Source organism: Cyprinus carpio, chromosome A7 (assembly GCF_018340385.1).
Source record: "Cyprinus carpio isolate SPL01 chromosome A7, ASM1834038v1, whole genome shotgun sequence".
Classification (NCBI taxonomy): Eukaryota; Metazoa; Chordata; class Actinopteri; order Cypriniformes; family Cyprinidae; genus Cyprinus; species Cyprinus carpio.
The window spans coordinates 25,929,152-26,073,330 of NC_056578.1; the positions used below are offsets into that span (position 1 = coordinate 25,929,152).

At 37.0% G+C, this 144,179-nt stretch overlaps 1 protein-coding gene across 1 annotated transcript; it reads right to left on the minus strand.

Moving 5' to 3' along the window:
* Nucleotides 1-57,778: 57,778 nt before the first annotated feature.
* On the minus strand, nucleotides 57,779-108,037 carry LOC109109721 (cadherin 11, type 2, OB-cadherin (osteoblast)). The gene is made up of 12 exons (XM_042760597.1): nucleotides 107,499-108,037; nucleotides 73,038-73,483; nucleotides 72,002-72,296; nucleotides 70,607-70,726; nucleotides 69,203-69,370; nucleotides 67,463-67,650; nucleotides 65,069-65,322; nucleotides 64,496-64,632; nucleotides 63,730-63,851; nucleotides 62,878-62,995; nucleotides 59,455-59,706; nucleotides 57,779-58,504 (listed from the first exon to the last, which is right to left on the minus strand). The coding sequence occupies exons 2-12, from the start codon at nucleotides 73,287-73,289 to the stop codon at nucleotides 58,008-58,010; spliced, it is 2,403 nt and encodes an 800-aa protein (XP_042616531.1). The 5' UTR covers nucleotides 73,290-73,483; nucleotides 107,499-108,037; the 3' UTR covers nucleotides 57,779-58,007.
* Between the last annotated feature and the right edge of the window lie 36,142 nt (nucleotides 108,038-144,179).

Consider the following 144,179-nt stretch of genomic DNA (forward strand, 5'->3'; position numbering starts at 1 on the left):
TACCTCTATAATATGTTCTTCTGGTGTATTGTTTTGATTCACAGGAGGGTTTTAATGTAGAAGGCTGTGGAAGACATGTCAATGATGTAGTTTCTCTATGTAGCCTTTTTGTCCACTCAAATGTTGAGAAGTCAGTGCGATGTGAGGTGGATATCAGTGAAATATAAATGAAGCTCACATGCACTCAACTTAGCTCTTTAATATGTTCTTATAATTATATTCTGTAAATTCTCTGGAGTTTTTGCATTCACAAGGCTTATATAGAATTGTTTCTGTATTTTTTTTTTTTCCATTTTTTTTTCTAATCATTATTATTACAAACTTTTGACAGGTAGTATATACACATGCACACAAATTAATACACATGAAAATTCTCCTAACTATGTCTGACTGTCTAAAATTGTTCATGTGTCTACTATAGAATTTTTCTATTTTGTCATGTTATATTTTTGTTGACAATATCTCACTCCTGCTATCTGCAGTCCCATGGGTTCTCTTCTAGGTCACAGCAGGCTAAAGTTGAAAGCAGTGTTCAGTTGACAGAAAACACAGACTTATAACATGTTTACCATTACAATTCACAAATGACAACATAGCCACAGAGACAGCTGCTATAAATAAAAGTTATGTGCAGACACTAATAAGAAATCTTAAGCATATTTTGTGGTGAAATGTCTTGTTAAAATAATTACAACAATATTATATTATAGCATATTCTATTTATTACATTTTAATTATAAGCATTTCAAGTTGTGCACTAGCCATGTCACAAATTCCTTGTTGAGTTCCCTCTCACACACACAGACACACACTACACAAACGCAATAATGCTGATGACATTAACAAACCGCATATTCTCCTGCTCATGTGTCAAGAAATAAAGAAAGATTAAATAATTCCAGGGAGAGATGATCTCAATGGCCAGCAGTTATTTAAATTAGCACCCCAAAGCTCAAGCCTTTATAATGTTTGTCCTCATTGCACGTTTAATTGGTTGGTCTATAATTTTGCGCTGAGAATTAAAATTCAATGACTGAGATAACATAGGCATCCACTTAGCCTTCACCCTGATTTTGAACATTTTAATGACTGCCTTGCTTCAGTGACACCATCAGTGTTTATAGCGCTAACGGCAAGAGCAGTATCTGGAGACTAAAGAGAGAGATCTTTTTTATACACACAACCTGTTCTTGCATTTATTTTCACTCCAAATTACCAGTCCTTCTGTTTGTTAAAGCACCTCATCTGCATTGAGCGCAGTGAGCGAGGCTTCTACGGACACAGCCGTGTGTGTGAGAGCGTTTCTCTCTATTTCACAGCCAGACTGGAGCCCTGGAGTCACACAGGAGGAGGAAATCAGCCCTAACACACAACTGTAATCCATCTTAAAAGCACACTAGATAAGCTGTTTAAAGCAAACAGGGCCCTCTTGAAACACACACACACACACACACACACACACACACACACACAATGACATTCAAATGTGCTTCAAATATGGAATAATTACTACTATGAGAATTGTATTTATGTGCTGTTTTTATTTTGTCAGATCTATCCTGTTTTAGTTTATTTTTCGTGCAGTGCTTCATACATACAGTATTTTTCAATGCTTGTCAGTTTAGGGAACTTACCAAAGTATCCTTACTGTCTATTGTCACATCATAACTACAGTTTGAAAATGTCTGAAAAAAAAAAAAAAAAAAGAATGCACCAACAGCCACTTTTCTGAGTAATACATTCATTTGGTTATTAAGCTCCTAATTACTTTTCCAGATTTCCCCTGGTAACACATGGCTATATCTGAACATCTGAACCTCACTGGTTACTGCCAATTTAGCTGTCATTAAGTTGAAACATCAGGACTGAGAGTGTCATTCATTTCCTGTGAAGAATAACATTACAGGTAGGGTCCCGCTAGCAATTATCTGCCAGAAATTACAAGGTGTCATTACTAGTAAGAGTGAGAGGAAAATAAATTGGCCTGGAAGTTTCAGTAAAAATGTTCAGCTTGGATCTCTATCTCAGTCACATCCTTTTTCTCCCTCGGTTATCATTCAGTAGCACCAAAGGAAAGTGAATGTTTGTGTGTTAGAGACTTGGTTATTTCGTAGATTATGTTGACTGGTAGTAATTTATTCCACCTACTGAGCACTGACAAGGAATGGAAGCAGGAAGAGAGAGATAAGACAAATTGATGAGCAGTTGGCTGAGATCTCAGTGACTGTAAAGATGTAGAAGAAAGAAGCCTCAGGTCATACTGAGGGAACGAAGTTGTTCGCAGCCTTGAAAAGTCAAACTGTGGGTGCCTCCGCACATAAAAGCTGAGCTATCACCCAAAAGCCAAACTGGAGCCGGAATCATATCATGCTTGGATTGTGACAAATAAAAATCAATATCTGCTCTATACTCTACATTCACACAGCAGCACAACGTTCTAGTGTTAAAGCGCCATCTTTGATATTTACTTTAGTCCCTGTCACCACGGATACAGCCGTTATTCATGTCATAATAAAAATCTGACTTTGATGAGTCAATGAAAATACATTTATATGTAATATAATAATATATGTTATATTTTTAATTTTAAGTGGCCATCTAGCTTTGTTTTTCATTTCTACATATATTTCTACATATGTTATGATTCCTACTGCTCAGTACCCAGCTAGCTTTTAATTTTTAATTTCTAGGAGTCAGTAAACTTAAACCTAAAAATTACAATTTGCCGTAGGTTTAACAAGGGAAAAAATCAATTAAACTATGTATAAATAATTATAACAAAGAGAATAAAAAAACAACTCAGAAGTCGTCACCTCCTACTTCGGAATATTTTTTAAGAATATTTTAAGCAGGTGTAAACTAATGATAATTTAAAAATATCAGTGCAGGACCTCATTAGCTTTAGCTGCATCTCAGCCTTGATTATAGTCAGTGGCAGCGCTTCATCATGAATAATTTTTAAAAACATTCTGAAAAATTAGCATCTAACATACAACACACATGCATGTTTGTAAAAATGTACAGTCAGAAGCATCACAGCATTTACTAAGGAAAAAAATAAATAAAATAAACAACAACAACGACCAAAAAAAAAAAAAAAAAAAAAACCGTATACTGTACATGGTTTAAAAAACGCTATTTAGAAAGACAAAGTTCTATCTTTCTTTCTTTTTTTTATTTTCTTCTTTACAGGATGCCCTCAATAAAGCTTTCTGTGAAACAGGTTAAAGAGATACCTGAAAGAGAAAGTCTCCCTCTAGTCCTAAAGCTAATGAAGTCCACACTGTGCTTTCTTTCTGATGTAAACTTATCAATTACAGAAGCCCAGTGCTAATGAGTTTCCTCACCACTTTTAGGGGATTTGTTTCAACACTAGAGGACTAGTGCGTGTGTGTGTCGTCTGATTAGGAGCTACCGTTCCCACAAGAGAGATGGGACACTAATAAATTTTCACCTCCTAAAAATATGGCTTAAAGCTACATTAAAAAAAATAAATAAAAAAAAAAAAAAAACCCTATCTGCTGCAGATCAGCTCAAACCTGTAATATGAAAATATTAACAGCTTGCTCGTGCTGCTTTGTGGCCTTTAGAGATTTCAAAATACAGACTACAGAATATTGCCTAAAGAGACACAAACAATACAACGTGTAACCTGAACATGAAAGTCAAGAGTAATGATCGTAGCTCCCCAATAACCCTGATCCTACAACATGAGCTTTAATACTCAATGATCATTAAATCATTAGCTACACGTGCCTAAAAAAAATGCATTTGTGTTTGTGATTATTTATCAAGTATTAAGAACAGTAAAAATTCAGTTTAAGTTCAACCAAGGTTATACCACAAATAATACAAATAAATAAATTGTGTATAGCTATATAGTGAGAAATGACATTAGTTTATGTAATTAAATCATAATTATATGTGACAAAATGAACATGATATTATTGTACAAAGTTGGATTAGGGTGTTTTTCCAAAAATGTTCAACCTATCAAACAAATATGAGAATGATACACACTACCATTCAAAAGCAATTATTTTTAATTATTTAAAAATAATTATTTTATTTTATTATTTAATTTCATTTTAGGAAATAAATTAATTATTTTATTCAGCAGGGATAAATTAAATTGATTAAAAGTGACAAAAAACACATCTTAATTGAACAACAAAATAATTGTTTCTGTAAAAATGTTTTCATTTTATATTGTGTCGCTAACCACTGTATACTACTTACATTTATATTAATCATTTGATACCATGCGCTCATATGTGTACATGCATGTTATTGCATTGTATCTATATTTTAAAATACCTTCCTATTTTATGTAGTTACATCAATAATAACACCGTCGACCCGACTCCTACCACTTGACCCATACTTAAACCTAACCAGACCACCAACCTGTCTCTAACCTTAAGCACATACCTCCTTCAACATGAACACAACAGGTACATTGTACCCAACACTAATGTATACACTGTATATTAATACCTAATATAAAGTGGAACTGAACCAAATCAATCTATCTATCTATCTATCTATCTATCTATCTATCTATCTATCTATCTATCTATCTATCTATCTATCTATCTAAATAAATAAATAAATAAAGTAAAAACTCCTACGCACCCCAATTTTTTTTAACAGTGTTGTACATGCTCAAAAGAGTTTGACATTTCTGTTTAAAACTGAGTTAGTACTACAGGTATTAATAGGGCGCACAGATGAAAAATTCTGTACATGATTCAAAAACAATCTGCATTGCATACAGGTTTTATTCTGTTTCAGGAGCGCAGGGATTTCACTTCCCAGGAGTTGCCTTTGAGCACAATTTATAATGCTGTTCTCCCTCGTATGCTCCAAATTCAACCAACGTAAATGAGCAGACAGTGTTGCTTTGATCTGGTTCTGATATCTGTTGAAATTTTCATCCCACAACAAAGGAAAGAGGGGGGAGAAACAGGTAAACCCTGGCCTTTTGATCTCCACCCTATAGCGGGCTGTGCGGCCTCTGAAGTGGCATGGGTCATTAAAACTCTTCAGCCATGGAGGCTCGCTTGAGTGCAGATGAGAGAACAAGGTTACAGGAGAAGACTGTGCTGTCAGGAACATCCAGCTAAGAGGCTTCCAGGTCTCTGGGGCCTCTATCCATCTTTACATGAGTCCACATTTGCTCAAAGGCGTTGAATGACCTCCAACCAACAACTCAGACTTTACTTGAAAAAAAAAAAAAAAAAAAAAAAAAATATATATATATATATATATATAGATATATATATATAGATATATATATATATATATATATATATATATATTTTTTTTTTACAATGTCTTCAGCGCTCTTAAATGCATATTAAACACTGAAGATTACACACATTTCTAATGATGTTGGCTATGCAAAGTCATTACTGAAAATGTGATCACAAGACATAGTAGTTACAGATGTATTGGTACAGTCAAAAAAAATAAACAATACAACAGGTAAGAAAAACCTGGAAATCACAGAACACACAGCAGAAGGGAACATAGGTGTGCTATTTGGAACACGGTGAATGTGTTTTAGTGGCCATCCGGACATCTATTCAGGCTATTCATCTGGCATTTCCAGATATGCAAGCCGCTATCGGACTTACTTTGATTTCCAGATGATTGTATCAACCAGATTCACAGCTTCCCAGGAACATATGAGTCCTTTCATTTGGGAATACGATATATTTTATGCATGTATGGGTCACTGAAGGTAGCATATAACCTTACTGGACTTGTGCAAAACAGATTGGTGGACATTACAGTGGCAGATGAGGAGTGGGTTTTTCAAAACCTTTAAATCTGCATCCCATCAAGGATTGCTGGATTTCTGGGTTACATATTGTCTAGAGACTAAACAGTCAATAAAAGTTTTACTTTGACTGGTAGTTAGACTTGTTTTTAGCAACAAAAACATTGAAGTGCTTGTAATATTTATTTATTTATGTGTCAAAATGATGCATTTTAGAGTTATTTTTGAGCATCATAGACGAAAGTTGAGCATCGCAGATGCTCATGGCACTGCCAGTATCACACAAATGGTGTTTGTAAAGACAAACACCAAAACACAGTCTGGATATTCATCATCAATACAATGGTCCAAAACCACCAGATATCTGTGATGGTTTAAACACCAGGTGGGAAAACAGACCTGAAACAGACTGCTAGTAATCTGGTAATCTGGTCTAGTGTTTCATGTTTTTCCAAGAGGAAAATACAGTCTCATTCATCAAGGCTGACAGACTATACCTAAGCACCTGAGAGCTGCCATCCCATATCATATACTCAAATCCATTCTCATCCAGACACATTGAGGGTCACATCATATCCCCTTTCACAGGAAGACTCCCTCACACACAATCTCAACGGCCGCTATATCACTAGTCTTTTCACATTTTTCTCACTCATATCTCTGTTCTGGCCATATGACATTGACAATATACATGAAGATAATTACGATGATATTAGTGTTGAAGACAGATGACAGAAATAATTTTCATGATAATGATACAGACTTCTGTCATACTGTCACTTATTTATGAACAAGAGTTTTGCGCTCTTACCTTGTCAAGGCAATATAGATTAATAGTTAATTTACACTTGTTTCAAAAAAAAAAAGACTGAAAAACAACTATGCTAATAATTTCACTGCTATTCAAAATAATCAGTAAAACCCATGACTGGGTTTTACAATCAATGCCCTTTTATCTAATAAATGAAAATGCATTTAAAGAAAGATATTCAAAATAAAAATTATATGTATATATATATATATATATATATATATATATTTTTTTTTTTTACCAACTATGCATAAACAAAAGTAGAATATGCACAGCATGGAAATCATTCATTTTTAGGACAGTGCCAGACTAACTGGACTGGAGATTTGCCAAGTTTGAAGGGGAGACATCCATGAGGGTGTAATTGTTTTACTCACCAGCTCCATCTTTTAGTATCGGGAACTTGGACCAGTTTCTCTTAAATCCAACAAGCAAGCTTCATCTACTTTAAAACATCTCTTGCTAAATAAATAAATAAATTAATTAAAAGCATTTGTTGCATTCTTTTCCTGGGCTAATGCTCAGCCACTATAAGCAACAAAGAAAGTATCTTGCATGTCTCACTCAAGCTGGAGGAGAGTGCATGGGGGACTAATTATGCTGGCGCAACCTCAACACTCAGTGGGAGAAATTTCTCTCTTGTGGAAAGTTCTGGGTACAGTTAGGCGCCCACTGGTCTGAAACACTGGAATGGGGCATGAAAAGAAATCATTTGTGGCTCTACCGATCATTTGACTAATGGCTTCCGTAGTATTATAATCAAAGGATATGAAAAGCCAAAAAGATCAAAAATGACAGAAAATTCAAGATTAATACCACATATGCACCAAAATCCTAAAATATAAAGATTACACATTTAAATGCTTGAGAAGGACATGTGAAATGTCATAATGTGTCGTGTTGAAAATGCATCCTAAAAAATGAGCTAGCATAGTGCAAAAGAAACTAATTAAAATGCAAAACAGGCCCTTGTATGAGGTTTCACAACACGACAGCAACCGTCTCCTCATTTTTTACACTCTGTGTTTTGTTTGATTCACCTATTGGGCAGCTTTCAGATGAGAAAATAGTTTGCATCATGACCCTGATCAAAATGCAGCTGACATTGTGGAGAACAATACCAGTGCATTTAAATGGACGACACGTGCGGCAGCTGAAGAATGGCACTAAATGAAACAAGCTTCAAAGCAGGGTGTCTCAGCCTGCCTTTGTTACCCAGACTTTGTATGAGGATGGATAAAAACCTTGAGTTGATTCTGTGAATATGCAATGGCTTACAACAAATCCCTGGGCTGTGTCAAGCGCTCTAGTTTGAGCTGCTGTGCTTTACAACAACGGCGCTCCACTGGGAGCAACAGTTTCAGCATATACGCCAAAGGGTTACATGAATTATCAATAACAGTGTATATTCTGCTCACTATATGCTCTCATTCTAAATGGACAGTGTGCTCTTATCACTCTCTGTTGCTGGGTAACAGCTGAGGAGAACCGTTATGCACTTGTAGTGCCTTTAGAGGGGCCATTTTGACTCATAATTCCTGAAAAGGGTCTCTGAAAACAGCTGTGTCTTTGTGAGGTAAAACTGGCACCTCTGTACACATAATGCAGTGTGGCCTAATAAACCCAAATTAAGTAGGATTATACCTCCTTGAAAAGAAGGACTAATCACATAAACTATAGAGATGCACTTTAGCTCAGGAACAGCATTAGAGCTTTTAAATGAATGCCCTTGTTTTCGGTTTAATCAAAATAACACAAAATGTTTGCAAAGAATTAAAGGGATAGTTCAACCAAAACTATAAATTCTGTCATACTTTAGTCTCATGTCATCCCAAACCCCTATGATAGTCTTTCTTTTGTGGGACACAAAGAAAGATATTCTGAATAATGTTTTTGTCCATACAAGGAATGAAAATGGGGTTCAAGAACTCTTTGGCTTCTAATGTATGGACATAAAAAAGAAGAAGACATTTTTCACCCAAGACCCAGACATTTTTCAAAATGTCTTCTTTTGTGTTTCACAGAAGAAAGACAGTTTTATGGGTTTGGAACAACATGAGGGTGAGTAATAGGGATGTGCCCAAAGGCGAATGCCTTATTTGGAAAGGCATGGATAATGGCTTCAGAACGAATAACAAGTTCTACCAAATGATAGGAAAAATATTCAGCAGACAAAGTCATTGTGTTTGCTGGATAACAGGTGAGTCAGAGGAGAGCATGATATTATACATAACACTCTAAAATCGCTACGTAATAATGAGTGTGTGAAGTTAATAAATGTAAATTCTGAGTGAAATTAACACAAATCAAATAGCCACTTTGCTGTATCTCTCAGAAATCAGAGCTTGCCAAGAGTAATATCAACAAAGATACAAAATCATAAAAAAAATCACCTTAAAACTTGTACAAAATGATACACAATAGGTTCCTTTGTCTCCCGGAGCTGGAGCAATTTTCAGCCACTGAATATTTTCCTTAATTTTTTTCAACAGAATTTGATGAATGTACGGTTTAAGACCTGTACACTTCAGATTTGATCCAAACAGATACAGATTTGAGATAAGATTGCCACATATACTGATATTGGCTCTGCCAATAAGTGAGTAACTTACAGTACTTTTATTTCTGTGCGAACTATCCATTTAAGAGTCTTCTGAAGCAAAAATATCAAATCCTTTTAGTTACAAGACGAGCATTCATGAGAAAGGCGCACAGGTCAGTTCTAACAAAGCAGAGCAAAAACTGTGATATGTTAAAATAGCTTGTCTTTGACATTCACAGAGAGACACCTGAATGGATTAATCTTTTTTTTTTTCTTTCATAACAGGTCCTTGCTAACCTCGCACTCTTTTCTGCCGGTGAAAAGCAAGCTTAGTCTATGCACCTAGCTTTATGTCTGCCATTGATTGTTCTCTCTGCCATCCATAGGCCTGTTGCTATGATGCCGTTGGTTTTCTGAACCAAGCTGAATAGGCTCTACAAAGAAACACATTGACTGAAGAGAGATGCAGTGTTCTAAAGACGCAGTGGCATTCATGTAGCCTTGATATTCTGTCCCTGAAATGAACATGTCCGTCCTCTCATGCCCTTTACTTTGTTATGCATAGCGAGAAAAATCCACTCTGGCATCCGTTTGCTCACAGACGAGGACAAAACAATGCTCTGTCAGATGTACAGATTCAGCTAGGTTCAATACTATAATCTGATGATAAGAACAAACTACATATCATATACATATTAACATATATCCATTTTAAACCCTAAAAGACAGACATGCACATGAAGTATGTAGACTGCAGAAAAGAACAAAAGAAAGGAAGCCGCTTACTCCAGTGGGATCATATCCATCGCCATGACAATGTGGCAGTAGTTAACATTTCATAAGTTCTGCATTTGTGGATCATTTGCATATGCATATGTGCATGGTATTCTCACATACATCTCTGTCCAAGTCTTTGGAGTATGTTGCAGAGTTTTACACATGGCAGGAAGACCGTGATCACCATACATAAGGGGATTAGCTACAGTATCTCAAAATGTCTTATCGCTGTCTTTTATTAAAATAAATAAATAATAACTTTACTGATATTTTATATATTTATTTATTTTAATAATTTAAACTATTTTGAATAACATAATTATGCAAATCAAACAAGGCAGAGTAAAGTGGCTATACAACATTTATTTAGCCTATAAATAACAGAATAAACAGTGTAAAAGGAATAGTTCACTCAAAAATAAAAATTTGCTAAAACTATCAGGTTATCCAAGATGCTTCATCGAAACTGACTTGGAGCTGATAAAACCATCACAATAATCCACAAGTAGCCAACATAACTTCTTCCAATAAAGAAACAAACTCATTTACATCTCAGGTGGCCTGAGATTGTGATTTTCAGCGATTGTGTATTTTTTTTTTTTTTTTTTTTTTTTTTTTGTGAAATTATACTATATTATTATACTTTTAATAGTAGAACTGAATCAAATTAAAATTGTTGTTTCATTTTAATTAAACAATATAATTATACATTTATATGTTCTTACAAATAGTCTAATAGAAAGCACATTTTGCTTGAAAGCACAATGCATGTATCTTCTACTATATATATATATATATATATATATATATATATAATCTTTAATATTTTTATTTTATCTATGACAACACACATAACATGTGATACCTTTATTTAGAACTAGACACAAATGTTATTGATATTAATTAATTGCTGTATTGGAAATTACTCTAGGCTTTTCTTATGATCTAATAAAATTGCAGTTACATTAAACAGAGCTCTAGGATAAATTTGCAAGAGAAAAAGCTACATGGTGAACAGTGAAGTGTGAATCTGGCAAGTGATTAACAAAAGCTGTTAAAGTGTTTATGTGCAGAGGAGAGCTCTTGTGTTTTAAACATGAGTGCAGAGGTCACACTCACACCTGTTCACATTCAAAACTGAGTTTGCATGAGAATGATTTTCCAAAAGCCATCAAAACAACCTGCATTTATGTTCATTTACATGTCCCTGTTATCCTAAGAGACATGGAAAGCATAACTTTGTTTTTGTACTCCAACATATAGAAGTAGGCCGTGCTTTTCAGCTCTATATCTTGCTATAATCCATTATCTGCCAGTGTGGGTCAAATTTTGAAATGTAATTGTTATTGATAGGGTCATAGAGCAGAAACACCACAGGTTTAGTATTGATCAGAGAAAATCTGCATCATTCACGTCAGTGACTAAAACACCTGCAGGTCATGATGCTCACGGTCATTTATCTTCCCACCGCTAAAAGCTGACCTATCAATCAATACAACCCAAACACACAGGTATCAAAACAAGCCAGGATCGAGCTGCTGCCCCTAATTTACTCACCACAAAAACTTTTACAGTGTGCATGCAATTAACACCAGGCTGTAAACAAATCTGAGTGCCATCCTCTGAACAGAAGCAGTCTGTATGTTTCACAGAACACTGCCATGTTTACACATTTATACCGGCCTCACCACAAATTGAATAAACGAACTAAGCTAAGAATTATCGCCAGCCAATGCAGTAACTGAAATGCAGTGGGAATAAATAACGTCCATTTAATCCCTTAAAAGAGGGGCAGAAAAGAGAAGGAATAAAAGTTACGTGGTTGGGATTACAGCTGTTCCCTGAGTAGCATCTAAACCTCCTCAGCTGCATCATCTTATCAATCACTTGCTAAGCACTCAGGACATCTCTGAATACATTAATTTTCACTGATGTCAGCCACAAAGGGAGACAACATGAAATACGAGCAAAGCCCTGGTGAAGGGTTTTCTTCTTTGACTCAACTGAAACCAATCGCGACTGCATTAATTCTGCGCAGCTGCAGAGCAGAATTGTAATCTTCTCTCAGTCTCCTTTCTCTTATCCCTTTCCCTTTTTTCCCCGCAAGCAGACTTAGCATAATTCTGCTGTGTCTTACTGTGAAGCCTTCAGGCAGTTAGCATTTCTCACTGATGGCTGGCTTTTGTCCACCTAAAGGAGCATTCCCTATCAAGGGCTTCTGAAACTCAGCACTCAGAATAATGTGCATCAGTTTACGGCTTACAATGTCTCCATTCCAATGAGTGTCATTTGAACAGTAAAGTCCATGAAGCTCACAAGAAATCTATCACTTATTGTTTTAACTTAACAAATGTCATATACCCTTAACTTTCAGATGTCAGACTAAACAAATGAATAAAACAGGCCATTTAGAGTGCACAATTTATTATGTGTTGACCTTCTTATGGGTGAAGATAGGAGTGTTTGACGATGGAGGAGATGATAGGCACTTACTCATTTGTGCCGCTCATTGCATTAAGTAGAAAAGGGGTTCTGAAGCAATTTTTCATGGCAGCAAATATGAATAATAACAATCCCTGGTGATACATAATTACAGCAACCTTGTAGACTACAGAAAGGGCAAAGCAGCAAGAGCCATCTCTTCTAAAATACTATTTACCATACTAAAGATAAAACTATGGCGCATATTTACATCGTGGTTTAGCCCATTATACATTTGCAATATAATACCAGAGGTGTCTTATTCCACTCCTGGAGGCCCACCTTCCTGCAGAGTTTAGATTCATCCTATGCTACAACATGCCTAGTTCTCCTTCAGGAACTTGAGCCGGGTCGAGAAACGCTTTAGGAACACCCCTGCGTGACCACGTTCTGAAGCATGTGTAAAATCAGTCTAATGGAGCAGTGCGACGCCACGAGCGGGGTGACGTGACCAACCAGGAAGTATAAAAGCACATCCAGCAGAGCGCAAGTTAGCTTCAGCTCTTCAGTAGCGCTCTGTGTATGTATCAGTCCTATTTACTGTTGTCTGTCAGTCCACAAGCATATTATATCAAAATCAAAGTCTAAGTCTATGACGAGCGAATGGCATTACAAATGCTGTGTTCCTGCCCACAATATTTGGCAGCGGGAGATATACACGATCTGTGTGTTGTTTGTTTAGGAGCGCAGCATGCACATTCAGCTCTTGAGGGAGCTGACTGTCATTACTGCGAGTTGTTCTCACTGGCAGTGGTGCCGTTGTTGCCAAGGCGGAGTGTAGACTGTTGTCACAGGGACTGCCAGTGGATTTACCGGAGGGATCCGAGACGGGCTCGTCCTTTTCTCGGTCCTCACCCGCTAGATCCAGGGCTCCATCTCAGTGTCCTGAAGCCCGCGCTGCGGGTTTCTTCCCCCTGGAGAGAGAGCCAGGGATGGGGGGTGGGTTGAATCTGACATGGTAGCCAAACTGCATCGGGCCACAGTTTTATCCCTCCGGGCCACCAAAGAAACGTCCAGAGCCATCTGCCATTCAATGGCAGCAATGGTGGCCACAGAGTGGCATCTGTGGTTGAATCTGTTCAATATGCAAGATAAGGACAGATTCTTCTTTCTAGATGCCCCACTCTCGCCCTCTGGCCTTTTCGGCGACACAGTCAATACTGTCATTGAGAGGTTTCAGGAGGCGAGGAAGCAAGTGACGGCGTACCAACATTTCCACCCTCGTCGCTCCCAGGCCCATGGGGCTGGTACCGAGCAGTACCTTGCGACAGTACGGCACGGGGGAGTTTGTCCCCCGTGAGGGTGCTACAGCAATCAGTTAGGTCGTTCCCTGACAGTCATCCGCTTCAGGACACCAATCTGGCTCCTTTAAAAATACCAGAGGCCAACCTCGAGAGGCTGGTTCACTTAGTAGATTTTTTGGCAGTGTGGAAACTTGTGGGTCCTGCAGATTGTAGAGAAAGGCTACAGAATCCAGTTCGGTTCTCATCCGCCTCATTTCAACGGGGTCATTCCCACGTTAATGGGCATGGAGCAGGCTCTGGTAATGGAACAAGAAGTAGATACTCTCTTGAGGAAGGTGGCCATAGAATGTGTTCCTCCTCTTTCGAGAGTGTCCGGGTTCTACAGCCGTTACGTCATCGTTCCGAAGAAGGATGGGGGGTTGCATCTGATCCTAGATCTCCATCTTCTGAACAGTGCTATCAAACAGCTTCGGTTCAAGATATTCACTATCAAGCAGATAGTATCTTAAATCCAGTCTGAGGACTGGTTTGTTACGATAGATCTCAGAGATGCTTATTTCCATGTTTCCATGCTTTCTCAACACTGGAAGTTCCTGAGGTTTGCTTTCATGTGCGAAGCATACCAATATCGAGCTCTTCCCTTTGTGGATGCAGCTCTGACTCCTCTGTGACTCCAGGGCATCTGCATACTCAATTACATCAATGATTGGTTAATACTAACTCAATCGGAGCAGAGGGCGGCTAAGCATCGAGATGTTGTCCTCGCCCATATGAGAAAACTGGTTAAGAATAAACACAAAGAAAAGTGTGCTTTCTCCATTACAGAGAACCACTTATTTAGGTGTGGTGTGGGATTTGACCACTATTCAGGCATGTTTGTCTTCTGCTCATATCGAGTCAATCCTCACTGCAGTCAAGAGAGTAAGAGAAGGCCAGCCACTCACTGTCAAACAGTTTCAAAGACTGTTGGGTCTAATGGCAGCGGCGTCCAACGTGACTTTTTGGCCTCTCGTTTACGCCCTTTGTACCAGCTGGCATGCCAGAGCCTTCTCTGGGCTCAAGGGAAGCTACTCTCACTAAGAGCAGTCTACATCCCTGGGTATCTCAATCATATAGTGGTGGAGTTCCTTTGGAAGGAGTTTAGCCAGGCGGAAGTTGATGTATTTGTTTCGCAGGAAACTACACACTGTCTGCTCTGATTTTTGCCATGGTGCAGATGTGGCCGGAGCTTTGTCTGTATGTTTTTCCCCTGATCGTTCTGCTCCTGGGGGTTCTGGAGAGAGTAAGCCGGGCCGGCCCGAGTATGGTTCTTGAACCTGGGATCCCTCCTTGATGGCTCTCCACTGGAAATTCCAAACAGGAGGGACCTCCTCTCTCAGGTGAGGGGCACCATTCTTCACCCCCGCCCGGAGTTGCGGAAGCTGTGGGTGTGGTCCCTGAGGGGGCACAGTTCCTAGCATCTGGTCTCTCAACTGAGGTTGTTGAGACAATACTCCAGTCCAGAGCTCCCGCCACAAGGAAACAGTACGCCTTGAAGTGGAAGCTTTTAACTAAAGTGGAAGCTTTTTAACTTCAATGCAACTACAGTTCCTGAAGGGGAATGTCTCCAAGTTACCTATGTAACCATGGTTCCCCGGGGGAATGAGATGCTGGATCTCTTTGCCATACTCCCTGCATCCCTGCAGGTGCTACTTCATCGAAGCTAACTTGTGCTCTGCCGGATGCGCTTTTATACTTCCTGGTTGCTCACGTCATCGCGCTTGTGATGTCTCGCTGCTCCATTGGATTGATTTTACATGTGTTTCAGAACACGGTTACACAGGGGCGTTCCCCAAAGTGTTTCTCGATGCAGTGTCTCATTCCCTTGGGGAACCATGGTTGCATACGTAACCTAGAGACGTTAGCTGGTTTAGGTGGGTTTAATTAGTCTTAGAGCTAAACTTTGGATAAACGTGTGCTAAATTAATAAATGTAAATGCATACTCTCTGCCCATGCATACTTTCTGCCCTTCAGGACTGGACACTTCTACAGTTCTTATACAGAGAGAACAATATGGTTTTGGAAATCAAAAGCAGTGTTCAATATTCATGCATTTGGAGTCTCAAACAGCCCAATGCCAATTTAAAAGCTTAATATTATAAAAGGATGATACTTTATGACTTTATTTAATAAGAAATATGACACTATTAGAGACTGCAGAAATAAAACATTAAATAGACAGGGGTCTGAGGGGGTCCTGAATAAGATTTGACATGTCCTGACATTTGTGCTTTATTCAATTTTTTATAAACATATTAATGCCTGTCTGATTGCACTGTATACAGCTAGGCTACAAGAATATGCAAATCAACATGTATGTACAAATCTGTATTTCTGAGAAAAAAAAAAGGTTTATGCGTCGTTAGTGAAAAAAAAAAGGCACTGAAATAAGGCTGTGAAACACACACTGAATATTTGTTCACAAGACTTTTGAGAACTGGATTTGGTAGACCAGAGTTTTTGCTATGGAATGATGTGAAAATCATCCTGCTCACTTTTTCACAGAAAACAATATATTGATCTATTTTTTGTAAGACATGTTTTGTGTCAGAAAGTCCATATGCGAGAGAGTGTCAATGTCCATGAATATTCAGTGATACACACCTGCTTTAGCCTAAAGTACCTGCAGCAACGCTGAAGCATGTAAGGCGGAGGCAGCTTCTCTACAGGCAATATGAGCACTGTCGGACAGACCAGACGAGTACCTCTAGACCTGGGAGGGGAGGCACAGTTCAACCTGCTGTGTGGAATGCGGTGTTGGGACAAAATTGCATCGCAATTGACCGCTCCACCAGGGGGACAACCGTATACCCCTTAGCTGTCCAGCCTTGAGGGCTCTGGATATGGTGGAGATCTCTACTTTAGCCCTACCCTCACGGCGGCCCGGGAAAGCATGGCCCTCATTTCCAGATCTAATTTACGCATTACTACAGTCACGGAGGGCAGCAGCGCAGCAGAATCTTCTCCAGAAATCCTCTCCAGAAAGCTTCGGCTCACCCTCCAATGCAGCGATAGACATCCGATCATCGGGAGAAGAACCGAAGGATACTGCTGGTATGCTCCCTGAAGAGGGCCCAACACGTTCCTTTGGTAGCTCAACTGGTTGCGGGGTGCAGGAGGCGCGATGGTTCCCTGGAGGGTTTTCCCATCACTGTTACCCTCAGACTGCACGTGCTACTGCCTGAAGTAGCCCCCGCCTGACTGCCGCCATGACGAGAAAAAGATTGAGGCAGAAGCAACGGAGCTCCGCCCATTTTGACGCATTGAGCTTGAACCGCAACTCCGAGATGGTCATCTTCCTGCCATAAGAACATGACTCATTTACGAACACCACACCAACGTGCTTAATGCCAAGACACGTGAGGCAGCGATCATGACCATCACCAGATGCCAGGTAACAACTGCATCCAGAAACACACGGGTGATACGTTGTCTATAGCAAGGTGCAACGGCGTCTTTACAAAGACGCAATGTCGAGTTTGTCAGATGCAACGTTGTCTTTGAAAAGACGCACCTGTGGATGCTCTTTTAGAGAAAAAAAAGCTCTTTTAGCATGCTGAAGTGGACAGGGGAGATGCCCGTCTGCAACACAAACAGGGGGTAGTGCAGCCTGATGTGTGCAAACCACTTTTTGGGAAACCACCACCGCTGAAGCGCCATACCGCCAACACTAAGAGCTCTGAAGAGTGTGCTGAACTCATTCAGTCTTCTTCTTTCTGTAGAGTAGTCAGGAGCAAAATAATGTGATCACTTGGCTCTGAAGCGAAAAGCTGGTATGCATTGCACCTGCTGCCTTTTTATGCTCACGCTGTGATCAGCAGCAGCTGGATACAATCATTGCATGCTAATATGCATTGGATTGTTTAGTTACACTCGAGATCCCAATTCGTCTGTCATTACTGATGTGACGTCGAGAGTAAATGACTGAAAAGAAACTTACACGTTTTGTCCATTGAGATAATCTTCACAAAATAACAAAACTTATATGAATTTTGAAGTCTAAATACAAGCACCAGAACTAAAAAGCTAACATTAGGCTATAAATAAACTACAGCACAAGGTCACTTGCCTTTAGCGTCACCACCACTACGCTTCCGACAACATTTAAACTTATTTTTTGAAACATTTTCCATGATAATTATTTACTCTGTGGATGAATTTTAATCCACATTATATATATATATATATATATATATATATATATATATATATATATATATATATATATATATATATATATATATATATATATATACATGGAAGCAAGTTTATACATGCTCTTTCAGATAGTTGTCCTTTCAGTAATAAATAATATTTATTTTGCTTTACAGTTGTTATGAACGTTTAAAAATGCACGTTTATAATTGTGCCTTCAGATTATTATCATAATGCATATTTGAATGATTGTATGGCGCACATGCATACCCCTGCTTAGCATGCTTACAGTACCTTCACTGAAGCGTAAACTTCTTTGAAACGTAGCTATGGCTCTGTCAATTTCCAGCCTCATGTCCTTTTTCACAGATGATAAAAAGAGCATAGGGAGGGTCGAGAATCATTATAAATCTGGGCATGCACAGTGTTGCAGCCTACATGCTGGTCTACTTAGTGGAGTTGTCAGGGCTAGCATGAGGGACAAAGTTTATTAAGTGTCGGTAAGTGCCGTCAGGTAGGGAGGAATAAATTATAATAATTAGTTATACATGTTGAATGTTTTCAACTGAATTTGTATACAACAAACTGTTTAACAAACTGTTAAACAAGACGATCAATAACTTAAAGTTATAGGTTAATATACTACTACTACTACTACTACTACTACTATTAATAAAAAGATACAGCTAAGGCCAATAGCATCAGCAAAGTTATTTTGCCAACAGTAACTATATTTTTTCAAGTTTGTTTTCTTTATATATTTTCTCCTGTTTATTTTATTTTATTTTCTCCTGTTTATTTTATTTTATTTTATTTTATTTTATTTTATTTTATTTTATTTTATTATTTTATTTTATTTTATTTTATTTTATTTTATTTTATTTTAAATGCATAAAAATACATAAGTAAAAACTGACACATTCTCATAAAATAGTTTTATTAAAATAAATTATATTCTGCCAACAATTAACATTAATCTTGCCATGACACAGGTCCCTACAGGTGATGAAGGCATTATGTATGATCAATTACTATTAACTGGTTATTCTACAATTGAATGAACTACAAATTAGAAAACACTACAATCGAAAAAACACTATGAATTGATAAACAAACTAATCCAAAAACTGCAAGAACACAAGGCTGTACAAGTGGGTTAGTATGAGTTACTGTTCGGCGTGATGACGAAAAAAAAAAAAAAAAAACCATTAATCGTGTACTTATACACTATTCTATGCCGTTTTGTGGTATACATAGTGTGAGTACTGTGTTCACACTGAAAATTCTAAAAAGAAAAAGTGCACTTTAAATACCCGAATGATGCACTTAAATAACCAACAAAATAAAGTGTGGAATGTTGGACACTTTATGCACTCAACTGCCGCAGCTTCGCTATGTAGCGAAGGTGGAGGGGCTACCAGACTCCGATAAATAAACATACAACTCATATACTACATGGTTGAGTACATAGTGCATAAGTACATGGTGTATAAGGGCATAGTGTATAATGCATCATTTGGGACTTAGCTATTGACTCTTGGAAGATGGAAGAGTCAGAAGTGCTAAAATGCTAACTCATAGTTCCACCACTGTATATAGAGCAATGTAAAAGAGAGTCTTTGTTCTTTAGAATTAATTTAATCTGTTTTGATCATTCTGATTTATTGTGACTGCCAAACAGATTAAAGAGCGTTGGACACAGAATGTGTCTTTGCATTTAAAATGCTATACGCATCACAGAGGAATAGTTTAACTTCATTTAATTTGACACAGTCTTAAAAATGCAGTGCCCATGGTTGAGACGCTGAAAAGCATGTACTCGCGTTGCAACGACTGATACTGAAGCACATGTTTACAGAGAACAGCAATTAAAATCAGCACAGTGGAACCTCACAACGCTTATAATGTTGGTCAATAAATTGCTGACAAAAATAGTAAACTAACTGGATATGATGAAAAGAGAAACCCACAGAAACAGTAGGTGTTGTTTATCTAGTTGGCTATTACAGAGCAGCTATCTTTTATAGATGACAGTGATGTGAAGCTTTGACCTCTGTAGCCCTTTCTCCAGGGTGTTTTCTTCAGATTTGTTTTCAATAACACACTGGACTACAGGGAAATAACGGTTTGAGGACCTCAGAGATTGACAATGAAAATAGGTCAATTAAATTCCAAGTATCAGTATTCAAAACTGCTCAGTAATTGTCAAAACCAGAGTGAACATTTGAAAAAGAAAAAAAAAATGTTCCTGTAGGGAAGAATTTAGAATAAATTGTACCCCACTGATAGCGTTGTTTATTTGCACGTGCTGTCTGCATTGTTTTAGTAACCGATTCACTAAAGGAATTATGCAAATCAAGTAATGAAACAAACATGCCCCCAAAAACTGTGCTGAATGCAATTTGCAGGAGTTTGCACTGAATGCAGCAGAAAACTGTATAGTGAATTCTCCCCAGTATATATAATGAAAGCCACAAGATTCATTTGCACATCTTCAATGACAGTATTAAACACACATATGAAAGTGAAAGTGACATGACATACAGCCAAGTATGGTGACCCATACTCAGAAAATATGCTCTGCATTTAACCCATCCAAAGTTCACACACACAGCAGTGAACACACACACCCGGAGCAGTGGGGAGCCATTTATGCTGCGGTGCCCGGGGAGCAGTTGGGGGTTCAGTGCTTTGCTCAAGTCATGGTATTGCCGGCCTGAGACTCGGCCCCACAACCTTAGGGTTAGGAGTCAAACTCTCTAACCACTAGGCCACGACTTCCCTCTGGAAGACCTCAGTCAGTCCGTGTCGGCCACAACACCTCGAGCACTACCACACTGAGCACAGGTGCCCCACAAGGCTGTGTGCTCAGCACGCTGCTCTTCACGCTGCTGACCCACTACTGCATATATATATATATATATATATATATATATATATATATATGTGTGTGTGTGTGTGTGTGTGTGTGTGTGTATATATATATGTGTTGGAAACATTCCTCAGAGATTTTGGTCCATATTGGCATGATAGCATCACACAGTTGCTGCAGATTTGTCAGCTGCACATCCATGATGCGAATCTCCCATTCCACCACATCCAAAAGCTGCTATATTGGATTGAGATCTGGTGACTGTGGAGGACATTTTAGTACAGTGAACTCATTGTCATGTTCAAGAAACCAGTCTGAGATGATCTGATCTTTGTGACATGGTGCATTATCCTGCTGGAAGCAGCCATCAGAAGATGGGTGCACTGTAGTCATAAAGAGATGGACATGGTCAGCAACTATACTCAGGTAGGCTGTGGCATTTAACGATGCTCAGTTGGTACTAAGGGGCCCAAAGTGTGCCAAGAAAATATTCCCCACACCATTACACCAGCAGCAGCCTGAACCACTGAGACAAGGCAGGATGGATCCAGCTTTTCATATTCTTTACGCCAAATTCTGACCCTACCATCTGAATGTTGCAGCAGAAATCGAGACTCATCAGACCAGGCAACATTTTTCCAATCTTCTATTGTCCAGTTTTGGTGAGCCTGTGTAAATTGTAGCCTCTGTTTCCTGTTCTTAGCTGACAGGAGCAGCACCGGGTGTGGTCTTCTGCTGCTGTAGCCCATCTGCTTCAGGGTTCAACATGTTGTGCGTTCAGAGATGGTGTTCTGCATACCTTGGTTGTAACGACTGGTTATTTCTAACATCTCTAACCAGTCTGCACATTCTCCTCTGACCTCTGTCATCAACAAGGCATTTTCGTCCACACAACTGCCGCTCACTGGATGTTTTCTCTTTTTCGGACCATTCTCTGTAAACCCTAGATATGGCTGTGCGTGAAAATCCCAGTAGATCAGCAGTTTTTGAAATACTCAGAGCAGCCTGTCTGGCACCAACAACCATTCCACATTTAAAGTCACTGAAATCCCCATTCTTCCCCATTCTGATGCTCGGTTTGAACTTCAGCAAGTCGTCTTCACCACGTCTAGATGCCTAAATGCATTGAGCTGCTGCCACTTGATTGGCTGATTAGCAATTTGTTTTACCAAGCAATTGAATAGGTTTACCTAATAAAGTGGCCGGTGAGTGTATATATAAGAATAATAATATGTAATGTTTTTTTTTATATATATTTTGATATTATTATAATAGTAAATAATGTATATTTTTCTCAAACATTGAGAAGGTAAGATTGGATGTTACAGCTGTTTATGACAGCACAGTAATTCTCTTGAGATTGTTACAATAATTACACTTGAAAATGACTCTGTAGAGAGTACAGTGTGCAGTCATTATAATTTGCTCTTAATATGTCAAAAAAAAACTTTTCAGACCTATTTTTCTCAGATGAACTGATTTTCTTTTTAAACTATTTTTTTTTCTCAAGATGGCATTCTTCTGTTCCCCTATACTTTAGATTCATTACTTATGGTTGACATTTTCATTACATACTGTATATACATGCACATTTTTTTTTTTTTTCAGCACATGACCACAAAATATGACATGACGGACAAATAAGTATGTTTGAATCAAGAATTGCGTGGTTGGTGTACTTTTGTTGTGAGATTCGGACGTGCATATGCTTAAGTTGGGTCTGAATATGCCTACTTGCCTACTGTATAGTAGGAGAAAAGAGCATGCAAGGAGAGTAGTATGTCCGAAAACTCAGTATTCAAAAAGAGCAGGCGACAAATCCACGGATGTCATACTGCTTCAGCCCATGTTCTGAATAGTTCATCCGATGGATACTTTTCTATCCCAGGAGGCCGTGCGAGAAGATAATCGAACAGGGTGGAGAATAGAGACGAGGGTGTCTTCAAATGTGATTATTATAAATCAAAAACACGGTTCCTTGTGTTAAAATGGCATTTCTTGAGTTACTGTAGAGTAAACTGTTGAATTATTGAAGGGGTAAAGATGCTAGACAGTATAGTATATTTGAGATTTTGCTATAAAAGCATGTTTTATTATGTATAGCGAACAGGGGAGCTCCAGTAAGCAAACATACATCTCCAAAGTGCATTTACATAAACCATATACATCTTAAAGATGATAACTAAATGTCTGTTTAACATCTGACAGGAAAATCTTTAGGAATTGCAGATGAGCACAAATATGAAATAGACATCGGAGTGATCTATTGTATGTGTGGTATTATGTAGTAGAATTCACTGTTGTCAACACTGCTTACTTTAAATAAATGTAAGTAATGTACATAAACAACAAAAAGTTACTAAACATTCATTAACTATCAAACTATCATTAACTATCAAATTGAGGAAGATTTGTGTTGGATAAAGAGTGAGTTACATCAACAACTACCTCAACATTTAAATGTAGCATTGAGAACAGAGGTAACTTGACTCTTGTCTAGATATTACAGGGACAGATGAGACACACGTGTACTTGTGTGTATCAGTGGAGAGTGACTGATGAAGAAATGCTGCCATCAAAGGCTTTGAGTGAGTACACTACAGAAATGAACAAAACATCTTTTTAAATCTTAAGTTGTAGTCTGTTTTAATTATTGTAATTTCAAACATAATTATTACAGCACTTTTTCTGATTCTTGATTTCTGTGCATTTGCTGCAAAGCTTTTGTGCTGGAGCAGGACCTGCAAGGCAAGGTGACAGCAGCATTGACAAGGAAAACATGACAAAATATAAAGTAAGATCATTTTGTTACTTCTAATACAGAAATGACTGACTTTGTTTTATGTATTTGCATTTTTGTAGGATCTGAAATGTCCACAGATGGGTGTGAGCACTGAAGAATCATTTGCCTACATAAAATAATTAAGACAAAAGCATATTGCGATCATTTACACATTTTGGGTAAAGAAGGAACATCATATATATATATATATATATATATATATATATATATGGTACTTTGAAATACCTTAAAATTAAATTAAATTAAATGAATGCATTTAGCAGACGCTTTTATCCAAAGCGACTCACAGTGCATTCAGGCTATCAATTTTTACCTATCATGTGTTCCCGGGGAATCGAATGAGATACTTTGAGATGATGATAACATTCATAAATTATTTAAAATTTTTATAAAGTGATGAATATTGTGCAAATGCGAGTGGTGTAATGTACAAAAACACCCACACGTGAATTGTGGGTCATGAATTGTAAAACGTTTTACCCTGTTTAAATGTTTTACAGGTCGTGCTCACGGAGAGAAGGCACACAAATGTTTGGAGTAGACACAGTGGGAGTCCAGTACATGTTCACACACTCTTGCTTCAAGGTTGTGTTGTTCAGGGGGGCGTCCTCATGGTTGTCCTCATCCTCAGGCTCAGTGATATCCCTATTGAGAAGAGCGAGACTGTGAAGCACAGCACAGCATGTAGCAACCTCCGTCACGAAGGCAGGGCTCACCTCTCAGGTCTTGAAGAAAATAGAGCTCCAGCATGTTACAGCATGTCAAAGGATCGCTTCATCAGAATAAAGCTGCAGAATTAGCACAGCTGTGTTGAGATGGCAGAATGATGTAGGGTTCACTACCTGTAAATATGTAATAGTTTGTTAGAAAAATACCTTTGAATAAATCTTTGTTTTATGTGCTGTTCACTTGTATATGAATTATTTTATTGTGATGGTTACTTTTATTAATTCATTTACTCATTTTCATTCATGTTTACCATTGTTGTCAGTAAATAACCTATAATTATTACACTAATTTGTGCATTAATTCACTGACTGAAAATAGATAAATTCACATTGGCTGCATTTGTCTCGTGTGTATTCATGCATAGATATGTCATATGACAACAATTAAATATACAGTAGCTTGTTTTATTAAAATATATAATTTAGTTTCAGTAAGAAAATATATAATTAAGTACTGGTCAACATTTATCATTATTATTGCGCGTAAGTGTTGGGGTGGGCTAGCAATGCAATTCATTCTACAGTAATCTTAATTTTAAAGTAATAATTCTTTATTTTTTAGAGTATAAAATGACAGTCTTCTCCAAAGGACTTATAATTTCATTCAAGATCATGGAAAAATTCCATGGTTGTATCTTTAACAATGAACAATCATAATGACAAAAAAAAAAAATATCACGTAAGCCTACTGTACATCATAGCATGAGATTAAAAAGCACAATAACAAGGTTACATATCTTTTAATAATTAATCATAATGCATCAGATTTTTTTTAAGCATGTGTGATGAAACAATTTAAATTTAGCAAGAAAACAAAAGAAAGAAAAACAGGAGATTTAAGGCACTTTTGCTTGTGAATGAAAATTTTGCTCATAAAATAATGAAATTAACATATTCAAGAGATGACGATTTGGGGTTTATTTGGGAAATAACATAACATATTTAAAGATAAAACTGCGGGCCATATATTTGTAGGGTTAAAAATATAAGAACTTAAATAAACCCAAAATGTATTGGTTATATTACAATCACAAAATAAATGGACAGCTGTTTCTTCAGCAAGACCACAAAAATGTGCAAGTTTCATCAATATCAAGATATTTACAGATAGATTAATTGAATTTGTCGCTCATATCTTTTGTTTTTAAGTTATTAGATCGTAGGTCACGTGACAAAGTCAACAAGGCGGTTGATGTCCAGATCGCATTCATACTTATTCACAATTATTAAAATTAAGTAACTACTCAGAGAGTATGTGGTTTCGGACACAGCCACCGTGATTGGCTGACCCTGTCAAAGAGACAATGCCTGCCTATCATGTTTGCTGTCAGTCCTCAAACAAGCCCGTGGAAATTTATGGAGATAATACTCACGCACTCAGACATTAACACTTTCAGTAATGACTACATCTAAATGAACTTAAAATTAATGTCTAGAAACACTAACTCATCAGTAAGTGAAACTTTTTTTAATGGCACTATTTTTAAGCGTAACTGTATAGTCCAAAAATGCATGAACTCACATGAAACCTGAATATTGACACATTTGGACATAAAGTGTCTGTACAATGCTTAGAAGTTCAACAAACTCATTCTACTCACCTACACCATTTACTTTCCATTTTGACACACATCATTTTATTTTATACTCAAGAGATATGTCTTACTTTCAGTGAAGCCTTGAGGGGGAAACGTTAAGGATCCCTTCCGCTGATTTCCCAAACCTCTCACTATTGTTATTAACCTGACCCAACCCTCTTCCAATGGCAGAGAAATACTTACTGTAAGATGTGTTGCTCCATTACGGGGCTATTTACAGTACGTCCTGAAGAACTTACACTCTGATCATTCAGATGTGAGGTGGAGACATATCATTTATTCATCAGAAGAGTGTGGGTGTGGAACACAACTCTGCCATCTTTCTGGAGTTGAGGGAGCTGTGTCCTTGTAATGCAAATTAGGCATTGTGCCGCCTGAGTTTCCGATAGTTCTGCAGGGCCATACCTGTGTCCTCTGGGCAAATGCTTTATTTGCACACGTTTAACACAGATGTTGTGTCAAGTTAGACAAGTTCAACACTAGTCACCTTTCTCACTTGAATGTTTTGACCTATTTAAAGACTTGTTGCTTCTGACAGCACGATACTTCTAATGAAAATTCTATAAGCTATTACTATTACTTACCCTCATTTGAAATAATATTCCAACATTTTTTATCAGCAATATGAAAGCCAGTGGTGGTCCAGAACAACAATTATGTTCTTCTTTTTTTTAATTTAAATTTAAATTTGAATGTATTTACTTTTTTTCACTTTAAGCCTTTTACTATAATTTCTTAACTAAATCTAGTAAAAAAAAAAAAAAAAAATCTAGCCAAATGAACTATGCAGTGATTTCCAGGTTAAACCAGAATTCTTAAAGTGAAACTCAGAAGAAACCAAATTATGCATCTTCTCGTCCTTAACACCAAGTGATTTCATACAGATCTTCTGAGGGTCCATAAATGAAGGCATCCAGTGAGATGGACTTCTCATTTCAACTAATTAGGTCAGGATGGCAATTATGTGTGATCTGGGGAATCCTGAATGTTTCAACATGGTTCTTTTAATGGGGGATGGGATGAAATTTGTGGACTTCAGCATGATTTTCAATGCATGGTGACTCCAGCAGGAAACCAAAGCCACTTATTTCCCCTGAGTGAGTGATGCCCTATCGATCACACTCTTTCTGCCTCACTCCTGAGATAAAGGCTGGCATATGGCTGGTGCCTAGAGCCGCTGGAGCATGGTGCATGCATTATGTTGCCATTATTGCAGCAGGGTCCCTCCACACCAAACATGTCGATCAAAAAGAGGCATAGTGCTTTCACTGTGCAATGTTGAGAGACTTATAACACTGGTGTGTGGAAGGATGATACACTATGATTTCTTGATGATGAAACAACAGTATTTTGACATTTTTCTTAAAAATTGTATTAGTAAAATTGAATGTGAATTTTAATTTTGATATTTTTTATTACTATTAGTAATTAAATATGATGAGACAACACACATAACATGTTTGCTATTGCAGTTGTGACCATGTCTGGAATTGAGGGTCACATAAGGGAAAGTTATCTTTCTATAATAAGGTGTGATTGTGAATTGCTGCGTTCAATGATTCTGTTCACATTATTAATCTCATTAAATCAGCACTGAAGAGAATTGAAAGGCCCTGCAGTGAGAAAATTTCTTCTCTAAATGCCACAGCGACAAAGAATTTCAGTTTCAATGCATGATCAAATAGGGGTTATCGGCTTATAATATGCATAGCCTTCCTTTCAAAATCAGAGGAAAATTATGAGACAGAATTTATAATTATGATGACCTCTAAAATACTCTTAGTTAATACATTATATATAATTACATTTTTTTTTTTTTTTTACTATTTATTTTCTGTAGGTTTTTGTATAATATACTCATAGCCTGGTTCTGGTGGTTAGAGAAAGCTTGTACTCTCAGTGCAGTAAGAAAGGAAATTGCTTGATCCTGTGCTAAAGCCCATCTGTCTCCATTTAAACCTAAGCAGATGCTTGTAGCCTTGTCCAAATCTAGCCAGCCACTCCATTCATAACTGATGTCTTTTGCGTGACCTGAAATGACCAATGTTTCAGCACTTAATTTTACATTTATTATACTGCATTTTTGCCAAATACTGTACAATATGATTCTATTGACTATGGGGTCTGACTTGTTTGAAGAATTTAACAGAACTAGCCAATTGATAAACGGGACAGTGTAGTCTATTCCACTGAATAATGCATATGAGCTGAAGTTGTATACAGTTAGAGATAAAAAATAAATAAATAAATAGATAAAAATAAGCCCAGCATTATGTGGTCTAAATACATGATGATTGCTTTTGAACCCCATGAAGATCCCTTTTTTTTTGCTTTGTTCTATTCATCAAATACAGGTGCCAAATACCCTCAACCTGGATTTGTTGGCCCTCAGAGGCTTCATTTTATCCTCAGTAACTTATTTCAGGTATCAAATTAGCCCTGCTGTTACCACAAACACCAGAGATCACTGACTCATAGTTTATCTATAGATAAATGCATCATTCATATTTAGCCATGCGAAAATATTGACAGCAAACCTTGCCATCCATCAGAGCTGACACCTCACAATATTGCCATCCACACCAGTCCCATTATCATCTTAAAACTAGACAAGCCACTTCTGATTACCAAAATGATATTTTACCATTGCAATAAGAAGCAATTCTTTATTGATGTACAGAATGCAGTGATCACTGTGTCTACAGGATTTGCTATACTATAGATCTGATGACTTTTTTCAGAGATGGTTTGTTAAACACGGAAGTGGACAGGGAAAAAATTAAACTGTTAGACGGTACATAAAGTATATGGAGTGAGGGACAATTGGAGTCAGTTATTGCTTCGTTTGAAGTCGAACATGGCAAGAATAAAGAGACTTGGTTAAGTAAATGTGGGAGTTGGAAAGGAGCCAAGGAAGCACATCCAGGTGACAAATAACAAGTATCTCTGCTGGAGAGGCTGCGGGCAGCCATTATTCCTTCTGACAGGTCACTTCCTGAGGACATAGCTTCTTTTAATGCTCTATATGAAGCTACAGCTCTAACTTAGTGGGTCTTAAATTTCAGTGTCAATTTATCTTTGTCAGTGTTGTATTTTAACATATGTATGTCAGTCTTTTTTTTTTTTTTTTTTTTTTTTAGAACCAGGGCGCAAGACCTGCAATGTGTTAAGGCCAAGCTTTTGCGAGTAAGAACACAAAGACATTTCCGGAGGTGAAGCATGCTCAAAACATCCACCCTTTCCCTGCCAGCAGCCAAGAGACATATTATAGAAATAAATGGAATGGCACAAAGCCAGACGGTTAAAAAGTTCACTCTCCCTTTTTCCTAGGAGAGCCAAACACTATGGACCACTACTCTACAAAAGTATATGTGTAAACTGGACACCTGGAAGGGATTAGTTAATGATCAGTGGAGTCAGATCAAACACATAGCAACTGGTTCAAGATGGGCAGTCTGCTATCGATCATTCTTCTTTTACTTTATGGTTAAAAGCATTTCAGTTGTTTGTGTTTAGTGTTAGAATAAAGTCATTCCTCTTTTATGTCAACATATTAAATAGTGTGACCATTTATGCTCATGCAGGGGTTCTTTAAACCAAAGCATCAGAAATCAAAGCAAAGCAGAAGACAAAGAACACAAAAACAGACCCCCTATTCAATCCGCCCCCCATCGCCCCACCAACCACATAAGAAATAGAATCTAGTAAGGTGTCAAAGAAATCTGTGAAGGTGTCAATATTCAATGAAGATAAATGTCCTTTGTTGTCTGCAGGCAGAGCAGAGGACACAATCAGTCATGATTATATGTTCAGAAAGCTTAAGGAAATGGCCCGTTAAAAATTATGTTCAGACCGCTTTACACTTGCACTTGGTTGAATGGTGTCCAGAGCTAGGGACTTTACTTGACCTTACTCAGAGTTCACACAGTGTGATATAAATCTTTGAAATTATACAAAACAAAACAAAAATTCATATTTGTAACAACCAAATTAACTTGAACTGCGTGTATACAGTTGAAAAGTGAAACAATACATAGACTGATAACTAAAATGTTATAATATTAATTATATATAGTAAATACACAGTAAAACTTGTGTAAATACATCACTGTTGTAATTACTGGATAACTGCACATGCACATTTGTGCTGCCATAAAGCATTTTTTTTTTTTTCAATCGGAATTTCGTAGCTGCTCTCACTCACATCTTTCTAAAACAGACATTTGGGTAGGTATGTCGGAAGGAAACAGAAGCCATTTGCCTTATTAGAAGTCACTGTACCATCAACATGATTTTGAAATATATATATATAAATTTACCTTACAATAGAAATTTCAAAATCATGTTGATGTGTATATATATATATATATATATATATATATATATATATATATATATATATATATATATATATATAATAAAATAGTAATGCACATACAGTTGTTTTAAGAAATTAACTGACCTTAAATTAGTCCTGGAAAATAAATAAATGAATAAATAAATAATAATAATAATAATAATAATAATAATAATAATAATAATAATAATAATAATAATAATAATAATGAATTATAAGTGGTATTTCTGCAGCATCTTTGGCTGCTCTGACATACCTTGTTGTTTTTTATCAGCATTTCACAGTGCTGCGTTTTTAAGACACCTTATGACAAATTGTGAAGTCTTACTTTTAAAAATGCACCTTTAGAGCCCTGAATCTGTTCTGTTCCACTGTGTCTAGCTGTTTTTGAAAGCAATAACATGTCCTGTTGGGATGGCTCCCAAGTTTTTGAAATCAAATTGTGATGGAATCTTCATAGCAGGTGCAGAGTTTAAATTCAAGAGAATAAGCTTGAATGAATAATTTGCCTCTTGTGCCACCAAAGCATAGGTCAGCTCTGAATCATCAAAGCAATCAGACCGTAAAATGTTCTCTTTTCTTTTTTTGTTCCATTCCTCTCTCTCCCTTCCCACTCTCGCTTTGTTTTGAAGCCTTTTCTCTCCAATTATCCCATTAGGTTTTGAATAGAATCATTGGCAGTAAAGGACAATGTATTATGGACAATTTTGGCAAACATTCACAACCTTTTCTAGCATTTACCAACCTAGCAATCACCCGCAAAGAATTTAGTTTTATGACAATCTAAGAAGCAATTAATCGTAACAGTGAAACAATGGATTAGCATTACTGTATTTATTAATGTAGATACTCATTTAATGCAATATTGTATCATGATACCACAATTTTAGGACATAAAGATAAATAATAGGGTCATTACTTATAGACCACTTAATTCTAATTAAATGGCTGGATAAGGAGTCTTCAGCTGCTCTGAGTGAAAGAACAAATAGTTTTAACCTCAGAAAGAAAAAAAGGGTGAATGACAGCGTTAATACAGAAATGAGCTCATGGCCCCTGCTAATGGGAGACACTGGTGATATATTCATCTTCAGTGGAATGGAAGTGAGAAAAGGAATGTCACAATGGCTACCCTGTCACATCGCTATAAGCAGATTAGTCTGATGGCTTATGGTCACTTTGTCTGATCCCAGCCAGCTGAAGTCTAATGACCTGTATCAAAAGCCCTCTGAAGTTCCATTGAGGAAGAGTGGTCATTTTATCAGACATTTCAATAGAACTTTATAATACCATCACTATGTGATGTCGGAGTAGTAGTCTATGTAAAAATAATAAGTGTTTAGTGTGCAAATATTCATCAGTACAAACCGGAGATTAAGTGGAGATGGTTAATTATATACTGCTTCTGTCATCAATCAGGTAACTCATTTATTTATTTTCCCAATTGTACATACAGTATATGCATAACAATTAAGTGCATAACAATTTGTAAGCATGTTTTTAAAATCTGCTTTGCATCTGCTGTGTTGCATAATGAAAAATTTGAGAGAAAAAAAAAAGAGTCAATATCTTTAAGAGAAAGAATTTGGCGACTACATCCCAAACCTCCATCCTAATCGTAACCTCATCTGTAACTCCTTTGACAGCAACATAAAAAATTAATTACTTTGTTGCGGGAGATGACTAGATAGTTATCTTTTTAACTTGCTGACAATAATTAAATTGTTAGCTGGAGAGAGCAAAGGAAAAATTAAAGAAGAGATACTGGAAAAATGAAGATTCATAACAGTCAACAACTTTAATCAAAAAGTGCAGAATGAGGATATGATTTAACATATCAGCACTGTAGACATTTCATGGACTGTCAATTGGAAGTTATATTGAGATTTGAAAAACCCCAGATGTAAAAAAAAAAATATATATATATATACACCATGTATTCCTTTTATAAACACACCCAGGAATGTAAAATACTATTAACGTTCCTAAAATCAAACAATTAAGTGTGAGGAGCCCCATTTTTTTTTTTTTTTAATCTCAAATAGTCATTCTAATCTTATTTTTATGTCATAAAATTATTAAGGAAAATTTAAAATAACTACAATGTATACAATTAGCAGCTATGACGGGCCCAAGTCCCGGTGCCACCCCGATGGCTTCAGGAAAACTGTGCACAGCAGACATATGCATTGAAATCTCTGGCAGTCTGGTTGTTGAGTAGCAGCAATGGATGGGCTACTCTAGAACATTAGAGATACATATTAAGGGAATGATATATAAAATTCTGAATGATACTGTCACCCTTTTAGTTGTCAAGGACACTGTGTTTCTGTGTTTTCCTGTCTGCTGTTTTGTTTTAGTTCCTGTGTCCCCTTATTTGGTTATGTTCCTGGTTTCATTGAGCCTTATTAGTTTACCCTGATCACCTGTGTTTAGTTAATTATCCTAATCGCTCTATGTATTTAAGTTGCTCCCTTTCTGTCACTCGTTGTTCAGTCACGTTATACTAAGTTGTGTTTTCCCTTGCATATCTGCCTGAGTACACTATTAAATTGAGAGTTTTGGACTTTCCCTGCTGTCTCCTTTGCCTTGCTTCAACAAAACCCATGACATAATAACCAGCCAACTTAAAAGTTAAGCGGCGTGTGTTCCCCGTGTTTTGCTTTTCATTTTTGAAAGTTTTTTATGTTGTCTGTTATGACCCACTGTCCCAAATTCATCCTCTTCCTGCTGGAGCAGGGAAACACGCTCTCGAGGATCACACTAGACTGTTCCTAAAAGTAGCTCATTACACCAGCTACCCGGACGACTGCCTCTGCACATTTTACAATGCCAGCCTCAACAAGCGGCAGAGTGCGGCCATCTGAAGATGGTCCTCGGGGCAATTTTGCCACCTTTGTAGAGTGGCTACTGGTGAAAAACGGATTCCCGTTCACCGTCTGCCACACTCATCATCATGGGCACTCATCAGCCCAACTAAGTACACAGAGCCCAGCCAAACACCACCCCACTGCATGGAGCAACAGCCTGAGCCCACCACAGACAGAGAGCCAGAGCCTGCCACATGATGAGCCATCGCCTAATGGAGCGACGGAGCTGAGAATTACCACGAAACCAAAGCCTCATCAAACATATGACCAGGTGCGTGAGCCGGTGACCATGACCGCGACGGAGGATTATACAGTGGAGAGTGAGGTTGCGGAGGAAAGCCCCGCCGACTGTTCCACCACTGAGGGTGAGCTGCCGCTGGACTCAGTGGTTTTAATAGATTATTACTCTGACATACCACCTGTCCCGTCTTCTGAACTCTCTGCCTGTCCTGTTACGGAAAAGATGTCCATTTTCAAAATGTTCATCTGCCCTGAACTGTCTGTCCCGCCATGACCACTGAATTCATTCCCCTTTCCCTAGAGCTCCTGGTGCTGTGAGTTGCTATCTGGTGTGTGTGGGCAGCACATACCATCCCAAAACCCACTGCACAAATTCCCTCCCATCCTCCCTCTACTATCACTGCTTCATCAGTCTTCACCATCACCTCTGCTGTCTCCCGTCAGCCCCTCTGCTCACCCTCAGCCCACTATCAGTGGTGTGGTTTTGCCCTGGGTCTGTCAGTTTCGATTGGCGTCGTGGCTGGGGTACCCCTTGTCTCCGCCTCTAGCCTGCAAGGCCCGGACTCCCCCTCAGCCTGTTGACCCAGTGGCTCCACCATGGCTCCTAGCTCCCTCCTCTCCACCATGACCCGTCACCTCACGACTACACTCCTCCAGCTGCACCTCGTCACTCCATCCCACCAGTTCTGTTTGGGTCCTCCCTCTCTCCAGCTCCACCTTGGTCTTCTGTCGCTCCGGCCCAACCGTGGCCTTCCATATCCCTGCCTATGCCTTGGTCACCTGAGCCATCTGCTCCGCCTTGGTCCCCTGGATCCTCCCCGCCGCCCTTGCCCTACGGCTCTCCATCTCCGCCCCGGGCTACTCTCCCACCTGCTCTGCCGCTGTCAGTCAGCCCCTTGGAGTCATCAGCCCTTCCTCCACCATGACTCCTCCCTCCATCGGCTCCACCATGGCCTGTCATGTTGGCTGCAGTCTGGGTCCCGCCTGGCTCCTCCTGCTCCAAGTCCATCCTGGCTCCTCCCACCGTCTGGTCTGCCCTGGTTCTTTCTGCCTCCTTCCTGGCTCCTCCCTCCATCTGGTCCGCCATAGTTCCTCCTGATCCCTTCATAGCTCCCCCCTCCGTCATCACTGCCCCTGGTCATCTGCCTGCCCTCCTGCCTGCTTTCCTTTGTCCCTTCCTTTGTTTTTGTTACGATGCAATGTAGTGCCTGGTCAGAGGGGGGATGTACTGCCATGGTTATGTTCTGTTTACATAGACTTCAGGGTGTTTTCATTTCCTGTTCTCTTGTGTAGTTTTGTTTCCTTGACCTGTTAATTCATTAGTTCGCTCACTTGCTGGTTATTGTTTGTTTATGTACACTGCGTTTGGTTGCCTGTCTTCCTGGATTTCCTGTCTGTTCTTCTGTGGAATATTATTAAAGACTGTGTATTAGTCAATGTATGTGTCATGCACTTGATCTCCCGTCAGCGAGTGTGACAGATATCTATGAATGTTTAAAATTATTTTATTGGTTTATTATTATTATTTTTCCTATATAATTTAACTTAATATATATATATATATATATATATATATATATATATATATATATATATATATATATTAAAATATACAAAATATACAAATATAAAAATTTAAAAGAATTATTTAAAACTATATTGACAGTAATCAATATACAAATAAAATCAGGATTTATTTATCATTCTAACTGAAATAAACTGAGAGGACGAAGATCAGGCTTAAAAGATTTCTTATCCTGTGGACAGCCTTCATCTGTCAGTTAAAATGTCTCAGTTTATGATTTACTGTTAGCCCTCACAGCTTCAGAAATTCAGAAAACTAATCATGTTCTCTGTATGTTATGAGGAGTTTGGATAATGCACTAAGGAGATATAAGAAAATGTTTCCTTTTTTGCCCTTAATTTAATAAATCACCATGGCAACGTCATTTTAGATATCCAAAAACCGTTCGCAATTTAGGTTCATCAATGTTTTGTCATCATATAAACAAAGTTTGGTTTGAATTGCACAATTTCCCTAGGAGAAATATGCAATAACACACAGCCTGATTAAAGAAAAAAAAAAAAAATCCACATTCAAACCAAAATAATTTTTGTTGGTTGTAGGTAATGACTATAAATTATCAAGTTGTCCAGCTTGATGACAACAATATGTACTGAGTTTGGTAACTGTAGCTAAAACTACTACTCCACCACCACTTTCGTCAAAATTAAAAATCCTCCACGCTCATTTTTTTCTTTCGGCAGTGTCTAACGGACTATAACTCTGATGTGTGTGTTGAGTTTCATAAAATTCTAAGCATGTGCCTCAAAAACACCTGAAAAGGATATTAAAGTTTGTCATGGCAACAGTATTTAAGATATCAAGAATCCCTTTACTTTTGTTGTGTTTTGACATTATTCTGATGAAATTTGAAGCAAATCTGGTAAAAATAAAAGGCTGATTTCAGAGCATTTTGAAAATGACACTTCCTGCTGCCAGTTGGTGGCACTATAATTTGTCTTATAATCAGAGCTGGGTAGTAACGGATTACATGTAATCTGGATTACGTAATCAGATTCCAAAACTCAAGTACTTGTAATTAGAGTAAACTACTTTTTAAAATACTCGTAATCAGACTAAAGTTACTTTTTTATGGATTACATGATTACATATTATTTACACAATGGTAATAAGTTGTTCACAATTCATTGATTCTCCTAAGTTTCCTATTTTTAACATTTATATTTTTTCCTAATAAACCTGCCGCTTATATACTTTCGTGATTCTTCGAGTTTGTCAGAATCGCGCTCAGAAGAAATCAGCAACAAGATAATGCAAAATGGAGGGGAATGCAGCCTTTAATCACTGGATGTACAGACATGATTTTATTTTTAAAGAAAGACACGGGGGAAAATGTTACTGCCTACCACGGATTAATTTGCTGTCCACGGACATCTTTGACCTAGCAAAGTTATTGTTATTTTTCTTCATTGTTAATACCTTATGCACTTCAAGTGTTTTGAGATGAAATATTTGACCTAGAAATGATCTTATATATAGATGTTGATTGCGGCATAGAGGGATGGGCTGTTGACCTCTGTGAATGAAGATTCGGAGGGGCTGCCCCTCTCGGGTGTTGTCGCCACTGCCGAATTGGACCCAGAGTTGACAGCCGTGCTTGCCCGGGCAGCTGTGAACATCAGGATGTAGGTGAATACACCACCCAGCCCTGAGTTCTCATGGCTGTTCGATTGGTTCTCGGTGTAAAGCACGGTTCACAACCGCGTTTTGCTCTGGTTCCTTTCTTCCCGGATGTGCATGGGGAAGTGACATAGTTGTGGATGGCCCCTTTTTACGGCCAGAAGCCACTCGTTTCCTTCCTCCGTCCTCACTACCCTTGATGGTGGGGCAGCTAGGGGGTACGTCGACATTCCACACCAGGAGATTACGATTGTGGTGCACTTGTGTCCCAAAACGCCCCCACTGGGAGGAATAGTCCCCGTCTCCTGTCCAAGGCCTGTTAGCTGTCGGCCGCTCTCGCTGCCTAGGCTTACAGTGCTGCAGGTCAAGCTGCCTCTGCCCTGCATGCCATGGCTATCCTGCAAATTCACCAAGCCAAAGCTTTAACAAATGCATGAGGGTAGAACCAACCCGAGGTTGATGCAGGAGCTGCGCACGGTGACTGACCTCACCCTTTCGGGTCAACGGAAGTCACGACGCAGTCCCTCGGAAAGGTGATGTCCGCTCTGGTGGTCCAGTAGTGCCATCTCTGGTTCAGCCTGGTTGGGATGAGAGACGTTGACAAACGTCTACGCAAGTATGCATTTCCCCCAGTGAGCCTGCAAGCACAGACACTGTATAAGGTCAGGGAGGATGAGGAACAGGTCCTATTGGTTGCCCCTTACTAGCCCACCCGGACCTGGTTTTTGGAACTCATGCTCCTCATGACAGCCCCTTCCTGGCGTATCCAGGAGGGACTTCCTCTCTCAGGGGCTGGGCACCATATGGAACCTTGAAAGTGTATGTGGCTGCCATTGCAGCCCATCATGATGCAGTGGATGGCTGGTCCCTGGGGAGGCATGACTTGATCATTAGGTTCCTGAGGGGTGCCAGAAGGTTAAATCCTCATAGAACACCCCTGATACCTTACTGGGACCTCTCTATTGTTCTGGCTGGACTTCAGAGGGGTCCCTTTGAGCTGCTTGACTCAGTCGAGCTGTAGTTCCTGTCTAGACAGCGCTCCTGGTCGCGCTCACTTCCATCAAGACATAAACACAGATGCTATATGCTGCTTGTAATATGCTTAATATTTTGCTGCTGCACACAATGCAAACTGCTAACATGACACTTAGTTTAAACTTGTCTACAGTTGCTCATTTTGTGTGGAAGTCGTGGCCTAATGGTTAGAGAGTTTAACTCCTAACCCAAAGGTTGTGGGTTTGAGTTTTGGGCCGGCAATACCATGAATGAGGTGCCCTTGAGCAAGGCACCGAACCCCCAACTGCTCCCTGAGTAGAGTTTCATGCCAAAAGCTAAGGACCCCCAAAACTTTGAAATAATAATAAAAATGATAATCCTTAGAAAAACATTTGGGCCCTGTAACCCCTAGTCCCCAAACCCATTAAAAAAATAAAGAAATAATAAAGTAAAATAATATTTCCCATAATATCTAGCGTCAGATTTAATTAATCAAACACTGAATAAAGTCAATTAGAGCTAATTAGTCATTAGTTGTTCAGTGCATTTGCATACATCTAATACAGTTTAATGTATCTGAATAAAAATCTTTTTTTTTTCATTTTTTATTTTTTATTTTTATTATGCATCAAGGCTTATATATTAATTTTTTTAAAAGTTCAGTTCAATTCTAATTTATCTTTCTATTCCTAAAGATTACTTTCCTCTATGGCTTTTCTGCACAAGTGCAAATAAATCATGATTTTCAAACAATAAACGTAATATTTGACAAAGGAGTCCCAGATCCAGTTGTGATATTTGTGTGTGATAAATCAGTTACTGTCTCAATTGCCCCACATACCCTTCGGAAAATATACAATAGCCAGTGAGAGCTCAGTTTTTTATCCGATGGCAGATCAAGTAGCTTTTAAAAATGTATATGTTTTTTTTTTTTTTTTTTTTTAAATCATGAAACTTCAGTACAGACAGCATTTTTTTAAGTTAATCCCTATAATTCTATTAAAGAACATGAAACTTTTGAAACATGAAGCTCATTGTGTGTTTTCTATCAATTGGCACTTTGAAACTTTGAAACATCAACATGAAAGCTTACATTTTAACTTATCTACGTTTTGAAAAGTTATTTTATCTTACAAATGAAAGAAAGAAAGAAAGAAAGAAAGAAAGAAAGAAAGAAAGAAAGAAAGAAAGAAAGAAAAAGAAAGAAAGAAAGGCTGGATATATCTGCATATCTCATGTGAATAAAGCCAGCTCTAAATTGTTTAGGGAATTAAAACTGATACGTACCTTTACAATTGTATAAATGATTGATAGTCTTGGGAGGGGACACAGCCACTTTGTTCTGACCTTCACTGAGCTAAAATTTGTTTTTAAGGGCCCACATCTCTCCTTTTAATTATTTTATTTGACAAAAGAAGGTCACTAGAACCAGTATATAGTAATTAGCAAAATTCTCTACCCTTGTGAAGGTCATTTAGGCAAAATGATTTCAGTATGCCCCAACTGCTTAAATGTCTTGTAAGATATCCTGTATCCTATTATAAGTTCATAATCCAAATAATTTCATCAGGCAGGTGAGTAGAGTTTCACTGCACTGATTCATTTGACATACTGTGGAAATGTTTGTCCTTGAAGCCCATAACAAAGGACAGATTGAACTCATCTTCTCAGTAACTTTCCACCTATAAGTTAAAGCCATATCCCATGGCTCACATTATTGCCCTATTTTGTTATTTCTGAGGCTGTCAATCTTTTTCTCCACCCCACAATCTCACATCGATTGAGTGTCCACGGATGGCAGTCCCCTCTGGGTTGGAGCCCACAACTTCACAGACTGTGCCTTCACTGCACAAAGAAATCAATTTGCCACTAATGCAGAACTCAAGCAGGTCACAGATTCAGAGAGAAACCCACCCTTCCATAAGAGGTACACTTACTTAATCCTGTATGTGATCCACACTACTGGCTGTATATCTGGTGGAAGGATCTCAGGAAAAAGGACATGGCTGTCAACTTTTACAGATCTCATTTAGACATATTACGTGTATTCAGACATTTGACAAGCATATCAATTATTTATTTAATAATTATTAACAATTAATAATTATTATTTTACAGTGACTAAAGTAGATGCCTAAAATCCATTGCACACTTACAATAACGGCCACTTTATACCTTTTGCTTGGAGTCTGCCCTCTGTTTGGAATAATATCTTGAAATCGTATACAGAGCATGCAGCACACTGGTGCATGTTTGGTCTTTGTTGCATGAGCAAACTCATCTCTAAAACGTCAAACTAGTTCTAATTCAGTGTGCCGTCACTTTAGATGTCTCTTTGAAGGTCCCACGCTTTCCATTTTATTCACCACAGGGGAAAAAATTGGTAAAAGACCAGAATCTTGAGAAGTCTCTGGACTGATGTGCTTCTCTTCTCACAGAATTTCACAAGTCCGACTCAGATTTCAAAAACACTTTGAGCCATTTGCTTTTAATCTAGATTTTCTTAGTCTGGGTGGTATAACTCTAGGCTAGCAAGCGAATTAAGTTTGGATATGTCATTACAGCATGAAATAAAGTAAAATAATTCCCTCTTGTAAGATAATATGCATGTTGTATAGGTTGTCAATGCAATGCCATTCCTAATGATAAAATATGTAATCTCCGTAAAGGGCAATATGATTATATTGTATTTTGTAGTTTGGCAGGAATCAGCATTCAAACAATAATGCTATCAGAAAACACAGAATGCCTGGGGAAGTACATATATTTATAACCAGCAATCCATACAGTTCAGGTGAAGGAATGTAGTATAAGGATAGTCTGTAAGCAGTGCTGGGTATTAACTGATTACTGATTACATTAATCAGATTCCAAAAATTAAGTACTCGTAATTAAATTATATCCCAATTTAAAATGTTCATAATCAGTTTTAAGTTACTTTTAGCGTATTAAATGTTTACATGTTATAAAACAATGGCAGGAAATTATTCTCAATTTATTGAATTTTTTTTTTCTTTTTTTTTCTCTCTTAAAGTTTCCTCTCTAAGAGTCCTGCTGTATGTCATACCATTTAGCTTTGAAAATTTGGGATGTGTAATGTCATTGATGTTTTCATGTTTATTAATGTTTGTTCAGTAATGCAGCGATTCCCATACTTTTGTTTTTCTTCTTCAGCCAAACACCTTTGACATACTGTATGCGGTTGAAATGTACAGGAGTTAATATTTCAATATAAACACATATACACATTTAATTTTTTTCTGATGTTGGTTAATTGTCACACAGACATGCAGGTAAACATATTACATATTTCTATTTTTAGTACTCAAGTGTTTTGTTTTTATTTTAATAAATGACATAGGAATGAAGTAGATCTTAAAGTAATCTAAAACATAGTCAGGATACATTACCTAAAATGAATAACCTGGATTTCATTACTAGCTACATTTTTAAATTATGTAATCTATAGTAAGTAATGGACTGCAATCTGTTATAAGTCTGTAAGTTTGCATTGATACAGTAATGGAAGGCAGCTGTGTGACAGTGTTGATGAGATGAAATCTAAAAGTAAAGTTGTTCAACAGCAAGAGCATATTTTCCTCAGGATCTGCGTTTTATAAGACTGGAGATTTGAGTGCACCTGTTTTGAAAGAAAGAATATTTATGCACACATTAAAGTGTTCAGATCTTTCAGACACTGTTTTTCGAAACATTATTGGTCATAGGGTCATCATCAGTGTCAGGCAGTGGAATGAAGAGCATCATATGCTGAAAAGAGAAGTTGCGTCTCAGTTATTTTATCGTACCACACGGCATCTTTGGTTCATTGTTTGAATCTGCTGAGTTAAGCCAAAATCAATCATCTTCTCTTTTATCCTGAATATATTATCTATGATGGATTGACTTAGTTCTGCAAATGCTAATAAATATATTACTAGCTCTAATCAGCCAGAAACTCTTGCTTCCTCTACTAGATGTTATGAATCAGACTGAAAAGGGCAGCCACTATGTTCTACTTCATTTAGAACCAAGAGAAATGAACTCTAGATGCTGTTCAACAAAGTAATTTGCGACGATCTCATAATCATTATATGTAGCTAGACCTATTGTAGGCCCTTGTGGGCTGGATTATATTACAACTCTGGTGTACTTTGTGAGGGTTATTTTGAAGTACTAGGCCATTTACTGATCTGCCCTGATATTTAATTTCATATAACCCTCCCGAATAAGATTTAATCTCTCTAAATATTAAATGCATGCATAGTTTTTGGCCCTCGCTGTAAATAATTTCTCAATCTTATTTTTGGTTTGTACATGTAATTCCACCTAAGCTCATTGTGGGACCTTCAGTTTAATTTTTATTTAGTTATTTATTTATTTTCATCAAAAGGTAAACAAAAACAATAATGGATTGACTGTGGCTGATTAATCGCTGGGGTTTTGGATAACAGTGGATTAACCTGCCGCTTCTGAGCAGGCATGAGGTATTTACTCATATGACAGAGATGGAAATCCATACAAGGACAGCTCATCAGAACTGTGGTGGACTTCAGGTCGTTTGCAGGGTTGTAGCAGTCTTTCTTGTATGTGCACGTGTATGTTTGTATGTGATTATGTGTCTGTGCCCATGTTAAAATGGACAAGTGTCTTGCAACATGAATTTCAATGGAGGATTGTGTGTGTGTGTGTGTGTGTGTGTGTGTGTGTGTGTGTGTGTGCTTTATTTTTGTAAAAAATGGAAAAGCAAAAGAATCCAAATAAAGAAAGAGATAAAAAAAAAACAGCACACATTTTTTTTTTCAGTTATGAGATAATGGTCTTTTAATTAACTATTCTTTTTTTTTAAGTTCTAAAAAATAGTACATAACAGTTCTTGAATACATAAAAAAACATTTATTTTGTTTTTATTTCTGCCAGATGTAAAATATAGCAGCTTGCTAAACTTCAATCTTGTTCACAAAAAACTGTTACATGAAGACTATGCTTACTACAAAACCTGCTTATTCCAAAAACAAACAAGCAAATAAATAAAAAATGCATACATACATGCCATAATAGGTGTACAATATAATTTAGACAAGATGAAAAATGCAAAAGTAATGGTTAATGGTTTAGGTTCTGTTGGTATTTTTTCTTACAATTTTATTATTATTATTATTATTATTATTATTATTATTATTATTATTATTATTATTATTATATTCTTCACTGAGAAAAAAAAAAAGAAAAAAAAAAAAAAAAAAAACTTGCTTTGTGTCAAAGCATCAGTCACACCCACAGTTGTTGTGGTGTGTACATGTCTGCAAGCAGATGTGATCTTTGTCTCTCTCCCTCACATCTGTTTCATTGTTGTTCCCACCCTGCTGTCACCACACCATTCTTTGTCTGATGACAGAGGCCCACAGCAACTAGTACATATTTTATGATTTATTTTGCCTTCATTGTCTTTATTTCTGATTTGGATTGTTCAAACACATCTCTCACAGCTAAGCTGACATTTTAAAAGCCAGAGATGCAAGCCATCGTGTTTCATTTGAACCATGTCATGCCAAATGCACACAATTAAATCAATATTACACGGCATATTAATACAGTTTCCCGTAACGATTATTTATTATGATTTTTGTTTTCTTGTCTATAACTCTCTCATATCTTAAAGCATGTGGCTTGAATGCAAATTAATGCATTGATCAAGAATCAGATTTTTATAGAATAATTTTCAAGACCAAACAAGCATAATAATATCTAGGACCCCAGGAAATATGTGTGTTTGAAATAATGATATGACCACATAAAATCTACTGTCAAATAAATTACCAATTATTTGATAAATAAGATGAAAAGAAGGAAAGGGTGGATAACGTATATAGGCATTGTGCCTTGTCTTGATTTGCTGCTGATTTCTGTCATATTTCTTTTGTGTGTAATTCTCTGTTTTGGTAAAAAAAAGTAAAAAAAAAAAAAAAAAAAAAAATTACAGCCATGTAAATGGTGGATTTATTTGAGAAGCTCAAGTGACTGGGGGAAAAAAAATCTCAACAATGTTACTGTGCCTTTCTTTTGTTGTTCTCATTTTGCTTCCAACATTCTTTGCTCTTGTCAAACAGCTCAAGGGGCTCAAAGTGCTTGGGGAAAAAATAAATAAATAAATCAAATCCCTAATGAGAAGAGGGAATCAGGCAGTGGGGAGACAGAATAATAATGTGTCATTTACAAATGATGAAACAGCTAAGATGGTTGTGTGGGGGTAGAAAGTGTCTCGTTTCGCCCCAGGAATCTGACAGCACTGTCAAGCAAGAGTCCCCACGTAACTTCAGCGCTGCAGAAGAACTTCAGATCAAAACAAGCTGGCATCACACGGCAGTTAACCTTCTGCCTCTTGTTTGTGTTGCACTAATTTGGTCATCACTATGCTCGGTGTGGTGCCATGGTGATAATTACATCGGTTGGGTTTAGAGAAAGAATGATGGGATGAGTACCTGAGGCAGGCTTCAGGCTCACTCTCTGTGCCTCCATGATTGAGGGTGTGTCACATGAGCTCTCTTCCCCTCTCGCAATTCAAAACCAAATTGGGATAATTTTGTGAAAATTGGATGATTTCGAGTATTGTGAAAATAATCAAGACAAATGTAGCAGATAGATAGATAGATAGATAGATAGATAGATAGATAGATAGATAGATAGATAGATAGATAGATAGATAGAACAATTCATACATCTTTAGATGCATGAAATATTGTTATAGATAGAACAATTCATGCAAATAACTGCAGCAATCTTGAGATCACATCTGTTCCAGCTAATAGAAAATTCACATTTCTGCAACAAACATCGTAATGACTTTGCAGCAGAAGTTGTTTATATTCTCAGTTAAGCAAAGAAAATGTATTGGAAAACAGATATTTTTTAAAGCAATCAGAAAGCATTGCATTTTCATTGTCATGTTGTAATTCTTCTTTTCAGCAGTTGTAGGATGATGGAGATTTTTGATGAGGGTTTTACGAGAGGACTTGATAGAATTCCTCATTCTTTTGAAATGTATCTGGTAATCCTATCGCATAAAGGTTGAGTGGAATGTTTTTTCCTTAATTGAACTTTTAGAGCATGACCATTCAGTCTATAAATGTGATGCTTTTTCATCTGTGGAGTGCCGGAGCAATGAAGAATGATGAAGCAGAATTAAAAGATCAGGTTTAAAGACGCAGGAGTGAATTCAGTTGTGCCACATTAGTTTGTGGTATTTCATCAACCATCCCATTTCATCTGGAACATACAATATACACACTACCATTCAAAAGTATGGTGTTGGTAATATGTTTTAAAGTGTTTTTGAAGGTTTTTTTATGCTCAGCAATAATGCATTTATTTCAGGAAATACAGTGTACAGTGCACTAAGTATTATAGAATTTATATATATATATATATATATATATATATATATATATTAGAAATAAAATTAACTGCTTTCTATTTTAATATATTTTAAAATGTTATTTATTCCTGTTATGGCAATTTCAGCATACTTTAAAACCATTAAATTTCAGCATACTTTAAAAATCATTACAATGTGCTTATTTGGTACTCAAGACACATTGGTGAGTAATTGTACAGTACAGTATGTGTCTTGTTTGTTACCACATAATACCACATTTTTCCGTAGGTGCTACACATTTACCATGTACATACCATTAGTATACAGTAATGTGACTTATTAGTTACCATATGCCGATACTGTAAGGATGTGTCTGTTTGTACCCACTTGTCCGTAAGTACTACATATTTACCATGTATGTATATTAGTAAGTACAGTAAAGTATCTAATTAGTTATCATGTACAGGCACTATCTGTCAGTGACTATTATTACCCACACTTGTCTGTATGTACATCTAATTACCATGCATGTACAACTGTTAAGTACAGCCATGTTTCTTATTTGTTACCATGTACTGTACATACACTTCAGGTAAGAACCTTGTGTTACCACTCACTTGCCTGTAGGTACAATATATTTTCATGTATGTTTCTGGGAAGGACCCATACTGTAAATAAAGTGCTTCCCACATTTCTTATTATTATCAATGTTGAAAACAGTTTTGTGGAAACCATGATACTTTTTTTTTTTTTTTTTTTCTTAAAGATGAATGGAAAGTTTGCAAAAGATTATAAAATTCTCCATATACGTAGAATAAACCTTTGATTATGACTGGATCTGCTACTTTTACTGGAGTCTTCATGTGTGAGTGTACACAATTTTAATCATATCTGACAAAAGAAGCCTGTAATTCATTCCTGTGTCTTAAGCTTGTTAAAAAAAAAAAAAAAAAAAACAGAAAAAAAAAAACTGAATGACCTTTAAGGGTAGCCTGACAAAAGGATACTGCAAATAAATTATGCCACTCATTCTTTTAACTCGGGTGTTAAACTTGGAATTTCTCATTGACAATTTCCCTTGAACTTTGAAATTACAATATTAATAACAAATCAAATAATCTTTTGCAAATGAAAGCCTTCAGAAGCATTAGTATGTATGGTGCCACAGCTATCCAGGGGCATATTTACAAGCTAATTTACAGGAAATACTAAAGATGAGCTGTCTTTGAATGGTATGGTTATAAATTGTATTTGTACACTGAGCATCAAAGGGATAGCATACGTAAGATCATTCCTCTCAATTTTCTCCAGTTAGACTCTCTATTTTTCAATGCTTTTGCCTCTCCATTAATCAAAGTAATCTTGGTGTTTTTCATGTCTTGATTATCCTCAAACTACATATATACGCACATAAGCCTGTTGTTCTGTAATCGCTGTTGTCATGATGAATCTGTTGTGGGATACGGTGAAATTCTCTGACTAATAGCATACATTTTCCCTCATAAGGATTGTTATGACTGGACGACCAATTATATATGGCGAACACTTACAGGCTTCATCCGTCATCACCGGGATTGTTTGTAACGTATATTCTGTGCTAATTCTCATGTAGCAGATGAGCCGTGGAGAGAGAAGTCCATAAAATATCCTCATTATTGTTGTAGTAGTCATTAAATGCTGCAGGAAGACGAATGACAGTGACACTCACCCTCCAGCTCTTCAGAAGAAAAATTGCTTCATCTCTATCATGTCTTCCACATCAACCATAAGAACTGTGCAATCTGGAGGTGTTTACAAAACCTACTTAGCAAATGCTGTATTCTCCCCGGGTGCTATAGGTTTAAGACATAATCATATAGCGAATAAAAGAGCAGCATATGAGTAATTTAATTTGGTCTCTTTTTTCAGATGAAAAATGAAGTGAGGTAATGGGAATATTTGCTATGAGCTGTGACAGTATAGAAAGCTTGGCACTTGAATGAGTGGGCCACATTTAAGAGTGATATAACAATAGGGATTTTTGCACTTGAAATAGTAAACCCTGGGTAAAGTGAGTTTTGATTTATCTTGTGTCCTGCTCATAATTTACTTGGGGCTAACAATTAATCCTGGGTATACATAAACTGACGTTTCACACTCTACATTCCTAAATCTACCCCGGTTAACATTCTTATTTGCATATTTGTGGCATCAGTGTCATTGATTGGACAAACACGTGACCTGTTTACATAAAGGTTCTAGCACTGTGCTTCCTTGTATTGTATGTTCCCGACTGTATTATCAATTTTTTTTTTGTTTTTTTTTTTGTTTGGGCCGGGGGGGGGGGGGCTTTCAGACTATAAGGGTAAAAATAAATTGGTCTCTTCTTCTTTCCAATTGACACACTTTCTGTCATTTGACATTTTTTTCCCCTGAAATGGTTGTTTATACAACATGCTGTGTTTCCATAACTGTCCAAAGCACATAAAAACAAGGCATATGAATTAATGGCTGTTGTGAAATAACCCAGGATTAAAATGATAATTCACCAAAAATTTAAATTACCCCATGATTTACCCTCAAGCCATCCTAGCTGTATATGACTTTCTTCTTTCAGACGAATACAGTCAGAGTTATATATAAAAAAATAAAAAATAAATAAAAAAAAATTGTCCTAGCTCTTCCAAGCTTTATAATGGCAGTGAATGGGGGTCGAGATTTTGAAGACCAAAAAAGTGTGTCCATCCATCATATTAACCCCCACCATGGCTCCGGCTAATAAAGGCATTCTGAAGCGAAGAGATGTGAATGAAAAATATCAATATTTATAAAAATAAATAAAATAAATGTCAGTGGATTTCGATATAAGCCAAGTAGAGACTTTTTTTAACAGTTGTAAACAAAACTTGGTTCTCGTGAGACTAGCATATATTGCACTGGAGCTTACGCTATGCCTATGTCCTACGTAGGGGTGTCTCTATATACTCAATAAAACCTCAATAAACAAAGTAAAAAATAATTTGACTGATATCTTTTTTCCCCAAGGTTTCTGTAGATATCATGATATATCGATATCGTGAATTTGTGAGTTTATATGGCCACAATAAGCATGATATGAAAAATCTAATATCGTGACAGCCCTAGTCCTACGTCATCCACTGGAATTCCACTCTCTCGTGAACATGCATACGACAGTTAGCAGAAGCTAGAGATTGCAGTTTATAAACTTTTAAAATGGATATTATTACATGAATGCTTTGATTCACTTCAGGAGCGCCCCCCCCCCCCCCTCCTGAAGTGATATATATATATATATATATATATATATATATATATATATATATATATATATATATATATATATATATATATATATAAAGCTTGGAATATGGGTATTCGTCTGAAAGAAGAAAGTCATACATAGGATGGCTTGAGGGTGAGTAATCATGGAGTAATTTAAATTTTTGGGTGAACTATTCCTTTAACCCTGGGTTACTTTGCAACAGATATTGACTATCCTTTTAAGTGCGGTGTGAAAAGACTCAAAGACTACCAAGATCTTTGACTAAAAGAGGCAAACTTTATGGGTCTAGCTGACTCTGGTCCATCTGCTTAAAACAAACTTACATTGATTTATCTTTAGCAAATAGAACTAATGTCCTCGAGTACTCTTAGATTTTGTGACATATGTCGCTTACATCAGTGTTTGATGTGGGCAAACAGTGGGGGGTGTCAAGGATTCAGCAAAGCCCTACGCCTATGTCCCCAGTAATTGTCAAATCTCCAAAGTCCCAGTCCCTCTGAATCGAAAAGCTTTAGTCTTATCTATAAGGGAAAGCTTAGCAAAATGATTGGATAGACTGGAACAAAGGAAACATTTGACAGAAAGAAATGTAGCACAAAGGGTATCCCAAATCCCAGATAAAATATTTCTTCATCTTGGCTTTAAGATACATACACAGCTGCTTCAGGATACAAGTCTTTGAGAGAGAGGGGGAGAAATGGCCATTTGCTTATCTTATATGTTCAAGAAGGATGTGGTCTAATCTTGAGTTTACATGGGAAACACATCTGATTAACAGGGAATTGCTGGATTTGCTGAGAAGTTTAGCTGCAGCACTTCTAAACTGTAGAGATTGCTCAAATGCATTCAGTGTTTGATGTGGCTTTAAAGCATCTCTTTGCTGTACAGTTCCTTCATCCACAAAATGCAACTGCTTTTACCATTGCTATAACAGGTCTAGATTGGACATTCATGATCTGTTATGTCTGTTATGAGTCATGTTTTATATGTAAGTAAATACATTACTGTTGTCACTACATATTGTTACACTACAAAATTGGGGTCAGTAAAGTCTTTTACATTATTACAAGAGAGAAAAAAAATCAAACACTGTTCTTTTGAACTTTCTATCAAATAAAGAATCCTGGAGAAAAAAAAATAAAATAATAATAATCACAAAAATATTAAGCAGCACAGCTGATTTCAATATTGATAATAATAAGAAATATTTCACTAAATCAGTAAATTAGAATGATTTCTGAAGGATAGTATAACTAAACTCTACATTAATACATAACATACTGTACTTAAAAAATGAAAATATTTTTAACAATTTTGTAAACAATGGGTCACAACGGAAACCTTACATACACTCTCAGAAAAAAAGGAAGCTGTCACTGGGGTGGTACCTTTTCGACAGGCACAACTTTGTACCTAAAGAGTCTATATTGGTATCTTAAAGATACATATAAGTACCTAAAGTGTATATATTAGTACCTAGAAGGTACAAAAGTGTAACTTTTGAAAAGGTACTGTACCACCCCAGTGACAGCTTTTGTACCTTTTTTTTTTTTTCTTTTTTCTGAGAGTGTAAACAGTTGTTCACTAAGATTTTAATTCTGCTTTAAATAAAACATTCTTTTTTTTCTTCTTCTTCTTCAAAACCTGTGAGCAAGAAAGCCTTATTAGAAAGACAAAGACGTCAGTCATTACATGAAAAGATTGTAATTTGGTGAGCAGTGTAATCCAGTTACACATTTAGGCTTTGCTGGATAAACATCTGAGGTGCATTGGTTGTTGGTGCCCAGGGAGTCGATTGTGAAGCCAGTTTAGTAATGACTTGTTTCATTGCCATGACAGCCTGGCACAAGTAAAGACAGTTTGTCCCCTACCTTGGCTGTCTGAAGTGATTCTCAGACCCAGACGCACACTCATCATGCTGAGCCAAACCATCTCCCCTGAGCCCACAAGCAGACTTTGCTTAAACAAATAGTGAATAACTGAATAAATCTAAGATTGTATTGCAATATGCTAATGGGTAAAATCTGAGCTGATTTAGATTACAACACATTCAAAACATATTGAGTCTTTTTGTGTATCAAATTAAAATGAGTGTTTGTGCTCACTGCATCATCCTACAGAATGTTTTATTCTATCGCGATGAAACATTTGACTGGGGAACTAACCGACATCTGACCGCAGATAATGTTTGTTGTCAAGTACAACGATCAGAGCTCTTACATTCTCATAAGTACATCAGTATCTCATGCAAACACATAGACACATCTCACCATTGCATGATTATTGAAGCATAAGTGGTAATTTGTGACTCTGAAAAGGAATAAAGGTGGCACTACAGTCGGCTTTAACCTCATCAGTTCTTGGGTGTGATTTGATGCCACTGCGTGTAAGAAGAATAAGAATTTGCCCTGTCTAGCTGGTATGCTGGGTATTTTGGATCTGATCTTTCTTGGTTTATTTTGCTTACCACCAGTACTGTATATCTCTATGGTGACTCACAGGAGACATTCAATTGCTCTGTCCTGCTCATTTTCCTTTTAATTCTCCCCTCACCTTCTCATCATCTACACTCAGTGGGAGCTCATACTAAGATGTGGCTTCTACTACAAAGGATGTCGCTGAATATGTGTGTTTGCCTGTGTTTGAATTCTGATTATTTTCCTACTGTTTTTATTTACCCCAGAAGGCATACGTATAACTTTCCCTTCTAGAATGCATCCATTAGTCAAACAAAATGTCTCATTTGTGTCTGTGGTGCAATTATATGTGATTGTTTTTAAAATACTGCTTAGTTTATAAGTGAAATAGCATTGGCTATTTTATTTATTTTTTTCTTACTAAATATAGATATCAATATAAAAATGAAATAAACTGTTGCATACATGTAAATATGGTCATAATTGTTTTTCGTATTTTTTTTTTATATGAGGACACCCACACTTTGGCTATTCAAGTAATTTCAGTGAAGACATCTTGTTCCTTGTAATTAAACAAATGTGAAAAGACACCTATATGTGTGTGTGTGTGTGTGTGTGTGTGTGTGTGTGTGTGTGTGTGTGTGTGTGTGTGTGTGTGTAACTGTGTACATTAGTGTACATTATAACTATTGTACATTTAATTCTTATTTGGAATTGATCTCTTAATTGAAAGAAAGAGATTAGTAAATAATGCCAATGTCTGGCCAAACATGTGAAAATGATAGATTTAGGAGTGTGAGATGCTAAATAAAATAATAATAATAATAATAATAATAATAATAATAATAATAATAATAATAATAATAATAATAATAATACAAATAAAATAAAATAATTTCATATTAACTACAAAATGTCTAATTCAAGATCATTTTGTGATTTGGTGAACATGTCCAGTTTTAAATTACTTCACTTTTGAGAAGTGATTTAATTGACCTAGTTTATGACGATACATTTGAAATGCCCAAACTAGAATTAGGTTAATAATTAGCATAATTAGATATAAATGAGATTCCAGCTTGTATTGGCTACTTGATATTATATAGCCTACTTGATTATCACATTTTTTTCACTTATCATTTAGTCCCTGATATCGTAGATTAGGTCATGTCTTGTGTAGGGGTTGACAAGGGATCTTAACAACTCGTTTGACAATTCAGAACATTTCCAGAAGTGCTGATTGTGGAATAGACAAGCGAGATTACATCTATCACATCCGTATGCATAGTGTGCCTACTGATTAAGAGTTTGAAGGATATATGTTTTAATTAGCCATACCTCTAGCGATTAAGACCTGGGAGACAATTATATTAACTGAAATGTTAATTAAAGTCACAAAAAAAATCTTAATTGTTTTCACTCTGCTGGTCCTCTGTGAGTCCAGAAATAATTCTCAGAAGCTTTTCCCCAATCCGGCATACGCTGGCCTAAATATGCTACCTCCCATGTCACACCGGCTGCTGTCACATGTAGCACTACCTGTTCTGATATGGGAACACAGAGAATGTCAGGACATTTCATACTGAAGAACTGGAACACAGTGGAAAGGTACAGAAAACTCACTATTAAGCAGTAATGAGGGATCGCATAGTTTATACGGTGCTATTCATGTTGTTTTCCTTACAAAAATTTACTGTGGCATCACTACGGTACAGTTAAGGTATAGTGATACCATGGTACTTAGGAATATGCCATTTCACTAAAAGATGACCAAATTCAGGTTACATTAAACTGTAGTACTCCAGCATACTTCATACTACCATTGGTGTACCAGTGAATACATGTTTAAAATAAAACTCAAAAACATGTTATTATCAAAGAACAGTGGTATTTTGTGGTACTGTTTTGTTAGTGTTTCTAATTCCTATTTGACATATAGTATTTATGTTACATAACATAATATTATAGAACATTATTATATAATATTATGTAAAATAATTATATTAAAAATATTAATGAAACTTTAAAGAAAGAATTGTGAAAACAGGACAAAAAGGATGTCCCATTATGAATTCCAGACATGAGTCTGAGAAGTCAGATACAATGAACTCTCAGGTATTTTTTTTTTTTTTTTTACTTATCGTGTTTACTGTGCTTTGAGGTAAATGTTGGTCCTATGTGACTGTCCCAGGTGTTCTGTATGTATTTTGTGAAGAACAACAAAAACTGTGCAATATTGTTTTAGCACAAAGATAAATTTATCCCTGCATCCCTGTGGGTAAGCGACTCAGAGAAGAAAAGCAATACGGCCCTGAAGCTTTGCAAGGAACTTGCAGTGAGTTATGGAAGCTAAGCTATTGCTAGTTTCCTATGACACACCATAAATCATAGAAAAGGTTTGAACTTTTTTATTTATTTTCTACACCTTCATTTTTTGCCCTACTGCAACTTCAACCAAGAAGGAGCAAATTTGACACATTATCTGCACAAAAGTCATCATGGACAATTCCAGAAGCCTTTAGTTCTAACCTCCACTCAAGGTCAAACATGAGATGTTCCCCCATCGTCCTTTTCTCTCTTTCTTCACAAACATCTGAATTGCCTTTGCCCATTGCCTTTGCTTTAATAGTCTCTTTTTGTTTAAGGGTTATGGGCTTAGAAATCATTTTTTTAATTTTGTACAGCAGTAAATCGTCTCGCATTTCCTGTTGAAAGCAATCCTATAAAGCAAACAAGACAAAATCAGTCAGAGCAGTTACAATTCTTAATTGAGGGCTTAGTGCTGAATGACAACACAAAGGAAATAATGGCTTATGCCACTGATAAAAAAAAATAAAAATAAAAATATTAAGCAGGATTTGTTTAGTTAAACAAAGTAGAGTACATTAACATCAGAAAGAATTATTTTAGCAAAATGCACAAGGCTACCATTTTCTATAATTTATTCAACAACAGCTCATATTTCTGTCATTTCATGCATATGATATTTAGTAATTATAGGTAATTAATAATAATAATAATAATATAAAAAACAGCAGTTAGTATTTACAATTTAGTTGTAGTAGTAGTAGTAGTAACTTACTACTTACTACTGTAGGGAAGTCGTGGCCTAATGGTTAGAGAGTCGGACTCCCAATCGAAGGGTTGTGAGTTCGAGTCTCGGGCCGGCAGGAATTGTGGGTGGGGGGAGTGAATGTACAGCGCTCTCTCCACCCTCAATACCATGACTTAGGTGCCCTTGAGCAAGGCACTGAACCCCCCAACTGGTCCCCGGGCGCCGCAGCATAAAATTGCTGCCCACTGCTCCGGGTGTGTGTTCACAGTGTGTGTGTGTGTTCACTGCTCTGTGTGTGTGCACTTCGGATGGGTTAAATGCAGAGCACAAATTCTGAGTATGGGTCACCATACTTGGCTGAATGTCACGTCACTCACTCACTCACTCAACTTACTGTTACTAATGTAATAATTATTGATTGTAATACATAATAAAACATATGTGCACTTGTAATAAAATAACTGTAAAATGTATTTAATTATTATAGTAAAATATACATATATGTAATACAATATAATTCATAAAATATGTATAAATTGTAATTATAATCAAATTGTATGTGATAATACTACTACTATTAGGCTAATATTTGCTCACTTGCTCATGAAGCACTGCAAAGCACTATAAAGGAGATAAAGTGGAGGTCTGATATGCTTCACACCCAAACACACAAACAGTCAGAGAATTTGTTTTTTGCAAACTGCCCCTCGGATCTAAAATACAGATACACAGCTGCTATGAGACAATGTGACCCTCTTACAATATTATTTTGATCTTGAACACTTATTGACACTGAATTGATTTTGGTAAGTATGTACTGCATTGTTGTTTTCTCTGATTAGTTGTAGTGTTTCTGACTTTTACACAGAGAGTTCACGTCTGTTTTGAGCTTGAATCTGTCATATGCAAAGATTTCTATGATTTTCTAGGTTTCTAGGACTTTCAAGTATTTTTTTTTTTTTCTAGCTTCCTCCACCCTGTTCTCTATCTCAGGTACATCTCAGTGCACCCAACCACACTTAATGCTTGCAGCGCCAGTGTCAGGAAGACTATTGATTCATAGTTCCCAGGAAAGAATCTGACACTTTTTGTATAGATCCTTGAGATACGAGTCAGAGCTGCAGTCTGCCCCTCCCTATCTGCTCCCTAGACACTGAGGAGAGACAGAGGTTATAGGAATCACCCAGGCCCTGTTAGTAGGACCTAGAGGGCCCAGAGGGTGGCAGGATAATGACCAGAACAGTCAGACTAATGACATGTGGGTTTGGTTGAGAGAACCGGTTAACCAGAAGATTAAAAGGCCTATTTATAGTGATCTTCATTCAATCAAAAAAGGTGACACGTGATTAAAAAAATAATATATATATATATATATATATATATATATATACATACACACACACACACACACACACACACACACACACACACAGTCCTTTGTGTGTAAATGCAAAAGTTACCTCTTGTGCTTTCTGTATTTATCAAGAGTTTAACCCCACTTTCTCATCGTTGTTGGTTTCAGAAGTATTTTACCAATTGATTTTTCCCCAAAGGGATTTTGAAAAAGTCTATAAGACATTAACCAAGAAACCAGCTACAAGGTGAACAACAGTACAAACTTGAATTTGAAGCAAAATGTTATTGAAAAAGTGACAAAAAGAAAAAGGTACAAGACTGTGTTCTTAACAGCTTTAATGAGGGGGCGAACTAGAATCCTGTGAACCATTGTGAATGACAATCAAATTAAAAATCAAAGGAGAAATATAAAACTATCCAATTTCAGTTGTTGATTGTATATATAGAAACAATATATTTGATTGCAAAATATGCATATATATATATATATATATATATATATATATATATATTTATATATATATATATATAATATTAAAATATTTCTGTGTTGAAAGGCAAGCGACATTCGATTCAATTATTTGCCGTGCCTCATCGGATTGGGCGGAGCTCAGCAGACTTTTGGTGTGATATGTTTGCTATGAATCTCTGATTGGTTGGATTCGTTTCAGTATCATGGGTAATGCAATTTTTCACCAGGGATTTCACTGTTAAACATGATTATTTAAAACATTAGTTGAAATAAAGCAAACTGATGCCTTTAATAAAAGCATATAGCATTGATTGACATGCATTTCTACTTCCGGAACCTGTCTGTTGCACTCAATATGACAGTTAAGTTTCATACTAAATTTTTTACAATCCACACAGGGCATTTTTTTCAGAAACAGTAAACCAGATTCCAAAACAATCAGCTGTGTTGGTGGAAATCTGGCAATTGTGATTGGCATGTATCTGTTGACCACTGGTTCAAAATCACTAATCAGCTAATAAGCAGATGCCACCCGCTGCTAACGTGCCTCGGATGACTCGCTCGTAGTTCTTTGACAGAACACGTCCAGAGACATGACAAGAAAAACTCATGCAGAGTGACAATTTTTCCTACTCAGAAGCACAGATAGCCATATCCTTTCTGACAATAACACCGGTGGAATAAACCAATAACGGTATTTTTAAAGGGCATGCATTTTAGCTGCTTGTTAAGGACACCCAGCAGGATACCATGGATGACAGCAAAGGGCTACGGTTCCACAGGGAACGGTTTGTCATCAGAGGCTGTTTCCTGTGCTTCACTTCATACACGATTACAGCAAATGTAGTCTTCCTGTATGGGCGAGAAAAGCCTGCAGCAGTGCTCATCTGTTTATTTTCAAGCCCCTTCAGGGAAATTGGTGTCCAATCTCATTCAGGTGTGCTGAAGTTCGGTTTTATGTAAGACTATTTTTCTTTTCATTCTTTTTCTTTTTTTTAACAAAGTGCACATTGACCTTTCGGTGTACGATTACCCTGGGAGAGGAAAGAATGCAAGCCTCTCTGCTGGGAGACAATGGAGAGACCTACCACTGGAAAGCACAGAAGCCACCGGTGAAAAGCTCTGCATGTCTCTGCGAGTGTAAATGCAATTCATGTACTGCACTGCATTCGTATTCAACCGTTGTGTTTCCATCATGAGTCGTACTACAGTGGTTATACTTTGTGTAAAGCGCTGATACATTGTGTTCACACAAATATCTTACCTCCATTGATCATTTTTATAAAAAAAGCATTTATTTAAAAGTTTTTGCTTCTTAGATTGAAGCACATAATAAAGCAACAGTACAATGTTCATAAAATATAAGTGTGATGCTGTAATATTTTCCTTACATGTTGAAATACTGATATTTGTATGTATACTAAAATAAGAACTTTTAAAATTGTACAAATAGTTACCATAAAATTGACATAGAAATTAGCCATTTCTCACTGCGACAAGACAGACTGTTTTTTTTCTCGCCAAGGAGAATAACATAAGCCATTAAAGAGAATGAGAAATGAAGAAAACTGAAAAAAAAAAAAAAAAAAAAAAAATTGTATAATTTTATTACAATAAAAAAAGAAAGAAGAAAGAGAAAGATTTACATAAACTGTTCGGTGTAAGATTGATCCTCAAGAGACATATTTTGCACATTGTACTGTACATACGTTATAAGGACTTTAGCTTGCTTTAGGATATAGCTTTCAAGTTACAAAAAAAAATGCACTGCGTTGCAAGAGTGTCCATTAGTTAAGGCGATTTTTGAGCTCACAGGTCTTTCTTTGTGATTGTTCGTATATGGAACTGGGCTTTTTTTATTTTTATATTCTTTTTCTTTTCTAGATGACAGAAGCACACCAAGTCTATTTTTGCTGGATCCATCTGCTTCCAAATATATATATATATATATATATAGGACCTGTTTGGACAATATCTCCAAAGAAAATATGGAGGCGCTACAGAAGTTACAGAAGTCTTAATTTGCTGACGTTCGCTCCAGATTATTAATAAGGCAACTGCTTTTGTTTTTATTTCTTTGTGAGCTTGTTCACAGTATCAGCAAATCCATATTTCTCTGTGATCCACATCCACATCCTCAAACTTCAAACCTGTAGGAACCTACAAACATCAAAAGTGAAACGTAATGTTCTTCAGTTCTTAAACAACAGTGTCACATATTTGCTTATTTCGTACACACCACAGAGAAACGTCCACCACAGATGTGTCTTCGTGTCTTTTATCTTTTTTGTTGTTGTTTTATTTTGTTTAAAAAAAAAAAAAAAAAAAAAAAAAAAAAAATCTAACCTTCTGGCTCCCCCATAGCACATTGTGATCGTACCCATGACACTCCCAGCATCTAGTATACTGTGCGTATACTTACAAAAAGCCTAAAGTTTACTATAGAGTGAAAAACTCATGGAATACTTATAGTAAACTTCACAAAACACACAGTTAGTGGAGGAGGGCCGGGTGGAAGGAGATGAAAAAGGACTTATTTGAGCAAATGTTAAGAGTTGTCATCAACCAAGTCTTTGGTGCCGTAAAGATCGGCAAGTTTCTTGAAGCGCGGCCCCCAGCTTTGGAGGTAGTCGTAGTCCAGGTCTGAATCTGTGGTCACCGACTCCAAGGAACTCAGAGAGCCAGCGATAGAGCCTCTACCTTCATAACCGTAGATCTGAATGGAGTCATACGGGGGCGCTGTGGGGTCATTGTCCGCATCAGAAATCCGCGTTTTGATGAAATCATCCACGTCTACGCTGTTACCAATGGGCCTCAGGTCGGGGCGCATGGGATACTGCAGTTCGGGCTTGATGTCCTTACGGGGCAGGAAGCCATTGGCACCATCTGGATTCTGTAAGGTGGCGATGTCAAATGCCTCTGTGTCCTCCTCGCCACCTCCCTCATCATCATAGGTGATGATGTTCTCCCGAATGTCTTCCTCCTCAAATAGGATCAAAGGCTCCTTTTTCTGGCGACGCAGGGCCACAAACAGCACCACGATCGCTGTAGACATGCAAACAAATGTTAAGCCAATGCTAACTGCTAATCGCTATGCTGCTTCTCTATAGTTTTCTTAAATGTAGTTGCTTGAAAGATTTGATTATAAAGATGAAGTGTTCCCATTAAATGCAATGTTTAATACTGCTCTTTGATAATTTTTGAAACAGCTAATATATTTTGAGAAATGATGAACTGTTATTTTACAGCTCTACAATATGACTTGACAAGCTTTACACATTAGACAAAATTCTAAATCCCTCGTAAGACCGTTCTCTCAGTGCAATGTTACTAACTTTACATGGTTTTCCGAAAGTACACTCAATAATTGTGTGTAGATGTCGCTGTCTGTTCAAAAATTGCTCCTATTTTATTTTTATTTATTTTTTTTGCATGGAAACATACAGTAAAAACTCTTCGAACTAAATTCCAACATAAATATAATCTATTCATATGATCTTTTATGTTCACTTTATACAGTCAAAGCATTTAAGTATGTATTTAATGAAATTATTTTTCATTATTGGTTTAAATAAAAATAAATATTAGCCAAATTATCCTGATATTAAAGTCACATTGTATACTGAATAAATTGTAACCATCATAACTGTACAAAGTTTAGGTGTAACTGCGCAGTTGTTTAACAAGTGACTACATAAGATCGTCTTTACAACCTACTTAGGCTCACAATGCTTTTGGGAAACAAATCCCTAATCAGTTTTTAGAGGCAAGCAAAGTAAGTAAATGATGTTCTCGGTGGAGTATCTGTTCTATAAATACTTTATGTTTCTGTAGTTGTATGAGTGTAAAAGAACACCAGTGTGTTTTGGGGTGAAATGCAAATATTGACATGCATCAGGTCCCTATAAGATGTATAAACCAATCAAGCAAAACCTCTATTATTCACACATGGTTGCTTTGTTTGTATATTCATATACAAATATAATTAGGCTTACCTAGTAGAATAACAATACAGGCCAAGATGGCAATCAGAGCTCCGGTGCTGAGCCCTGCAGAGAGGATGAAAGGTTCGACATTGCAGGAGAGGATGGTGTCTTTGCTGTCGCAGCTGCACACACGGATTATAAGAGTATTGGTGCTGCTCATCGGGGGTACGCCGTTGTCATTGATCTGGATGGGAAGGTGATACACATCCTGGCTCATTCTGCTTAAGCCCTTCCGAATCACAAAGATGCTAGCAGTGCTATCTGTGAAAGCAACAGAGGAACATTGATGGAATGTTTACTTCAGCTGATGAGGATTTCAGTAAAAAAACAACAGAGTTGTAAATGTGCTGAATAGAATTACAGGAAAGTTTTCCATTCCCTGGAGTTTAGGTGCCATGAGAACTACCCACAGCCACCGGTGAGAGTCAATGAGGTGTGAATCCTCCAATATTAAATTCATGTTTAATATTGAGAACATTTATCAGCTTTTGGAAGTGTAATCATAGTTAGAGTGGAGGGAGCGGTATTGGTTTTATTTGCAACTGGGAGGGATGGATCAGTGCCAGCGCATTTTGACTCAGTGCAAGGTCACGCTGAAGGCATAGATGGAGTGAGTTCATTTAGTGGCCTGGGTTTTAGTCATTTTCACTCCCACTGGCACCACTTTCTTCAACCTTCAGTGACTCTGTCGGGGAAGGCCACTAATGATTTGGCTACAACGCTCATATAGCATGACGCCGTGGACAGGATCAATCAATCTAATGTTATCCATTATAAGTCTATATCATATTCTGTCAGTGAGATTACCATGGGCTGTGTGAAGTATCAGTTTGCAACATTTGAACCTGAGAGAGCTTCTCTAGGTCCTTGTAAACGATGTTGTGCTTTTGGGCCACCTTGATTGGTAAATGTTGTAAACTCACTGAGAACTCTCACAGAAGCCTCCTTTGTGCCAGGAAGGGAGCACGAATGCATTGGCCATGTACACATGATGTGTGACAAAAATATTGATTCTGATATTATAAACATTTTTTTCTTTCTTTCAAATATATATATATATATACAGTACTGTCATTATACTGTCATTGTGAAGCCAAACCAAATTATCAATAAATCATTAGCTGGAAAATATTATATGGAACACTCTTTCCAAGAATTTATTTATTTATTAATTACTTTTATTAAATTATTATTTATAGAATTTACTTGTATTTATTTATTTATTTAAGTAGCAGAAATGGGTTTCCATAATTAAACAATATGTATAATAATAATAATAATAATAATAATAATAATAATTATTATTATTATTATTATTATTATTATTATTATTATTATTATAAATAAATAAATAAATAAATAAATAAATAAATACTGTTATTTTAAACTTTCAATTCATCAAAGAATCCTGAAGAAATCTTGGTTTTCATAAAATGAATAAGAATAAACTGTTTTCAACACTGATATTAATAAATGTTTCTTGAGCACCCAATCAGCATATTAGAATGATTCCATGCGTCACTGAAGACTGGAGCAATGGCTAATGTAATGTATTGTCACTTCTATCAAAAAAAAAATGAAATAAATATATATATATATATATATATATATATATATATGCCTTCAAACGACAGAATATTGCAATTGCTGGATGATGATTCATTTCTGCATTTAAATTCAGCTGGCACTCTCAAAACCTTGAAGATTAAAACCAGATCTGATGTATTTTTACTTTTCAATTATTACTAAACACAGATCATATTCCATACACTTAATATTTGGAGTTCATGCGCATATATAATCAGCAGGCCTTCATTACGTATGCCTGATAAGAGGAGCGATGTCAGAGCCTCTGTGCGGAGAGCTGAGCATAATGGAGCTTCAGATTAATGGGTGTGCAAAGCTGTTGAAAACTGTATCCATTTGAAATGCTCCGGATCCTGATAAAGCCAGTCAATCTGAGTAGCCTAATCTGTCTCCCTAATATTGTTGGCTTTTGAAATGGCCTGCTAAAAAGTGCTGATCTCCTTTCTTATTAAAGCAGACCAAATGGGAAAGACAGTCATTTCTCTCTCTCTTTCACTCCGTCAAATTCTCTGTTCACACCAGTCCGCTCTATTAACCAAGAAAAAAAGCCTAAACAGATCTGTGATAGTAAACATTCACCCTTTAAAAACAATTAACACATGTATTACTCAGTCAGGCGACAATTACGTGGAGTTACTGGAAACAGCTACTGACGCCTTTATTGGATTTCGTGATATTTCCAATCTATTGGTGGTCAAAGAGAATTACAGCACAATCAGAAATTAGCCAATGGAACACAGCAGCTCAGTCAATGACGTCAATTTATTTATAGGCCAACCTGGAAGGTTATTTTCATGGGCTCCCTTGAGGTGTTTAGAATAGAAAAGGTTTTCGATTTTTGAGTAAAATAAGGTCTGTGGTAAAATATGGTTAAATTACATCCTTGAGTTGTAGTGCTTATTTAGCGACGAAAAACAGCAGCTTCCACTGTTTAAGGTATGACTGGTTGTAATTTATGTAAACAAAATGGGAAAATCTGAAGTAATTCTAAAAACCGACTGGAAATTTCTGATGCGATGGCTTGAAAATGCTAATTATTTTCCAGGTTTTACAACTAGAAATTCAACAGCTCCACATATGGAAAATAGATTAGTCTGTAAGCATATGTTAGACTAATATCATTATCATATCATAACAGTCACACTAAGCATTCTTAAATAACACCAAAGCTCCTTGTAAGCAAAGTCAACACGATTTTACAGTTTCTTTGAAGCATATATAATTCAGCTTGTATTCTACCAAGAGCTACTAAATAATGAGTTCATATAAAAGCAGCAAATTCCCCTCAAACTGATCAGCACCCAGTCACAACGACACTCCTCAGAGAGGCTCTTCAGCTGCCTCTAACTTGAGGCTTCTTGTTTCCACACTGATTGACTCTCACATCACAGTAGGTGGGGCTCTCCTACGTGGTCTTCAGACCTGTGTCTACCTGTTTGAGGAAAGACTATTGGACTAAATTTTGGTGCTGAAGTTTTTCTGGGCACACCAAGCAGGATGCTTGAGAAACAGATAGAAACAGGGCTGCCTACCAGCTGGGCCTCACCCACGTTTCAGATCCACAGATGGAGAAGCTCAAACGAGAGTGACGCCTCCATAATTAATAAGAGAGGAAGCTGATTTGAGTTTGCCCACCTCATCATGACCTAATTATCAACACGATGTTGGCTGGGCGACACTGCAGACACTCACTCCTACACACTGATAAACTCATTTGGTTTGGAAAGAGACTAAAATATTTTGTGTTTTCAGTTGGCGCATTCCTTTAGGCAGTTTACTTTGCTTGAAATAAGCAGTTCTTCGGTGCAGATTATTCTATTATGGGGTGTTTTGTGTGTCACACACCTCTGTTGTCCTTGATGGAGAAACTGTGGTTGTTAGCGACCTCAGGGGCCAAGCTGAAGTGGAAGTGCTGGCGGTGGGCCATTTCATCCTTATCCGTTGCACTAACTGTCTCAATGAGCTGTGGAGCAGAGAGTTTAAATCAGGTCATGTTAAACTGGTTAAAATCACCAGGGCATGCCTTTAAATAAATGTATGCCTCTTCTATCTCTTTGTCTTTCTATCTTCCTTTTTTTTCTGTTACTCATTCAGACTTGCAACTGCCCAACAAAGGGAAAGTGAACATTGCATTGATTAGATTTAGACATCAATGTAATATTGTATAGTGTTAATTTAAAAGTTTTGATGAAAGTTCATTTCATTTCATCAAAATTCTTTAACAGTTTCTTGTACCTATTTAAAGACAGTCATACATTTTACAGACAAGGGATCAAATAAGTGACAATAAGTTATCTAAGCCAATATGTCACCACTATACTAAAATATTATGTGGAAGCACTTCCATATTTTTATGGAAATCATAAATGCATTTTTTTCAGGATACATTGATGAATAGAAAGTTCAAAAGAACAACATTTATTTGAAATAGAAAAACATTGTAATATTATAAATAGCTTTATTGTAACTTTTGATGCACCCTTGCTGGAAAAAATTAATTAATAAAATCTTACTGATCCCAGACTTTTGAATAGTAGTGTATGTGCATATGCACTGTTAACATAAACACAATACCATACTAATATATATCACTGTCATTCACGTTAACAAATATGAATGAACCTTACTGTAAAGTGATGCTAATTATTTAATAAGTGCTAAAAAAAGAAGAAAAAAAAAAACGGTTAGTTGACTTACCTTTCCAGGGCTGACATTCTCACAGACAAGCACTTCGTTTTGAGCAGCAAATTCTGGAGCATTGTCATTCACATCTTTGACTTTGATATTGACTCGTACTTTTGCATCTTGGTGATGGCCACCTGGGACAACAACAGAATTTAAAAAGAGACTTAAGATTTATCATTAATTCATTGTGCTGTAAAAAAAAAAAAAAAAAAAAAAAAAAAAAGCCAGCCCTTAGTGGAAGGACGTGAGTGACAAGACAACCGGAATTGTCAAGGCAGCCCTGAAAAAGCCTGGAGTTTGATTCACTCACATCTCGTATCTGAAATGATCAGGTTTAGTGAATGCTTTGATATTATGCTTCCAGACACAAGAGTCTTCCACATAACCAAATAATATTTTTGATGTAGTTTTCAAGTATTAAGACTTGAATTTTTGATAGTCTAAATTATCAAAGACATTTATCTGTGTATAACACAGAAACTTTGAATTCAACCAGAAAGAGACACTAACTGCCCCTCAAGAAAATCTCATACACACAAAAATAAATATATACAATCTTAGGGCCAGTTACAGACTGTTCACTGAACTGAGGGTATCATTTGAAGGTTGAAGAGGTAATCTGTGGCTGTCTCTTCTGAAATTATGCAGGAGGCCTGGCGACACTACAACCACATAAGAGCAGGGTGGAGGGAGAGCTGAAGAGCTTGGTTAGGGAAAAAATGCAACATGCAAGGCTACTCTGTTATTTAAAAGCCCAGAAAAGAGATGAGTGACCTACCAATCTCTGTAGCACTGACGGAGATGTTGTGCCAAGCCTGTGTTTCCCGATCTAAAGGCCTTGTGGTCTTAATAATGCCGTCCTCATGATTAATGATGAAAAACTCTTCCAAGTCTGTGTAGCGTGGGATCATATATCTGGGATATAAAAAATAAATAAATAATAATAATGAAAATAATAAAAATAATTAAGAAAATATATAGATTAAAAAATCTATCTTGCTCCTGAAATGTCCATCATGCAGTCGGCTCAAAACTATCGAGCTGGTTTAATATATATATATATATATATATATATATAGATATATATATATATATATATATATATATATATATATATATATATATATATAAAAAGATGTATTTATAATATTTTTTTTCTTTCTTTCTTTCTTTCTTTCTTTCTTTCTCAGGATCTCTTTGAATTTTATCTAATAAATCAAATTTCCCTGAAGAGTACAACATCAGACTGATTGTCATCAGACAAAGTACTAATCATACTGCTGTACTGACATATTATATAAACAGCCAAAGCAAAAGTAATCTGATTCTTTTTACAGGAAGTGATTGCTACCTGATGGGGTTGTTCATGATGTCGGTGTCTTTGGCATGCACACGGCCAACCAGAGTGCCTGCTGGGGCGTTTTCCTCCACCTCAAAGTTGTAGCCGGGAGCCATGAAGGACGGGGGCTCGTCTGCATCTTCTACTGATATTTTCACAATGGTAGTATCTTTGTATGGACCCCAGGCAATGAAACGGGAGTCCACGTGTGGGTTGGAGGCTTCTACCTTCAGTGTGTACGATCGCTTGGTCTCAAAGTCCACAGTCTGAAAACAAGAGGTCAGGAAACAAATTAGTCATTCAATTTGATGGAAGCTGTCAAAAAAAAAAGTTACTTTCAGAAATCACTCTACATATTTGAATATGACAATGACCCCATTTGTCTATTGATTCTGGACTGCATGGAGAACCAAAGGTGAATTAAAAGATAAATGAGTCTGAGCAACAAAAAAAAATAACCATTAATAGATTACCAATAAATCAAGAGAAATGAAACAGAAAAAAAGAACACTAGAATTTATCTAACAAAAATAAAAATAAAAAAAATAAGGGAAAAGTTTAAAAGAAGCAGACTAGAGGGCACTGTTGTTACACATTTGGAAAGGAGACTAAATCTACAAAGAAGCTCAAATGAGAAAGCATTCGAATATCAAAGCTCTTGCAGACATCTTTCAGTTACAGATTGCACTTCTTTACAATTCTCAAAAGGCACAATTCTAATGCAATTTAGGTTCAAGCAAACAAAACAGAAAAAAAAAAAAAAAACGGTGCTCAAAAGCAGCCAGTCATTTGGTCCGCTCGTGTCCTCCTGCATTACCAGTTTTCACACATCCGCCTGTTTTCTGATTAGCCTGTCTCACCCGTCGCACATCTCGGTCACAAATTACCAAGTGAGAATTACACATAAAGGGTACATATCAACTCAAACACACACTCACACCTACACATGCCAGGTAGTTGTGTGTTGATTGGTTGAAAGTTGTTTTTCTTGCTTCCTCATTCTGTTCTCCTCCATTTTCTTGTCTTTTCTTTTTTTTGGATCTCTTTAATGGAGCAGCCAACGCTGGAAACAAGTATCACCCAGCTATTTCCTCCAACAGGTTGGAAACTATTCTGTTTATCCTGACAGCAGCAGTCCCCCTCTCTCTTTTTTTCTCCTACTACAATCCTTTATTTGGCACCTAATAACTCCCGACTCAAACCTAATCAGGAGCAGATAATATTCACAATAATGCTACGTCTCCTCTTAATATTCAGCCTGCGTCGCCTGCCTGCAGTTGAAACAGAATACTTGATTAAAACCCTGGCAATTCCGTCAGTAATTTCGACTTTAATTTTCAACATGCTTTGAAGAGCAAAAGGTGATGATTTCCCAAGAGGTGTATCAGCGAGGCATTGTGTTATTGAGTGAAGCAGCATTGCGTCAAGCTGATTGTTGTTGGCATGCCGTATTGTCTGTTCTCTCACCCTTCTGCATGATTCATCCCCTCCTTATAACCTTCTCGGCTGAAAAAGCACTGCTGTGGCCACCACGTAAAAAAAATAAATAAAAAAATAAACAAGCAAGGCTGACAAAATCTCCCTCCAATCGTTCCTGCCCCATACACACCTCCTTTACACAAACAGCATTCACAATATGCTGATGCTGCACCGGATTACACAGCTCAAACAGCAATAATTCTTGACTGCATACATTTTCCTTTCTTCAGTATGCTTCCTTTCTAATGATCATTTCATGGATGATCATTTGACATCTTGAGCTGTGGGGGTGAAGGGTAAAGGATCACCAGCAGGTGGCAGTGTTACGGCTGCAGACTGGGTCTCTTTGGCTCTCAGGCTAAAGCTGGTTAGTGGCTAGCAGGCTTCTCGGGCGATGTGAGTTTTCTCTCGGCCACAGGAGGTGGGGGTACGGATGGGAGGCAGCCTAACCCGAATGGCTGTGTAATTGTCTGCATAATCCAGGGCCTCAGAGCAGGGGAGGAATAACCCAGGCAGCAAGGCCCAGATGAGCTTCCCTCACACGGACAGAGAGAAGCAGCCATGAAAGTCAATGCTCATCTCAGACATAATAGGGTAGGGATGGGCAATGTCACTGCAATTACTGAGTGAAAATGGTGAAAAATCACTTCAACTGCCCAGCAGTCCTGCACTTGTGCTCTCAACCTTGCATATTTGAGCGTCCATGCAAATAGGAACACAAATGACCAAGCAAATAAGCTAAATGCAAACAATTCCTCAAGAAGAGAAATCAAGAGACTAAGAGATGGACAGAGGAATTCAATATAACGCTATCTGACAAGAACACCCCTCCCCTTTTGCGCACACACTTGCTTCCATTCACAATCGCACATATGTAACTAGAAGTTGCATTCACACATACTTATTTGACACTCTCACACACTTCACCTTCTTTAGTTTGATAACTGCCTCCTGGGTCTCCGAGTCCTTGGTGATCTCGAAGAGGTTCATGCCGTCTCCCTCCAAGATTCGATAATCCACTAGTCCGTTCTCTGCCAGATCAGGATCTTTGGCCTTCAGTCGACCCACCTCCTCACCAGGAACCTTGTCCTCCGAGACCGCCATGGCGTAAACACCTGTGAAGAAGAGTAGTGAGTCCTGGGAGCTCTCAGAAAAAAAAGGGGTGAGGGGGGGTGATATGGTTTATAATATCTCTGAGTCACAGGCAAGAAAAATCATGATCACACTGCCCACTCGGGAATGAAGAGCTGGTTCGCTGCATGATACCGGTGCTACCTTCAGCTAGCTGCCTGGCACCTGTGAGCTCTTAGCCGGTGAAATCAGGAGCGCATGTGTGAAATTTATATTTGTGTGCTCGAGTGAGCCTGTATGCGTATGTGGGTGGGTGTATGAATACTATAACAGACACCTGCCTGAGGCTGGAGCTCGCAGAAGGACCATATGGCTCCGCTCCCTGTCTGCTGAGAGCCAAAGGCTTCAGCTGCCTTTACAAAAATAACTCCCACATGGGGAGGAAGTCCTCGCGAAAAAGGCCAGGGCGTGCAAAGAAGTCTGCTTTTTCAATCAGACCTTCGACAGACCAAAAAAGAAAAGGAGCTTTTTCATCGACACTTTTTTTGGGGGGAGCTATGTTTGAAGCGTGTCAAAGTCTGTTTCGAATAGGGCAAACAACTCTAGGAATCGATAGCGAGCCTAAAAGAGACAGCTGAGTGCTCAAGCTGCATTTTTTTGGCGTGAGCAGAAACACATTAAATATCTGAAGCTCACATTCTCACCTGTGCTCTGAGCCAAACTGGTGTCCACATTAAAAAATCTATCTTGCTCCTGAAATGTTCCATCATGCATCATGCGGCTTAAAACTATCGAGCTGGTTTTAAGGATCTGCTTGCCTAATCTACTCATTCTGGGCAATAACCTTGCAATGTACAGTTTATTTTGGTCCATGAATCACGGTTTCTACCAGCACCAAAAACAGGGCTTGTGTAGGAGCTGGAGCGCTGGGACCATGCTGCATTCTGCTTAAGTCAGGGAAAAGCTTGAAGGCCCTTTGCTACTGAGCCTGAGGCTCCGAGCGCATAAAAAAGCAAAAGCTCAGAGGAGATTTATAGGGCTGGTTTCTGGAACAAAAGACAGATAAAATCTATGTGCTTAGTGTGCAGTTTAGTGTCACATTGGCAACACATGAGCGCTAGCTCACACTAGCCCGTTCCTGCTCTCATCTGTATACACAAACACAGTAAATATTTTATCCAGCCTTTCATGCTTGAGAAACTTGATGTCATCGTGCTGAATGTTCAAAGAACATTTGAATAATCAAGTTGTGATATTTTCATGTTTACATCTGTAGCTCATATTAGCAGATTCTGACTTGGTCCCTGAGGGCTTGTCAAAGTTAATATGTGGTTTGAGGATTGAAGTGTGGAGAAGAAAGAGCTGTCCACTGGCTAAAAGCAAACTCTCCTCCCTTGGTGCATACATAGCAGAGGTCAGAGTAATGTTGTGTGTAGCCAGCCAAAGAGCAAGGCATGGTCACAGTGACTATAATAAAACCTGACAAGGATAGAGGGGGACAAAAAATGATGGATGGAGGAGAGATGGAGATAGGGAAAGAGAGAAAGGCAAAGAGAAAGAGGGAACATTCACAGCTGGAATAATAACTTCTCTCACCCTGAGCGAACTTCGGAGGGTTGTCATTGACATCAGTCAGGGTGATTTTAACCTGAGTGGTTCCTGAAAGACCGCCCATGTGTCCACCCATGTCCTTGGCCTGGATGACGACATCATATTCCTGCCTGGCCTCCCTGTCCATGTTGGGAAGAGCTGTTCGAATGATTCCTATAAACACATAAAACACATAAAACATAAGATGAAGTAAGATGCACCCCAGACCATTCATTTATGATCATCCATTCATTGATTTATTGAATGCTTAAGCTCTTATTAATAGACTTAACGTTTCATAAATTTTTATGAGATTTATTCCATATGAGCAGTTCAAACTGATTTTTGTGGTAGCAGATATTGTTATTTTGAAGGGAAAGCCCCCAGTAGTTAATATTGTAGTGAATTAGATGCAGTTCAAACATTTTAATTTCTCATTACAACCTATAGGCTAAGTCATTTAGTCTAAATGTATAAATTATTGCTATTACAACAATCTGTTCAATTAAAAGTTAAATTCAGTTGCATAACTGCATTCTGTTATTTGATTTGGCTATCATTATTCATTCAACTAATCTGTCAAAATGCATGCATTTGCATAGAATAACTGATTTAGTATTTCAAATGAATGAGTCCTTATTAAAAAAAACTATTAAAAATGATATCAAATATATATTTAACATATATTGTGTGAGTTGAATTAGCAAATGTATTGTCTTTAATACTGGATGATTGTCATCTTCAATTTCATCTGTAAATGTGTTACAATTTACAGTAGTTACATTTACAAGCTATAGTAAATGCATATTGCTCTTAGGGTGCCATATTGTACCAACTTTTACATCTCCTACCATGTACATGTCATACACAGACAGCTTTCATCCAGTAGGGCAACTGACCTTGGTCTTACACCTCAAGATAGTCCTGTCGAATACAATTCAAACTTTCAACTGGCACTATACTCTTCCAGTCATCTTTCAGAACAGGAAAAAAAAACATGGCTATTTTGCTCATTCTTGAGGTCCTTGAAGCATTTACCACAAATGCACTATTAATAGTTATGTAATGGTTTTGTTAGTATCACACAGATGAGCAGCACTGAACAGGATCGAGCAAAACATCCAGCTTCAGTTTATTAGCAGCATCTGCTCTATCTCCTCTGACTGCTGTAGGGGATTCCATTGCCACATTGTAGGACTAATATGACCATGGGTTAATTTAACTCAGGGAATGCAAGGTGCTCTTGCAAAGCGTGAAAGGACTACCCTCTTCATTCCCAATCCTCATACTGTGGTAATTAAATAGAAGCCAAGCATGATTTGAAATTGCACATGATGCATATTTGAATGCATGGCTGGCTCCACAGAACTAACACCGAACCAGTGAAAATATCATTACTGATGACTGTACCTGTTTGTGGCTCCACAGAAAAATAAGGCTGGCCCTGCAGGATGCTGTAGACCAGCCTGGCACTGTTGCCATATGTAGGGTCATCTGCGTCTGTAGCTGTGACCTTTATCACTGAAGTACCTGAAGAGAAAGTACATCACACATCAGCCATGATAGGGATCACTTTTGGATACTGCACAGATCTCACAGTCTAATGGCGCTTTTCCACTGCATGGTACGGCATGGCACGGCTCTGTACAGTTTACTTTTGTGGGGTTTTCCACTGGGTACAGTACCTGGTACCTTTTAGTACCAGCTCGGTTGAGGTTCCAAGTGAACCGTACTGTTACCAAAACATGACGTGTAAACTCTACTGATCTCGAATTGGCCGGAGAGAATCGTCACTACCTGCTTCACTGAATTTGTGACACAAACACAACAGAACCGCTAGATTTAAATCAATACAGTTAGTGAAGGATCGAACGCAACAGTTTTCAACAAGCGCACCTTTTTTTTCGTTGTCTGTTGAGGAAGTACAGACACTCCTCTCGTTGATAGAGAGATAGAGAGCTTGATGGGGCGACGTGGAATGAAAGCATTTTTTTGGAGTCACGGCAGTAAAGGCAGCACAACTATAACGACATGTGAATAATCTTGCCCACTCTAGCGATACTAAACTGCAGTGGAAATGCAAACTGAGCCGAGCCCTGCTGTGCCATACTGAGCCATGCCGAGCCGAGTCATACCACGCAGTGGAAAATCGCCCTAAGATACACCTCCCATCGAAATTCACAACAAAGATAAGAGAAAAACTAGCAACTTGGATATTTCTCAGGTTATAAAGTTGATCTTGAATAACCTTTTTTTTTAAAGGCAACAAGAATATATCAGAGTCTAAAGCTAGACGATACAAACCATTGCCTCAGGTTTGTGCATGCACTGTTTTGCCTTCAGCAGGGCTAATTTCCATGAAATCTGATTCTGTTTACACACTAAAATCAATTTACCCAGCATGTTTACCAACTTGTCTAAAAATATAAGAAATTGACCTGGACAAAACTAGCCTTTCGAGGTTCCCAGCAGTATTATGTGAGCTGTGAACAGGGGGTATTGGGGTAACAGATCGTTACCCTGTGACAGGAGAGCATTACTGATGATGTATTGCATAGTGAAAATGCAGTAAAAATAAACACATGCACACAAACAAATGCATACGCACATGCACACACACACCCAGACAAGCCAGCAGTCGCAAAACAAGAGTTGCAACAAGAGTACCGACTCACTTCGGTCAGATTTCAGTCAGATTTCAGCTCTTTTGAATAATGCATGAGGAACAAGCTGTCAGGTGTGGGCTCACAGAGAAAGAGAAGAAGCTGACAAATACAGTATGCTTTTCCAGAGGCTCGCACTCACCAACATTGGACATCTCAGCCACTCGTGCATAGTAAGGGCCGTGAAGGAACTCCGGTGGATTGTCGTTGATGTCCTGCACCTTGACAATGAACTCCGAGGGAGGCTCAAGGGGTTTGTTGGTGTCTCGATCCACAGCCTGGGCGGTCAGGGTGTACTGGGCCTGTTCTTCTCTGTCCAGTGTCTTTGTGGCGTGAATGTTGCCCGTTTTGTCATCAATGACAAAAATAGTGCCTGCTCCCTCCCCTGAAAGGATGTATTTAATGTTTCCATTTCCTGAATCTACATCCGAATGAAGCTGGAAGAAGAGAAAGAGCATGCGAGTGAGAGGTTTCCATCAACAACGAGCAGGTCAAACAAGAACGCTGCCTTGAAGTAAAAAGCTTTTTGGCTGGTCTTCAGCGATAGCATCTCCTCTAGAGTATCACATTAACACACTCATATCTTACAGTAATATCCACCCTGATGGCTTGCTGCACTGACAGTGAATTCAACAGGGAAAATTCCCTCTACTAAATGCAAGTCTACATTACTCTCAAGTGAACTTCATCATTTCATATTAAAATGAGAACGGACCTCATTTTTGTAATGTATGACTGTTTATATGTTGCACACACATAAACTGTATAGAGCTGATGCAAATCAATGGATGTTGATTATGCAGGTTAAAATAAAATTAAACTCCTGACACAGAATATTCCCACTCAATAAGTCTAAACCTCTACTTGGGTTCAGGTGGGAATTTAAAGGCCAATGTGCTGCCGGTTCGCCGTGTAACTATCCGGCAGGTCCATAAATCGTCCATTTCCCCTATGCAAGAACCATAGGGGACTGCACTGTTATTAAAAAGGAAATCCAATTTATAACCTTTAATCAAGTGGGCCACTGATTGCTTTTGTGGAACAAATGGAGGATATTGCAAGGACTCTGTCTGTAATAAAAACCCCAATGACTTTCATTCACAACATAACCTTAAGAGAAAAAAAAGAGAGGGAGGGACAACATGAGATGGACGTAGAAGCTCCTTGTTTCTACTTACCCGACCTACTAAGACGGGATCTGGGCCTGTGTACTCCTCAATGACAAAGAACTGGTTCCAGACCCAGCCCCGTTTGGAGCGGTGAAGCACCTGGCCCTCTTTGCCTCTCTCCCTGTGTCTGTGTAAAGAGAGATGACGGCGGTGGGCATGCTCCCGTGGACCTGAGCCCCTGTATGTCGCTGCTGCTGCAGCACTCCATAGTGTGGCCCCCAAACACAAGAAGAACACCTGCAGTCTCAGTCCCTCCCACATCCTGCCCACACTGTCCACTTCCTCTGGGCCTGCCTCCTGTGGATATCAAAATCCAAAGAGAATCCTTGAAATGGTGTCCACTGGAAGGTGTGGACTCCAAAGGGGTTGAGGCGGACAGAAGGAGACCTCACTGGATTTGACTTCTGAGATTCATCACAAAGTCATGCTTTTCCACTCTTTCTTCTGCTCCGATTCTGAAACAAAAAAAGGAGAAAAACATCATTAGTCACATGAGAAAGTATAAGTAGGGTACAAAGGTCTAAATTGTCTACATAAAACCTGAACAATACACTGAACATTTTAGGATAATATAACATTTAATGACACTTTGACGCAGAAGATTCTGCACTATTACTAGGTCACAAATCAAATAGAGAGAATTTGTGTCATTGATCAGGTGAAATCCTTTTCAGATGTTCTTGCTGTTCTTGCAAAAGTCAGATGTTCTTGTTTCCACTGAAGCACAAGATGTTCTTTGGCTCGAATCATGCTGGAGAGCATGATCATCAGGTTTTACAAACACACCTGGGGAGCTCATGCAGCTCGAGTACTGCTCTCATTTAAGCAAAAGCGGGACAAATCAAAGACAAAAACATTCTGAAATTAATGTATTTCAGTTCAACTTTTAGTAAAATTGTTATGCTCACAATATGCTTACAGTATAATTGAAATAATTGTAATGAAAACAATTCATTAAATTAGAAAAATGGTGGTCTAAGACCCCACTGTATATACAACATAACTACTTTTGTCAGACCACACTTGAATCAAGTTAAATCAACTGTGTTGAAGTGTATTAATTCATTTTGTAACGGTGTACCCTAAATTAATTAAGCATCAGAGGTCGAAAGCCCATTTGTGCCGATTCAATTAGACATTACACAGCCAGCGGTCTTCCATTGTTGTGGTAAGCTATTCTCTGTTGCAGAATATAAACCACAAGGTCTGCGGGTCTCATTGCTGTTTATTTGATAATGTAATGAAAAATAACTGTATATTCAATTCCAGGGGATCATCTACAGAATAAATAACACAAAGTGAAGAAAAAAAAAAATATATATATATATATAATTGTAAAAAATAAATAAAACTCCCTCTCTATATAATTCAAAGATTTGGGGTAAGTAAGGTTGTTTTAAAGGAAATTAATACTTTTATTCAGATAAATGACATTAAAGACATTTATAATGTTGCAAAAGATTTCCACCAAAATGTCAGGATTAGGTATGCTCCGATACTCAGTATCGGGATCAGCTCCGATACTAGCATTTTCTGTCGGATCAGGTATCGGTCAGACGAGGCCAATCTAAATCCGATATTCTGCATATACTATTCTGTGTTACTGTTAAGCCCCATGAAAAAGGCACAAAAACACTATAAAACACCATAAAGTTTAGTGCACTATACTCCAATGTATTCTGAAGCCTTTCCATTGTTTAATATGTGGTTCAGATGAATATTAAAGTGGTTAAATTTAATTCTGCATAAACTCTTCTCTCCGTTGTGGCTGTCTGTCATCCTCCTTTCAGTGTTCAAACTGCATGTTGCATTCGGTTGCAACAGTCAAGACGATGAAACAACTCTCTGCAAGATGATTCAATGTTCCAATTATTATACTTGATCTGTAGATAAAGACCAGTGGTTTTGCATAAAATGACTTTATCTTGTTGGAGATTAGTGTTGTTTCTAAATCATGTTACTTTCTACCAGGTGTCTGTTAGATCCCGACACTGGAGCAGAGAGCACTATGAATTGTTATTCATGTGTACACTAACTGAAATTTAAAACTGTTCAAAGAAAAGACTCTATCACAGATATAATACACTACGCCTCAGTATGGGATGCACATAAGCGCTTTGTGCTGCTCTGTATTGGAGTTACTTTTATTGGAATACTTTTGCGCAATGAAAGATTATTAATGGCCTTTCTTGATGTCATAAATAGCATATGTTGCTGCCTCATTACTGTGATATATATATAAAAAAAGTATTTTAATTTTATATTATATATTTATATATAAATATATTTACTTGTTTTTCATGTATGTATTTTACAACAATATATAGAACAATAACATTTTACCAGATTTAGCCCTACACTTTTATTTGTTCCCCACTAAATAATGTTTTCACTAAAATGTTTAGATTTTATAAAATTACTGTGCACTCATGATTTTTCTAGAGTATCTTTTGCTGCTGAATTATCCACTAACCTAGTTTATAATAGTATTTTTTTTTATTATTTTTTATCATAGATTATGATTATATGTTTTCTCATTTGTTATTTTTTTCTTTAAAATAAAGTTGTCTATATTTAGTAAATTGTGTTTAACATATAAAATAGTGATAATCAGATCAACACACAGGAATAGAAATTTTACATTGATAAAAAAAAAAAAAAAAAAAAAAAAAAATAAAATGTATTGGTTTATTTATTAGTATTAGTATTGAGTTTTTCTGGTGTTTTCTGAAAAAATGGTATGGTTGTATGGTATATATTTTTACTATTATTATTTATTTATTGAATAAGTTTCTTATGCTCACCAAAGCTGCATTTATTTGAAGTACATAACTGAATACTATATTCAAAAACACTTGATAATTTTGTCTCACCTTTCAGTAAAAGTATTTTGTCTCTTAATTTCAGTTAAAACTATCATGTCTTCAACAGGAGATTTGTGACCCCTTGGGGGTCTGTGGTGGCACTAAAGGGAGTCTGCACATTACTGTTTTATCTCAAACACGTTTTTTTTTTTTTTTTTTTTTTTTTTTTTACAAAAACAAAATGAATATATGCATTACCCAAAAGCATAATAGGAGGATCCTGCTCCATCTCTCTCTCCACCAAGGGATCTGAAAAAGGTTGAAGACCCCTGTCGTGCAACCCACACCATTCTTCTCAGAATAGTACTCAGCGTTTTTGTAGTCATCAGGGGTACAAGCACTTTGTCTCAAACACCAAACCACTTGATGAGTTATAAATACATTGCAAAATTACAGTGAATGCTTTAACCCCAGAGCTATTCTTGTCTTTACTGAAACATTTGTATAACAAACCAAGTGTAGAGTCACTCAGAGATGATAAGTGATTCACAAACCCTGCAATGTCTGTAACATCTGTAAAAGTGATACCGTTATTTATCATGACCTCTTATCGGCCAGAAGTTAAAGTGTGTCTCTGCTGAAGGGATTCAAGCTCTAGCATCTTAAAACATATTTGAGGGAGGAAATAAAATGCAGATACTGTATTTTAAGAGCAGCTGTATTTGTGTGTCTCTGGAACAAAGAAACTGCTAGCGTGTACTGTTACGACTAATGGAGGGCAAGGGAAGAAAATGCCTCAGTGTTTTGGAACCACATATGATCACCCTGCCTCACAGCCTATAATTACTAGTTTAGTGGGATATATTCAGTGGAATATATTACACATGCCTTAAACTAAATATTGAATTCTGCACTATAAAATGCGTAGACATTAATCATGGAGTCATGGATTCAGTTGCCACTGCAAGAGCCTTGGGATGAAATGAAGAAACTGCAAAATCTGAAAGGCACTGGAAGTGATCATCTGGCCCAACTAGTATAAAGATATAAAACAAATAAACGGATGAATGGGTGAATGAATAGAATTCAAAATCCTTGGGAGAAATGTCAAACCGGATCTAGAAGATCTGTCATGGCCTATTGCAAAGTCTGAGAAGAATCTAATTTCCTATCATATTTTCTCACAGCGGAAGGATTGAGAAAAGGAAACGGAGAGCGAAGGAGAGGAAGGGTTATGGAATGACAGTTGAAATCAAAAAGAAGTGAAGCTATTTCTGTGGAAGAATGAGACCTGAGTGAAAGACAGTTATTCTGTTCTTTGGACAGTATTTTCAGTTTTTTTTTTTCTGAATTTAGTAGCTATCGCTAAACAAAAGAAGAAAATTACAGCAATTCAGCTGCAAGCACACTTTGATTCTCTGAATCTCCAACCACAAACTTAGTATCTAATGAAAAAGGCTTGAAAGCAACTTTGACGTCAAAATGGTATGATCAGCTATACTTTATACTGTAAAGTATAAAAACCATTATGCCTATGGAATGTCCCCACAAGTCACAAAAACAAACGTGTGTGTGTGTGTGTGTGTGTGTGTGTGTAATACCTTTGTCATACCCATGTCATTATACAAAGTTGTGTCCTGATATGTCAAATTTGTGTCCCCCCCCCCCCACCCCCACACACACACACATATATATATATATATATATATATATGTGTGTATCTTCAAATAGCACTTTTTATGTTGTGATGTGAATATAAAAGAGGATTTTTTGATGCAAACACTCAAGATGTGTTTGGTGCACGCAGGGATAAAAAAAAAGTACCCCTTGTGCACAATGAAATATACTACTGTATCTTTAATGTTGTGGGCCTTTTTTTTTCTCTCCTGGATGTCTTATTTAGATACATGGCATCATGGATTCAATTAAATACCAACATTTAAAAAATTAAAAACTGACTGTCCATTCTAGAATTCTTATAATGGGCCATGGTTGAGACAATGATACACAAACAAACATCAAAACCAAAACAAAAATGGGTCACTGAGGACAAAACCAAGCTTCTGCCCTGGCCAGTTCCCTGAGCTGAACCCTATAGAAAATGTGCGTGGTGAACCGAAGAGAAGAAGCATCAATATGGAGCTGTGAATCTGAAGGGTCAGGAGTGATTCTGGATGAAGGAATGGTCTCTGATCTCTACAGGTGAAGATTCAGAGCTGTTATCTTGGCAAAAGGAGGTTGCAAAAAGTATTGCATTAAAGGGTATGATTAATTGTGGCCAATGTGTATTAGAAAATAAAAAATAAAAAAAATAAGATAAAAATAAATAAAAATAAGAAAAAAAAATCATAATGAGATTTCTCTCCTGTTTTAAATTCTTATTCTCCAATTAAAAGTTAGATTTTTGTACATTTTTAAAATAAAAGATCAAAACGATTAATGATACAGATTTATTTTCACAGCCGCATTTAATCATATTTACCAAGGGTATGAATAATTTTGAGCACAACTGTATATATATTAGGGGTGCGGCAATCTTATATTCAGTATCGGTATTACTCCGATACTGGCATTTTCTGCTGGATCGGGGTATATATTGTTTGCATTTTTACAGTTTAACAGTTTCCTTAAAACACTAATAATTAAATTTGTGTTTATATATTTGACCATAAATACACAATGAAATCAACATTCATTTAGGTTTAATGGATGAAGAGTTCACCTAATTCTGTTTACTACTGCTAATTGCTAGTTAGCTATTTGAAAACAGATGTAAATAAGAACGTTGCTGTAAGCCTGTACTTCTTCCATCTCTCTTTTATAGACAGACAATTTTTAAGAACTTTTATCAAGCTCAATAAAGGTTTAAGCATGTCACACAAACTAGGGATTGCTGTATAATGAACAATTAAAAACTGTAAATAGTATTTTCCAGAAATGCCTGTACGACTCACAATCATTACATATTATATAAATAATTGTTTCTTCTTGGCCACTTATGATTAACTCTGATTCAGCATGTGGGTTTCTATTTTACTACCCATAGTATTATGGTGGTTATCAGTACATTTAAGGTAAAGCAAATTTGGTAGTTCAGGTGGACTAGTATATTAGCATTATTCTTTGAGTTGTAAATTTTTAAAAATACAGGCACCAATATGCCATCCTGTAATACCTAAAGCATTCTCACTTTTTTTTTTTCTATCAAGCACAGCTGATACAGAATACTCACTCGCACACTCATACAGTTTCTACACTGTTTTTAAAAAGAATACACTCACATGGTGATTCACATCCAGCAGTGCCTTCTGCCTTTCTATGCAATTCCAGTTAATGTCACTGGTTTTGATGATCTGTTAAGACTGGTCTTTTAAACCATGTTAGACTGCACATTTGAATATATTAGGCAAAACCCAGTCATTTCAATGGGAATCCATAAAATCGAGAATTCTGCATGAGGGCAAAAGTTTTACCTATACAGATTTCGTAGTTGGTCACGTAAATTTGCCACATTTACCAACAGAAAGCTGTTTGATTACTTCTGTGTCATCTGTACTTCATACATCATTATACTGACTATAGCCAATGGACTTTTTTGCCCACAAAACTTGCTAATGTGACTGCACCTTTGTAGTTGCCTCTTGATATTTAGCTAGGAGTGGAGAACATTTTGTAAAAACACTGAAACAATTACACATTTCATCTTTAAGTAGGCTTGTTCACCCCAGACAGTGCAAGTTTCCTTCTAGCTCTGTATTTTCAAAGCCATTGAGACTTTTGAACTTTTGTGAAGGTTGCTCCCATCTCATTTGACTCCTTCATCTCCACTTTCTCCTTAGGCACTTAGAGACCAACTCTCAAGACACAAAGATCTGAATACCACTACATCATAGAGAGTGCTAGTATAAGCAAGCGGGTCAAGTGTTTAGCTCTGTCAACGTGCAATTTTAAGGATCTGAGTGTCATTCAAACATTCACATTACAGTGGTGGACTCACCCTAAACAAAAGTGTGATGAAGGCCAAAACCTTTTGTACTTTCTACCATAATTCCATGGCCAAAAGTCAGAAATAAAAATAATTGCTTTCAAATGACTAATTGCTCTTTGAGGCATGGAAACGAGAAGGCTTTTAAAAAGCGGCAATGTAACAGGAAGTCATAACCTCTAAACACTACACGTGCTCGTGATGGACCTGGGAATTGAGATGTGTATCTATTCACTTCAAAGTTCCGCCATCAAAGCCTTTTCCAACGCTGTCACAGTGAAAAGAGCTTTTTGGTTTCTCATTACCCAGCAGTACTTCCCCTGGTCAGCGATTGTGCTCACAGGGCGAAACCTGACTCTTAATTGCCGTTCAATTACAGAGACTAATCGGTGGAGGTGTTTTCGCAAACAAAAATCCCTCAGCCTGGCTCACTGCAGTGCATGGCTAAAGAGCTGATTTGTATTCTAAAAAGGTGACCAATGCTCATGCCTCTTTCTCCTTTCCTGCCTCCCGAACTTCCTCTGAGAGGACTGGATTATGAATATGCTAACAGTTGTGGCCAGGGTTCTTAGTTATGGAGGTGAGGGAAAGCCTTTGCTTTTGCCGCTGTTTGAGATGTTGATGCTGATGCTGATGCTGCTGCTGTTGCCATCACTGCTGTATGTAAGTGGAAAACCACAGCTGCTATTAACCGGTGAGCTGCTTGGATCGACAGTGGTGGAGTCCTGTAAGTTGGACTACAGAGATGAACACCCTTACACTTTCTCATGATGTTATTTCAGAAGAGCCCAAGGCTCCGCCACTGTCTGTTCTGCAGCACGTGCCCTTGGAGAAGAGAACTGAGTATCACCTTACTAGGGCAAACAAGGCTCAGCACTCTACTTATATTACCGAGAACAACATGAAGGTTAGATGCCTAAAGGCAACAGTGTGTGCCTTGTATTCCCTGCATACCTCGATTATCCACTCTACGAGGTGAATTTGTTTCCAATAGAACATCACCTTCCGTCAGACGGAGTGAAACAGCAAAATGTCCTGATAACAAACTCTAAAAATGTATACGGCACAACTTCTAACACTCATTACAGAGTAAGGGTCATTGCTGTGTACCCATACTCAGGTGGGCCTACATTTGGTGTGGCGTGTGTTTGAGCCACTCAACCAAGCTATCAAAACTCATTACAGCTTTATAATTATTAACAACTAGAATCAGCTTTTGCACATGCCTGGTAATGATAATTCTTCTCATTATTCATCTCCACTAAAAAAAAATATCATCCTGTTTATTCATGCAAGCACGAATATGGGTGTATTAATAACAATCTGTAAATCCTCCCAGCCAGTCTGTGCTTTTTTTTTTTTTTTTGCCATACCCCGCAAAAAAAAAAAAAAAAAAAAAAAAAACGGTACGAAATACAATTAAATAATAACAAAAATTAATACAGCAATAAGGCTGTGTTAATTTGCATGAATAGATGTTTAAATGTACTGAAAAATTATTAATTTCCCTCTGCATATATTGTAGATGATGGCATTGAAACTGAAAGCAATACAAGAATAATATTTGAGCAATTATTAAGGAAATTGAGAACAAAAACAAAAGTTGACAGATAATCAGTTCAAGGAGACGTTCATGACGGTATTAATGACAGAGTCATTGGGGTCTACGGAAAAACGCATGCATGACTGACTTTAAAATATTCAGCCATGAATGATGATTCCTGAGTTCTATAGCCTCTCAATTGACTTCTTGGATGTAATTTAACATGGTTTCTAATAATTTAAGATAATTGTTCCTTTCTTCTTTTTCCACTCTTTACACATCAATAACATCCTAATTATGTCTTCGGTTATTGTGCAATTTCAACAAGCACTTCATAGCTTCACTGTATATCCAAGAATACTAATGACTAGGTTATAAAAACACTGACTAACGACAGCTGCATCTCCTCAGAGCTTCAATCACCCACAAGACACTTCATCCATTATTAAAATGTACAAGACTAATAAAGGCCCCGTGTCTTCTCTTTTGTCTCACGCACAAGGCCCAGAATATTTCTGTCAGAGTGTAAGACGTGCTTGCATATTTTTCTTTAAGCAGCTTTGTTACAAAGAGGTGAATGGTGAGGCGCTGCCAAAGCCTCTCATTTCCAAACCTTTTCATTTCCTGGAAAATGGAGGACTAGTCAAGGTTTTCAGACAGCCCCGTCCCGGAGGATCCAGGAAGCAGGAAACTGCGGTGTCTGGAATTGATTTGAGGCAAAGGGATTCCTGAGGTTTGGGGGACAGCAGGCAAAAAAGTCATGGATCCCATCAATGCTATGTAGGGAGACACTGGAATGAGTGAGAAATGAGAGTATTATGCTACTGCGACAAATTTGGGTGTATTCAGCGAGCCATTTCAAGTCCTGGAGCCCAGACAACTTATCGGATCACTAGGCATATTTCAATAATATTCCCTCTTCTGAATTTCCGAGTAGGTTGTTTATTTTTTAAAACCACTCTCTTTACCGCTAACATCTGCAAGCTGTTTCCTTGCCAAAGTCACTTGACTGACAGCTTTATTGTTTGACTTTTTCAAAGATGATTGAAAAGCAAATGGTGCATTGATAAACATCACCCGATTTTTAATACCTTTTCACCAAGCATCTCCTCTGAGGAGAGGTTAATTCAGTGAATTGGTAAACAGAGAAATTAAAACTCAGAGCCATTTCAATAGTGTGCTCAACTGAAAAGGAGAGAGACTGAAAATGATTATCCAGCTGCTCTGGCATAGAACGGCACACAACTGAGATTGGAATGGAGGCATGTCTGTCACATTAAGTCAAAAACTATATAATAGTGTAAGGCTGGGTTAAAAACGATCCAATCCTACAATGTATTTTGAATATATATATAATATATATATATATATATATAATATATATATATATATATATATATATATATATATATATATATATATATATATATATATACCGTATGTATGTATGTCACTTCTTTTGCTCATCTGCATAGTCTGCACAAGACATGGTCCTTGAATCTGATAGGCTGAGAAATCTTTCCATATTGCCATGGCTATATATATAGACAATTGTAGACAGTTTGCTCAGCCAGAACAGCTCTGCAAAAGGATTGAGGCTATCAAAAATAGCAAAAATGCAAAGCAACATGTTAAACTAACAATTTCATAGCCACTGAACAGATCTCATTCATGGGTGCGGGCAGCAGAACGGAAACTGTCTCTATGGTTGTTAAACAAACACAGAAGACGTCAAGGTGATGAGCAAGACGAAGCGAAGAGGAAGGGAGGGTTGAGGGTAAACAACATGAGCAAAGGGAAATCAAAACCAGGGAACATAAAGCACTTCACTGTGTCCAATTTCCTCTTATCAATGATGAAGACATAGACTCATTTTAACAGAAGGCTGTGACATTGAATCTATATCCCTAATCCCTTCACAAAGAGGTGTACTGTGGAGGGCAGGGACTGCAAAAAATTATGGCATTTACCCAGCCTGTTTCTAGACCAAGCAAGCATTTAAAAGCCCTAATACCAGGAAAAAAACAAACTAACTACAAAACACAACTACAATAGCAGAAACTGCAGAGTCTGAATTTTTGTGCTCGAAAAAAAAAAAAAGAAAAAAGAAATATTAAGCTGCTTTTGGACCATTTCTAACTGCATTAGAGGGAATGCATCTGTTTCTCAACACAAGCAATTTGACGCTCAAGCTTCCCTCTTACTACGGCTTAGAGACCTTGAGAGGTGGTTAAAACAAGGAGATGCCTGTCCTCAATCCTCCGACCCAATCCACCCCTGTCATGCACCGCTGACTCAACAAAGATACTCTGTCTTCCTTAAAACATCTGGTGACAACTACCTACCAGCAGGACCCATTTGAGACACCCTCAAGCCACAGATTAGGTGTAAATGATTCAAAATGGGAAAAGGCAGTGATATAATAACACAGAACCTTGGACCTGTAGATCAGCAGGGAGTAAACAAAGGATATGTAGTCAGGGGAACACGATCACACTTGTTATCAATCTTCTCAGGACCTTTCTTTGTTGAAATCAGGGGTTATAAATGAGCACTAACCAACTCCAAAAAAGTTGGGACACTGTACAAATTGTGAATAAAAACAGAATGCAATGATGTAGAAGTTTCAAATTTCAATATTTTATTCAGAATACAACATAGATGACATATCAAATGTTTAAACTGAGAAAATGTATCATTTTAAGGGAAAAATAAGTTGATTTTAAATTTCAGAGCATCAACACATCTCAAAAAAGTTGGGACAAGGCCGTGTTTACCACTGTGTGGCATCCCCTCTTCTTTTTATGACAGTCTGCAAACGTCTGGGGACTGAGGAGACAAGTTGCTCAAGTTTAGGAATAGGAATGTTGTCCCATTCTTGTCTAATACAGGCTTCTAGTTGCTCAACTGTCTTAGGTCTTCTTTGTCACATCTTCCTCCTTATGATGCGCCAAATGTTTTCTATGGGTGAAAGATCTGGGCTGCAGGCTGGCCATTTTAGTACACGGATCCGTCTTCTATGCAGCCATGATGTTGTAATTGATGCAGTATGTGGTCTGGCATTGTCATGTTGGAAAATGCAAGGTCTTCCCTGAAAGAGACGACGTCTGGGTGGAAGCATATGTTGTTGTTCTAGAACTTGGATATACCTTTCAGCATTGATGGTGCCTTTCCAGATGTGTAAGCTGCCCATGCCACACGCACTCACTCATGCAATCCCATACCATCAGAGATGCAGGCTTCTGAACTGAGCGCTGATAACAACTTGGGTTGTCCTTGTCCCCTTTAGTCTGGATGACATGGTGTCCCAGTTTTCCAAAAAGAACTTCAAATTTTGATTCGTCTGACCACAGAACAGTTTTCCACTTTGTCACATTCTGTTTTAAATGAGCCTTGGCCCAGAGAAAATGCCTGTGCTTCTGGATCATGTTTAGATATGGCTTCTTTTTTGACCTATAGAGTTTTAGCCGGCAACGGCAAATGGCACAGTGGATTGTGTTTTCTGGAAGTATTCCTGAGCCCATGTTGTGATTTCCATTACAGTAGCATTCCTGTATGTGATGCAGTGCCGTCTAAGGACCGGAAGATCATGGGCATCCAGTATGGTTTTCCGGCCTTGACCCTTACGCACAGAAATTGTTACAGATTCTCTGAATCTTTGGATGATATTATGCACTGTAGATGATGATAACTTCAAACTCTTTAAAATTTTTCTCTAAGAAACTCCTTTCTGATATTGCTCCACTATTTTTCGATGCAGCATTGGGGGAATTGGTGATCCTCTGCCCATCTTGACTTCTGAGAGACACTGCCACTCTGAGAGGCTCTTTTTATACCCAATCATTTTGCCAGTTGACCTTATAAGTTGCAAATTGGTCCTCCAGCTGTTCCTTATATGTACATGTAACTTTTCCGGCCTCTTATTGCTACCTGTCCCAACTTTTTTTGGAATGTGTAGCTCTCATGAAATCCAAAATGAGCCAGTATTTGGCATGACATTTCAAAATGTCTCACTTTCAACATTTGATATGTTATCTATATTCTAAGTTTATGAGATTTGTAAATTATTCCATTCCTTTTTTACTCACAATTTGTACAGTGTCCATATATATATGGTTAGAGAGTCAGACTCATAATCCAATGGTTGTGAGTTTGAGTCTCGGGCCGGCAGGAATTGTAGGTGGGGGGAGTGAATGTACAGTGCTCTCTCCACCCTCAATACCATGGCTGTGGTGCCCTTGAGCAAGGCACCGAACCCCCAACTGCTCCCCGGGTGCCACAGAATAAATGGCTGCCCACTGCTCTGGGTGTGTGTTCACGGTGTGTGTGTGAGTGCCATTTGGATGGGTTAAATGCAGAGCACGAATTCCGAGTATGGGTCACCATACTTGGCTGTATGTCACGTCACTTACACTTTCTTGTGAAATGTATAACTCATGAATGTTAATGTATCACCTCTCCATTGTGTTTCTGTCAACCACTGGTTGTGAACCACCAAAAAGTTAGATCTCTTCCAGCAATTTTTCTATGGAAATTTCAATAAAGGAACTGTAGTTCCAAATAAACTAATCAGATGTAATTTAAAAGCTTTGAAAAGACTGTTGAGTGATATTATCACTATTCTTCAATACCATAAGCAGTCCTAACACAGTCACAACAATATCAAATCCGCATCAAATGATAATTCATGACACTCATCTGTTGTACCTAGCAGAATAACCTTTAAATCGCTGCAAGGCAGAGGACATCGCCTTATCATCATGTCTCTTCTGTTAAGGAGTATCTTCCTCAACCAATCCTCCACTGAATTAAGCATTACTGCCTGTAAATCTTACCCAATGCTTTTTCACCTTTATATAATGACCTTTTCACACACATCCAGACACACGTGTATGAGCCTCACAGGGCTTTCAATGGCAGTTGACACAATCCACCATTTCAAGAGCAGCACAAAAGGTGGCTCGTCTGTCTGGTTGATTCTGACCGGAGCTCCCAGGCCCCAGTGCACACCGTCACACTGACTGTGCAGCAGGAAAAAAATAAAATTTAAATTAAGAAGAGAGTAATTTAGCAGGTATCAAAGGAAGCAGGGCAATCCTCTTTTTATTCTAGCAAGTTGGAAAATGAGATTGTTAATCCTCTGGGGTTTGCATTTGTTTTGTGTCTCTAAATTTGATTCCTCTGGGATTTATAAATCACTATAATCCCACGACAAGGGAGTTCTACTTTATTTATATGGGCCTTGTATTTTTTCTTTATTTATTGAGAACATGTAGTATATTCCGTTTTTTATTATTATTATTATTATTATTATTATTATTATTATTATTATTTTGCCTACTGTTATTCAAAAACTGCCCTATTTTTCATTACCTGTATAATATTGAGTCATTTTTTAAGTACAATACTTGAACCACTTGTCAAAAACTTGAGCTCTGAAGTTATGGTTATAGACTATATTCTGCCAGAGCATCTGCTGTTTGTAGACTAACTGGTATGTTTCAAATTTGAGTGTACAAATTTGATCAAAGTGGTGCAAATATCAGTAATTGCTTTGAACTGAAGCACAACTATTGATTTGTCATTTTTGTATCTCAGTTTAATCGAAAGTCTTGCTTACAATCAATAGTTCCAGTAGGTCTGAAAAGCATCCGTGGCACATCAAGAATCCAGGAGAATCCTTCTAGGGGGAAGAATTGGATGGATGGGAGGCTGCTTATCTATTTATAGCAATAAACTAGTTGGGAGAAAATCTGTCTTCTACCATGGCAACAAGACAAAAAATCTAGTCGTTTAACCTATATGGCTGGAATTAAACTTTAAAACCCTAAAGGCTAAGAGTTTTGTTTCGATAAGTAGCATGTGTGTTAAGCTAATGCCTGCTCCTTTGGTCAATGGTTAAAGACAACAGAATCATTATGATCTGCACATGAAGAGACGCGCTCCTCCATAAATGTCACCAGCATACTAATTTATTGGGTATCTCTGCTCTTTCCTTTTTTCTCACATTGTAGACGGGACAGGATTAGTGGCTGCTGACAATCATGACATATGGCAAAGCCAGGCTACAAGCCAAGATCCAAATCACACCATGCATTATTTCTAGTTCATGCTCTAGCAAAAGAGTTTCATAAAAATGCAAGGTTGCTAAAACAACTAGAAGTCAGTGCTCATTAATGCAAGTTGCTTTGTAAGAGTGCATATCTCAAGTGTGATGAGAACTGTCACATCTTGATGTAAGAAAACAATGGGAGGGGAACGCATGCTTACCCACAGGAGTCATTTTCAGAACGCTGGTTTGAGGATGTTTATTCTTTAACCACCTGACATTTACATGCATCACACATCAATCAGTCAAAATAATTCAATCAACAACTACACCCTACAAGATGCATGGGGAAAACTGAACCGAAATGTACAACATGCTAACATCAAATGTCTGACAATACATTGTTATGCATAACAATTTTTTTTTTTGTTACAGACCACTTGAAATTCATATCCTAGCATTCATATCAGCAAATAATAAGAAACCAAATGCAATATCATGTACAAAAGCATTCCTCAAACCAGCCAAAACAAGAAATTCTTCCTTGCTTATTCTCAAGTTAGATTAGTCATCTTCGCTCTTTCAAAATGCCAGTTATAAAAATCCAGTCTATGAAAAGAACACAACAATTTGAGAGTGAGAGCGCATCAAGGAAAATGTCAGTCACATAATGGCAGCAGTTCTCCCATGAATTCCACAGTCTGCATGTCTGTGAATCCTTTTGGCAAACCTTTTTTTTGTGAGGGTTCCACAGTGGCTGGTTAATTCACAAAGGTCATGCTGTGATTTATTTTTTTTTATTTTTTTTTTTTTTTAACAGTTCTATCCTGGCAACTTATGCAGAAAAATCATTTACTATAGTTAAATGGACGGGTTTGCCTTCAAGGCTATGAAAGAGAAAGTCATATATACGTAAGTGCTGTGCCTAACAGGACCAGGGGAACCATTGTGGTGTGGGCCATGTTGCTAAATATGTGCAATTTAGGATCGTATTACTAAGGTCTCTTGTTTAAGGTTTTGCTTTCACTTGTTACCTATTCATGCAACTCACTTCTGTTTCCAGCTGAAATGAACACTAGTGATGGTAAAACACCAATACTATGATTGCAGAGGCAGATTACTGATTAATAAAGACTTATTTTATGTTATTTGAACAATCCAATGTTATGACCTCAAAAAACTTTTACCATAGTACATGATAATGATAATTTTGATGTTTGCATCACATCACCAGCTTCATATGTACGTCTTTTTTAATGTAGTAAACTTGTTCGGTTGCTCAACTGGTAGAGCATTGCTCTTTGGATATTCATTTTCAACCAACAAATGTAATAAAACATTGAAAAATTCATGTTCATCGGTTTTGGATAAAACTGAACACTTTGTTAGTGCCACTCATTGGACATTTTACTTTGAAAGAGTCACAAAGCATGTCAAAAGCCACGTCAATATCACAGGCATGTTTTTATTTATAACAAAAAAAAAAACAACAAAAAAAAAAAACTGCTCTCTCATATAGCTGTACATTCAGGTGCTACTATTTATTACAGCTGAGTTTGTTTTGTTCTGGAAAACCTTTCTGACAAATACATCACACACTAAGTGCTTATTATGACAAACTGAAATAACCCTCAGTCTTTCAGACAATTATAGAAGAGAAAGCACTGAGAGAAAATTACTGTAGCCTTCATCCTTACACATCTCTACACGCTAGAACAGTGGTTGTAGATGAAGAAAGGTTAAACTATTAAATGCTATATTCTATGGGCTACAAAGGACTTCTGGTGACATATTGAATTTCATTTAGTGCTACACTAGCATCAAATCAACTTTGGGAACTAGAAGGCAGACTCACAGTCACTTCTCTGAACTCTCTGAATATCAATGATTCGGTACAGTAATGAGAGAACATGAGAAATGCTCTCTCAGCAGGGAGTATTGGAGGAAGGGCGCATGGGAGTTTGAATTAACAAACATATCAGCAACTGTCAAGAAGAAATATGGCTGGCCTAACTATACTGTAAGCAGACGGTCTGTCTGAAAAATCAAATTCAAGGGATGTGCAAAACTACTTATTTTACAAATTGACTTGATGGTGGGTTGCCTGATGACTAGACGACTAATCGACTAAATAATTAGGCTGGTTTCACGTTCACTTGACCCCAAAGGAATGCATTTATTTTACATAAGATGCATTCAAAAACAGTTAGATGGAGTGCAGCAGATTGAAACAGAATGTGTTTTTAGATGTTGGATTTTTTTTTTTTATATATATATAATTGGCATGATGTCTGAATGTGTATGGCTGTAGTTGTAAGGGGATGAATTTTAAAGCTTAAACTTTTACAAGAAGACTGTCAGCATGCTAATTAAAGAAAAAGAAAACCATTCAGCTAATTGGTTGTAGACTAGACTAAGGGTTTTCAAGCATGTTGATGCTACAAACCCCTCATTTATGATCCTCTTGCGAGGGAACCCCTTCTTGAAATATAAAAGCAGCCCTATATGGATGTGTACAAAGACAAAATACTTTATGTGATGTAAATTGTACTGAAGATTACAGCTGTCAATTTAATAAAATAATTAAAATTGATCTCTTTGGGATTTCTGACCAGTCCTTTCTGTAAGCACAATTTTTTATACATTTTTCAATATTTCCTGGATACACTTTCACCGACTTGTGAGTCCAAACATTGAAAATGATTTTATTATTGTGTTTTTAATTCTCTCCATGTGACCACATGTAGAGCTGAAAGGAAATGTTTTTATTAGTCAATGCTAAACTCAATTTGAAAAAAAAAAACAAAAAAAAAACGAATTGAATTTGGCCTCTAAAGCTTTGATACAGACAATTTTTATCTCTAAAGCTTTGATACAGACGTTTGTCTAGACTTGCAAATGCAAGTAGAAAGAAATCTGCCAGCACATATATCCAATCACAGCCCATTGAGTTTTGCTGTTCCCTAGCTGCAAGACTGCAAATCTTAAGGCATGAGAAGGGTAATTAACAGCCTAGTCGTGAAGCCTGGCAGAGCAAGTTATCCTCATAATTACAGTGAGTAGGACCTCCGATGAGCCGTCTGCTTAAAAAAAAAAAAAAATTATAAAATATTTTGCCCCAGCTCTCCTTCACATAAACATGAAGACTTGCCACATAAACATTTTAAATAGAGGTATCTCTTTAACCAAGCATAGACAGCGTGAGTGCATCTGACGGCTCTGTTGTGTTTTGCATGAATGTGCTGCATTTTTTATGTAATATATCTTGTGTGGTACAGTCTAACCTCAGCGAATCAGGGCAAAGGATGAAACTGGGTTTGGGCAAACATAGAGCACGGGTGGACAGATTAGACTTGTTTACGGGTTAAATATGCAGGTCACAGCTGTGTGGAGCCGATGCCACAGTCTTCATCTTTGCCACACATGACAGAGATGTTAGACAAAACTAAATTACTCATTTCCAAGCTGTGTGTTTTCAGGAAAAGCAAAAAGTGGACATCTTGTACGGCAGCGTAAGAGAATGTACAAGTCAAAGTATAACCAAAGCGGCACAATAAAAAGCAACTTTAAATGATTTGTCAAGAGATAGAAACACTAATCGATAGTTCTAGCATCTTAACAACACCCTCTGGGCCTGATTTCCAGCATTTCAAACCAGACAGGGGGAACAAACTGCATAAATAATCCTCAAACACCATGAACGGTGCCCAACACGGGCAGCACAAAAACCAATAACTGCCATCCAATCTCCTACAGACACGAAGAACAGTCAAAAGCTTCTTAGACGCGAACACTGCCAGTGCTTCTGAAAGGCCGAATGTGAATGTGTGTGAGAGAGAGAGGAGAAAGAAAATTTGCTTTCCTCAGCTTTTCTGTGGGTAAAATGGACACAATTCATTTAGCAATCAAAGGACATTGTTTTATTAACATCTCAGAGATGAAAACATAAGAGCTTCAATAGCAGAGAAAAAAAAAGAGTCAGACAGCGAGGTCACCTTGTCTAGCTGTATGACTCGCTTCTATTCACCTCTAACTATACATATTCAGTGAACTGTTGCTAAGAAGGCATTTTCAAAGTCAAGCTCCATTCTAGCAACTGTGCTTTTCTGCTTCATGTATGGGAGACAACAGTGGCATGAAATGAGTGGCTGACAAATGGCTATCCTCTTTTCACAGCTAGACTTCTATTCTGTTTTTTCATTTCTTTGCCAGGCCATTTGTTTCCTTCCAAAGAGGAACCTCAAGTGAGGGTGCAGTCCAAGTAATGACTTTGTCCCTGATGCTTCCAACTCAAAGCATCATCACCATCAGCATCAAAATCGCCTGGCATTTTCCTCTCGGTGAGGAGGAGATTACAGAAGCATGCCTGGCACAAACATGCAAACCAGGATTTATATGTCTGTGTGTGTCAGTGTGTGTGACTTAAATAAAAATAAAAAAACTGTGATTGCATTGGTAATTTATGTAAAAGTGGAGAGCCGCAGAAGCTTAAGGAAAGCATGGGTCAATAGAACGCTGATATTCCTGGCACCACTTCTCTCTCGAGGGTGATGTTTATGGATAAGCTTTTGAATATGTATTTCACAGATTATGAGATGTGCCTCAGAATGACTGTCCTTTATTTCCCCTGAAAAAGGTCACTGACCCTGCACTGCTGGCGAACACCTGACTCGAGGCCAAATTAAATCACTCCACTTTTCCTCCTTGACTGCCATTTATTTTGAAGAAGAGGCTTCTAGTGCATCATATTACCTGTGCAAAAACCCGCAATTGAGGGAAATTCAATATGCTTTCAACATGCATTAAGCCTCTGCGGGACCGGTGTCAGATTTGCTATTGTGTTTATCTGATAAAAGAAAAGCAATGTTTCTCCCGGTATGCTCATCGAATTATTGCAGTTCCACCTATCTGACCCTAATTTTGTAAATCATTAGGTTTTTATTATTTGTCTATAGTTCTTCACATCAAACTGCAAATGATTTTCTCCACTCTAGTGCTTTCTAATAGGATTTGTGCAGCAGCATATTTGATTGTAGTAATCTATTTACAGAAATCTTTAGAAATGAAGAGAGCTGAAGAACAAGCTGTGAAAACTGTAAATTGCTATTAAATGGGGCTTTGTGCCTGCACAACATTGATGCCCTGTTTGCATAGCCGAGGTGCATTCTGATAAAATCATCATTAATAGAAAAGACGGCCATGCAACGAGCCTAGTCATACATGGGAGATAAACCAACATTTAGATAGGCTGAGAGATAAGTAAAGGACACTTCAAAAACTCTGTCTTTAAGCCAAAATGAGCATTAGCAATGAGATAAGCCTGAAGGTAGTCTGGCACGTTTTTTTTTTTTTTCATTCCTGAACTTTTGGGATCACAATTTAGCAGTCAATATAAACCTTGTGATTAATTAGCACTTAAACTTTAATGCTTATGGTGCATTATGGGTGCCAGGAGCTAAATAAAAGATACATAATCTTACAGAGATAAGGCTTCACCCCTTCCCTTATGATAAGAATGTACTATTTTTCTTCATTCCTTGGCTGTTGTCATTGGAAAGTGACCTATAGAATGCACTTTTTTATTTATTTTCAGAGTTATTTATTTATTTTGCTCTATTTCTTTCAGTGCTCAAAAGCTGTGAGCAGCTGAATGGTTATCTTGATAAGAGTAGGCCCTGAGCTGCATGCGTTGTGACAGCCTCCAATGAATACCAAGTTACGTGAGTCACAGTCTGCAGCCATTCCGGAAGGGATAAAAAAAAAATACTTTCCATTATAATCGCCGCCTCCTTTTAAACAGCCATTACCTCGGGACGCAGAGGTGAGGTAGGGCCGCTGACATACACCCACTGTCGCCTGCCAAATTAAAAGAGTCTCTGGCCTGTGTTCGTGAATGCTAAACGCATCCTGGAATGCCTAATGTGGGTTTGATTCATCCACTCAGACGATCTGAAGCGGACGGGATCCCTCCACAACCTTCTGTGAGTGCGATAAAAAAAGAATGAAATCAATAAGCTTGAATTATCAATAAATGCAGCTTTAAAAGGCTACAAAAGAGTAAAGAATCACTGAAAAAGGATGCGGGCCGAGCTGCTGAGAGGGAGATTTTTAGAAGATGATCTGGCATCTGTATCTCAGCCACTCATGGACGCTCCGTTAATCGGCACCAGTTGAGCCTCATTCATCAAGGCAGTGGCTCTCAAACCCCGCTCTCACACCCCTTACTCATGGGGGAAAGGCAGATGTAACTCCCAATGTGTGCTCCATACTGTGGCTAATGACTAAATCTGTCATTTTCAACATTATAAAGGTTTCTGTTTTTTATGCTTACAATCTCCATCATGCTTGATTAGTTGTGGTATGCTGGATTCAACGGCTTCCTGGCCATTTTGCACAGAACCCCTCCATCTGTCTTTCTCTTACTGCTTCTCTCATTTTCAGTTTGGTCTTTCAGTGGCTCTCCCTGACAATCTTTCCCCACGTCTCATACTTTCCACAATCATTTGCCCAATTATTTAACAGACTACAATATGGAATAATTCATGAAAATGAATTATTCCAGTGGTTTAATAAAAAGTGAGCCCAGACTCGCAAACTCGCTGCAGAGCTGCAGAGACAGTAATCTTCCATATTACAGTAAGACGTGATAATGAGGGAATATATTACACTCATTGTGTGAAACTTAAAATATAAGACACTATTGGGTAAGGACCTTTGAAACTGTATATTCCAAAGTTATAATTTAAAGTACATAACCCTTTTATTAAGAAAAATGCTTTAATTTATTAACAAAATGTAGCTAGAAACATTTAAGATTTTAAGAGGATACACTACTCTTGGTGTTCAAGAACCATTTATTATTTGTATTATGTTGAATAAAAAAGTATGCTTAATATTTTTGAGGATTAAAAAAAAAAAAGTTCCTTGTCAGTGTTTTGAAAAGAGGTGAAAAATGAAAAATATACTTTGTAGCATCACTACTTTTAGCTAGTTACTTAAAACTAAATACACATTTATGCAGTTTTATTCTCTTCTCTTTCTCATTTTAACACAAAGTCTGTGTTCACCAGCAGCTCTGAAATAAGCTAAAATCATAGGACTACAATTGTCTTTCAAGAGGTGCACAAACCCCATGCATTTCTCCACACATTTAAGTGTCTTTTTAAAATTGTATCCCTGGACTCAGTGAGGTGCCACTAGCCAGTCATAATCTGTTATTGTGTGCCTGAAACCATGTGTGATTAATTTCTCTTTTAAATGAACCGTCCAGCCTGGTTTGGCATTGGGGCCATGATGGAGCCGCACTATAAATGGTTTATGTCATGGCTTTTGTCAAGTGCCTTTCCCCCGCAGCTTCGCTCAGTAATTGAAAAGCCACCTCCGATGGAGGGACTCAGCGACTGTGTTTGCTGCATACTGACGACAGAGACCGAGGGGGAAATGGTCAGAGTGGGTCTAACCACCTCAGTGTGAATAGCTACCCAACAGGATTTCCAGGGACACCTGCACTGACCCATAATGACCCACTGGGCACCCTCCGTCCAAGCAATAATGTTTTCTGCTCATGCTGGATGGGAGGCGGAATAACTGGATGACGGAATAAATAACAATGTTAATAACGAAGCTCTCACCAAGCTTTGTGTTAGTATCAGATGTGTTCATTGTGAATTTGATTTAATCTCAGAGGCGACTATATCTGTCAGCGTGGCATCAACAAGCATGGAAATTGCTCTCTTTTTCGTCCCTCTCTCTGTTCTTAGCCTCAGGATTTGCTTTGCTTGCATACAGAAGGGCTGTGATAAATGATAGCATCTGCCTGCCTTCTTCACCACCTGCATTTACAAATTCCTTATATAGGTGCTCAGTGGGAAGAGGTTGGTCCTATGCACTATGCACAATGCACACGGAAGAAAAAAAAAATAAGAAAAAGTAAAAACCAATATATTTTGTATGTATTGGTAAAACCAATTTAAACTTCAAATTATCCACTTAATACTATATATATACAGTATATATATAATAATAATCTCACCAAGGCATCATTTATTTGATAAAAAATAAAAATACAGTAAGAACAGTACTATTGTGAAATAATACAGTAGTTTGAATATATTTTACAACGTAATTTATTCCTCAGATGGCAAAGCTGAATTTTCAGAAGCCGTAACTCCAGTCATCAGTCTCACATGATTAGAAATCATTCTAATATGCTGTGATGACAAATTTTGAAATCAGTGTTGAAATGTTGTACAGCTTTATATTTTTTTGTGGAAAAAGTGAAACATTTTTTTCATTATTCTTTCATGAATATAAAATAGAATAAATTAACTTACTGATTCACACTTTTAAAGAGTACAAAAATTAGTAATAATAATAATAATAGCATAAACTCAAATAAAAGCTACCCTTAAAAATTATTAAAATAAGATTGAAATAAATTATAAACACTGTAGCATTTAAAAACCTTATAGTCGCATCAGGACAGATTAGTGTTTACACTACAAATGGGATGTGGTCCATGCACATCAGAATGGATCGGATCACAAAATATTTTGGACTGTGTTCATCATTTACACATATAATTCTGATCATCTCAGACTGATCCTAATACCAGTTCTAAACATTTTCTGTGAAGTTGCTTTGAAACTACAAGCAATGTTTCAAACACCACACAAATAATGTTTGACTTGACCTCAAAGTCAGGCCAAAGGAAACAAAACACCGTCTGCAACCAAGAGTTTCTGCTTCCAGTGACGATATGCTGTGCCCCAAATAACCCTCAGAAGCAGAGAAACACCTCCAAGTTAAGAAGTTATAGAATTGTCAGCTTTCATGCCACTCAAAATCTCCCATTTCCATTGCTTCAAATACGGCTCGGAGCAGTGCTTTTGAAATCCCCCACATGCCTCTATTCTGCGTTAAGACACTTCTGAAAAACAATGCACACTGGCTCATCCTGAACTGTCTGCATATAAAACACAGCAGAGTTTTTCACTGAAAGCAAAGCAAAAAATTTCAGCAGTAACTGTTCTGCTCAAAGCTCAGATTTGAGAAGAAGCATGAAGAAATAAAGTACTTTAATATGTATACTGTATGTATGGTATGTAACAAGTGACATAACGTCAAGGAGCGTATGATGCAATTCAAAAGCAATGGTTTTATACTCTCTAGGCAGCACAGTCAGTGCTTTTGTGCTTTCATTCAAACATTCTTGACTGTTACCAATGAGAGCATTTCAAACACAGACAGCAGTCAGGTCAACAATCACGCGAGTGGGCATGAAAGAAAAAATGGTTTGCTATGGGGTAAAAGGTGCATACAGAAGGTGAATGGGAAAATAGCAAAAGAAGAAAGGGACTGTGCAGATATGAACATGTCTTTCTGGCATAAAATGAAAGACGGAAGTATAGCTTGTTTGCTTTTCGTGGGAGTGGTGGGCTAATTTGTATGGATGGTGGTCTTTAGTTTAGGGCCCCCCATACACCGCACTGTCCCGGTCTCTCAGCAGGGTCCGGGCTTCTCCATTACAAGCCAGTTCAGTTTTACGATGCCAGCCTAACTGTCATGTTAATGAACGCCTTGCTGGCCTTCACGAGCCCCGTGTCCTTGTGGAAGTGACAAACAGTGTACAGCCCTTTGCCGTTCTCACTGAAAAGGCCATTACATCCTTCTCCTCCAACAGTTGTAGTGCTAATGTTTAACAGCCTAATTAGAAAGGGAAGTGGCTGCTTTTCTTAAAAGAATGTCCACCCATGGGCCACCCACAATGTCAGGCAGCTGGACATAATTTCTGCCTTACTGTAACCTACAAAGCCCAGCAAACAGGGGTCAAGAGGATGTGGACACCCCTGCATTAAATTATAACAATTAAAACCTCAGGCTGGACGAGTCCCTGAGGCCCCAAACTATTTACTGCTGAGCTTCTCCGTGATAGAAAGAGGACTAAAACGAGCCTTCCTGACACAACAGAATTTACAGTGGTGTGAAATTAAGTGCAGTTTGGCATTACAGTGATCCAGCCAAACCTAAAATGCCTTCTTAATGCGAGAGTGATGAATGATTCAGAGAGGATATAAGCGATGGAAAAGCAGTTGCATCAAAGACAAACAGCCCCACAAATGGAATGACAATGCCCGCTTTACAGATGTAGCATTGCAACACTGGCAGATTCCTGAGGGTATTGGATCCAGGAGTGTGAATGAGTTTACTGATGCAAACCCTCATTGACAAGCACTAAACAAAAATAGGCCACTAGATGGAGGGACAAAATATTCCCTTTCTGGTTCATTCTGTATTTAGTTTATTTTTCTACATTTTTCTCTTTTCTTTGAAATTTATAACATATTTAATTCCATTTAATATATTTTTGGTTACTTTTACAGACAAAACAGATTATGTTTCCTTTATTGAGCATATCTGTACATGGTGTCATGTAGAAAAAAAGTCATTTCTACAATTGATTTAGCAGAAAACAAAAGGAGAATCTTTACACAAAGTAAGTTCAAAGTTCAGAATTATTGAGAATTTATTTATTTATTTATTTATTACTGAAGATTTGTATATAAAGTGATACAAAAAGTGACTCTGTACAAAAAAAGAACAAATCCTAAGCCTAACCCTAAAACTGATTTAGTAACATTATGTAAATGTTTTAAAAAAAATAATTTTTTTTTTTTTTTTAAATCGCTATAACCCTTGTCCACTTGTGGGAACTCAAAACGCTGGCTGAGGTTAGACGGTGGTCAGTTAGAAGCGTCTGCCTCCTGGTCTCTATGATCTCGCCGGCAAGGCTGAAGACTGAATCTGCCATTGAAGGTGCCTGATAAAGAGATTAGGTCACTGTGAAAAGAGGCGGGACAGCATCGCCGTGCATCTGAAATGCTTAGCTGAAAGGCCCATTGTAGGCCCAGTACACATCCTGCCTTCCCAGAGTACTTGACAACCAAAACAGCCAACAACAGAATTCCTGTGTCAAACAAAATGCTCCTTGTCTAGCCAAAGGTTTATCTGCCTCATTTACAAATGTATGCCTTTGTGACCAAACCGCTTCCAATTAACCCAACCACTAGAATCAGAACTAAACAAATTATTCACTCGTTCCATGCTATTTTTGTTAATCTCGGGGTTAAAAATGAAAATGACACAAATAACATTTGGAGAGATGGACTGACTGAATGCCCCTCTCTTTAAAATGTCAATAGGAAGGAAAACCAGGATCCGAGAACATGTGCTGGGACTGTCCCACTAATCTTTTGAGTGCTTTTTCACCTAAAATTTTAATTAGCATATCAAGTGAAAAGAATTTATACATTATAGAACACCAGATGTTCCAATCCAACTGAGTTCATACACATTTCTTTCTTTCTTTCTTTCTTTCTTTCTTTCTTTCTTTCTTTTATTAAAAAATAGGATTCATCCTTATTGATTTAGTTGCAATTTCCCTCTGAGGAAATGAGCTCTTCAGATAGTTAAATTTAGCTAAATACATGTAATCAATCATGCATCTTGTCCTATTATAATTCCCTGAGAAACTAAGAGGCATAGTAGAGAAAATAATATAATTTACATATCTTTTCAAATCCTCAGAACCTAGCAGAGAAAGGGCCACATCACAACCTGGATCTGGGGCCCTGCGATTGACTAGAGTAAACAAAATTACTGATTACAAACCCCTGGGATTATTTTTTAATCATAATTCATTCGAGACAGATTTCCATCCAAAAGTTAATATGAGACCTTGGATATCGCGGATACATGGCTATGAATGCCAAGGGCTACAGAAGGTTATCAGTGCCATACTTGTTAAATTCCCGGTATTGCAAGCTGAATTTATTCTACTTATTATGTATAAACACAAAAATTGGAAGCTTTTATCCATATCCCTCGCCTGAAATATTGGCCCACCGGGCTGTTCAACAAATTCTTTTATCTTCCACATCATCTGTTCCATAAACCTAGTTTCCTCTCACCGTTTGGGAGTTGTTGTTACTCACAACCGTTTCCCCTGTTCTTTTGGTAACTGAGTTGTAATTGGCCTGCTTGTTATTCACTGTTGACAAAGCCCCAGTGCTGCTAGATTTGGACCTCTTGTTTTCTCTAAATGAACCAGCCAAACGCTAGCATTGTGGCCAGGTCTTTAGAGAAGCCTGCCCATCAGATGGTCAGTGGAATGGAACATAGCCTGATTCTTCACACACCATTTTGTCAGCTTAGGGAATAAAGGGATGAATAAATTATTAAGGCCACCAAAATGGCCAGAATCACACAAAACTGAAGTGCGGGAGGTGATGAGTTACGTCTTTCTCCATCTCTGCCAAAATAAACGACTATGTCCTCTGAGGGCCAAAAAACAACAACAACCAAAAACGCTGTTGAAAAGAAACATTCTGTGAAGCCATCCATAACCAGACACATCACACATGTCAAATTCATTTTGTTTTGGTGGATTTTCTCCGCCTTTAATCAGAAAAGGAAAGAAATGGTAGTAGAGGGGAGATGAGTGACAGAAAAAAAGGCTGATGAGGTGGCAGTATAACATGGAAAAAGCTCAGCTTATGGCTGAGTAGAGGTCAGGGCTCTGAGATGAATTCTGAGGAAGGTTGGCAGAAATAAAGGGAGCAAAAGAGTGGGCAGTGATGAAGAGAAATAAGAGATGACTGTCTGAGATAGACGGGGGGAAGTTCAGACTCTCTTCTCACAGACATCTGACATTTACAGGGCCAGTTTGGAGAAAAGAAGCTGGAGGAAGCTCTTGACCTCCACTTCATTACAACCCCAAAAGACCCTCCACCACATTAAATATTGAGAACAGGTGAGGAAGCAGCTCTGAGGAAATACAACAGAGTAAAAGGACAGCAAGCAATGAGAGATGCATTGAACTGTGATAACAGCAATGCACTTTCCCTGCCTCTCTCTCTCTACAGCAAACTTAAAATCCAATGTCATGGCTCGTGTTTGAAAGTGAGCTAATTTTAAGAGATTTCCCTTTCACTGTTTTTCTTTTCTTTTCTTTTCTTTTCTTTTCTTTTCTTTTCTTTTCTTTTCTTTTCTTTTCTTTTCTTTTCTTTTTTTCTGCACATCAACAATCTGCAGCAATATTCATTGCCATTAAGTAGGAAACAAAAATCTACTTGAATGTTGCTATGAAAACCCGTGTGACGGCGTAGCTCTTGCAAACAGTAAGAGACGACTAGCAATGAGACAAATACCAAGTATTAGCCACTGTCATCATGACTGGCATTCTCTGTCTTTTTCCTTTTGTTCTAGTAATTTCTGGGCTGGTGAAGCAGCAAATAAATATTTAAAGGCATAATAATGTAGCGTACCCCACACATTTAGAGACAACCCTCCAATACACACAGAGCGAAATTACAACGATCAGGTTGTGAGTCAAGGTGTGTTCTTCCCTATTGTTTCATTAAGTTTGAAGACTTAATTAGACGGAAGAACAATGAGTATACATCTCAGGGAAAAGTTTAATTGCACCAAATTGTACATTGCCAATAGCACAGTGAAGGATAAAAGGAAGAGAGTTGGATTAAGTATTAGCGTATTATGCAAATGCATCACCATATGCCACCAGATAATGAACCCAGAGCACTTAACGCTCTGATTGTGGGCTATGGGTGATCTGTAAATTAAAAGATGTTAGTTCACTTTCCGAAGGAACATGAGTGGGAATTTGTGATCCATTTGTGCCGGTGTGCTCTTTCTGATAGGTCTACGAGGAACGCAGACCATGCTTATTGTCGTCAGTGTCTTGAATATTAGTGTTATTGTGAACTGTAGCTACGCTGGGCTTAAACAGGGGAAACCCAACAATTAGCTTTATTGCAGATGCAAAGAAGGAGTAATGGAGCGTGTCATTGCAGATCTGTTCATCCTCCCACCCCTTTCTAACTCGAAAGAAAGAGTTGCAAACCTGTGAAAACCCTGCAACACTAACCCAGATGGCTGGTATCTGGACTCACAAATAAGCTACTTGTTTACTTACAGGAATTCATGGAACGGCATGAACTACTGCATAGAAAACCATATTCACACAACCATGTTGTTGTCCTAATGTGTTAGGACAGCATGTGGGGAATAAAATATTCCTGTGCTTCCTGTGTCTGACCCATCACATCTGTTTTATCAGTGGTATTACGGCTGGAATTCAAACTGAGAGGAAAAGGAGGGGTGGCACTTCTGTCGTAGGATGCATTATTGAAGAAAAGGTTACGCATCTCATGTCTAATTGTGCTGTGTGGAAATGGGTTCAGGATAATGCTATCTGCTATTTTGTGGCCAAGCAAGCCTGAGAGAAAAATCAGGCCTATTACTGGCCATACACCTACGGCACATCACTTATGATCAGTGCTTTCTTTCTAAAGGTCAGCTCTGTGAGAACGCAGCAAGTTTTGGTATTTTAGATTAATAAAAAAAAAAAAAAAAAAAAAAAAAAAAAAGAATTTTAATGACTTGGCCTATAGAACAAAATAACAAAATTAGCCAGTTTAAATGTTAGTAAATATCATTTTATTGTGTAAAATCTAGTTGTATAACAAGGATAAGACTGAATACGTTAAGAAAAATATCTACAATGGAAGAAAAAACTAAATACAGATTCAAACCTCACAGATAATGCCAATCCTTAATGTACTAGCTTTTAATTTCCAACAGTGTTTCCCCTGCCATTATATTATGGGGGCGGCCCAATTTAAAATTACCTTTCCGATATAACAGGTCTATACCTTGTTCTTTTATTAAACAAACTAAATAGCCTTATGTTATTTATCTTATTTACACAACGGCATGTAATTTCGGTCTCTACGTTATGGTGGCGCCGATGCGCGTGCGCACACACACACACGTGAGCACACTCCCACCAGTATTTGTAAATATTAAGCTGCAAAACGACTATTTAAATATGAATTCTGCGTGTCTCTGTGTCAATGAATGGTGTAGACGTGTGGTTTTGTTTACCACTTGTACTGAAGCGTGCGAACGACATCTCCAAAACTGCCACTTTCACAGTCACTTCAAGAGCACATGACTGTTTCATTTGAGTCAAACTATCCCCATATCATATAGACCAATATCAGTGTTTGCAAACAGTGACTTTTTTTTCAGGGCGGAGCCTATCTGTTGGCAGAAAATGACAGTTTTAATGGAGCAGTCTATTCAAGTCATGGAATAAAATAATAAAAAGTGTAATTTTGAGTTTATATTTCAAAATTTTTACTTTTTTCTTGTGTTTCCGAGATTATATCTCACAATTCGTGTAATAAAAATCAACCCATCATTCTTTCTTTTTAGTTTATAATTCCACACTTTTCCCTCAGAATTGACAAATTCGCAATTGTTGACTTGAAGAAAGTTATAAAGTCCGAACTAGGAGATATAAACCTGAATTTGCAAGAAAAAAAAAAAACTCAGAATTGTGATAAAATAGGTAAATGTTATGTAAACTGTTATAGGTTTAAATAGTATTTCATGCATGTATTTCAACTGTAGGGCTAATACAATATGTCCCCTATATGAATATTATATAGACCTATTGTTTAAATTGGATTTAAACAATAGGTAGGTTTCATCCATAGTCTGTCGGTTTAAACATCTGCGTTTAGCTTCAATATTTTTTTTTTCTCTTATTCCATGGGTTTTACCCATTTCCCTCCAATTGTTCCCAGTTTTTTTCTGCCACTACTATGCGCGCACAGCTGCATGTGAGGAACAGTAACTGTGATGTCTGCTCGAAATTGGTCTATTGGCCTACTCACAGAAATGTAAAGATATTCACAGCAACCAGTCAAAATAAAAGTTTGGTTTAACCTTGAAGGGATTGTGTCAGAAATATATTACTATTGTTTAGTAGAATGTACATAATAGGCTGCTGCTACTACTACCAAGATTAGTAAAACCTTATTTTTAAGAAATAATCATACAATATGTCTTTAATGTTTTAATTGTAATATTAAATGGCCTTTATTTTCAAAAAAAAAAAAAAATTGGTTTAATTTTCATTATTTAAAGATTAGATTAAATGAATTTCTTATGCCTTTAAAAAAATGTAAATGCACAACACAAAATTTCTGAGCCAAAAAAAAATCATAAGGCTATTGTAAGAATAAATGAAACTTGTTTTTATGCTTTTAAATAATGCTAAAACAGAATTTGGTAACAATAAAACATAAGGTTGGAAAAAAATTAAACATTTCATAGGGCCCTAAACATGTAATTTTTGTTAAACCTTTAATAAACTGATGTTAAATTGTTGAAGTTTCGTAATTTTAATTAATTAGACATGCTTTTTGATTAATAAAATTTAATTTAACCATTAAAATGGAGTCCAGAAAAAAAAAAAAAAAAAAAAAAAACACGGAAGAAAAAAGCCATAAACCTAGGAGAAACAATGCCCAATGCCATTTATTTGAGGTAATACCATAAATATAAATACGAATAAAATCTGTGCTTGATAGTGCCACAAACATAAATAAATAAAAATAAATAAATAAATAAATAAAATAAGGTCTCTATTTATTGTTTCTTTCTTTTTTTCCATTTCAGTTAATAAATGCATTATATTTTGCTGCATTTAAATGAGGAACATAAAAGCAAGCAGGACAACACCAGTGCGCTTGAGTAATTTTAAAACATGTGGTGTAAATTATCTATGTATAGTTATCCATAAAAGAATATAGGATACAACAGTGAAAGAAGGGGGAGTTACATCATGGTCTTCAAAGGCAAAAGTAAAAAAAAAAAAAAAAAAAAAAAACCTATGATGATATAGTGCTAGATCAAAGAATGGTCTTGACATCAGAAAAAAAGTATTTCCAAACTGCTTTGACAAAATCTACTTGGCCTGTCACACTCTAGGCTATCCAGAGTAAATGAAGAATATTAACAGCGAAGACTAAAACCAGCAGGTCATACCGTTGGCAGCGAATTCACAATGCATTCCTGTGTTTTCATTCATAATCCAATGCATTTTCAGAACAGCAGGCTTCAGACTGCCAACATTTCAATGTGAGATCACATATCACACCAAATATCATAAAACAACAAAAACCAAACTGCAACTGCGTTGCGGCCGATCATCTTATGCTGTTCAAATAAAGTCATCCTCATATACCACTGTATCACTAAGAAGATCCCCTCAGGTGTTGTTCATTATCTCAACATCTCCAGATAGGATTAGCTGTGAGATTATAAGTAAAGAGTAATGTTTGTCATTGCACCGCCTTGTAAAATAAGGCATTAAAATAATGAAAGGAAGAAAAGAAAATCTCCCCCTGCTCTAAAAGTTAGTATATAAAAGGATGTACAGTATGATTTTCTGCTTTGCTAATTGCTCTTCATAAGGGTGAATGGATGTATTCCACGCACCCACGCAGTGATTAGTACAACCACGTTCAGCATGAAGGCTGCTTTGTATAAATGAAGCTATAATTCTCCACTGTGTCAAATACTCTATTAATAATTATTTGAGGAGAAAAAAAAATGCATCCAATTCATTCTCCTGTTGCCAATACCATCCACCATATTTCAGAGTGGTAATTGTAGACTCTCTTCAAGACTGTTTGTAAAAACACTTAAAGATGCAGGCCGTTGTATAAGCTGAGTATCAGATCAAATGAACCAATTAATCAATCACCAGGAAAGTGCTTTATACACTAGAAAGAGTAGGGTTCTCATATAGCACCATGCTACCAGTCAGAAAATTGTATTTATGTGTTCCAAGGTCACTGAGATTCCTGCAATGGAGACAGTTGGCACAAACAACTTGGCCCTGTCCAAGTGGCGGTATAATCATCATTATTCTGCGCCTGAGTAGAAACCACCACAATGAGACCATACTGCCGAGGAGGCTGCCAGCAGAATCAGAATCAGACTTTCTTCATGCATCAACATGACTGAATTTACCTAGGCGTGGAGATTAATTTAAATGTTTTTCAGCAAAGCCAAATGATGTGCAAAAGCACTGTTTGTCTGATTGTAACTTCGTCTTTGCCTTTCAAAGGACTTGCTTTTATTGAAATCTCAAATGAAATGCTCCCTGGCGGGTTATGGACTGATCAGAAGAGCTCTAAAAATCTGTTCAAGTTGATGTATTCATTTCTTTAATTGAAAAGTAAACTCAGCACAGAGATCTCCCTGCCTTGTTTGGATGTGGCCGGATGTACAAAAAAATAAAAAGGCCTTCACCAGTCACCATGACAAATGCGTGTATTTGTTGAAAATGACTGAGTCTCTTCCTCTATCGACTCGCAGTGATGTGGGACTGGAGCAGCGCAGCACCCAACACAAAGCAAGAGCAAGATACCGGGCCTTCATTTTTTTTTTTTTTTTTTTTTTCTCCCTGCAAACAAATCCAAGGTGGTAATATGACACCAAAGGTAACAGAAGTCACTGACTAGAAAGATGTTAATCCTGACAAAGTGCCACAGCATTTGCCAGAGCCTCTGCTAGATTGAATTCTGCATCCCTGGGGAGCATGAGCAACACAGACGGTGGCGCTCAATCTTTTTGAGTTGCCCTCTGAGACGAAACTGTGGTAAGCAAACTGGGCCATGACTAAAAAGAACAACAGCACCCTCTATTGAATGCATGTGAGTGTACATGGCCTTCTCCTATTATTATTATTATTATTATTATTATTATTATTATTATTATTATTATTATTATTATTATTATTATTAAGAATAATAATACTAACACATTTATCTCTATGATGCTCCATTTTTTTTTTAAATATTATTTTAAATGCATTATTGGATTGCTGAGGTAAGGAAAATTATACTTTTTTTATTATTATTTATTTTGTATTATTATTATTATTATTATTATTATTATTATTATTATTATTATTATTATTATTTAGATGTTGTTTCCATATCTCTTGTTAGGCCTATTTTTGACAAAGTACCACAAAGTAACAGACAGTAACAGTTGCATTGCACTGAATCGGACAATTTCTAATGTCAAAATAGGCTAATTCTAGACAATGTAACTATGACCAAAATGTGATTTTCAAACAAATAAATAGATAAAAACTCCTGTTTCACAAATGTAAAATACACGTTTCACGGCCTTTCCTTAACAGTCCGAACCAAACACACACTAATTCGCTTCACGAAATCACTCATTGTCTCGACTACTTCGACGCGCAATACCAAAGAAGTACAGAGCTGATATTGTTCATAAAAGATTTGTGTAATGATTCATGGTGTGATTCTCACAGTGGGGGGCATATGACTGTTTTTATGGCCGGGTTGTGCTCTCTCACCACCCGCACGACTCCTTCATTCCCCACCGTGAATCCTGAGATGTGTGTGGATTCACTCCAGCGACAGGCTGCTCGCGTTCCCTTCTGCAAACCAGAGACTCGTGATGGGGAAAACCCCATTACTTGTATCATCATAATGATGATAATAATAATAATAATAATAATAATAATAATAATAATAATAATAATAAAAACGCGTTAACTTCTCGTTGAATAAATTAATAAATAAACGAACAGGGGACACCATTCCTGCACTGTACACTATGGAATAATTATTATGGATATTAGGCTATATTAAAGCGGCATGGAAAGTTTTACCCAACACACTCGATGCAAAGTCACAGAAATAAGTCATATAATCTGATAAGCTAATAATAACCATTAACAATAAAAATGCAACGCATTTCTGTAGGCATACAGCTATGTATACTGTAGCCTATAGCCTTTTTTTTTTATTTTTTTTTTATTAAACTCCACTTCGTGACCTTTTTCCCCTCTCCTCAAGCTGTGGAACGCAATGCATCCCCAGCACGCAATGCACGATCGTGAAGAGCAGCTCAAAATTAAAAGTTGAGCTACTCACTGAGCCATGAGCATGAGCTCCATGGTCCAAGAAACGGTCCACAAAAGCAAATCGCTCCTCAGAATGTCATCTGATGCGCTCACATTTACTAAAGACTAAGTGTGCGTGGTTTACAATAGGTGTGCAGTCACTGCAAGAGAGCAGTCTGCTGAAGCGAGGGGAAAACATTTGGTGAGAACGGCTGACCTGTCCTCTTCATCGCTCAGAAAACAGCTTTTTGCAGTATCACTTCCTACCTTCGAACACTTTCAAAGACGACACCGGTTGTCCAGTGATGGTCCCAACAGCGGTTAACGCTGCCACTTCTTCTCTCTGACCAACAATCAACATCCAATAAGAGCAGTCTGTGTATTAGCACTCCAGACGCAGGGTCCTCCTTGCAAAAGTCCTCTCCCAGGATTGAAGCAAAACATGAGACCCGCTTGATTTACTTTTTTTTTTTTTTTCCCCTTCCCCTTCTTCTATTTTTTTTTTTCTTCTTCAAGTAAGTAGGCTACCGAAGGCAACTGCTAAATGAAGACTGGTGAAATAAAACTGAGGTATGTCCACGATCAGTCAGGTGCAGCTGCTCTGCGCGCACGTTCGCTCTGCTCCTCCAACAGTCGGAATGATGATGATGACCGGTGCGATGTAACGCAAGCAGGATGTGTGTGTGTCTACCGCCGGAGACTGTGTCGAGTCAACCCTCCTTCTCTCCCTGCGTTTCCAGATGGAAGCAGTTTCTCATCTGTCCTGTCGTGCGGTCCCATCTGAAGCGAGCGGCCAACGCAACTGTTAAACCGGCCTCTAAATTCCTCCTCCAATCAAAACAGGCGGATGAAAGCTGAGCCCACACTGGGGAAGGAAATATCCGCTCGCCTCAATAAATAAAATAATTTAAAAATTGTAAAAAGTGGCACAATTCTCTTTGAGATATCGAGCTAATAAAACGAATGAAGATCGTTTGCGAATCCAAAATAACTATGTTAAGGGCGCACGTCTTTACTCTGTAGTGTTTTTATTTAATTTTTATTTATTTATTTATTTATTTATTTATTTATTTTTTTATTTTTTTATTTTTTTATTTTTTTTAGTTGACACGATGGCTATAGGGAAGACCGGGAAGTAACACATTTTGTTAATGTCTCTTATGTAACGCAGTTTATTGTATTTTTTTTTTTTTCTTTTTGTAACATTTTATTCATTTTATTTTTAAAAGCCCTACACTAATTTACTTAATTCTACAACATTAAATTGTTTAAAAATAACGTTTTTCTTATTAAAAAAAAGTGTGTCCATAAATCTTGCGTATTTTGCCTTTAAATTGGTGGAATTATCTCCCACAACTACTGTATGTAAGATACATGAAATGATGACACTTTCCCTCACTGATAAGATCTGAAGCACTGAAAAGTATGTGTGCTCTCTTTGAGAAAATATTTAAATCTAAAAAGTTCTTATACCAAGAGTTTTGGAGAACGTCAAAAAGCTGTTACCACAATATCAAAAGGAAAACTAAATTTATTACTGATCACAAATTGGGTTATTTATAAGCATTTTAATCATGATTTCATTAGTGCCATGTCCTCTTAGCGTTTATGCTAGCAAGAGGAGTTTTTGGCAAAAATAAAATAAAATTGTCAATTCTGTTACCGTCAAGCTCTGTTACCAAGGTAGAATAACAATGCTGACAATAGGGTAACAGAACTGACAGTCCACTGGAGTGTTTCTCATTTTCCTCTTGACAATAATTCTGGAACTCTGGAAAATGAATTCAGCATCTTCAAAAAGCTGGTCAGCAGAAGGAAGCATGAAGTGCTCCAAAATTTCTTGGTAAATGGGTGCAGTGACAAAAACACAATGGACTAACACCAGCAGATGACATTGCACCCCAAATTATCACAGACTGTGGAAACTTAATACTGGACTTCAAGCAACTTGGGCTATGAGCTTCTCCACCCTTCCTCCAGACTCAAGGACCTTGGTTTCCAAATGAAATACAAAACTTGCTCTCATCTGAAAAGAGGGCTTTGGACCACTGGGCAACAGTCCAGTTCTTCTTCTCCTTAGCCCAGGTAAGACACCTCTGACGTTGTCTGTGGTTCAGGAGTGGCTTAACAAGAGGAATACGAGAACTGTAGCTAAATTCCTTGACATGTCTGTGTGTGGTGGCTCTTGATGCCTTGACCCCAGCCTCAGTCCATTCCTTGTGAAGTTCACTCAAATTCTTGAATCGATTTTGCTTAACAATCCTCATAAGGCTGCGGTTCTCTCGGTTGGTTGTGCATCTTTTTTTTCCTACACTTTTTCCTTCCACTCAACTTTCTGTTAACATGCTTGGATACAGCACTCTGTGAACAGCCAGCTTCTTTGGCAATGAATGTTTGTGGCTTACCCTCCTTGTGAAGGGTGTCAGTGATTGTCTTCTGGACATCTGTCAGATCAGCAGTCTTCCCCATGATTGTGTAGCCTAGTGAACCAAACTGAGAGACCAGTTTGAAGGCTCGGGAAACCTTTGCAGGTGTTTTGAGTTGATTAGCTGATTGGCATGTCACCATATTCTAATTTGTTGAGATAGTGAATTGGTTGGGTTTTGTTAAATGTGAGCCAAAATCATCACAATTAAAATAACCAAAGACTTAAACTACTTCAGTCTGTGTGCATTGAATTAATACACAAGTTTCACAGTTTGAGTTGAATTACTGAAATAAAATTAACTTTTCCATGACATTCTAATTTATTGAGATATATTAGTAATGCATTTTCAGTTGCTTTAAGCTTTCAATTATGTTAAGACATAGTTTTTTTTTTTTTTTTTTTTTTACATTTTTAAGGTATGCATTGGTGAAATATTCTCAGTTCCAAATGTTGGAATGTAAGGACTGTTTGTCTAATGATACAAGAAGGATTTTTCCTTTTATCCTCTTAAGACCCGAGAAAAAAGTTTTAGGAAAAAAAAATGTTTTTTCCATGTCTTTACATTGTTTAGAGCATTATAAAATAAGTTTTTTTTGTTGTTTTTTTTTACGATTTTTCATTCATAAGTTATGCTATGTCCTTGGTAGAAGACATCGAGACTCAATTTCTTTAAAAAAAATAAAAATAAAAAGACATGAATGAACATGCATAGGCAAAAACAATTGATTTTTTAAATCACCAATACATTTTTAGTTTTCAAGATCTTTATTTTTTTTTAACCAAACTTTGTATAAAGATGATTCTCAACTATGTTATAACAGAATGATTCGATATAACATTTTTTTTCTGCAAAATGTGTGTAAAATGACCATAAACAGGTTTTCTCATTATATACAATGTATCTATAAACTAAATCTAATTTGCATAATAATGAGTTTTTGGGGCAACATGTAATGAAAAAAATAAGTGCAATAATGGTGGTAATAATTAACAAGATTTTTATATTAATATATATTATTTCATAGAATATTGAAATATAATTTGTTTCCCTATTCATTTGTTATGTCTCCCAAAATGTGTAATAAACATGCCTTTAGTCCTGGTGTCCTCATATGAGGACATGTATGAAATCAACATCCTGTTTCATAACACAAGGTCATATTTTGGTTTTGAAACCCCATAACATTTTCCTGAGATGTTGATTTATGACACACAATTTAAAAATTAGACCGATTTAAATGATAATTACAGAATATTATCATATTTCCATAAGAGTGTAACTAAATTAATTTCAGACATTTTTGAAGACCAAGGAGAGGGAGTGGTCATGGTGAAACTGTGAAAAGCCCTGAATGTGTACAGGACATCCAGAATTAAGCTTCACAAAAACATAATGTCCTCATATGAGGCCACAGGGTCTTAAAAGGTTAAGATTTATTGATATTTTGCACATTGCCTAATTTGTCCATAACAGAGGACAAATAATAACAATCTGTTTTTTCATAAAAAGTAAAAAAAAAAAAAAAGTAACTTGTGTTTGGCAAGCACTGAATTATTAAAATTGAATATGTTTTCAGTAAGATACTGGAAAGATTTTCTGTTAGTGAAGAGTTTTTTTTTTTCTTAACTTTATGAAATGCCAAGTGTATCTCCAATTATGGAATCATACTGTATATATATATATGCTTTTATATGTATGATTTTAACATATAAGCCTAGATGAAATGCTTTGAATGTTATAAAATCAATACAGTGTTAAAGCTGTTCTATGATGCAAAATATTGCAACAGTTCTGCCAAACACCTGTTTACCATATAATTAATAAATAATGATGACGACGACGACGACGATGACGATGATGATGATGATGATACTAGGCTTTGTATTTTAATAAAAATCTGTTCACATTATTTTTTTCAGTATGATGTAACAATTTTATATAAGCAATACGGTACTCAAAGCCATGCTCTATTTTGAAAGAATAGTTACAACTGTGTTACAAAACTCCCCACTTTCCCCTGTTTCAAAGTTGACTTTATCTTTTAAAGTAAAACAGTTTTTTTAAGGTGAAATACAGTGTTGAGCACATAAAATCACAGCTGAGAACAGTACAACGCTCTCATAAACTAATTTTAGAAATAGGTCATTTTGTTGTAAGACCATTACTCTGGTCATCATGTCAGAGCTTAATTGTAGGTTAGGTCTATAATTATGGTATCCATTACTGCCCTGCTAATTGGAATGTCTACCCTTACCATTGTGCTTTGTTGATTGAAATTGGTATTCTACTGAAACTGCAGTTTGACCCTCTTCTTTTTCCATTTGTGGCTTAAGGTTGAGGCAGCGAAGTTTATTTTTCTGTGGATTTTGATCATGCTGAAAAATAAAACAATCTAATATCACTGGTCAGAATCCCATTTGAAATCTATGAATGCAAAACACTCCATTTAGATGGAGAGTTTAATGAGATGAAAATAATTCTCTTCTCTGAGTTCGATGTTGTTTTTGCAACACCAATTTAATAAAGGAAGACAATACTGATTGTTTGCTAAAAAATTATAATAATAATAATAATAATAATATTTCCTTAGGCATATTTATGACATTAGGCCCCACAGTCGCAGATTGAGGAAGTGATGTGTTGTGTTTATTAAGAGCAGCTCCTGGTCATATTCAGCATATGCTCTATTCCTGTCGTTACGGCAAGAAATCTCAAACATGATCCTCTCTCCACCAGCCATTTGGCTGGGGATATAGTGAACAATCAATTCAGTCAGATTATTAGCCCGTCTAATAATTGAATTGAGCTGTCGCTCGGGTAATGGATTCACTGCTCACACGGTCGCTTCAGCCAAGGCTGGTTTAAAGAAGTGTGAGAGAGAAAAGCAGCGGAGGAGGGTGGAGGTGTGGATGGAATAGAAAAAAGCAAAAAGTAGCAGAGCGACAACGTTGGCAGTGACACCTCAGGATGGCAGAGCAATCAGATCCATGTCAGTTTTTAATCAGGTTCCTTGGAGGCATAAATTAGCCATCACATAAGGAAAACGTCTTGCTTTGCCTTTCCATATCACAGTTGCGTGTATCAACTTACAATTTTACATCTGAGGAGAGCCTGTCGAGGCTTCTGGGAGGATTCCATGGCACGATTTATACAGTTTGTCTTATTAACTTTCCACCAGAGATTATACAACAGTGGCAGCGTTGTTTTGAAGTAACACATTAAAAGACCTGCTAGACTAAAGCCACCATTTAATATGCTAAAAAGCCAAAGATGAACATGTCTTTTATTGTTTTTATCAGTCATTCGCACAAACAAATGACTGCCAATATCAATTGCACTGTCTTACTGGAGCACTTTTGGGTAAATAAAATCAGACACCCATGCCAATGTACTGTACATTCGCAGCCGAATGAAACACATTCCACCACGGCTTGGATTCCGGCACACTTCAGAACTGTTATTACTCCGTCTCTGTTGTTTTGATCATGCATTCGCTGCAGAAACAGAAGAAGCAGCCAGACACATGCATTCTTTGATATAATATCCATTTTGTCTAACCCTATTTTAATCCATTACAAGACACTGATATCTGTTGGTGGATCAGAGACCTGGCGGGGGTCTCCGCACAGAGCACGGAGAGGAGCTGATTACTCACTCTATTGTGGTGGGAGTTCAAATGAAAGAAAAACAGAGCAACATCTGTCACAGTAATGGAGTGATACATTTGACACCTTATCAATAAGAGGTTCTCATCAGAGAGAGTTTGCTTTATTTTCTTTAAGAGATTTTCCACAGATATGGTTCAAGTGGCGTGCCGCCTTTCTACTTTAGGTGATTCTGGAAACATGGGGTCCTTGCTCTTTATCAGGTCATGTCACATCAGACTGTGAACAAGCAAACAAACAGTCATGTTTTTCTCGCTCTTCCTCTTAATCTTGCTTTTGCAAAGTCTGAAGTTTTACTCACTCTTTTCTCACTTGTGGTCCATAAATTGAGTGTATGATTCTCCAGAAAATCAGAAAACACCCTGTAAGAAGAGTTACACAAAAATATGCCAGGAGCTTCATCTTCATAATGAACCTAGTCATTCTAAATGGAAAATATACAAGCAAGGGTAAGAACTATGAATAATTTAATGAGGAAGGCCTTTCATATTGCTGCAAGTGATTACTTTCTTTCTTTTTTTTTTCTGTTGATACGAGTCTTTAGGATGACAGTTGATGGTAGGATGACACTCTCAGAAATATATGTTAATAAGGATAGATTTCAATGGTGTCATTAAAGCGACAGAGAATTATTTGAAAGAACACAAAGAACTTCTATAGAAACCCTTTTCTCCTGAATGACAGCGTGCACCGACACTTGATTCCTAAATAGACAATTAAAGTTTGAGAGTTTATTTAATACAAGCTGTACACTGAAATCATTGCAGTCATTGTATATATATATATATATATATATATATATATTTATATATATATATATATATATATATATATATAGCAAATTTTACATACTTCAGAAAGAAAGGAACAACATAAACTGTTAGTCATAGTCTTACTTTGATTAAAAAAAAAAATAATAATAAAATAAAGGGATAGCTCAGCCAAAAATGAGCATTCTGTTACTCATTACTCATCCTCATGTAATTTCAAACCTCTACAGAATAAAGAAGTCCATCCACTGAAAGCCAACGGGGTCCAATCCAATGTCATTTTGGAGACCAATGACTTTATCTTCAAAAACCGCTGGAACAGCTTTTGAAATAACTTCTTTTGCAGGTAGGAACGACATGAGGGTAACTAAATGATGACAGAATTTCATTCATGAGTGAATTCATTTAATCTATTTTCACTTAGCCACTCAAGCTAAGTATTAGCCTCTATTTGCTGCTTAGGGTCCTTAAATTTAAATAGGTAAAAGTGTGGTCTGCTTTAGACAGTGTTGGCAGTGAATGCAGGACATTGGCAGGTCTAGGGGATATAATTGAATGGGGCTGTGCTGCAGCAGCTAATGGAAAGGAAACAGGCTGCTAGGCTCAAATGGGAATCTTTGCCACCACATGGAGGGCTCCTGCTGCTATGGTGATATCCAGTAAATAGGATTGAGCCCAATGGGGTTCGTCTACTGGATGCCATGGAGTCTCCCCAGCCCCACGGCCATGTGTCACCCACTAATCTGATCACAAGAATGATATCCCGAGAGCACTTCTGAGGGTATACAAGGAGAATGATAACATGTGCCAACAAATAGATTGACTATAGGCAACACAAATATAATGTTACAACATCGTTAGCATTCATTTTAATATTTTACATTTTTCTCAAATGAATGATCACTATGAGATAACTCAGCCTTATGATATTGTTTAGATCTGTGCATTAAGATTATATGAATAAAAATAGTAGCAGACCAACCTTTCTCTAAAAAAAAAAAAAATATATATATATATATATATATATATATATATATATATATATATATATATATATATATATATATATATATATATATATATATATATATTAGGGCTGTCAAATGATTAATCACGATTAATCACATCCAAAATAAAAGTTTTGTTTACATAATATATGTATGTGTACAGGGTATATTTATTATGTATATATAAATACACACACATAAATTATATATTTAGAAAATATTTACATGTATATACATTTATATATTTATATTCTTATATTTTATATTATATATAAATATATTTAATATATAAACATAACATATTCTTCTTAAATATATACATGCATGTGTGTGTATTTTTATATACATAATAAATATACACAGTATGCACACATATATTATGTAAACAAAACTTTTATTTTGGATGTGATTAATCGTGATTAATCATTTGACAGCCCTAATATATATATATATAGATATATATATATATATATATATATATATAATATATATATATATATATATATATATATATATATATATATATAATTATTTATTTTTTTATATTATTATTATTATTATTAGAACAGTTTATCACAGACCAGCACACATGCTCTGACTTATACCCCCCGCATAGTATTCTTTTATTGTTTCCAGCAATTTGGTTGTTATAATTCAGTCTTGTGAGCATAGCCCTGAAATGACATAAGGTATAAACTAGTTCCTGTAAGCTCTAGGTGATGTTGATTATACTTTGATGAAAACTAGGTCTTGGCCCCAGGCAAGCATTTAGTAAAAAGTAGTTTATCCGACACTGTCCATCATAAATTGAGGGCTCTCTTTTTTCAGCTCTACCAACTATAGTGTAGCACTTTTCCTCTCTCTTTTTTTTTCTTTTTCTTTTTTTTTATCTTATAAGTATACATTGCTGGAAGGTTCACTTCAATTTTAATCTTAGCTTGCCCAGACATCATGTTCTGTTCTGTCTTTAATACAAGCTAGTTTCTAGGTCCATCAAAACTGAGCTACTGTTCTCACTGTCTAATGTTGCTGTTTTTAGCTTTCATCTGTGTCAAAAGAATGGAAAGTGCAATGGTTAATACTAGGGATTTCTTCTTCTTCTTCTTCTTTTTTTTTTTTTTTCTTTTTTTCTGCACGAAGATATTTTATTTTAGAGATGTATAGCGTAAAACCTAAAAGAGACACATGCAGAATTGGTTAAGTAGCATTGATCTATTACATGCCCACCTTCTCTCTCTCTTTCTTTCTCACTCTATCCATCTCCCCTCATGTATATTCACAGATTGGCCATATCATTTTGTTCCTTTAATTTATTTCTGCTTTCACACTGCTTGGGTTTTAAGTCATAATCAGCCACATTGAGGCTCAAGGGCCTTTCAGAAACAGTAAAATGCACTGCCATATGTTTGTTTTCATGGTTACCATGGATATTGATGCACTATAAGCAACATAATTTTCCTTAAAATAGTAACCTTCTTATTATATATATATATATATATCTTCTCAGTGACAGTCATTGCCTTTTATGTCATATGAAAAGGATTTTATTATAAAAGAGTATATATATATTATATATATATATATATATATATATATATATATATATATATATATATATATATATATATATATATATATATGCCAAATAATAAATCATAAATCAGGGATCAGTTTTGCTTTATCATGTCTCCAGTTTTTGAACAATGTCCTGCTTTGCTCAAAGTCTGAGCTGAGTAAGTTAACAGCTGTCACTGTCTTAAACAAGGTGGATGAGATTTGCACTTCCTTTCAAGCACCGTACCAGAGTAACCTCAGACAGTGTCTGGGCAATACCTGCCACTCATTTGCCTTGTTTTTTTCACTAAAGTTTCCCCTCGCCCAGTAGGGGTCACTCAATCAAGACACACTGTCACAACCTGTTGCCCCTTCAATCCAACTCATCCATCAATCTGATCAGAGACACGACCCACTGCTGAGCCAAAGACGTAGGTTATCCTCTGAAATTCATTTGTCAGTTAGTGCTGCTACAATTAGATTGCCTGTAACACTGTGACAGCTATTGCTAAATGTCCTATAAGCAGATAAATATCTATTAACTGACAGTTATACAACCAAAATTCAGGCAATGTGTCAAGGTCTATTAACATTTAATTCAGATTTCAACACAAAAAGCTTCTGAATGATTCAGTTTTTTGTTCATCCATGGCATAACAACCAGAGGGATGCAACAGTCCAAGGTTTCAGCATTCAGTAATCCCTGTTTCAGACTGAAGAGTATCGAGCCATCCTGGGCCAGCTGGCGTGCTCTAACGCTCATCTGCAATGCCAAGAAGTGCATGGGGCATTTCTTAGTGACAAGGCTGGACCACCGTGGTTAATCACTAGACAGCTTGGATAAAAATTGGAACGTTACTTGCAGGGAAGGAAGAACCCGACACCCCAGATTGGAGAGCTGCATGTCATCCTCACTTGTACTTCCTCTCAATTTTATTTAAAATGTTTGTAGAGGAAATATGCGGATAGATGAGGTTTGTGTGTACTACATATGACATAAACATACAATTTTCCTCCATTTACTTAAAGCGGTAGCTCACCCAAAACTTAACAGTAACACCTGGAATTTACTTTCATTATGTGTACATATAGAAATGTAATAAACATAGCCCTGTATCAAGAAAGACATTGTCATATGCTACCTGAAATATAATTTATAATTTTCACAAATGTACATTTTCTGAGAAAATTAAGATATTTCCACAGTATACAGTATGTACAAATCTATATGGTAATGTGTGTGTGTGTGTGTGTGTGTGTGTGTGTGTGTGTGTGTGTGTGTGTGTGTGTGTGTGTGAAAAAAAAAAAAGATTTACAAAACAGAAATGTTCAAGATTTCCAAAGTAGGTTTAATTATGCACTCAATACTTGGTTGGGGCTCCTTTTGCACAAATTATTGTTTCAATGCGGTGTGGCATTAAGGTGATAAGCCTGTGGTACTGCTGAGGTGTTATTGAAGCCCAGGTGGCTTTGATAGCGGCCTTCAGCTCCTCTGTATTGTTTGTCAAATGTTGCTTATCTTCCTCTTCACAAAACCCTATAGATTCTCTGTAAGGTCAGGTCAGGTGAGTTGGCTGGCCAACCAAGCACAGTAATATCATAGCTACAAACCACTTGGAAGTGGTTTTGGCACTGTGGGTAGGTGCTAAGTCCTGCTGCAAAATGAAATCAGCATCTCCATAAAGCTTGTCAGCAGATGGAAGCATAAAGTTCTCCAAAATCTCCTGGTAGATGGCTGCATTGACTTTGGACTTAATAAAAAACAATGAACCAACACCAGCAGACATCACGGCAATCCAAATCATCACTGACTTCGGAAACTTCACACTGGACTTCAAGCAGCTTTGATTCTGTGCCTCTCCAATCTTCCTCCAGACTCCAGACCTTGATTTCTAAATGAAATGCAAAATTTACTTTCATCTGAAAAGAGGACTGTGGACCACTGAGCAACAGTCCAGTTCTTTTTCTCCTTACCCCAGGTAACATGCTTTTTAAATGTATTTATTTATTTTTTTTCTGGTTGAGAAGTGGCATGGTTCTAGGAATGTGACAGCTGTAGCCCTTTTCCTGAAGACGTCTGAGTGTGGTGACTCTTGATGTGCTGAGCTCTCCCAAGTTCTTGAATCGGCTTTTCCTGACAATTTTCCCTAGGCTGTGGTCATCCTTGTTGTTTGTGCACCTTTTCCTACCACACTTTTTCCTTCCAGTCAACTTTCTATGAATATATTTCGATACAGCACTCTGTGAACAGCCAGCCCTTTCAGCAATGACCTTCTGTGACTTACCCTCTTTGTGGAGGGTGTCAATGATCGTCTTCTGGAAAACTGTCAAGTCAGTAATTTTTCCCATAATTGTGGTTGCATGTTCTAAACTAGCCCAGGAGGTACCCAGTATTTATACTCAAAATTAACCATACTAATCAAGCTAAAATGGCATATTCTAATTTTTTGAGAAACTAAAATTTTAATTTTAATAAAGCTGTAAGTCACAACCATCAGAATTAAAACCAATAAACTCCTGAAATATGAATCTAGAATATAAGAAAGTTTGCTTTTTAAAATTAAATTACAAAAATAAAGACCTTTTCCATGATATAAATTTTTTTTGAAATGCAACTATATATATATATATATATATATATATATATATATATATATATATATATATATATATATATATATATATATACTGTATATATATGCAACTAATCTGCAAAACAACATGCATACAAAAAAATAGCATATTTATATGTTTTTTATTTTAATTTTTTATTTTTTTTAAATAAATGTATTTTACATACTTGTCTGGGCCAGAAATTGTATAAATTTCTAAAAAGTTTCATATATGTTTGTACTTCATATGACAATGTCATTAAATGCAATATTTGTACATATTACATTTGCGTTTGGGCAGACAACAGAAAAAATACATAAAAAAATAAATAAATAACTAAACCCTTTAAGTGTAAGTTCAGTGTACCAACTATGACTTTTTAGTATGTCCTCTCTTAACCTCTCTTGTCCCACACGCACAGACGACACACACCATTTGCATGGCTTTTATGCTCTAGCTTGTCAAAACATAGCAAACAAAGAGGAAGGACAAAGGGAAAGCCTCTGGCTGCTCTCGGTCAATTTAGTTCAGATTCATTCAGGTGGCTCTCTCATCTCTGTGTTTCTCATTATTGGAGCACAGGGCTGCTATGCAAACTATACTGGTGTTAATCTACTGTTCATAATGCCTCTCATCCTACTGTTATTTCAACAGGCAGATGATGGAGAGGTGAAAACTCATTCGAGCCTCTGTTAGCTGATTGCTGACTGCTGTGCCCTGTCTCATGGAAAAAGAATCTTGTATTTCAGTGTATGTATTTGTCTCTTTGTCTCTGCACTTAAACACACGCTACATGCAAATCACTGTGCTAAGAGGCGATTTGTACTCTTATGACTGATTTTTTTTTTTTATTATTCTTTTCTTGTCTTATCTAAACTAGAAAGCTCATATATATCACGATTTACAGTAAATGCCTTCCGTCAATGAAATGAGCAAAAACATGTTTTTTAAGCTTTCCAGCTTTGTTCTTGTTTCTCAGTTGTGTTTTATGCCCCTTCAGCATATTTGCAACATTTGTCAACACCTGTGTCATGTTCTCAGTTTCCACAGCAGAGTGAAACTATCCAATAAACATACAGTTGGTGTCTCAGAGGAAAGCTTATAAGGGTGAAACTGAACCAGATGGTAAAATAAATTCATCACAGCAGCACAGCAAGATGGCTCAAATCATATTTGAAATTCACCATAGTGATTTGGATTTGTAACAGTGATTTAAAGTAAAACACTATGTAATTGTGTGCAAGTACATGCATGTGTGTGGACATGATATGCACGTGTGTAAGTCTGTGAAATGGAATGTCTTACAGAAGTCTTTATATCTTTGTGATAAATAAACATACAGTAATTGTTTGTTTATGATACAAGGTTAACATCTCGAAAAAGATTGATCTAGACAAGTATTATGTAATATCCAATCAGACATAACTACAACGTCATTATTGCTTTCTGTTAAACACACATAAGTCTGTGGATGTAATGTTTTAAGAAAAGCCACTAGCAACACTGTTAGTTAATTACTATGTACCACCCATATGTGTCACATATGTAAGATGGAAACTGATCCATTTAAGTAACCTAGTTACCAGCTTTAATTATGTCAGTGGCAACAGAGGTTAAAGGTCTGGGTCCAGATTGGTCACAGATGTTCAAGCTCTTTGTTTTTTTTTTTGTTTTTTTTTTTGTCTGGAAGGTGGTTTTAGTCTAATGGATCTTCTTATAAAAGACGTCCTTAAACTGGTCAGCTCCCCCAATGAAAGGGGTCAAAGGCACAATGTAGCAAATGACACAAAATCTAAAGATCTGCACTTTTCAATGCCATTAAAAAGGTATGTTGTGTTATACTGGCATTGATCTTGACTGAAATGCCCACATATGTGACACAAATGCTTTGGCCAGCCCAACTGAATTTTTGCCCGCATTCTCAAAGGGAACCAAAACAAAACAACTTGATCATTTAATTACTTTCAGGGACACTCAAATGAGTTCAATCTATCAAGGTCTCAAGACCTTATTTGTGGCCTCTGTGTTTAATTCGGTCTGGATAAAACAACAGGTGACTTGGGATACACGTGGCTAAGCTAAATTAACAATTGATCTTTACCCTCATGATCACAAACGACCATTTTGGGTTGTCAGTGATTATGTGCAACTTACAAAGCAATCACTTAATTGAAGATTGATGGAAAAATGTCAGGTGAATAAAACTTGGAAAAAACAAAACAAAAAACATGTTTTCAGCACATTGTATATAATATATTTATATATTTTTTTTCTAAATAAAAAATAAAGGATATGTGATGATGAATGTATCCAATAATGCCTCATTGCCATTAAAGCATACATACATTTTGTAAATCAAATAAACTGTATAATTTAACTTCACCATGAAAAGTAGGCGGCCTACACTAGCTTCAATTAGAAAAAAAAAATAACGAGAGCATTTGTTTACATTTACAAATTAGGGAATATTATTACATCAGTCTATATTTACTAATATGCAAACACTGCAGCCCAAAACACATGTGAGTCAGGCAAACTATCTAAAACACAAACACAATATTTACCTACAGTAAGAATAACAAATAATAATAATACAATATATCTTTTAAAGATTTCATTCATTACCTGCACTCATACCAGCTATGTTGCAACATTTGTAGCACTAGCAGGTGTTGCCCGTCCAGTGCACAGATATGTCCTGTGCAATCTCTTACTTATTCTGCCATATCAAAATTCATATTCTGCAAAATATTACATTTCTCCTTGTTTGTTTATTCACACTGCTGTATTATAATATCAATAATGAATTACAAAATTGCATTTTAAGACATACACAATATAAAATGAGGAGCTACTTGATTAGAAGTCCTGTTCATTTTCATCACTGTCACTAGCTTGGATGCGGGACACTGGATTAAAGGATGCAGGGGATCAGAGTAAGGAGAAAAAAAAATGGATTTATCACTCAGATACTCAGTGTTCACATATTTTAAACCTTTACAGAAAGCTTATTTTGAAATGCCAATGCTCAGACTGAACACACATGGTAAGATGTGTTTATTTATTACATTTTTAATTCTTAATGTAGTTACCCTGTAAATGTGCTGGAAGTATATTAGATTAGGACTTTTGAATTTACTTATATTTATACACTAGTACATAATTCACATTAACTTTCCATTTGGTGTGGTTTACTGACCATCAGGGTTATTAATTAAAGACATTCATAACGTTTAAAAAAAAAAAAAAGTATGTATGACTACATTGAATGAAAATGAATAAATAAATTAAATACGTTTAAATGGAACTGTTAAAAAAATATGAATACATAAAACATAATTTGATATTTTGAGAAATAAACTTATATTTAGTTAATTTAGTAAATAATAGTTACATTTTGACATATATGTGAACAATTCAGACTGAACATCAGTGTGGACAACAGACGAGTATATATGTTAATACTTTCCATGTGTGCTGATATTATTTTAGAATAGTACATCAGAAACATCTGACTGTTTGTTATCCAAATGTGCTGATGTAACTTCCAGTCAACACACAAGACTATGAATGAATCATGGCCTTGTTCTGTTGAAAGTCTGTTGACAGCATCTATACACAATGATGATTCCAGCCATCTGGGTCAGAGAGAAAGCATGTCTGACTGGTTTGAATAGGAAAGCTGGACATTGCCTAGAGGTCTCTCCAAAAGAAGCTCATCTGATTGTGAGTACCACATTCTTGGAGATGCTTCAGTGAGGACACTCATGTAGCGCTCATTCACTAAGTCCCATTATCTATAGTCCTGCCTCTGCCTGGTCTTAATCAAAGTCTAATTATCTTTAATATTTCTCTTTTTGATGAATGCCTTGTTAAATGGGTGGATTTTCTATAATAATCTCAACTCTCTCTTTTCTACAGTGTTTTATCTCTGCCTTGAGCCTGACATCATATGGATCTTGTTAGCTAGGCCTGGACAGAAGGCTACTTACTATTTGAGGAAATTGAATTAGAGGATAGGTCATTGCAGATACCATTGAGAAAATTGAATTGAGTCGCAAGTGGTAGTAAGAAGGAATATTTTCATCATGAGAAAAGCACTATGTCATTATTAAGTATAGTATTATTTCCTAAAGGTATTCTGCTGTTGATTTTGCTACCTCTGTCATGGTCAATAGATCTTTTTTTTCTGCTCTTAATGGGGACACATTAAACTTTGTCCCAGAGAAAATGATATTGTCAATGTGGATTCTCCATCAAATGTCCCATTTAGCTCTCTATTAGGTTTAATCTGTGTCTGGCAAAGCAGCCCTTCTAGAATCAATTCACAGTAAACACACCTTGTCTGTTTTCCTGTTCTGTGTCCAGACCTCGTGCAGCAAGTTTAATATCCTGTTCATATTTATCAATGTCATAATGCAATTATTCACAACAAAACCAAAGCCGGCTGTCTCTCAAAGAAGATGAAATTCCCGTAAACATGGACTGGGTCTGCCATTTCTGAGAGGAATTGGGGGTTAAGAAGTGGGCACGTCTCATCTGTACTCAAGAACAGACAGGAGAGACCTGTTTTAGACAGGAGGACACTAGTCCTACAGATTGGTATCAAGTGACGAGCTAAAGTGTCACATCCAAAGGACATTTACAAGACAGACCATATAAATTTTACATAAAGAGTGCCCTTCTCTTTAGCAGCAGAGACAACAGTGTTGATGAAATGCTTTCAGCCCTCCTCCACAACTCCCTTCACCATCCTCCCTTATTTTTATTTAGCAGAAAAGAGAAGCCAAACACTGCTTGTGGCTGGCAGCGCTTTGAATCGGCTGGTAACAAATTAGGGGATGTCAGTGTGGGAAATGGGCTGGCCAGGATGATTAGTGTTGTTTTACAATCTGGTAAGGTTTGACCTTTCTGGGCTGCCATCATTCTAAACTCAAGTGAAATTGAGAGGGGGACCAGATGTAAAATGGGGGTTGTTAAATATCCGCCAGTCTGTCGGCCTGTGCATCAAACGTCGATTCAGTTCATTTTTTTTTTCTTTAATCCATGAGTTGAAACTCATCCTCATTTGATCCCAACGTGAGGCATCCAGAGAAATGACACTGCCAATACCCCAAGTAACAGCAGTCTGCCATCTATGGAATGAAAACAGATGATGTGTCAACAGATGGAACTTAGCACTATAGACATGATGGAATTTATGTCTCCATAACACTGGCTCAAAAGAGAAAAAAGTAAAATGGATGATCATGATGCAGTTCTGTTGACCCCAAGTAGCCTCTTTGGTTTTTAAAACAGTTGTCATGGCTGAAGGATAAAACAGAGAAATTTAAATCAGCTAGATAACTATATATTAGCTAAAAGGGTTAAACTCAATGGCTAAAAACTGGAGACCTGCAGGCAGCGGGGCTGACACTGTGGACTGTGGGCTTCCTGCCAGTGTGATGCGATTTAGTTAGAGAGTGTTCTCTCACTCACTGCCAGCTGCAAGAGCAGAGGCAACAAAGATTCCCCTGTGACCCACACAGCAGCAGATTCAGAAAAAGATGGACGCCACAGTCCCTAACCCCTGCCAGTGGTAATTGCCTTAAATTATTCAATTGCATCTGAAGCCAAAGAGGGTACAGCACGCTGGGTGTGCAGCTGCAGGGGAGAGCTTACGCGGTCCCGGCCCCTAGCTTACACTTACTGCCTGCTCTCTGCTCTAAACGACACCAAGATAAGAACAGAGGAGAAAATCTGAATGGCCCATCCTTCACCTTCAGCCAGGCTAGGTGAGTTGAGGCAATGGGAAGCCAAAGTATAGCTCAAAGATTTAAAAGTTTCAAAAACAGACAAGTGTTTGTTTATTTAAAGTTTGTTTGTTCATTAAAATATTTGTACATTCAAATCTCTGTTTGTTTGATCAAATGTCTTTGTTCATTCATTCATTCATTCTTTCAAAAGTTTGTTCGTTCAAACGTGTTTTGTTTGTTCACTAGAATGTTTGTTAGTTTAAATGTGCATTTGTTTGTTCGTTTTGTGCATGCATTTGTCTATTGTAAGTTTGTTTGCTTGTTTATTCAAATGTGTTATTTCAAGTGTGCATTTGTTTTAACGTGTTTGTTTGTTCAAATATGTTTAAATGTACGTTATTTCAAATGCATATTCCTTTGTTCTTTCAAATGTGTGATATGAGTCATGTCAAATGTTTGTTTGTTCATTTTAAATGTGATTGTTCAAATATGTTCATTTATTTAAAATTCAATTTGTTTGCCCATTCCTTCAAATGTGCATTATTTCATGTCTGTTCATTTGTTTAAATTTCATTCATTCATTCAAATCTTCCTTCCTTCCAACATTAAATCTAAAGTATACACTTCAATGTCTGGGATTTCACCCTGTGACCCTCCACTGCCATGGCAACAATGCTCTCCCTTTCTGACCTGATTAAAATGAACAAATCAGGGATGGCAGATTTGCAAATCTTTTTAAACATAGCCCAAGCACAAAGCCAAATTTTAAATATACTATATTTTGTGAATTCAAAGCCATTACAAACAACATGGATTTCTGACAAAGAGGCATAAACTTTTGTGCATACTTATGTATGAGTGCATTCATAATTCATGGATATTTCTTCCTTGCAGGCTATATGAATGCAGCCAGAGTAAAAGGGAAACATTTCATCATGTACCATTATCTACGTAAAAAGGGAATATGTGGTGATTCAGACATAATAAATTTAAAAGGATGGGACTGTGTTAGTCGATTTTGTTGCGTGACTTCCTCTGTTCTCTAAACATTAGGCTGAATCCTCTGACGGCATTAGAGAAGCTCACACAGTAAGTGCATAACAAGGCTCAAAGCAACAGCCAGCGTTAATGGGGCGTTTGTGTAAACATGCCGCTAATAAGGCGAATGAAAAATAATTATAACTCCTTTTCTAAGAACCACTTGTGATAATGACCTGAGCAATCACAAGGAGGATAAATAGCGAAGTTGGGGTCCAAAGGGTTGTTTATTTTGAGCCAGTGTGCAAAATGTGCAAATAAATAGGTATAAGAGCTTAAAACAAAGATTGTAATAAAAACAGTCTAAAACTAGAACTGCAAGTACTAAAAACAGTACCAACTCCCCTCTACAACATCGAGGCTGGAGTTTCACATGCTACACAGCACAACAATCTTGTCCAAGCTCTCTATCCGTCCACCACAACTTCTAGTGGCGGCCATCTTAAATTCACATTTTCTTCCTGCTCTCCCCAAAATGAAACATACCGTTTTATATATATATATATATATATTTATATATATATATATATATATATATATATAAACTCTCCACCCATACCCAGAGTCTGTGGGCACTCACAACACTGCCAGTAGATCTCAACAATTCACCTAGGGGTCTTATCGCCCCTCCCGTGGTCGAGTCCTCCCTGGCATACACATTGTACGGATACCATCACACCACTCTTCTTTAAAATATCAAACAGTTGAAATGCCTGTGTGAAATTCTGACTGAAGGTCATTTTGGACCACATGACCTCACCTCTGTGTCACTGCTCAGTATCGTCAGGTGTCTAAGAGCAGCCTGAGGCCTGTGGTAGGAGGATGTGGTGATGGACAATTGATTTCACAGCTCCATCTAGAACATTTTCTCAGTTTTTGCAGGCAACATAGTTGTAAGGGCCTGAGAGTGGTGCCCTCTCATCTGAGACTGCAGGCTCACAATTCTGATGTAGAGCTTCTGGTCCCCTCCGTCAAGCAAAACAGGAAGCTTTTTGCGACCTGTCACCGAATATCTCACAGTTTCCTTGTTTCATATTTTTTATTTGTTGTTAAAAGAAACATCTCTTCCACTACCAGGCACCAGCCCGTCACATCCACTGGGAGTTCTTTCACAGCTTCATTCTATCCCATTCATCAGTGTTTTTTAAATCTATTTTGCTTCTCAGCTCTGGGATCTAGAAATACACATGTTATGGGATTAGTTTTTTTTTTTTTTTCTTCTTCTTTTTCTTCCTTTCAATTAGTAGAACCAGGCTTTCTAAACTTGGAAAACATTGATAATTCAGAAATAAAAAGTTGCATCAATCTATCTATCTATTTGTCTGTCTGTCTCTCTATCTTTCTGTCTGTCTGTCTGTCATTCTATCACTCTATATATTGTTCTAGTTATAGAGTGATAGAACGACAGTTGTATAGATTCTTTAAATTCGACAGTTGTATAGATTATTTAAATTCATTCATTTTAATTCTACTTCCTTATATTCAAATCTGAAATCACAATTTTGTTTGCAATGCCAATTAATATTAGGGAATTTAGTTGGAAATTACAAGCCATTCTCAGTTCAATTCTGAATGGCTCAGCTGCACCAAGATGCATTTATAAATGCATTTTATACATGAACTAAAACTGCACAAAGGTTGAGCTTATAACATAATTTAACTCCAAGGCCATGATAATTTGGTTAATAGTTTGAAGCATTTCACATTCTCAAAGTTTTGCACACAGAAAGATTATTAGAAGCTTTTATTTTTCTCATTATTTCTATCTTATTTTCATGAATGTATTTGCATGTATTTTGTAAGAATAAAAATAGTTAACAGAATAAACATGTTTAAATTGAATAATGTGAGCCAAGATATTGTTTTTTTTTATATTTATTTTTTTTGCTGATTAATTATGTAGTCTGGTTTTTTTTATTTGATTGTTTGTTTTTTTTTGTTTTGTTGTTTTTTTTTTTTGTGATGAGGTGGTTATTTTTTGGTTTATTTTTTTCAAAGGATTTAAAAAATGTGACCATTAGTTCCACAAACACAGTATTGATATTCTATAGTAGTGTAGAAAAAAAGAAAAAGTGCTGGTGCTGGTCGGTAATCTTGCACTAAAAAAAAATAATAATTGAAAAAAGATTAAAAGATAACATCATGATTATTTACTCAACCCTTAAATTAATCACAATTATATAATGAAAGCCATAAAAAACAGACAATTAATCATGATAATCGACCAAAGCCCTAAAACAGACAATTAATCGCAATAACCGTGACTATATATAGTAATCGCCCGCCAAATTTCATAATTGTGACAGCCCTAGTCTCAAGAGTATTTCGAGAAAGAACCAGCAAACATCTCAATGCCAGTAAGAGTCAGACTGAGAAGCACAGTCTCTTGCCACTCACATGGGACTGTTTGTCATGCAACTGAGAGGCAGAGCATACTTGTGGAAAAACTGTTCCAGCTCGTCATCAATTTGAGCAAAATAAACAGTGAGAGTCAGGCACATCCAGAAAGTGACTTGAAAAAGTCAGATCTGATTCTGTCAAGCTGAAGCCCTCGGTCCCCTGTGTGATTGTCGGAGAAGGGTGGATCTCCTCCATCGCGTAAGACAATGATGAATTGCTCCCTCAACTTGAAAGAGTTTTTGCAACATATAAAACAACCAAGTGCAGGAATCCCAGAAGACTACATGATTATTCTGCTTGACACACCACTCTTACTATGTTTGCCCAACAGTTTAGTGAGGGGGCACCGCGCCAGGAAAACAGTAAAACCTCAGACCTTATCTGAGTGTAGGAGGAAAGGAAATGTTTTATGTTAGCTAGAAAGGTCTGAACGTTTGTGTATGAGATTGAGATTGACTGTACAATCTTTCAGTAGTACTATAATATGTTATTTATTATTGATAGTGAGATTATGATACACATTCACATAGTTCACATTGGGTTCAAGCATCTGGTTATTTCCACTGCTCTCCTGTTGTTATAATTTTTTTTTTTTTTTTTTTTGCTATTGCCATATCAACCTTCAATGCCTTTGTAAATGAGGTTCTAGGAAGCTCCAATTGTTTTTTGATTATTTGAAACATTTTACTGTAAATTCCTCTTTCACATTGCAGCTGGAGATGCCCCCCTTTTCGCCCACACACACTCCCAGCTATAGTAAACGAAAGCAACCTTGTCTTTACATTTCTCATCCAGAACTGATTATTAAAGCACTCAAGGTAGCTCTAGTCAAAGGTTTGTCAAAGCTCACTTTTCTGAACTTTCAAAAACCTCTCGAGCAGCCTTGCTTACTGAGAACCATGCTCAGACTGAACACATACTCAGTAGATACTTATGTTCAGAGCAATGCCAGCTGCCAACTGACAAGTTAAAGGTCATCTCTGTGCTGAATAGATGCTTCATTGGAACCCCAGCATACAGCATATAGTAACATTGCTTTTATTGCTTGGTTTTAATTTTAAATGTTTTATTTAAATTTGTAGATCTTCATCTCACATGAAACTAGCATTAAACGTTTGCTTTATGTATTGATTTTTTACTTTTCCTAAATTCATCATATCCACTCAGATGGGCAGGCTGGGCAGGAAAATACTCTCTCACACAATTACTGTCCTCTGAGAGGCATCTACGTCCACCAGTGAATCACCACTACAGGATTAGATGTGATGTTTCTATTCCTCAGAGTATGATAACTCATGGTATTTATCACCTCGTTTAGCATTCTTGCATTGAAAGCTTGGTAGCAAGGAGAATTAATCTTCCTCGAGGTGCTGCTCTTTCAAGAACAAGCAGGGACAAGGTGCACATAAACAGCACTGCCGCCCGTTATCTGTCTTTTTGGGTAGGTTGAATGACAAATGATTGTGTTTAAGATGCTTACACACAAACATAAAACTTATGGATAGAGAGGCTACAGTTGATGCCTCCCCATTGCTGGGACTGATGAGCAAAGGGTTAAGGGTCAACAAACAAAGATTTGCAAGCTCATGTAGAGCCACAATGCTGATCAATAACTAAGCTATATAGACTCATATAGACCATCCAGCCATGCTAGTTCATTATTATTTTGATTTGGACCTATTAGGATGGACCCATTTTTACTTAAGCTATCCTCTAGACAAGGAAAAAAGACAGAAGAAAATTAAACTAAATTAAATTATTCATCCATCCACCCAACTTTAGATAAGCAGTTTGGAGAATGGATGAATAAAATAAAATAAAATAAAATAAAATAAAATAAAATAAAATAAAATAAAATAAAATACAACAGCAGTTGACCAAAGTGAAAAAAGAGCAACTTATACTGTACTATAAAAACATAAATAAATGACATAAATGAATGAATAAATAAATACATTAATACATTTTACCTAACTTTCCCTTAATGTTCTAATGTTTATGACTCCATTGAAAAGATGTTGGAAATATTCACACTGGGCAACAATACATTATAACTCGATAAACTAAATAATATCGCTCACCGTAATAGGTAAAAACACTCCATAAACACCACATTCCTTACAGTCATTGAACAGCACTCTGAAGCACAAGTAAGTTAATATGCATTGTTACATTACACTGTTCTATTCCTATGCACGTCTAGCATGTTTTATACCTCAGTACTGAATACACAGATGACACACATGAAGAAATAGAGAAGAACTAAATGTGCTCTCAAGTAGGCAGTGATCAAGCCGTTGAAAGCAGAAAAAATTAATTCACTGATCTTGTGTCAAGAATAATCTGCTGAAGAAGTCTGTCCAAACATAGAAGCTCATTTTCCACCCAAGAGCAACACAGATGTGGTCCTTGAACATATTGCTGCTTTAGCCACTGTTATTATAGCCATTTTGCTTTCATTCTAACAGAGATGGAATATACATAATCTGATGCCAGGAGCGAATATAGAAGCTGAGGAAATGGAGAGTTTGATGGCCTGTGATTCAGGGTGCTCTTGTATAGCAGCCTCCAGTCTGTGTGATGTGGAGCCATCTAGTCCTAAGCCAACTGGTTGGCTGCTACAGATAGGTTTTGTGGGTCCTCTGAAGATTTTCCAGCCAGAATCATTGATTTTGTAACATAAGTGCTCAAGATCTATGCAAATGAACAGCATCAGACGTCAACAGATGTGCTGAGGGCCATTTCTACAACTTTGGGTAGCAGATTAAGTATTTACATTCAGACCACAGAAGTCTTTGTGTTCTCATATCCCACAAATTTAATCTTTCCTTGGCAACAAGTGAAAGCTATTTGACATATGGCACTTGATTGGATGGGAGCAGATAAGACAGATCTATTTGTCTGTGTAGCTTCTTCCGAATTTATAGATCTGTTGTTAGTAGGCACATCTACAATAAGGGAGAAGCTAGTCAGTCACATGGCAGTCGTACTTACTTTGGATATTAGGAATTTTGTTTTCTATTCCCATCAGTCTACTCTCAGTGGATTCTTCATGCCTTTACTTCATCTCTCATTCACTGGCTGCCTCTTACCAGCCCATAGACATTTTGCAACAAATTAGCCAAACTGTTGTATACTAAACAACTGTCACGTGACCTACAACCTGCTGTTTTCCTCCTATGGTCTTTATATTTCAAAAGAAAACTGGCAAGGAAATGTGAAAAATATCTGCCTTCTGAAATAATATCTGAAATACTTAATAGTGTGAAATAGTGACAGCAAAGGTTTTTAAACCGTTACAAAAGATTTCAGTTTCAAATAAATGCTGTTCTTTTGAACTTTCTATTTACCAGAGAACCCTGAAAGTAAGAAGAAAAAAAAAAAATAAATAAATAAATAAATGTTTCCACAAAAAAATAGCATTTATGTACGAGGATCATATGACACTGAAGACTGGAGTATTGGCTGGTGAAAATTCAGCTTTGCCATCACAGGAATAAGTGACATGTTAAAACATTAAAACATAGAAAACAGTTATTTTAAATTGTTTTAATATTTCACAATATTCACAATATATTATTTTACTGTATTTCTGACCAAATAAATGCAGCCTTGGTGAGCATAACAAGCTTTCAATAAACAAATAACTTTTTTAACAGTAGTGTATATTCATAATAAATAAACCAGTATAATCCACAATAAATTTCCTTCTAATAACATTTAAGGTGGCTTTATTACATGCAAAATCAAAAGGATAACCCTGCAGATTTGATTTCACAGCCTTCTTTGCTCATATTTACTAAGAGTGCCAATAATTCTGACCAGGACTGTATGTAATACATTTGATGAAATATGTTCTGTGAAGTATACGTCTATAGAGATACTCCATTCACCGTGTTGGTTTTGTTATGAGGCTTATGATGGCAGTCTCATCTCTGTTACACCATTTATGAGTCCTTTCCTCAAGGGACAGTAAAGCATCCATTTGACACATTGCTCAAAATCTCAGTGAAAGTGGATCATTCAGGTATTTTTCACATACTGTTTTATGAATATGAGTATTATAGCCCATATGGTTTTCACATGCTATTTTATATAGTAGGGTCACAAGCAGTTAGCTCTATAAGCACAAACGCTAATAGCTCGTTTGCCACTGCCCATAACCTGTAGAAACAGAGGTTTTTGAAGATATCAGAAACCAAGGGCTATTTTATATGCAGGTCTCCACTGAGAACAAATTTTCCTGACGATTTCTTTTCTATTCCTCTGTGCTCATTCTAACTCTCTGAGCACGTCTGGAGAAGTAAACAAACAAAGACTGGTTTCGGGTTTATTTCTTTACTTATTTATTATTTTTTCGTCTGTTCCATTTCAAAGGTAACGATATCTCTCCTAAAGAAAGAGCCATTTAATGGAACATGGGCTCCCATGTGTCCAGCTCTGTGGAGTGGTTGCCCAGCAGTACTATTCATAAATATAAAATATGCATGGAGAAATCTGATCCAAAGCATGTGTCATACATGCAGCTGTGAATTAATCATTCATTTGATTGCCACTTTGAGAAACTGTACAGATATTTCCATCAACAAGGAAGCAACGTATTGATGACTTGATAGCTTTCAGTAGATGTTCTTTTATGGGGGAAACTGGTACATTGGCATCTAGGTCAATATACTATAGATTCTTTTTTTCTTTATTTGTTTCCTGCTTTGTGTTCTTTCATCTATCTCAACGGTGTGTGGTATAGCAAAATTGTATCATCTTCATTTGTTTGTACTTGCATGTATTTGGTTGTTTTGTTTTTCCCCTTCAAGCAATGAATCTGCCTCTGCTCAAATTGAAGTACCTTCAGAAAAATAGAGCAGCTCATTTGTCAAAAGAAATATAATCAATATTGAATTATGTGATTACCTTTAAGACAGAGCTAGAAGGAACAGGTGCTTGAGATACAGGCAGAGATACAGTGATATGCATATTAATCAAAATACACAGTAGCGGCAAAGACTTAAAAAAAAATGGTGGGATTGGATAAATGAAATAGATTCATGAAGATAATATGAAAAGGCACCAACACTCTAAGCCTTTAAATTAGGAATCATACAGAGAGACATATGGAGACATAGGCAAGAAGGCGTTGTGAAGGAAATGTTTTGTTGTTTGTTAGATATAAATCAAAGACACATAAATAATTCTCCAATATGGAGCAATTATATAAATACACCTGCAAGCTTGTAGTGTTATCTTCTGATGACTGTCTAAAACCAAAGTGATTACAAATTCAATTAATTAATTATTTGGATTATTTTATAATTATTTAATTATGTCTCACTAAATTAAATTGGCATAATTAATTACTTCTTGTACTTTATTTCAGCGCACACTGTGGCATGATGCTCTTGTGTGATAGATAATGATTATTCATCAGAGATGATTAACTGGTTGTGTATACTACTCCAGTGTTTCAACCATGAATTGTGTCATTTTAGTCTTTCACAAACACATAATGCAGAACTGAGTCTGAAAAAGAAGTTTACATGCTCAATGTCTAGGTCTGTAAGTCTGACTTCACAAAAAAATACTAGTCCAATTTCAGTTGGACTAAAGCATTTACATGACATTTTAAACAGACATATTACTGCTTAATCGAACTGAAATAAAAAAAAAATTAAAGTCTATGTAAACACAATTTCTGTTTACATACATGTTTAGCTGTATGCAAGTACTGCATCAAAGGGTGCAGGTGATATCATTTAAAATGTTTAATGAAATGCACCTTCAGGCCAGACAGTTCTTAATCAGGTTAGATACCATACTGAATTTAACATGATTAAAAGCAAGGCTGTCAAAGATAGACTTGCATTCTCTACAGTATCGCATGCACTGTATAAAGGTTCTAAATCATGTAATTTTCACAACAGTACAATTCATTGAACACACTGAACCTCTATCCCTCACAGCCTTGTTTTCTTAGCTGTCAAAAATTAAACATGGCACTACCTCAACTAAGGGTGTTGCTCCATCCACAATATTGACACAGCATTGGAGGTCTGAACTTATAAAAGCTTCTATTTCCACATGTGAACATCTGTGTATGTGTGGCAGAATCACAAAAGGAATCCACAGTGTGGAATAAAGAGAAAAGAGTGTAGCATTTTAAACTGCATGGTTCTGGGTTGAATCTAAACAGAAGAATTTAACATTGAGAAGGCAGAGCAATGGCACATTCATATTGTATTCTCCATCTTTCATCAACTCAGCGTCACTGAATTTTCAATCTGAACGATGACTAAGTGTGTTCCAACAGCTCATTAGGGTGATGAGCAAGAAGTGTGTGCTAATCAATGATAGCAGTGGTCTGGGCAAGGCCTGATGGCTGTTTGATTGGCATGGCCCAGTGAATCATTATCTGCTGTGTCTGAATCATGTGCCAGCTTCACAAGTACATTTTAGGGAAGCTAATTTTAGAGACTCAGACCACCGTGATCTTGACAATCTAACCACAAAGGCATTTTTTTTTTTTTTTAAACACTGATGCTGAAACAATATCTACCCTGTGACTTTAAAGAAGCATTTGTCAACATCAGCTGTACAACTCAATCTAAACCAGTTGAAATGTTGTGTACAAGCATTCATAGTGATTCATAAAATAAAATAATGATGGCATTTAGCTAGGACACATTGAACTGACAAAAAGTGAGAGTAAAGACATTTAAAATGTTACAAAATATTTATATTTCAAATAAATGCTCATGTTCATCAAAGAATCCTTAATAATATATCAAAGCCTCTACAAAAAAGATAATAATAATAATAATAATAATAATAAAAATAAGCAGCACCACTGTTTCAACACTGATAATAATTAGAAATGTTGAGCACTGTAACAGTGTTGGGCAAAGAAAACAGTTTAAATCAATACTTAACTGGGCGCCAGACAGGAGTAAGCCTGTCAATATTTAAATGAATCCAGATGAGTTCTAAAAGCAACCAGTTACAAACCAAAATAAGTTTACACTCTTTTCAACAACCACAAAATAAATAAATGAACAGAATAAATGCACAAGAAATTGAGGGCTTTAGTTCAAAATCCTATTATATTTTCATATACGCAAAGTCCAATTGTCCAACAAAAATCATTACATCACTGGTACACCTTTACACCTTGTCAAAGAGACAGAGGGGGAAGAGAGAGAGAGAGAGAGAAAAAAAACAACAACAACAAAAAAACTGTTGCAGATATCGGGAGATGCCTGTCCACTCTATTTCCACATTCCCAATTCAACAGATTCAAGAGTCCATTTCTCAATAGATATAACACCAAAGGACAATGAAGGTGTGTGGCGAAAGTGGTGAGAGCAAGTGGTGTGTATGTGTGCAGACGAAGCCAGCCAGCCGTACAGATGAGCCGCTACTCCCCAGAGGTCGGCTTTAAACTCTGCTTTGAAAGACGAATTGGAGGCTACGAAGGAAGGTACCTGGGCAACACACACTTTAGCTCCCGAGGACGAACACACTCACTGGTATCCTTAGTTTGGAGAAATCGTTCCTCAAAACACTAAATCGATTGCCCAGCCCCATACAAAGTGTGCACTCGCGGATAAACCTGCGTCTTTTACCACAGATATTTGTGATCACCGTCATCCTCCTTCCCTCCCAAATCCACTCTTACTTTCCCCCCTTTTTACTACTCCTTAAATACACTTACCCCACTTCCTTTCCGATTACGCTGTCGTTCCCATTCGTTCAACAGGACATGTCATGTGTTTTGACTTTCTAGCTCTGCCACACTCTGCCCCTCTAGAGAAAACAACCTCGGGTTGTTAAGAGGAGTGCTCCTGTCAGAAACCAAGAAACTCCTCATCTTCGTTAGAGGACTCTTGGAAGATTTCCTGAAGTTTTTTTTTTTTTTCCTTTCCAGGTGGTCTAATTCCTCAGAGGTGGGAAAACATGGCTTCAGGTTACACACATGAATGGTACGTACACCCTCACCAGTGGTTTATAATGCCAAACAATAATTTAGTGGTCCTAGCTGTCTGATTATTCGATAGGGTCCTTTCCATTTGTTGGCAAGTTTAGCACTAAAATGGTGAAGTGCACTTGACTGTGGAAAATTTCTCACCCATACACGATCTTTCTCTTTATACTGTAGGTGGCATATCTGCGGGTTCTGTTGTAGCTACTGAGCTGTGTTATTGGGGCTTTCTTGCTGCATACTTTGGCTCTAGCTTGCAACTTGGATAGATGTTCTGTGACATCATCAGAGGGAGCAGTAGGAGACAAATTTTGTCCATGCAGCAATTTATCCATTGGCCCCTGTATTTTTCTTCCTAAGTGAAGCTCAGCTGGAGACATGCCAATGGTTTCTTGTACTGCTGAGTTGATGCTAAACTGTGGCTCAGGTAAGTGTTGGTCCCACTTTTTATGATTGTCCCCCACATACGCTGAAATCATCTGTTTTAATGTTCTGTTTATCCATTCTGTTAGGTTTGTCTGGGGATGACTACGCAGTAGTCATGTTCTGTGTGACTTTCCATTTAGTACAGATGTCTTGAAAGACGGCTGAGATTAACTCTGTACCTCGGTCGGATAGAATGAAATCAGATACCCCCGACCGTGTGAGGATTTCTTCTCGGAGGTGGGAAGCAACAGTTTGAACAGTAGCTTTATGCAAGGGGAATAATTCAACCCAATAATAATAATCTACAAACACTAGTAGATATTCATGTCCGTGAGAGCTACGAGGCAGTGGACCCATGATATCCACTCCCAACATCTCGTTTAAATGAGTGATGGTGGTCTGTTGAATGTTCCCAGCAGGTTTGCGATTCTCATTTTTAAGGTTTGACATTTCATACACCTTTTCACATATTGTTTCACAGATGTCACACATGCCTGGTCAGAAGGTGACTTGATGTACTCTCTAGTAAGTTTAGAAAATTCCTAGGTGACTACTTAACTGATGTGCATGGTAATGTTGTAGAATGTTTAGGATAAGTATAGCAGGAACATAGATTCTATAATGAACTTGTCCATTTGCCAGATGAGTTTGGTTGTACAATTTGTCTTCAATTATTTCATATTGGTCTTGCACAGAAGAATCTTTTTCTGCTAGAGACTGAATAAGCTTGGTAATTTCTGGATCTTTACGTTGTTCTTCCCAGATGTCTATCGCTGAAACTGGAAGTTCAGGTTCCTCCTCCTGAGTGAAGTACACATGGCATCCATGTATGGAGTGAATTCGGGATAAAGCATCTGGTGCTTCATTGAGTTTTCCCTTATGGTATTCAACCACAAAGTCAAACTTTTGCAGATGAAGAGCCCAACGGATCAGACGGCTAGTTGTCCTGGTGGAATTCAACACCCACTGCAGTGCTGAATGGTCTGTTACAATGGTGAATAATTTTGGTTTGAGATAGTGTTGCCATCTTTCTAAAGCCCAAACCACGGCAAGACATTCTTTTTTCAGTAGTGGAATAATGTGTTTCAGCTTTGTTCAAAGATTGACTAGCGTAAGCAATAACCTCTTCCTGGCCTGGTTCTTTTCGCTGGGTTAGTACTGCTCCCAGTCCAGTGTCACTGGCATCTGTGTATACTACAAATGGGAACTTAAGATCAGGACGGCCCAGGACGGGGGTGAGGTCAGACATGCTTTTAACTGCTTGTTGACACTGAGGTGTCCACTCAAACTTGTGTCCTTTTTTCTTTAGGGCATTGATGGGTTTAGCAATGTGGGAGAAATGGGGTACAAAGCGATGATACCATCCGGCCAACCCAAGAAAACGCTTAACTTAGATTCTTAGGCACTGGGTAAGATCTAATAGCTTCCACTATGTTGGGATCTGCTGAAATGTCCAAGAAAAGTTAACTCCTGAAGACAGAATTGACTCTTCTTCAGGTTGATGGTCAAGCCCGCGGACTGTAGATGGGAAAGGACAGTTTGGAGATCATGAAAATGCTGAGTCAGAGAGGGTGAGTATATAATGATATCGTCAATATATACAAAGCAGATCCTTCCTCGTGACTCTCCCGGGACAATCTCCATTAGCCTCTGGAACGTTGCTGGAGCGTTTTTTTAACCCAAAAGGTATAACATTAAATTCATACAGGCCTGAGGAAGTGATGAAGGCAGTTCTAGACTTGCTCTCTGGGTCCATAGTTACCTGCCAGAAGCCACTATTTAAATCTATGGTGGAAAAAGTGGCGCCTGAAAACAGGGACTTGAATTTAAAAAAAAAAAAAAAAAAACTTGACTTGAACCTGATTTTGAATGTTATCACTTGAATAACTGTCTTTACTTGAATTTTGAACTGTTTTTCTTGCTAAAGAGCTTGTGAAAAAAGAAAAATTGCATTTCTGTTTGTTTTTGTAATTGAGAGTTGCTCAGTAAAATAGAGATGTGATTAAGTGTTACTGGGTTAAACTTTGTTTTGACTGAAATTTATGTGCTGGGAAAATTGTAAACCTTTTGTAAATTTTGAACATTGGAGTATTTATTTATTTATTTATTTATTTTGTCCTGGTGCCCCTAATTGGCCAAAAAAAACAACACATACATTCCAGAATTTCCTTTTTGTTTTTATTTTGCCCAACATTTTATACTGCTCACATAATTACATACACACTACCAACATGGCCACTACCCCTCCTTCACCTTCGACGTCTGTTGAAATTGAGCCGGATCATATGTAACTCTGCACCTTCACTGAAACTTCACCACCTTCCTCAGTGTCACAGCATCGCCTGCCAGGCTACCTTCCTACTCCTGGAAAGGAAATTCATCAGCTCACTGCTCATGTACAAAGGAACTGGGATTATTTGTTCGATTGCTTGAAACAGCAGGATAAAGCTGTGAAAGATCTTTCTCAAGAAGTCAAAAAAAAAAAAAAAACCCTCTCCTTGCATGACACTCAACTTGTAACCCTGACTGGAAAATAAGTAATAATACAATTTTAACCCTGACTGAAGAATCTAATCATCAGCAACTGTTGAACATGATTGCTGCTCATAAACAGGATGAGGAAGGAAGCACAGATCAATTGATTAAAGCTATGAAGGTGATGGTGACAAAAGAACTCCAGAAAAGTGAAAGTACCTTCATTTCATAAGTTCGCTTTATGGTGGAACAAGTTCAATTGGAATTGCAGAAGGACGTTCAGGTCACACAGGAAAACTCTCGAAAGGACTGTGAACAGCTTTTCAAAAAGATAGTCATTGTAGCACTCAATTGTATGTCCTAAGCCATGATTTCGAAGATCTACAACTAGAAATTAGTAATTATTTCAAACCACCCGAAAAAATAGTGTCAGACCAACCAAGAAGTGACTCTTTACCATCTCACCACACCGTACCATATTCATCTCCACCTTCAGAGGCTGCACCTATATCACACCATACACCTGCTGTCAAAAGTGATCATTACTGAATCAAGCCGCTGCATCAATAATCCAAAGGTAATCAAAAGCTTCTTGAGGGGAATTCTGTCTTATTTGTCACAGGTAGTCTTTTCTGAGGTGAATTTTGTCTTATTCCTCTCAGCGCAAAGCGAAAAGTAAAATAAAAAAAATAAAAAAACACTGCTTTTTTTCCTGTGATGTGGGCAGTTACACGCTGCGCACTTCACGTGGACCATTATAATATCTATAGTGCGCTAAGCACATGATTGCATTAGATATAATTAAGGGAGACTTGAAAGACAGTACATCGCATTGGTTTCATATGGATTACTTTATAACAGAATATTTGTTTTCGATAAGAATCTCATGTCTCTGTGTTGAGTATTTGCTGAGTTACAGTTCATTTTAAAGATGTGTTTCTAAATGAAAATCACTGCAGACCAAGGCGGCAGACAGCGCACCCTGTTTGTTTTCTTTATTTTATAAGTGCACAAAGTTTTGTTGTTATTATGTGTGTATAAAAATAAAAGTAGACCCTTTACAGATTCGATTGATTTATTACTCTTATCCGTATGATCAAAACTGAAATTGTAATTTAAGTTATTTTCGGTGTTATCAGGAGAAAATGCCACAAAATGCATATCCGCGTTTGTCGACCCCAGAGGGTTAACTTTTCCAACTTTCGGAAGACCCTCAGATGACTCTGACCCACTGTTATACTTAACAAGCTGTCAGGACTTTTTGGCCTTTCACCCCTTGGATGAAATTGGTATTTTGGCCACCTTCTGCACTGTCCTGTATGGCACGGCATGTGATTGGTGGGAAGTTGCTCGATCTTCCATTAGTACCTGGAGCGAGTTCAAATCCGCTTTCCTCTCAGCCTTTAGGACTAAAACACAGGGAGAAAAATAATCAATCAGAGACTTTACCTTCACATACAGAGCTTTTTGCAAATGTTGGAAACCCACTCTAACTTAGAGCGAGTTAGTAAAAATGATCCTCAAAAACATCAAACCTTACCTCGCCAGCCAACTAAACACTGTGGATGAGTTAGTGAAACTAGGCTTTCAGTTGGAAAAAGACCATGCACAACAGTTACACTATGAAGGACGCATAACAAATCAACCCACATCACCACAAATACTCACCTCTAATCGACCTACTGAAAATCCTCCAGCCCAGTGCTGGAGATGCAAAGGACACCATCCACCTGGAAACTGTCTCCTTTATTCCACTCTTCTGTCCACTCAACATTCTTCCAATCAGCATCCTTCTATGGGAAGTAAACGTTCCTTCCACCCTCAGAAGTCAGGAGATTCACCTTCTAATAATACTATGTCTGTTACAATTCCTTCAGAGTCAAACCCCAAGTCCGAAACATTCCATTCCACTGCCTCTAACAAATTTGTTTCCATACCTCAACAGTTAGTTGTTCCCATTAATATTGGAGGCTGGAAAGGAAAGGTCATTGTCGATACAGGAGCAAGTTATACCCTCCTTCATGATAGCCTGTGGAAGGAGCTCAATCCCCATGACCACCTCCATCCCTGGTCAACTGGTCCTCTTTTTCTGGCCAGTGGTGATGCCGAAGTACCTTTAGGATGGAAAAATACCCAGATCATACTTCATGACCAAGTCTTCACTGTACGAGCTGTCATTCTCACCTCCAAAGACCTGGCTTACTCTGTAGTCTTAGGCTTGGACTTCATCTTTTTCACTGGCCTGCATATAAATGTAGCAGACAGGAAACATTCATTTAAGGTAGCTCCCCACAAGGAGTATCCTTTTCAACCGGGCCAAGCTAGTGTTCCATTTGTAAGACCCTTACAGCTGAAAAGTAGACAACGCAACAAAAAATTCAAAACAGACCCTTTTGTAGTTCAGTTCTATTCCTCCACCACAATTTCCATCAGTATCGTCAGATATAATGGATGATCAAACCTTGATAGCTGCTGCAGTATCAAGTGCCCACCACCGTTACAGCACCAAATCAGCATATTAATATGATTTCTGAAGGATCATGTGACACTGAAGACCAGTATAATGACTGCTGAAAATTCAGAGAGATATCGATTTAGATGTAGATATAATATCTTAATCTACATTTAATGGCACATACAAACATGAAATGTCTGTGTGTTCATATCTATATGGATGATGTTAACTAACCAAACAATGTTTCAATAGTTTACTGTTTTGATAAGAAATCTCTGTTGGCACCAATAATACATTTTAAAAACAGCTAAAATGAAAATAAATAAATAAATAAATAGAAATGGAATGTTTGAGAAGAAATGTATACTCATAACCATTAGTTTTTAGCTTTGCTATGTGTCTTTTAACACTATTTTACACACTAGACAAGTACAAAAGCATGTCTTGTCAACCAGCCATGCACAAGCTTTGTGACAAGTGAGGATTAACACTTGCACTTCTCAGATCATGGCAAAAGAAACAGCTGTCCGCACTCTGAGCAATGACTTCTCTGCCACATCATCATTTGGAGTAGGTGAAACTGCAACATTTATCACAAAGATCAGTGTGCCTGTGAGCAGCCACAAACACCACTGTCATCGACCATGTTGGTCCTGGCTGCTTCTTCCTCACTCTAGTTTGTTTTTAAAAAGATTAATTGATATTTCTAGTTGAGTTGGGCATAAAAGTGCCTTTCATACTGCATAACAGTAAATACAATCATATATTGTGGGCTTATTGAGCAGCCCAAATTAGAACCTGAAGAAAAGGTGAAATCAGAGTTGTTGTTGTTGTTTGTGTGTTTTGAAGACCGATATAGTGTGCTGTTAGCAAGCCATCAAGGCAACTGGCGGATCTAAATCGGGACTTTAATGTGAGGCTGCTTAGCACTGGCTCTCACAGGAGATGGGTGGTGTCCCACAAATGCCAGGTTCAGTCAGAAATCATTAATTACAACTGTGAAAAGCACAACCGCCCCTGCAGAACTAAGTAAGTATATAAAAGACATACAAAACAGTAAAACAGTTTAAAAGTACATTTCACTGTATAGTTTTGCATTCAAAATGATCCAAAATACAAAAAAAAAAAAAAAAAAAAAAAAAAAAAAAAAAAAAAAGACTAATGGGACAGAAGAGGAGAAACTGAAAAAGTTACAAAAGTTACTTATATGTCATATGAATTCATATGATACGATGTATTCATATGATTTAATCTTCCCCTGCAGCACTTAACAGCTGTGAATGGATGATTGAGTCAGTCAATCAAACTTGAGAACTTGTTCTGATTCATGAATGAATCATTCAGAGTAATCTGTGAACCAGATCAAAATCTGTGAACCAGATCACAAATCAGACATCACTGCTTTTCTCCTGAGGATGAGTAAATTACCAATTTGAATTTATTTAATGAAATGTTGATTTAAGAGACTATCCTGGTTTTATATATATATATATATATATATATATATATATATATATATATATGAAGAGTTTGGTTCCAAAATGCAATAAATCCATTTTGATTAATTTGAGAAAAATGTGCTTTCTTTACCAAGAAAGTGGCAATATGAAAACAACTATTTTCTGTTTCAAACTTTCACATAGCACCTTTGGGTTATAATAACATCAAAAATTAAAATCCAGGCTTTGATTTTCAAAGATTTATTATAAAATTATATTATTATTATTTTATTTTTTTTCCCCAAAATGCAATAAATCCATGATACTTTTTTCCCCCTCAAAATGCTATTTCCATTGAATCAATATGAAAGTTATTTTTCATATTGAAACTGATGAAAATACACAACATAGTAAGTTGATCCACATATGACAGTCTCTGAACTTGGTCAATACTAATTATATCATAATCAATACTTATATACAGGCACTGGACTAAAAATACATCCATCAGTCATCGCTTTCAAAATGAATTCAGCGGGTCATCTTGTTAATGCTATAAATTAATTACAGCAATAAAAGAAAATTTCATCATGAACAAGAACATGAACAACATCACATTAGACCACAGAAATTCCAAAATGATATTTCCCTTAGCCTACATTCAACTTCCAAAAGTGCATTCATCTTTGCCATGTTACATTAATTTAGTTGAATAGTGCTGTGCGCTGTATTAACAAAAACATAAATGGCCTTAATAAAAAACTAACACTGACAAGCTATGCAATATCATGTTCATAATCGAATGCGATTTATCTAATGAACGCGATATAGCGCAGCTTGTCAGTGATCTACGGCTCTGTGTATTAAATATCGTTCCATCTAAAAGCCCATGATGGAGATTTACCGGTGCTATTATTAATCACAGAATCGGCTTTACTGACGAGATGCGGATGACAATAACATGCGATTT

Coding starts and splice junctions, on each gene's coding strand:
- LOC109109721 (XM_042760597.1), bottom strand. CDS start 73,289: ATGTGGGAGGGACTGAGACTGCAGGTGTTCTTCTTGTGTTTGGGGGCC. Junction 63,852..64,495: donor CGTCAGTGCTACAGAGATTG/GTAGGTCACTCA, acceptor TTGTTGTCCCAG/GTGGCCATCACCAAGATGCA. Junction 59,707..62,877: donor CTCCATCAAGGACAACAGAG/GTGTGTGACACA, acceptor TTGCTTTCACAG/ATAGCACTGCTAGCATCTTT.